This window comes from Carassius carassius, chromosome 38 (assembly GCF_963082965.1).
Source record: "Carassius carassius chromosome 38, fCarCar2.1, whole genome shotgun sequence".
Lineage (NCBI taxonomy): Eukaryota > Metazoa > Chordata > Actinopteri > Cypriniformes > Cyprinidae > Carassius > Carassius carassius.
Genome location: NC_081792.1, coordinates 27,379,769 through 27,523,947, shown reverse-complemented (window position 1 = coordinate 27,523,947; position 144,179 = coordinate 27,379,769). Strand labels below are relative to the sequence as shown.

The window sequence follows — 144,179 nt, the reverse complement described above, 5'->3', positions numbered from 1 at the left end:
ACGCTGATCACTGAAATCTCTAAACAAAGACAACTGCAGAAATGTATATAATGCATCATATGTCCCGCACACACATAACTAGTAACCTGCAGACATGCACACAGTGACAATGCATTTGCGTAAGTGCCCCCAGCTCAAAGTGCTGTACAGACCCCCGCTCTGCGCATGACATCCACCGGGATCACGGTCTCCATCTCCTCCGCTCCCTTCGCCAGAATCACCAGAGCTCTTTTCCCAGCCATGAGTGCGAGTCTGAGGCCCAGTGAATATCTGCAACGCAATGCTACCTCCAACACATACGACACATGTATTTATAAAAGGTGTTTCCGGGTCTTGTTACTTGTGGGGAACTACCAGACAAAATAAAAGTCTTATTTTCCATATTGCACGCATTTATTATATCCACATGTGTAATCCTGAATGTTGTATTATTGCTTTTATCATAAATAGTTTAGTAAAACCGTTTAACCCGAATATACCCCTAAATGCATAGCGTCCACTACAGATTTATTTCAGTTATGGAAATACAACTAGAACAAATACATTAATAATACCGGAAATTAAAGAGTACCTTATATCTTGTTATTTTGTATCTGTTTTATCTATCTGGATCTGCTTGAAAAAAAAAGAGTGAGGTAAACATTCCAGAGGTGTATATATGGTTACAAATGATGTAATAGTAAATATTTTCACTTAAGTGAGTTTATTTATTTATTTATGGCTAGATTAAAATTAAAGTTGTTTTCGATACGGGGCAGGTATTTTGGGGAAATGCAGATACTCGGCCACTAGAGGACGCTATAGACCATTGAACTGCAGCTTCAAGCATAGTGTTTAACTTGTCGAAGGGCCTAAAACAGCATTCAGTGTCATCATCTACTGTATATGAGGAACAGAAATATTAACACTGGAGCCAAATCATTCAAAGGAAATGTTATAATGAATGTACTCACGTTAATGAGATGCAGATTTTGACCTGGAACATGAAGGATTTTTATGAACTTTTACAGATAAATTGTAAAAAATCTGCTCCAGTGCAAAATGATCTAAATCATGCGCCCTAAAGAGACATCAACAATGTGCAAGTCTCAAGCTGTTACAGAAAAAGCATCTGGAGTTTCCATTCCCGGACACTTCTGCAGGTTTGCAATCTCTGTGCACTGAAACCCTAATGCTTTGGTCCAGAATGCATTGCAGCAGTGGGCGACATCAGTGCAGGTTTTGGCAGTGTGCAAATCCAGCAGGCAGTGGTGATTACCAGCATATGCAGCTGGGATCAACTGAGCTCACCCTATAGCTTATGTTTCCTTTATTTAATTATTTCACCAACTCTTTATCTCAAAAGCTTATAATATGCCTGTGTTGTAAATACAAAATGGAAATTAAAGTTGTTTGTAAAACAGGTAACCCTGGTAAGACAGGGATTATGTTTGGAAACACTGGCGATGTAGAGTCGCCCGCTCAACCATCTGTGCATAGTCCTCAACACACTCGCTGCTGGCAGCCACTTGCGCTGGTTAAGATGCATGGACACATTCTCAAGACAAAAGAGAACATCCTTGAGTTTGGACTCACCACTGTTTTTCCTGCAGCTTTGTAAATCAGGCCAACCAGAGTTGTGTGTGCTTATTTTGAGTTTGTTTGTTCTTGCTGAAAACAGTCAAGATTTCTTGCACCAAGAATGTCATAATTTAGTGTTCATGACTATTTTGCCTTGCACTTATCTTTACAACTAAGACTTCTGTATGTTATGATTGGTTCCTCATAGGTTTAACATGCATCAGGACAGTCCGAGTTGCAGAGTAATTTAAAAATTTTTTTTTAATAAATTAATGATTATCTTCAGAAAGGATGCATTAAATTGATCAAAAGTGATAATATTTTTTTTTATTGAAATGCTGTTCTTTTGAACTTTCTAGTCATCAAATGTATTATGTTTCCACAAAAACATTAAGCTGCACAATTATTTTTTACATTTATTATAATAGTAAATGTTTCTTGAGCAGCAAATCAGCATATTAAAATGATTTCTGAAGGATCATGAGACACTGAAGACTGGAGGAATGATGGTGAAAATACAACTTTGATCACATAAATAAACTACATTTTATAATATACATATAAAAACTGTTATTTTAAATTGTAATATTCACAGTTTTACTGTTTTACAGACTTCTGTGCAGAAAAGACTTCTTTCAAATAGGTACAATTAAATAATCGAATCTAATTATTAATGCTGCACTAATGCCAAAGAGCTTCCTGTCTTAGTCTTCACATTCTATGAGAAATGTCCTACTTTGCACTTCTGAAGTGGAGTTTGTCATGTTTAAGAGCTTTGTTGTCAAAATCATGGAGAACACCAGCCTCATTCTTAGCTCTTTCTTGGGAAAATCTTATTAAAGCCTAAATGTAGCTTATTGAAGATACTCAACAAATGTTAAATGGATATTGAATATTGTAGCGTCTCATTGGTTGACAGCCATATAAACATTAGCCTATTCACACTATTGTATCCGCTACATTCACTTAGATAATGCTGTTATGCAAATGCAATGCAAATAATTGTTGTTTTTGCTGAGTAAATTACAAATCAAAATATATAAAATGATTATTTACATACATGAATAAATTTTACTGTAGCAACAAGAGAAAGCAATGTAGATTAAGTGGGAAAAACGAACAAAACTTAAAGACCCACTGTGGTGAAAATGAAGCTTTTAACTTTGTTTACATGTCTGTCTGGTGTTTTAATGTGCTTGAAGACACACCATGTGACAATGTATCAGTCAACACCATTTCGGAGCATTTTCTCCAGCAGTTTACTAAAGCCAGTTTCAAAAACTTTGCTTGGTAAATACACACACATACATGTGTGATTATGCTTATGTTATGTCCCCATTATGTCCCCACCAATGTCAAAGTCAAACCTACACCCTTGGTAGCAATTACTACTTAAGTTAACTGAATGAACGTGGAGCAGGTCCGAGCTGATAAGATTTAGAGGAGGTGGGGACTATTCATATATTCATAGATCCATATACTAAATGAGGAATTTACATTCAAGCCATATTAAGACATAAAGTAATTCAATTTTCATGGGGACAAAAACAGTTAAATATATGTTTCTGAATATCAAAGATAAGTTTTAAAGGAGAAAATGAGTGACTGCAGGCAGACTTTAACAGTCAGCGATGATTCTCTCATCTGCCAAAATGAATGGCTCAGAAACTCAGGTATGAGTTTCCCAGTTGTGACTTAAGAAACCTTCCAATTTCCAGCCAGGAACCTTGTAATTATGATAATTCCGCACAGGAAGTCAGCAAAAGTCCAAGAACATGGATTAGGTAAGTATAGATAAAGGCAAAGATCTCATGTTGACTTTTAGTTGAAAGCCATTAATCTATTCAAACAACTCTGCTTTTCTCTTCTCTGATTTACAACCCAACAAGCATGACATTACACTGCAAAGACTCAACATTTCAATAGACGTTCAGCAACATAAGTCATGGAGCGAAAAGGAAACGTGAGCAGATTGAAACTTGTGCATACAGTCTGTTTCAAGTTAACTGCGTGTGGACTTAAGGAAGAAGTCGAGGGAGCTCCACTTTCAAAATGGTGCATCGTTGGCACTCTCGGCGGCCTCGTGTCCCACAAACACAGAGCTTAAGAGCAGTAATGCAAAGCAGATTTACAGCAGAAAATCTGGGTGCGAACAAGTGTACAGAGCCTTTCATCTGGTTTTGGCAGCAAACACGGCTCTTCTTTCTCTTTACTTCTTTCTGACTCGGTGTCACTCTTTATTTCCTTCTGATTTAGTGATCTGATATGTTCATACTCATCTGCAATGTGACAATCTGACTAATGCAGGAGCCTACAGTAAGTGCAATTGAACTACTTTCATTATTATCTACCACCCTCCACCACATGCAACCGCGCCGCTGCCAGACCCTCTGCAAACCGCAGCTTTATCTAACACTGCACAGAGGGTCCCTCTCAAACCTGAGGGGCTTCTGGAATCTTAACACTGGGGATTCTTTAATACTGAGGATTTTTTCTTCCTTTAAAGAAGGCAACCAACAGATGCAGGAAGTCAGGGAATTCCACAAATTCTTGTTTGTCACTGAGTAATCCTGTTACCAGCCCTGTGAATATGAAACGGTGTAAACATGAAAAATAAACACTTCCTTTTTTTGCTTTTTTCATTTATAATTTTTTTTTCTGGAGGGGTGAGCATGTAGAAGAAGGCCTTGCTTCTTTGGGTTACAGACCGGTTGTGACATCTGCATCAGATAGCATGATGTTTGCTTTACAAGGACAGATTTAAATGATGTACTGCTGCTATAAAGCTTCTAAAAACATTCTTAATGGATGTTGGGCTGGTTACTTAGTGGCCCAAGTCAAATTTGCATAATCTCAAATTCTATTTAAGAAATCATTGATCTTCGCAACATAAATGTTGTAAGATTAATTATGAAAGGCCTATTTGTTTAATATTGTAGGTTGATTTATTTATTCATTTATACTTGTTTATGCTTGTAATAGTAATGCTTGAATAACCAAATACTTCTAACTACATTATCCATATTTCTGTCATAGCTTAGAGGTGACTGTGTGGAAACTGGTGATTTAATTTGGTGTAAAGTGTTAATAATGGACAATCCAGATGATGTCAGTCCAAAAACACCTGTAGTTGACCATTGTGACATTTATTGCCTTTACAGCCATTTACTCAAGAGCTTTGAGATTTTCTTATATTGACAGCTAGCAGTTTTAATGCAAAAGATCAAAACAAAAACAGACATTCCAACACATAACCCACATTTTAAAGTAGAGTAACTGGCTGTAGCATTGTTTTTCTGACAAACAAGTATGTGAACTTAGCACGTTTCCTAAATATCAGCAAAATATCATTGTATTTTTATGCTTTGGTAGTACATAAAAAAAGGAACGTTTAAACAAGGGTGTAGAATTTAGTAGAAATGCTATGACATGTCCCTATCAATATCCAGCATCTACTAAATTGTCCCTAGCAATAATTTTGATCGAACAATTAAATCGCTGTTGTCTGCCGTTACGTCCTCACCAGTGCCAAAATCAAATCTACACCCTTGCCTTTATATCAGACAAAACCAGCTCCAAAAAAGTGCATTGCATTAAATTTGATTTGCACTTGCAAGTCTGTCCCTTGCATATATTGCTATGGCTTTGTCACAAGCACATGACATGATTTCAAATGCATTCGCCGCTTCCAGGACATTCGGGTGCCCAGAGATAGGCTACGTGCGCAGCCCGGTGGGATTTAAAGGTTCCACTCTCCTTTGCTTTCATTAGATCATAATAACACACAGGGCCTATCTTCAAACACAGCATGCTTATGACATGCAGACCTGAAGCAGGGCCCTATAAGGGCTGGGGCTTCGAGGCGGGTGTATCAAATACAGCGAGACGGTGGTGCCCACAAGCTGGGCCGATCCTCTCGGCTTATCTACAGAAGCCTGGCCCCTCAGGTTCAACCAGCTTGAGGTGTAGAATATGCCAAGGCTTTTGCTTGAGTACCTATTTAACTGTTTAATGATTTTCTATTGATTTTTAGAGCCAACAGAGAGTGGGATAATCCACAGCTACAGGGAGAACATTCTACTAATTGCACAAGAGTACATATCTATATCACCGGGAATATTTATCACTGTATAAATAAAATCCTTATTAAAGCCATACGGGAGAAATCCACAGAGAAGAATAGTCCTAATGTGTTTAATATCTCAATCATGTCTCCTAGTCTTCAGCAAGATCAATTAAATGAATATAATGGAGAGTTTTCTTCAGTGTCCTGCTTTTCAGATTTTTCAGAGATCTCAGCATGAATATCAGAGATCTTTATGAACTCATGACATTTTATGAACTTTATGAACTCAAAACATTTCACAATCATTTCTTCAAAGACTATATTGTCCGAACCATTCTTTGATTAGCGGTGTTTCTTTAAGTGGTGTTTCATTCTGGAAATAAATAAAAAAATCGGATTATTTGCTAAATATAATAAATAAATATATATATATATATATATATATATATATATATATATATATATATATATATATATATATATATATATATATATATAAATAAAAAAGCCCTATTATTACCTATTTTTATAATGCTATTTTTCATAAAACAGGACTTTTCAAATGTATATATATAAAAACATTAATGCACTTATCAAAAAAAAAAAAAAAAACAGTCAAATATCAAAAGTTTCAATGATAAAGGTTTTACTTCCAAAAAGAAGGATTCAAAATATGTAATTTAACTTACAGTCTGCAAAGGACTGGAGGAAGTGGAAATCAGGATTAGGCATAAAATAACTTCTTCAGAATCAATCATACATGTGGAAATGGGCTGAGAAATGGGAAGACAGGAATCAGGTCTTTGTGGCAGTTTGTCTGGTGATTAAGGGATGACAGAAAACTTCCTTACCTTACAAATGGTTGTAAAAGCTAAAATGCCAAATTCTCATTTTTTAAATTCTAATTCTAATTCTTCTAATTCATCACTTTAAAATAACCTCTAATTATTACACATCAACCTGCACCATTTGTGTTCTGACATGTTGTGTTCTGGTGCTCATGTGGGCAATGCAGGTTTGAGTCTGGTGTGTGTTGTTTTCGATCCACTCTCTAAATAATCAAAGTGGCATAAAGCCAAAAGGAAAGGGCTCAGATTTTGATATGTTTTTGGATGGCGGTGGTGGGAGACAGCTGTGTACGGGATGTGGCAGGTGAGGCGAGCAGCTGCCGCCCCCATTGTCCTGAAACAAAATGCGTGACAGGTCATGACATCAGCCTCCCACACACAGACGCCCATCACACGGTAGCTGTCCTGATGCATGTAACGCACTGGCTTCTCTTGCCTCATGTTGAGTTAAGACTAATATAATTTACTGTAAAACTCCCAACCTAAACACATATGGTGTGCATCAGTGGCCGTCGTCACTGTGGGTGTTTCTTTCTCATTAAAATCTGTTTTCTGTTTTCTTTCAGTGCTGGTTTGATAGGGTGAAAGATCATTTTGCATGTTCATTCAAAGCTGATTATATGGCATTGAGTTCTATTGTTTAATCCACCTTTAAATTATATTAAAGGGATAGTTCACACAAAAAATAAACTTCTGTCATCATTTACTCACAAGTTGTTAACCTGTATGAGTTTCTTTCTTCTGTTAAACACAAAATAAATTTTGAAGAACGTTGGTAACCAAACAGTTGATGTTAGCCATTGACTACCATAGTATTTTTTTTCATACTACGCAAGTCAATGGGAAAATTCAAACAGGTCTGAGACTTGACACAAACTTGACACAATTTGAATTTTTGTGCGAATTAACCCCTTTAATATAACAGTTTAAGTGTACAAGAACAAAACATATTGTCACCACAATGAACGTATGTTATAAAATCCTCAACTATTATTCTCTACTTCTAGTCTGAATGCTTTTAACTCTGTTGTAATGTATGTAGGTCTATAATTAATGCTTCGGGGCTAAAACTTATCATCAACAGGACAAACTTAAGGCCTGGGGTGTTAAATATTCCCTCGATCGCATAAATGTCCACACATAATCTTAATTATGTCTTCAAAAGTAGAAAATAAGAAAGCAAAACTACTCTATATTTGGATTTCCACTTTAAAGACGTGGACGATACAAGTGGCCGATTGGAAATTTTCAATGCGGGGACAGAAGCTGCTCCACTGTCTTGAGCAGATAAGAGACCAGCCATCAGAAATAAAAAAATAAACTCAGATGATCAGTGCGGTCCTCAAGCACACAGTGGGAGTGGATCAGAAACAAACAGAAGTCTTTGAATTTGGCTGGCTTTAATATCTCCCGCACTGTAACATCAGTAAGGTGACATTTCAGTGGCACCATCAAGATCCAACACCAGCCACGGCGCTTCAGCAATCAATTCTCCATGCATAATGGCCTGCTAGTGTGTACGACATGAATCAGGCACGACCGGCCCTCCTCTCCACCCTCTTTTTTTAAGAGGAGGACATCATTTATTCTGGAAAAGAGAAAAGGTCTGATAAGGCAGATCGCAGGGAACTTAAGGTAAAGAGGGGACAGATATCAAAACTCCTTCATTTACATAAAAAAATACTACATATCACTAACAAACTCTACTATTCCAAATCTTGGGTCATGAAGATCCTCAATTTAATAGAAATTAATACTTTCATTATGTGAGAAAACATGCAATTGATCAAAAGTTACAGTAAAAACATTTATAATGATACGTAAGATTAATATTTCTAATAAATACATTGTATTCATCAAAAATGTATCCGTTTTCACAAAAATGTTAAGCACCAACTGTTTCAACACTGATAATAATAAAAAATAAGACATTTCTTGAGCAGCAAATCAGCATTTTAGAATGATTTCTGAAAGATCCAGTCAACGTATAGTTAAAACTAATAAAATGAAAACTAATTCAAAATATGAATACAAATTGTAATCACATCTTAATGATACTAACGAAGGATCATGTGACACTGAAGACTGGAGTAATGATGCTGCAAATTCAGATTTGATCACATAAATAAATTACATTTGAAAACATAAATCAAATACAAACCAGTTATTTTAAATTGTAATAATACTTGACAATTTCAACTATATATATATATATATATATATATATATATATATATATATATATATATATATATATATATATATATATATATATATATATATATATATATATATATATATATATATATAAAAAATACAAATGTTTGAATGTTTTTCTTTCCTGTGGGGTTGAAAATCAAAATAAATATAAAAAATCTTACATTTATGATTCATCTGACTTAAATAGATCAGATCAGATTCTCTAAACACTTCTTTAGATGTCTGATGTCTGGATCTGTATATTCCTCCTGGTATATATATCTTTATATACCTCCTGGTCAGGTGAATTATGTCGAGAAGCGATGAATGCCAACCATCTATCAACAAACAGAGCCACTCGTTCTCCTTATTTCCATCTGTATACTATCACAGTGCTGTCAGAACAAGGATTGGCCTGCGGTTCAGCGGATAAAAGGAGAAAGATCCTGTTGAGTGAATAATCTGGGCAGTTTACAGAGAGAGGAGCTGGTGTCAGCTTGACAGAGTCGGGGTGCACACAGGTTTGAGGATCCACACACAATCCCATCGCCTCTTCAAGTTTGGACGGGTGAATGTGAAATCAATGGTACATCCATGCCAGAGATTGTTTGTGTGGGTCTCACTGGCTCAGAAATGGAATAAAACTCACATTTCTCGCCTTAAAGAAAACAGAATGCGGCTGAACTTGCTTTTTTTAGTACAAACTTGCATGGATGGGTGTATTGATTTGACATTCCTGAAGATTAACAGCTCTTGATGTACAGTATATGTAGCTCTGGAATACAGAGAAGAATGGAAACATTGAACTTTCAACACTTTTCAGCAAAAATGAAAAGAAATTACAATTTACATTATTTTAAATTAGATAACAATTTTAAGATAAAAACGCCTCCAAGTCAAAAGAACCTCAAATCAAGTATGAGTAATATTAATAGTGATGTTAAACTCATTACACAAACTAATTAGAGTGAGATTCATTGTTTGACCTGCAGGTGGCACTATTACAAAAAGTCTCTTTTAAAACTTGTCACAATAATCTTGGGTAAGAGAGAATTGAAAATTCAGCTGTACACCGCAGGAAACAAAATTACATTTTAAAATATATTGTCAAATAATAAAATAAATCAATTATATTGGAATCAATTAATGAGAGATTATTGGCAAAAAATAAGTCCTTTATTTATAGATGAATATTCTTGTCACAAATGGTAACATTTTAAGATTACATTAAAAAAATTTATTTAAAAAACTGTCACTTCAAGACAACAATTTCATATTTCTATTTTTGATGTTAACATGTTACTAAGCTAACAATGTAATACTGTAATTTAAAACGCACAGCAGCCATAATATAGCCCGTTTTAATTAAATTTTACTTTTTTAAATTATACCATGACTACATGGAAAGGTCAGATTTGAATGCATTAAATAATAATAATAATAATATTATATGCATTAAATAAAAATTTATTCATCCCCTAATGCCTTAAGAAAATGATAAATAAATTATAATGTTGAAATAAAAATAAAACAAATGATATTAAATCAGTTATTGAAAAAAAATGATTGGGAAAACCTGCAGTAGTACCTCAGATGTCCTTTATTTCTAATGACACTTCTCAGTTAGACATGCTTGTCACACATATTGCACAATGGTCTCTATCTCGCCAGTGTTTTGGTGTGTGTTGTAAGTCTATTGACACCCAGTGTGTGAAGGCAAAGTTGCAGAAGAGCTCACTCTCAGTAGGAAAGCAGTTTAAGCTCCGCTTCTCTATAGCCTGCCTCCACTTCATATGCAAAAGAGAGAGAAAAGCACTTTCCTCCTCAAATAACCTAAAGTGACAACAGCGGCAGGATCACGGCCAAGTGCGTGGTGCCACTTGGTAATGTATAATGCATTTAGCCTCTTCTGTGGCCTTGATTTTGCGCATTACAGGGGAAAACGAACAGGCAGCAAAACAAATGTTACTTTTCATTCTGTTTTACATACAGGGAAAACACAAGTCTTTCAATTGCCTCTCTCTCTTTCTTTCTTTCTTTCTTTCTTTCTTTCTGTATGTCTGTCTATCTCACAGAGAAGTGAATGAACAGAGGAGATTAAACCTGGTAAACACAGAAAAACTGAATATAGAATAGCCCCAAAACGACTTTGGACACTTAAGCCTGGGTTATTACTGTTGACTATGAATAAAACTATTCAAAAAATTTTTGTTAATTGAAATACAGCTAAAAAATAAATAAAAATGTAATTTATTAGACATATATACAGTATATATATATATATATATATATATATATATATATATATATATATATATATATATATATATATATATATATATATATATATATATATATATATAAATATTTAATATCTCTTATATTCCCAAAAAATCTAAAGCACATAAAATTATTACAAATGTAACTGAAAAAAAAGCGTATTTAAAACATTGGAAAACAAAATAAATTTATATAATAGTACATTTGATAAACATTTGAAAAAAAAAAAATACTAACTTTTATAAAAAAAAAAAAAAAGGCTTGGACCTAAAAATTTAACTTCAGACAAAAACATAAAAAGACATAAAAAATAATTCAAAACATTAATAAAACCTAATAGTAAATAAATATAGCAAAACTCACACTGCCATATGCTGAAAAGCTAAAGAAATGTCAAACACATATAAAATTACAAAAAATGTAAGCAAAGACATAACAAAATAAAAGCTAATTTAAAATATAAATAAAGCCTGTAATAATATACTGTTCAAATAATGCTAAAATACCACTGACTAAAAAAAGCTACAGATGTCAAAATCTGATAAATTGCTAAAAATTCAACAAAATTAATTCTAAATCAAAACATTTATAAAACGTATAGTTGTATATAAACAATATTAAAATCACACTGAGAAATGATGAATGTCATGGTACTGAATAACAAAATATCAAACAAACTATTATCTTTTTATTGTTTTACCACTTCAAACCTTTTATTATGAAATGTTTTGGTTAGAAACATTTTCTTTACAATAAATTATATTTGCTTTAATTTGTTATCTAATGCAATGAAATTCAAATACTTTAACTCATGACTTAAAAGCCAAAATACCTTTTGGGCCACCATAGACATTTAGAGCTAATGAGATGTTAATTTCTTATGTCATTCCCTCACTAGTGTACCAGTGGTGTTCCTCAGGCTCCCGCCCTCGGCAGCGTCTCTTATTAAATAAGCATGGCTGAAGGGCCGCAGGTAGCTCCCAGGCCCGTGCGAATTTAAGGCCTGTTTGGTTTGAGTCTTTTTTATTAGATTGAATCGAGACTTAAGCTCCATAACGGTGCTGTAGTGATTCTCCCACACAGAGGCCCCCGTCCCCCCACAGGACCGCCTGTATCAAAACACAGGCCCCTTTAAAACCCACAGCAAAGCTCTTTCTCTCTCTCTCTCTCTCTCTAGCCTCATCCTACAATAGAAACCAAATATCTTGGTAATATAGTCATTTCCTTTATGAATCAGTGTTTTTTGCTATTTTTTATGATTGTTGAACCAGCTCTTTACTTTCAGAATAAAATGTGGATGTGTTAGTCAATGTAAGGGTGTTTTGGGACTGGGTCTCTATGACAATCCCTTTTCCTATGTGTTATATTTAGTGAAAATATCACTTAGAAATTAACAAAATATGTATGTAATAAATATGTTTTAGGGATAAAATATAATTTAAGATACTGTTCAGTAGTGGGGTTGGTAGGATTTTGTAATGTTCTTGAAAGATGTCTCTTCTGCTCACCAAGGCTGCATTTATTTGGTAAAAAATGCAGTAAAAACTGTAATATTGTTAATTATCATTACAAATTAAAATAACGGTTTACAATTTGAAAATATATTAAGAAGTAATTTATTCCTGTGATGTAAAGCTGAATTTTCAGCATCAGTATTCCAGTTTTCAGTGTCACATGATCATTCAGAAATCATTCTGATATGCTGAGTTTACATCTCATGATTCTGACTTCTATATCATAACTGTGAGAAAAATTCCAAATTGTGAGATAAAAGAAAAAATCTGAAAAAAAAAACCTAAAGTAATGCTCGACTTAGCACTTATAATCATTACAGCTGAAAACATTTTAGCACAGACTCTGTCTCTAGACACACAATGAGCTGACCAGAAAACACACTTGCTCACTCACACACACGTGCGTTTGCAATGAGCTGACCCCACACACACACACACACGAATGTGCAATACCATGCCTGCGATTCGGACCACGGGAGCTCATTGAGAATGGTCGTTGTTCCAGAAAGATCTGTGAGGCCGCCCACTTCTTACATCATCATGCCATTCTGATCACACTCACTAATGCTCTCAGCTGTGCCTCTATGACATCATTTCCTGCCCCAGCTGGGTCTGTGTGTGACATAAACATACACCAGAACTCTCTGATAGCTTTGGGTCAGGCTTTTATGGCAGAATCTGAGGGTTATGGGAACACACAACATGCTAGCATGCACAGATGAAGATCCAGCTAGTGTGACAGCATCACAAATAAAATCCTAATAGCCTCCTCTCTGCTTCTCATGTTAATGGTATTTTACAGAATCGAAACAAAGTGTACAATAAACTTCAGATCCATATCAGTTCCTGTTTCTTTAGTATATTTGACGCTAACCGGTCCAGGTTTGGCTAGTTTAGTCTCATCAGTTGGCACCTGCTGGCAGATGCTGGAACTACAACATTCTCCATTCACATCTAATCAAAAGTATTTATCAGTCAGTCAGTGTTTACTCTGACTAATAAAATGTATCATATGTTACAAATAAATAATAAGAATTACTCACTGTCAAAAAAATTATCACTAAAACTATCCTGAGCTGTAAAGTGAATAAAAAAAAATATTGATAAATATATATTTTTAAAAAAAATATAAATCTAAAATGTATTATATACATTATAGTTTGAAGTTTGTAAGATGATTATTATTATTATTATTATTATTATTTTGGTCTCTTGCCAAGGCTGCATTTATTTGATCAAAAATACAGTAAAACAGCAATATTGTGAAACATTACTACAATTTAAAACAACTGTTTTCTATGTTAATATAATGTAAAATGTAGTTTATTCCTGTGAGGCGAAGCTAAATTGCAAAATTCAGCATCATTACTCCAGACTTCAGTCACATGATCCTTCAGAAATCATATCTGTGACACATTCTCATCTCAAGCGTGTTTTGCAGCTCAGATAAACTAATTGCCTCTTGAAAGAACACAATTAGCATCCAAGACAGACAAGTCGGCCACTTCTCCTGAAGTTCGTAAACTTCACAATTTCCTTATTGTTCCACGGCATGAAAATAACTCACTAACAGCCATACGTTTTCATTCTCCTGCTTCTGCGGAGGACTCGAAAATGAGACTTTATGTTTCATAAACGCTGCATCTCAGTGGCTTCAATAATCCTGCAAATGAAATCGATTCTCTCTCTCCCTCTCACCAATTCAGATCCCAGCTGGGTTTCCCATATGTGGCTGTAATGAGGAACGGCAAAGTCAATCCCTTATATCGGCATCCCTGCTAAAACTCAGCCTCAGCAGAACATCCAATCCTTCTGTAATTACCCATAATACAAACAGACGCACTGTGTCAGCCCCCTATTTTTTTGAATAAAGTCATATTTATTTCCATAAATAACTGCATGGATTTAATGCAGTTCATTATATGCTTCTCAGAGGTGTGCTGTATTATTCAGAAAAGAAGTAGTGAACCCAAACAGTGCAGAAAGTAAACACGTTTGTTGTTCATATGCGTAAATTTATTTGTTTCATCTCAAAATCCTAAGTGTAAATCTCAAGATACAGTCAATAATGATTTTCCCAGAATACCAACAACATTTCAAATTGTTGATGCTGCTCGACTGCCTTCAGAATTGGAAAAGAAACTGATTTTCTTCACAATTATCTGCAAGGTCTGACGCACCTTTCTCAGAAATGGTTCGTTTCATGTGTATTTTACCAATTGTGAACAACTGTGTCATTTTTTTGGCTGCTCCGGCCTCACAAATTAGATTATCCCGACCAACCCACAATACAGCATCTCCACAGGTTTAAACTCAGCATGAAAACCACTTCCTATTGATTAATGTTCTCATTTCCTGTGTTTTCAGCCAGCGCATGTGGTCAGATGCTCTGAACAAGGAACTGCCTTTTGTTTATACCATAAACCTGCATCTATTTGCATCTTTAGTAATTAGTGTTTTAAAGTAAATAGAAATTGAAATCGGTTTTGATTGTTAAAATATCAACCTAAAAGAAAAAAACAAACCACCTCATTTCACTTCCATTTACAGTATGGTCCCATCAGTTAATGTTAGATTAATCAATTAACTAACATTACATAATAATGAACAATACTTTCATGCCAAAATGAAGAGTTGTCAGGTAACAACTTCTTATGCAAACGAGATTACGGGAGGCATAAGTGCATTTGATTTATTCATTTATTTACAAAATAAAATTATAAATGTATTAAAACAACATATATTTACACTCTAGAAACAGTATTGCATTGTGGTGAGTTTTGCATGGTCAAACACCACTAACATTTTCTTAAGAAAGTGTACAAATCTAGTTTGTTAAACTGTTTTAAGTTAAAGTGAAACACTACAGGCAAAACTGGTAAAATACAGTATGGTTACTACAGTTTAATTCACCCCGGCATGATGTGAAAGCTGAGTAAGGTGAGGTGTTTGTGTGTTTATTGGCAGTCAGTCACCTCAGAGGTTTCAGGTTAGATCATCTCGTCATCCCGTGCCATTCTGCCCTTGCAAAATGGATAAACGACCCGATGCTGGATTCTGTATTGAGAGGAAAAATCAATTATTCGACCCCCTGTACATTTCACAGCTCATTTTAAACACCGTGGGGTGAATTAAAGACCACTTTATATGCATTTCCCACAATGACTGGCATCGTGCTGCAACACTAACTGCTGCCTTTTCCCTTTCTAGTGCTAAAGACGCCGCTAATGTGCTTCTTGTTGACAGGGAGAACATTCCCTGTCCACTGCAGCCAGCGTCCTGACAGCGAGGATATGACAGCACTAATGGAAGCTGATTACCGGGAGGCATCTATTAATTTACCCCTAATCACAACAAAGAGAAAGGCAGCACTTAACAGCTGTGAAATAGCAGCCGCTGTTCGGAAATGAAGCCTGGGGAAAAGGCCGAGGACATATTACCTGCCGCTATTGTGCTGATCATCAACCCGGCTTAGCCGTCGGTAACTCTATAGGCTACATTTGCCATCCCCTTTACCTGGGAGCTCTCAGTAAGTGGTGGGAAAAAAAGAACATAAAGGCGATTGGTTTGCACTTGGAGTGCTGGAAAGATTGTGATCCAGGTGAGAAGCTGACAGTAACAGGTTTAAGCTCTCCAGCTTTATTTGTGAAGGAGAGGGGATTGTCGCTCTGACCTGATTGCGAGAGGTTGACTTCCTATCTGCTTTTGTTTGAGAACAAAGTGTCCAGATGACCTTTGCTTTGTTAGGCTGAAGATAAAAAAATACTGTTAACAAGCACATGCCAAGCCTCCTATGCACACGCTCTTTGTCAGAGAAGACAGTTTCGGATAGGATGAATTTAAGGGGATAGCTCACCTACAAATAAAAACGTGGACATCATTTACTCACCCTCATGTTATTTCAAACAACATTTCTTTCATTGAAAACAAAAGAGAAGTTTTATTGCTCTTTTCCGGAACACAGATACATACGATGATGCAAGCTCCTAAAAGAACAACAAAGCATAATAAAATATTATCATAACAGTCTGGGTAGTAACATATTACATGTAATCTAGATTACGTAATCAAATTACAAAAATTAAGTACTTCCAACTACAACCCGAATTCCGGAGAAGTTGGGACGTTTTTTAAATTTTAATAAAATGAAAACTAAAAGACTTTCAAATCACATGAGCCAATATTGTATTCACAATAGAACATAGATAACATAGCAAATGTTTAAACTGAGAAAGTTTACAATTTTATGCACAAAATGAGCTCATTTCAATTTTGATTTCTGCTACAGGTCTCAAAATAGTTGGGACGGGGCATGTTTACCATGGTGTAGCATCTCCTTTTCTTTTCAAAACAGTTTGAAGACGTCTGGGCATTGAGGCTATGCGTTGCTGGAGTTTTGCTGTTGGAATTTGGTCCCATTCTTGCCTTATATAGATTTCCAGCTGCTGAAGAGTTCGTGGTCGTCTTTGACGTATTTTTCGTTTAATGATGCGCCAAATGTTCTCTATAGGTGAAAGATCTGGACTGCAGGCAGGCCAGGTTAGCACCCGGACTCTTCTACGACGAAGCCATGCTGTTGTTATAGCTGCAGTATGTGGTTTTGCATTGTCCTGCTGAAATAAACAAGGCCTTTCCTGAAATAGACGTTGTTTGGAGGGAAGCATATGTTGCTCTAAAACCTTTATATACCTTTCAGCATTCACAGAGCCTTCCAAAACATGCAAGCTGCCCATACCGTATGCACTTATGCACCCCCATACCATCAGAGATGCTGGCTTTTGAACTGAACGCTGATAACATGCTGGAAGGTCTCCCTCCTCTTTAGCCCGGAGGACACGGCGTCCGTGATTTCCAACAAGAATGTCAAATTTGGACTCGTCTGACCATAAAACACTATTCCACTTTGAAATAGTCCATTTTAAATGAGCCTTGGCCCACAGGACACGACGGCGCTTCTGGACCATGTTCACATATGGCTTCCTTTTTGCATGATAGAGCTTTAGTTGGCATCTGCTGATGGCACGGCAGATTGTGTTTACAGACAGTGGTTTCTGAAAGTATTCCTGGGCCCATTTAGTAATGTCATTGACACAATCATGCCGATGAGTGATGCAGTGTCGTCTGAGAGCCCGAAGACCACGGGCATCCAATAAAGGTCTCCGGCCTTGTCCCTTACGCACAGAGATACCTGATCTCTTACCACACAGGTAATACCTGATATCAATTAACTTAATTAATCACTAGATGTTCTCCCAGCTGAATCTTTTCAAAACTGCTTGCTTTTTTAGCCATTTGTTGCCCCCGTGCCAACTTTTTTGAGACCTGTAGCAGGCATTAAATTTTAAATGAGCTAATTAAGTGGATAAAAGTGTAAAATTTCTCAGTTTAAACATTTGCTACGTTATCTATGTTCTATTGTGAATAAAATATTGGCTCATGTGATTTGAAATTCCTTTAGTTTTCATTTTATTAAAATTTAAAAAACGTCCCAACTTTTCCGGAATTCGGGTTGTAGATTACATGTTAAAATGCTCAGAATTAGATTAAATTCACTTTAAGAATGCATGATTACTGTACATATACAGGTCCTTCTCAAAAATTTAGCATATTGTGATAAAGTTCATTATTTTCCATAATGTAATGATAAAAATTAAACTTTCATATATTTTAGATTCATTGCACACCAACTGAAATATTTCAGGTCTTTTATTGTTTTAATACTGATGATTTTGGCATACAGCTCATGAAAACCCAAAATTCCTATCTCAAAAAATTAGCATATCATGAAAAGGTTCTCTAAACAAGCTATTAACTTAATCATCTGAATCAACTAATTAACTATAAACACCTGCAAAAGATTCCTGAGGCTTTTAAAAACTCCCAGCCTGGTTCATTACTCAAAACCGCAATCATGGGTAAGACTGCTGACCAGACTGCTGTCCAGAAGGCCATCACTGACACCCTCAAGCAAGAGGGTAAGACACAGAAAGAAATTTCTGAACGAACAGGCTGTTCCCAGAGTGCTGTATCAAGGCACCTCAGTGGGAAGTCTGTGGGAAGGAAAAAGTGTGGCAAAAAACGCTGCACAACGAGAAGAGGTGACCGGACCCTGAGGAAGATTGTGGAGAAGGACTGATTCCAGACCTTGGGGGACCTGCGGAAGCAGTGGACTGAGTCTGGAGTAGAAATATCCAGAGCCACCATGCACAGGCGTGTGCAGGAAATGGGCTACAGGTGCCGCATTCCCCAGGTCAAGCCACTTTTGAACCAGAAACAGCGGCAGAAGCGCCTGACCTGGGCTACAGAGAAGCAACACTGGACCTTTGGACAAATTTTGCATGTAATTCGGAAATCAAGGTGCCAGAGTCTGGAGGAAGACTGGGGAGAAGGAAATGCCAAAATACCTGAAGTCCAGTGTCAAGTACCCACAGTCAGTGATGGTCTGGGGTGCCATGTCAGCTGCTGGTGTTGGTCCACTGTGTTTTATCAAGGGCAGGGTCAATGCAGCTAGTTATCAGGAGATTTTGGAGCACTTCATGCTTCCATCTGCTGAAAAGCTTTATGGAGATGAAGATTTTGTTTTTCAGCACGACCTGGCACCTGCTCACAGTGCCAAAACCACTGGTAAATGGTATACTGACCATGGTATTACTGTGCTCAATTGGCCTGCCAACTCTCCTGACCTGAACCCCATAGACAATCTGTGGGATATTGTGAAGAGAAAGTTGAGAGATGCGAGACCCAACACTCTGGATGAGCTTAAGGCCGCTATCGAAGCATCCTGGGCCTCCATAACACCTCAGCAGTGCCACAGGCTGATTGCCTCCATGCCACGCCGCATTGAAGCAGTCATTTCTGCAAAAGGATTCCCGACCAAGTATTGAGTGCATAACTGAACATAATTATTTGAAGGTTGACTTTTTTGTATTAAAAACACTTTTCTTTTATTGGTCGGATGAAATATGCTAATTTTTTGAGACAGGCATTTTGGGTTTTCATTAGCTGTATGCCAAAATCATCAGTATTAAAACAATAAAAGACCTGAAATATTTCAGTTGGTGTGCAATGAATCTAAAATATATGAAAGTTAAATTTTTATCATTACATTATGGAAAATAATGAACTTTATCACAATATGCTAATTTTTTGAGAAGGACCTGTAATTGACGTAATGGCAGTAAATTATTCATAATTTGACTTTTTCTCTCTTAAAGGATGCTTTAGAATGCATTGATATAATATTTTAAATTGTTCTCTGATGTCCCCGGAGTGTGTATATGAAGTTTTATGTCAAAATACCCCACAGATTATTTTTTTAAAGCTTGTTGAATCTGCCACTTTTAGGGTTTGAGCCAAAACACGCTGTTATTTATGTTGTCCCCTTTAAATGAAAATGAGCTGCTGCTTTTGCCTCCCTTTTCCGACAAGTGCGGAGCTCATGCTCACGGGCAGACCACCGGTGTTACGGTTTAACTGACTTTATATTGCTTCCAAATGCAATTTTTAACTATCACATTCCTATTTACGATCATTTTGGTAGCACATAAAAGCAGCATTAGTGAAAACAGGCCTTACAGAGGCCTGTTTTCAGCAACATTAGCTTTAGCAACATTAGCCTTACAGAGAGCCAAGAAGATCTTTTGGAAAACAAAATCTGATGCGTGATGTTTACTTTGTCTGTAGTCTGGATGTTTGTGCACGAAGCGTTGGTATCGATCCTTCTTTCAGAAGCAATCTTTGCACAGCTCCAGCGCTGCACTGACCCTCATTTGTGAGGCAGTCAGGTGTAAAATATTAGCACAAATGTATAGGACTTTCCATTTGTTTTCGAAAATGAAAGTTACCCTCATGTCCTCAGTGGTCTATGGAGACTCCTATGTTCGTTGGTGTATCCCAACACACAACACTTTTAATCGCTCTTTGGTGCTGACATTGTATCTCCAGCAGTTACAGAAAGAGAACAGTAATGAGTGACCGCAGCTTCTCATTAAAGTGTGTGTATATGTTTATAGGGCAGAAAGCATCACAAATGGGCGGGACTTTCACCGACTATGTCATCATAGTAGTGAGAAACCTGCTAGTGTGGAGAGAATGTTTATGAATTATTGGGATTATAAAACAATAAAGGGATTATATTTTTTTTCACCCACTACGGCCATACAACTGTGTTCAAACACTGTTTAAAAGTGATTTTTGCATTCTATGGCACCTTTAAATTTTCCTTTCTAAAATTGTACTGACTTTATTTATAAAGTCTTCCACCCTTTTATCAACTATGATAGTTATCCTGAAGGTCTTTTGTGTGTTGCTGAAGAATATAAATAAATAAATAAATATATATATAAATATATATATATATATATATATATATATATATCACAAAACCAAATCATCTAACTCCAATTTCATTTTCTTATTCTTGCAAATTTTCTGGAATGAGAATAATTTGTGCTGTTACGTTTCTAAGCAATCAGACTTACTGTTTTAAACTGCCAAATGACAAAAACACACACTAAACCTCTGAGGAACATCAAGCCAAGTCTGAGGTTATTAGCGTGGCGTGATGTTTGTTGTGCCAATGTCGCCTGTACTCCAGCCCTTCCCTAAAGGACTCTCACACAATTACAGATCACAGGACATCTCTGCCGCTGTTAGAGTGACTAATAGGTTTTATGGGGCCTTTGAGAGCCCTGTTGTGCCAGCTATTGTGGAAGTCATGAGTTATATGATCTTACAATTATAAATATACACAAGGCGGATTTCCCTTTCTCCTAATTATCTTCCTATTGTGTGACGCTTGGCCAAGGAGGGGCACTGATGCTGTAAGCTGGAGAAAGAGACAGAGAGAAAGGGTGAAAGAGAGAGAGAGAGAAAGAGAGAGAGAGAGAGACATCCATAGCCAGATTTGGCTAGTTGGCAGCAGCTTCCAGCCAGAGCACAGTTACCTTTTATTGCAGTCATAATTAGAAACTCACGCTGCCAGCATCATGAAAAGAGGCTTTTGAAGTCATGCGCTCACAGGGTGTCGGGTGGAACCAACTGGAGGCCCAGAAAGTGTTCAATTAACAGAGGGAGGCAGAGCTCTGGGCCGCCGTAATATGACAAACAAGCCAGAACATTCCGTTTGGCGTCATATGAATTAATCAGTCAAACAGCGGTGGACATGTTGGGCTTACAGACGTTTGATTCATTCCTGGGGACTGATGAGGCTCGTGATTAAATTAGGGAGCTCTTCACCAGCACGTCTGAGGGGGGCAACAGAGAGGTTTTTGAAAGAGTTGAATGCAGGCTGACAGGCAGATCGTCTGGAGGGGCTCAGACCCCACTCAGAACCGCACTAATTACCTAATTACTGACACACACACAACAGCTGCATCTGCTTAACACACACACACACACAAACGCATGTATGAAGGTAAATGCAGAGGTGTTGCCAATCTGTTTTTGAATCTCATTTGTTAATGCATTAAAAGGGATAGTTCACACAAAAAGACAAGTTCTGACATCATTTAATCACCCTCAAGTTGTTCCAAATCTGTAGTTTCTTTCTTCTGTTAAACATAAAAGAAGATATTTTGAAGAATGTGGGTAACCAAACAGTTGCTGGTCCCCAATTACTTGCATAGTATTTTCCCCCACATATATGAGTTTGGTTGACTTTTGCCTAAATAAACTCCTAATTTCCTGATTATTAATAGTTAGTAAGGTTTGTGTGGTATGGGGTAGGACCATATAAAATAAAATAAAAAATACAGTATAAAAAAAACAGTCACGCAGAATAAGGCTATATGCTTTTTTACGCACTAATAAACAGCCATCCACTGTGCTAGTATGCTAAGTTAATAATGAGAAATGGTGTCTAAACTAAGTGTTACCATGAGTTTTTATGAGTTATACCACAGCATTTTCAGAAAAAAACTTGTTGTTCCTTGTTGTTTTGATATAAAGAAAGACACAATAGCGATTTCTGATTCATAAGTGAATCATTCATTGAACCGATTCTAAAAATAAATGTGAAAAAAATCACAAATTGCATCAAATGATTAATTTGTGAATTAGACTAATCCAATTAAAGCAAAAGCAAACGACTCTGAATCAGTCCATCATTTCTTAAAGTGAAAGATTCCTCAAATCATGTGGCTTGCTCAGAAAACTCTACTAATTGATCACTGTTTATTAGCTGTTCATTAAATGAAAGAAAATTAGATTACGCATCAATAACTGAAAATAACCAGAACTTATGGATGTTATGATATATTTTTTTGCACAGGAAACTAATTTGAGCTTTTCCATCTTGAGTAACCAGGGTTATTATCATTAACTGAAACTATTAAAACCTTTTTTTATATTATTAAATAAAGCTGAAATAAAATATAAATATTATATGAAAACTAAAAGAAAACTAAATTTTAAGCACTAAAATTACTAACAGGAAATAAATAAAATCTTAAACTGGAATAAAAGCAAATTAAACCTAATAAAAACAAAAACTTATAAAAATGACAAAAGCACATAACAAAATGACTCAAATTTAAACTAAAATGAAAACTATTAATATATGCATTCAAATATTTATAAAACTATATAAATCGCTCTAAAAATAACACTGCGACTAACAGTGTAATTCTGTCAAAATATCCTGAATTAACTGAAATAATCCCTTGGGACACTCTCCCCCTACAAATCACTGACCCTGATGTAATACGTTTCGTTTCCCAACATAAATCAATAAATGAGGAAAAGTGATCTTGGTTTAAATATGAGCTGCTCTCAGACCAAAGGGCAAGTTCATTATTCATCTCATTTACATTAATTATGCCTGTTTCATTCAGCATTGGGCTCAGTTATGATTCTAAACATCATTGGTGTCATTCTGGAATAATTCTACCCAACCGTATCTAACTTTGTGTAACATCAGGGATCAATATGAACCAAAAATAAAATTAAAAGCCTTAACGATATGTAATGTTTTAGTATATTTCTGAAGCATCAATGGAGGATTTGTGTATATGTCAAAATAAGACTGCAATATACGATAACATAAAATAATATCCTAAAAGTATTAATCAAAATATTAAATAATAATAGCGCAAATATATCAAATAGGTTTTTAAGGACTGTAATTTCAGCCCATAAGTTGAGAATGTATTCACAATATAAATATTTATATTTAAACATGACATTATACTGGAGTATAATGGACTTACATGTTTGGTGTGGTGAATCTTGTGTACACACTATCTATTTACAATGCCATTCTTGCAGATCTGCAAGAATACAAACACACTTTTGCCATCTATAATTGAACTCTGGCAAATTTACATAATTATTAATGTGATGATTGTTGCAATTTGAGGGCCTTTTGCAGCGGTCACACACACATAGTGATTCACCTTCGCGTGAAGCTTCAAGCTCACTTGAGCGACCAATAAGCCACTTAAGCCTGGTTTCCATGGCAACTGCACAGAGGCTTTTAACAGGCTGTTTCTTCGCCATCCGTGTCTACTGTATTAATGAGATAATTACACGAGCATACATACTGACTGCTGTTTAGAAACACTGGATAGCGATGCCTATTTACATAAGTTAATTACGACAAACTGAGAAGTCAATGCCTCAGTTTGTTTGTGCCTTTGTAAAGCGCTCAACCTGAGTGAAGCTGAGAATCCTGAATACTGAATAGCTGTTGCATTTAATACAGCTCTGATGAAGAAGTGTTAAGCATCTAACTGGGAAATTTGCCCTTTAAAATGGTCATTTAAATGTTGCTTTTTTTTTAGAATTATAAAATGTGCATCTGAATTTTCAGCATCATTCCTCCAGTCTTCAGTGTCACATGATCTTCAGAAATCATTCTAATATACTGATTTGCTGATCAAGAAACATTTCTGGTTATTATCAATGTTGAAAACAGCCGTGCTGTTTAATATTTTGGTGGAAACCGTGACACACTAGTTTTCTAAAGGCTAATTAATAAATAAATGAATACTTTCATTCAGCAAGGATGCATTAAATTGAACAAAAGTGACATTTATGATTTTACAAAAGATTGGTATTTGAAATAAATGCTATTCTTTTGAACTTTCTAAGAATCCCGAAAATCACAGAAAAACTGCATATTAAAATATATTATAATAGAAAAACTCTTACTGTAATAATAATAATTGTAAAATGTAATCATTTTAATTAAAGTCTTGACTGATTCAAAACAAATTCAAATCTAGAACCCAGATTATCACACAGACTTGAAACATAACTATTTTACTAAGCAACCATAATAGCAAAGCACTAGAATCATGCCATTCTGTTATTGAAATTAATAAATGTGGTGTTTATCATTTAAAAGCAATAAGCTGCTATGTTGCATGTCATCGTGTGTCTAAGATTTGTTTCTTTAAATGCATACTTGTATATTCTTAACTAGGAGTTTTCCTCATTAAAACAGGTATAGAGCAGATCTATTCCTTCTATATCAGATGAACAGAAACAGACACCTCTAAAGAGCAAGGCTTGGCCAGGGGGTCGAGGAACCTTCCCATGATGCCCCCATGCTGTGCACCCAAGCATTGCATCCACGGTCGGGAGAGACGCTCCCTGCTAAGTTTGAAAAGACCAATTTTCAGCTAATATGAAGGTCGTGACAGCGGCATAAAAGGCCTGGTTGGACATTATAGTGGCGGAATTGTAAATATTGGTTAGAGACGGACACAAATGGAGGGGCAGGCTGTGGGAAATTTCCATACAGCCCACTGCGGCACCACTGGTGGCTCACTGCGGCGGAATAGATTTTCCATTCTACTGTGTCACATTAGATTTTCGGAGGTGCTGGGTGGCAGGTACATATCATTAGTAACACTTTAGCATGGTAATGAACCTTTTTATTTATCCTCCACTCTCCTCATGAATGCATAAGGAGTCTCTCTGTGGCTTCCCCCCCGGAGAGAGAGAAAGAGAGAGAGAGAGAGCAACAGAGAGAGAGACAGACAGCACTCATGGCCTTTTGAATGACTGCTTATGGTGACCAGAATGGTGACCACACAAATAAATAAAAAATATACACACAACAAGTCATAACACACATCTCGGACTTCATGGATATAGTAAAAAACATGGCAGTGCAAGTTACACACCAAACGTTAAGGATTAAGGGTTAAGGATTTGTCAAAATCAAATCAATAACTGATTTGGAGAAATGTAGCATTCCATCCCTTTCTCCCGAACGGATGCTCTGCAGTGAATGGGTGTCGTCAGAATAAGAGTCAAAACGGCTGATAAAAACATCACAATAATCCACAGCACTCCAGTCCAGCAGTTAATGTCTTGAGAAGAGAAAAGCTGCGTCTTTGAAAGAAACAAATACATCATTCAGATGTTTTTAAGTTCAAACCTTTGGGTCCTGATAAAAAGGAGTCATTCTCCAATGAAAAAGTTATCTCCCCTGAACCAGGAGAGAAATATGCACAGATCAAGCATCATTTACAAGTGAAAACAGATTTTTATGTGAGAGGAGAAAAGAAGATGGACTTTTTTTTACTGGAGGAAATGGATTTATGGATTACTTGTGGATTATTGTGATGTTTTTAATCAAATGTTTCGACTCATTCTGACGGCACCCATTCACTGTAGAGGATCCACTGGTGAGCAAGTGATGTAATACTACATTTCCACAAATCTGATGAAGACACAAACACATCTACATCTTGAATGGCCTGAGGGTGAGTACATTTTCAGCTATTTTTTTAAATGAACTATTCCTTTAAAACTAAAGACTCCAAAGGGGATGTTTTTGCATCAATGCCATTCACTTTTGGTTCCCCAAAGAACATTCCAGTGAACCGTTTCTAAAACAACCTTTTTTTTAAATTATTATTTTGAAGAACATTTTAATATTTAAAAAAAACCTTTTCTGCTCTAAGGAATTTGTCACATGGAATCATCAATGCCAATAAAGATTTATTTTAAAGACTGTAGGTCGTTTTTTTTAATTATTATTATTTTTAAATGTGCTAAGGAGTTGCTAGGTGAGCCATAATTTTAAACTAGCTCCACAACACTGTTAACAACCACTGCAGCAATTTCACAAGCTTCAGATCCAGTAAAACAACCCAGCCACAAGCAATCAACTGACCTCACTGTTGTGGGCAGATCACAAGCTAAATGCCCCCTGACAGCTCTCAAGACCCCCTCCGTGTGGCTTTAAACGTGTGAATAGATCCCCTGCCTCAGCATCTCTGGAGAATCAGGCATATCACAGGCATTACATGACAGTCTGTCTGCCAACAATTCCATCTGACCATCACACACACATTTTAAAGACAGTTTTTCCAAATTACATCTGAAATTACACATAAAATGTATAATATAAGAAAAATGAAAAAATGTCCATACTTGAGTCTACTTTAATATGAGTTTAAGTCAGAACAAGGATTTAATTTTAATTCATAAGGTAAGGTTAATGATTCAGTTCTCACAAAATGTGAACCACAAGTTATCAGTAAAGTTCCAATGAGTAAGGCATTTAAACCCATGTTGCTTCACAATGACTGTCTTTGTAGGGTAAAAACACTTGATAAAACTATATTCTAAATGATTAGTTGCTTTATTTTCTATTATTCAGTTTAGTGATTGTTACTTTTAATATTTTATCTAATGCACTTAGATGCAGCAGCATGCATCAATATTACTATTGCTCTTTGTGAGGAAATCATCTATGCACATTATTTAAATAAATCTTCTTAATATACTATAAACTAAACATTTATTTCAAAATAAATACACAAGAAAAAACACTGTGTAAGAACACGTTGTGTGATGATTCAGTTCATTTGAGTCAACTTAAATGACTCGTCTGAATGAACCATTTCACTAAAATGATTCAGACTTCTTGATACATATATGACAGAATACCTACAATATCATACAAAATATCATACAGAATGTGCAGTACATATTTAGAGCTCCTTGCATGACATTTCATATCACACAATGCAATTCACACAATCCACTTTTGATTTCCAGTGTGACAAATGCAACTGTAATATTTTTTGCAGACTCAACTTCTAAGACTTAACACAATTTTAAATGAAGTGCTGACCGCTTATAATCAACTTGAAATTGATTTGGATATATAAGTCTTTTTTTTTATTGTGATGTCATCACAGCCATTCTGTACATATTTATCAAGCACAATGAAATGTTTAATTGATCCAATTTAACACCAAAAAACAGCAGAGAATTCATAATATTGCAGATACTTACTGTTTAGTTTGTGTGGTTGTTTTCCCTCCAAAATGGTGACACTTCCTGGATGATGATGTGATTAAGGAAATGACTTTTGTTAAAGGAATACTGCTGACGTTTTCCCACATTTCTCTCTTTGTTTTCAGAATATGTAACTTGATATGTTAATATTGTATTTATTTTTTATTTTTTTATAATCTGTACTTGTCAGAAATTGCCCGTCTATTTTAACTTGTTTGTAACTTTTCAACTGAGGATGCAACCAGAGACTAAAAGGATGGAAAGTGATACTGAAAACTAATCAAATTATATCATGATTTTTATACGAGACAAATACATTGTGGTAACAACAGAAAATTTTCCATCTTTAAAAAAGATATATAGATATATATATCCAAAGTGACTTACGTTGCATTCAAGTTACAAATCTGAATAGTTTTTGTTTTCCCTGAGAATTGAACCCATGACCTTGGTATTGTTAGCACAGTGCTTTACTGTCTGAGCTATAGGAAAGCTGTATGATATATGATAAGGACTTTAAAATGTAATGCATAGTATTAGCACTCTTAGTTAGTTACTCCCCAGCACCAGCTGTCAAGTTCTTTTCAGTTCAGTTCAGCAGTAAAGCTGTTTCTCACCATACTGAGGTTTGTTCCCCTGCTGTGGCTCTCAAAGGCCCATCAGTTGCTCTCTCCTGTTCTGATGTTAGCATCATGGAGGTCAGCACCCCTCGCCCCTCCATCCTCAGGTCTGAGTGCACTGGAGCAGCTCGGACCTCACTTCTCCGCCCGGTCAGGGCCTCTCGGTCAGCCCGGCGTCCTGCCTGTTCATTTCCCTTCTTCAGTGTGAAATTGTTGCCGGTGCGTTGCTGACCCCGGGCATTAAGAGGTCAGCTATTGAAATCTGATGTGCATCTCTGGATGACAGAATCTTCTTCACGAGGAGAATAGAAAAGAGGAGGGAGGGAGCAGAGCGGGATTTAATGGGCCCGCTGTCCACATCACTGTCAGAGTTTAGTCGATTTTGTCCAAGCATGTGATAAGGAAGAGGAGGAGGGGAGATAGAAACAACTCCCAGAGATTCACCATCACAGCAGTGAATGAAGAAGCAGTCTACTACATCAAGTTTATAATTATTATTTTAAATATAATAAATAACAACACAGACTCAATAAATACAAAGGCGCTAAATATTCTGTGATAATACGCTTGTGTTGTTTCAAAGCAGAGGAAAACAAAATGAAATACTGGCCTGACTGTTTTATGCTACAGCTATGAAATATCATTTGTATTTCTGCATTGGTGTGACTTCATTAGTTCCAAGACATGAAAATTAAAGCGTCATGCTTTGGCTGGTTAGTATGATCTAATTAGCCCCTGCTGGTAGACTCTTGTAACTACATCATTTGGCTGCAAAAAGCATATTTTTTCATTGCAGACCATTTAAAAATATCTGTGTATTCTGACTAAATCTTCTTTTGTAAATACATTTTCAATTAGTATTTTTTTTTTTTAAATGTATTGTCGTTTATTTTATTCTATTCCATGTCGGCTGCAAGGAGTTTAAATATTGATGGAATTTAAGTTGGATTTAAGAGATTCTGCATCAATTAGCAACTTAAAATGAAGTCTTTTTCTAACACAAAACTACTGCATGGCTTTAAATACCTTGTAATACGCCATGCTTTTATTGTACGGAAAAGAGCAGCATGAACATTTTACCTAACATCTACTTTTGTTTTCCATAAAAGAAATAAAGTCAGATGTGTTTGAAATGACTACAAGAAGATTTTTTGGATGAACTATTCCTATAAACCAGTATGATGACGTTCTTTATCCACCCTGTTTTTTGTTCATGTGCGAAACTCCCGGTTCCTGTTACAAAGGGCAGCACCCATTTTTATGTTAAAAATAAGGTGTATATGATTTCATGAAGCATATTTTGTTTTATTTAGAATGTTTTTTTGTTCGTATTTTGTTAATTCTGAAAAAAAAAATGAATTGAAGAAATCAGATGAAAAATTAACCATGATGCATACACTAACAAATAAAAGAAAATGAGAGAAAAAAACGAGACAGAAAGAAAGACTAGAGATTTTGTGATTTTGGCCCCGTTACTCTATAGATGTGCCTTAAGCAAACAGAGAAACTTATCTGCCGTCATCTGAAAGTTCAAGATCCAGAGAAACTTCTGGCTCTCCTCCACAATTATTTATTTTCCAAATGCTGTCCCTGATCACAAATAAATAAGTGCTCAGACAGAAACGTTGAGAGAGAATGAAATATTGGGAGTAGAGGGTGTCTATCATCGCGGCAGATAACTGCTAGATATGATTGCCTTGATAAGAAACCATAATTTGGCTTTTAGAGATAGCCACAGGGGTTGCACAGACTGATTCAGAGTGTGTGTGTGTGTGTGTGTGTGTGCTTTCCTCCACTTCTACACATTTTATCTTCCCCGTTGAAGAGCTTTTTATCTCTGATGATTTTCTCTTCTTTTTTATGTTTTTTTTTTTCTCCACCAGAAGGTAAGATCACATACCCACAGAAGCCAAGAGTGGCATGTTTTAAAGCGATGGACAAAATACAAATATTTGAAAATGTATTTCATGGCAATTATGTCAAGTTTCATGGCCCTGGCGCTGCACTGAGCCACAGCCTGGATGCCTTAATTTGTATAGAAATTGTAATCATTTGTTCATTTCAAGGTGAAAATTGCATTTTTTAATTTAAATTGTATCCTGCGTGATAGGCTATTATCTAGAAAAATTGTCTCTGTGTATTGCGCTCTATGCCCCGGCGTTACGGCTGTTAGCGGCCCTCTTACGTTCAGAAGAGGCTTATGTGTGAATCCCGAACAAAACCCCGGTTTGTTCTACCGTTCGGGTCTCCTCTGTCTGAGCTCATTTGCATTTTAGTTATTAATATTAATTAGTCTGCGAGCCAAGCGTGCACAGATTTTTATATGTAAATCAAACCTGGCTTCACAGCGGCCTTATCGCGGCAAACCATCTCTCAGATTCCCAACTTCAGTGCAGCTTTATTCTTGTGCTAACCGCTTATCTACAGAGGAGAGAGGTGTGTGAGCGCACGTGCTCGTGTGCTGCAATCTGTGTGAAGAACAGAATAGGAAAAATAAACAATCCCGTCATGCATATGTGATACGTGACGTGCTGAACTCGAGCTGAGGCGCACAGGAAGTGGAGAACTTCTTCAAGCTCTGCTTTAGAAGTTGAAGATGCACTTGACTTCAACGATGGGACAAAGTAAGACAGCGGCTGGTCTACCGAAGACTTATCCTGAGATGACAATGACACATTCAAAACGAATCGACTTGAAATATCTTAATTCGACTTGCTTTTGCAAATTTAAGGCCTTACATAAAAAAGCAATATTGGAAGATGTTCTTTAGAAGATCTCCTGCTGCCAAAGATGAGACTGAAATCCCAGCTTACAGAGGCCTCTGTCTGTGCAAAGCCGGAGTCAAAGTAGGCCGTCAGACGGGCCACGGCGCAGGTACATTATGTATCTCAGAATAATTACAGGATTTAGAGAATTACGGGTCTCCGTAAGAGCTTTCACTGTGACAGCCATGACAGTCAGAAACAGCGCAGCTCTCTTAAGACACATAAGCCTCAGAGAAGAACACCTCCAGTGTGATCTGGCAGGATCAGGTCCTCTGTGGCTCTTTAAACCCTCATTTTCTTACATATATATGTAGATATAAAGAGACACGGCCAAGAAATATAACCATGCTGATTTGTTGTTTTGTTTGCATCCTATAGGGGAAAAATCACAAATGAGATCTCTTTGGGAGGCTAAGGTTTAAACATCAATGAGGTTTCTAATACACAAGAACTTTTGTTCGAATGATCTTGTACTCGTCTTGTTGTAGAAGTCTAAATTAAATGTGGAAAAGTCAAGAAATCGAAATCAACTGATTTCAAAATGAGCAAAAAAAAAAACAGGAATATTAGGAGGAACATCTGAGACAAAGTTCATACTTAAATGAAAGTCTCAAGACATCTGAACTTTTATATATTATGTAATCAAAAGTCTGTGAAAGAGATTATATTATTTTAGACAAAAGTACTTAAATAAAACATAACAATGTCTATGAACCAAGAGTAAACTTTGAAACGTTTTGCTGTTGTTGGTTATATTTTGATGGTCTTTATTTTCCTGGAGTGTCTTGGAAGTGGGGCAATAATGGCTTCATTAAACTGTCCTTCACTCTGTTTGTTGGCTCTCGCTGGGCCAGGTCCATCAATCTCCTCATTCTCCATGCCTGTCTGGTCCTGCTTCCTCACCGCTAGCTCTCTTAAATGAGATCCGAATCTATCGTCCCTCCTCTTGCACGGCCCGCTCGGCCTATGCAGATCCCTCTCACCGTGAGGTCTGCCTCCTGGGAGATAAGAGTCCACCGGCATCCTCCTCTCCGCGGCTCAAGAGTTTCATTTCCATCCCTCTGATCTAAACAAGCCCATTACCATCAGGACACAAGTTCGGGCCCTTGAGAAAGCTTGCGGCTAAGCCACCGTGGCTCATAGCCACCTTCAATGCCCATACGTCTGGTGAAGGGACCACATATACAGCCCAGCACTTTATCAGAACCTCTCCAGAGAAGCGAGGGGAATTGGCTCTTGTGGGTCTCATCGAATCCTCCTCCTGTAGTCAATCAATTACGGGATCAAAAGGCGAGAGAGGAGAGGGTAACAAAGACGAGGACACACTGTCGACTGGGTGGATCCTCGTGGAGGGAGAGAGCTGAAGAAAGAACAGTGACAGAGGTGGAGGTCCGAGGATCGGACAGCCAGAACATGTGCTTTAGCTTAATCCAGAAGAGACTTGAAACATCTCACACATGCATCGAAGAAAGGTTGACGACAAAACACAAAGCATAGGATGAAAAGCATATTGTGAAGTATAAAGACCTTAATGCAATCATGTCAAGAGGATAAAAAACCTGCTCACCCTAAAGATTTATGCTCTGCAAAACCAAATGAATCACAAAGGATTGACGTTCTACAAGGTACTTTAGAGAGACGTTAATACATATGATTGCTGCAGCTACAAATAAACAAGGAATATGGGTTTACATCATGGATATAAAATGTGTTTTTGTGCAATGAATTATTGGTTGCTGAGAGTATGAAACCAAAAGTTGCCTCCTGTCCAGTCCAGATTCAACTGATGACTTGTTTGATTACTGAAGACTTTAGGCTGTTCAGAGTCGATTCTTTCTTTTTGGAGACAATAACTTTATGTATTGTGCACTTTTGGCTTTACAACTTTGCATGTACTTTCACTTATAGCTGATTTATTTTGCACAGCAAAAATAATATATCTTGAAAAGATTTTATAATATGCACATTTTGGTTTGTGACCACATGCTTGAATCTGAACAAATTATTATGTAATTGAGAATCCAGGACTTTCACTTGCTGTAAATGGTCACAGAGAAAAACATACACTGATGGACCGAAGATCACACACTAACAGACTTATCAAGACATTCTGAACACAACAAACAAAAGGAGAAACGTGAGGAATAAAAACAATGTGTTCTAAAATGTTACATTTGAATTTTGAAAGTTTGACAAACATTTTTGATCTGTTCTGACAGAAGCTACAAAATCTATGTCTGTGCCCATCATACACTGCCAAAATCTGAAATCTGTCAACTTTGACTACCCCAAATTTCTGTTTGTGTGTTTTGTGTCAACTCATCCACATTGCAAATCGGGCATATGTTGTGTAGTGTATTTCCACCTTTTAGTGGCTTCAGCAGAATCATTTGAGAGAAATAATTGCATTATGTTAAATACTGGACAAATATAGACACAATATTGCAATGTTTTAAAAAATGTATTTTTTATTTTTGATAACAGCAAACTTTATGAGCCTTGTTTAGTTCACAAAAGGAGCACTATTGTGCAGAGTTGATGCTTTTGTAGAGCATTACAAATCTGTCACTCATGGCTTTCCTTAAGTTTAGAAATGTATTTCTATATATTTCAGATATGATACTCTCCTAGAAAGTAGCTGGCTATGAAAACAAAGGAGCAGTTATGTGAAACTATCTGGTGATCAATAAAGATTCAATGCATTATTTTTAAGTTGATCAGAAAGGAACAATGGTTGAATTGAGTTATCATCAGCATGATCAACAAAAAATCACCTACAGTATGTATAAATGTCCAGCATGCCAGTGTTGTGACAGCAGCAGCTGGTTATGCTATCATGTGGTTTGGAATTTCTAGCCATGCCATCAGCATACCAGCAGTTCCTATGTGACAGCGTCTGCCACATGAGTCCAGGCCAAAGCAGACAGACAGTGAGGAAGAATCTCATAGCTAGACAATGGCAGAATAAATCACACCACAGCTGTGTATACTGTGCTGTGTGTTACACTAACTTGTGTCCCAGAGTCTTCACATGCACCTATCTTTAGTTAAAGTAGGATACTGTCTAAGATACCTACTTTTCACCAGTTCTACACTCTTAAAAATAAAGGTTCTTTGTTTGCATTGATTGGTTCAATGAAGAACATTTAACACCCATGGAAACTTTCCATTGCATAGAGGATTCTTTAAAATGTAAAAGGTTATTTCGATTAATAAAACGTTCTTCACACAAAAAGATTATTTGGGGAATCAAAAATGTGACAAAAAGTGTATATAAAATACTGGTGCAGAAGACGAAAAAAAGTTGATTTTAAGAACAAATCTAGGAGAATCTTATAATCTGATATTTTCTAAAAGGAATGGTGCAATCTTCTCATAATCTTATATTTTCCAAAAAGAACAGAGAATGCACACCTCATCAATTCCTTCCAGTCTTGATTTACCCACTTTTGTGACCCTGTACAAGGAGCTAGAACTGATAATTCAAGATATTAAGGTAAACATTTTATTGTTAAACTGCTAGTACATGTTAAAGATGTTTGGCCTGGGCTGTATTTCCCAAAAAGAGTACACTGTACACTAAGGGTCTAGAATTTAGTAGGGGTGCTATGATATGTATAATTTTGATCAAACAATTAAATATATGTGACCCTGGACCACAAAACCTTAAGTGTCTATTTTTCAAAATTGAGATTATACATAATCTGAAAGCTGAATAAATAAGCCTTCCATTGATGTATGGTTTGTTAGGATACGATAGAAAATCTGGAATCTGAGAGTGCAAAGAATCTAAATACGGAGAAAATCGCCTTTAAAGTTTTAATGTATTTACAGTAGGAAATTTACAAAATATCTTCATGGAACATGATCTTTACTTAACGTCCTAATGATTTTTGGCATAAAAGAAAAATCTATTATTTTGACCCATGCAATGTGTTTGCACAGTTTAGCTGAATGATAAAGTTTAGTGATAAAGTTCTGTGTTCATCTGCCTCTCCCATTTGTTCTTTTTACATTGACTATCACTGTAATACAATCAGATACAAGAATAATTTCTTAAATATTTATTAGAATATAGGCTAAACTAATCAATTCAACATTTAAATTTAAATTTAATAGATAAATTAAATTAAATAAATAAATGTATGCATTTGGCAGACGCTTTTATCCAATGCAACTTACTGTGCATTCAAGGCTATCAATTTTTACCTATGATAGGTTCCCTGGGAATCGAACCCCCAACCTTATGCTTGATAGCGCAATGCTCTACCAATTGAGCTACAGGAACACTTACTTTTAACATTTACTGGATGCTTTCAGCTGATTTCCTGTTGAACTGTCACCAACTGAACTATAGTACTCAAAGTATTTCAAATATAGTCACTTAAGCAAACAAACTCGATCATAATGCACAGTGTCCATCTAATATGCATTTTGAGCTGCAGCGTGTCATATTAATGGTGTTTCAGTAGTAGCAGAATGCTTTATTTCAGTTAATTTGATAAAACTATCGAGCTAAGCCAGTAGTAGTGCTGAGTGTCATGTAAACTGAAGACGAGAAAAGAGGAACAGACAAACTGATTCAATTAAGTGAGTCATTTACGCTGGATTGATTCAAATTCATTACTTCGATCATTCAGTTCAAGCGATTCCAAAAAAGATCAAAAGAGCCTTTCATTTGAATTTCAATATTGCTTGTAATGATTTTAAAAAGCAAGTAAAGTGATGGGTGAAACAGAGCTTCTCGAAACTCATAATCAGTTAAACCATTGCGTCGCAAAATGATTCACTGTTTCGAAGCCCTCGAATCGGATAGCAGATCATTTGATTTTGATCGAGACTTCAAATAGGAGAGACCAGTGGTTTGGAAATTGTTTTTAGAATCTAGTAAGGTTTTTGGGAGACGCAGCCCAGGTATCTTCTGTGTTTCAGTTATTATAAACCTACAGTAACAAAACTAAACTAAACTAAGAACCTTTATCATAGAAATGTTTAGTCATATTTTGCATCTTCTACCATTTCAAAGTTCTCCTCAGTACCGACTTTCCTTGCACTCTATAAACTACATCGTAGAAAAGCTTGGCATGATGACACATATAAAAAGGTATAAAAAGTCCAAAAATAAAATCTAGAACAGCTTTCAAACTGTAGTCAAACCTTTCATTATTTTGTCAAATCAATAAAAAGTATGGCTACTATAAAAGACAAACTCTGGAAACTGGGCGTTTGAGCCGTATGTCAGTTTTAAATCTTTAATTGATAACATTTACGCCAGTGTTACAGTAAAGACACCAATAGGCTGAAGGTAGTAATTACCAAATACAAGGTTCCCACTAAAGCTACTACTTCATACAACAGAATAAATTATACCATGGTAACATACACACATGCTGAAAGGAAATGGGAGGAAAGCATAAACACAAATGCTAACGAAAGCAGGTGCCCAGTTTGACATCCCGGAGGGGAATATTTTTAATATCCAAATGTTGATTAACAAAGGTGTTAGCCATGGATGATCTATAGGCTACTGGAAGTCTTTTCATTGCTCATTCGATGAAGATATCGACAGTTGAAAGGGAAGAGGACCGGGTTTGGGTGAAGTGTTTTGTTTTAGAGTCCTTTTTGCCTTAAATGCATCCAGTGAAACGTTCACTCGAAGATTCGTTGAGGAATCCATTGAGTCCCAAGCAGTCAGTTAGCACCAAACACTGCTGTGTTTCCCACAGTCCGTTAAATGAGCCATCAGTCACTTTGATCTAGGATTCATAAGCAGTATGATTCACCTTTCATTCAGTTTTAAGTGTGGCTGTCTTTCACCGAGAGATTCTCACATTGAATCCTAAGAAAAATGATAGATAATAACTATTGAAAGCAAGAAACAAAAGCAGTAAATATAAACACAAAATTACAATATAAGACTTATACATAGCCCCTGCTTAATCTACCACACAACACCTTTGCTGTTTTAGTATAAAACATATTCTTAATAAACAAACAATAAACAATCTGCTTCATCTACTGTACAGTTCCATCTATGTGTCAAAATGTGACCTGCGAGTGCTACACAAATGTTGAAATTTCACAACTTTTAATTTTTTTTTTTTTTTGTACAAACTTGTGAATGCACAAGATCTTAAATACAGGAGCCCAGGCATGTGTTTTTGAAAATGAAAGAAAATGAAAACCAGAGAGAAAGTAAGAAAGAGGCAGAGATGGATTATTTGACTGGTCACCTCTGTAATCTGGTCATAGGCATACATTTATGCAATGTTGTCAAAATTATCATAAATTGTAAAAAGTGTGGTGCCAGTTTGATTTTTAAAAAACAAATGTTTCATTTTATTTAGCAAATATGCAATAATTTGACATGAAAGGTAAGGCATTTATAACATTAAATAAATGCTGTTCGTTTTAACTTTCTATTCATCAAAGAATCCTGAAAAAATTGTTTCATGGTTTCCTCAAAAGTATTAAGCAGCACGGCATGCATTTTAAACATGGATGATAATCGAAAATGTTTCTTGAGCATATCAGAATGATTTCTGAAGGATCATGTGACACTGAGGACTGGAGTAATGATGCTGAAAATTCAGCTTTGCATCTTGGGAATAAATTAAACCTTAAAAAAAAATCAGATAGAAAATACTTATTTTAAATTATAATAATATTATCTGTTTTTACTGCAGTATTGATAAAAAATATGTTTTCAGAAATATTTAAAAAATCATACTGACCCCAAACCTTTAAACACTTTTGTACTTGGTCTAAAATTCACGTGCACTTAGTTAATACAAGTAAACTGTATTATTTATATGGAATGGTAAAAATGTTTGCATTTCCTAACTCAATAACATAATATGAATGTTTGAAACTTTAAATGTTTTGTCTTCTAGTTTGAGGGCAAAGTGTTGCTTCTCTCTAGAAAATTAAAGAATAAAATTCATAACTTTCTAAATCCTCTATCGAAAACAATGCCGTTTTCTTTCCCCCAGATGATCGCTGAGGCCAAAACAGGCATCTGAGTGAGGGAGAAATCACTGGTCCTCTAAAAACACTAATTCCCAGCAGAAAGCCAGACTTTCCACAGATTGGCCAAGTTTGCATGGAATATCAAGTGAAATATGAAGGCAGAGAAGGTCAAATCGCTCAGGAACGTTACGGCTTGAAAGTGAAAAACCAGCAGTCACACTTTCAACACACACACTCGATCCACCACTTTAGCTCACTGCTAGCATTTCACGTAAAAAACCTCAGGTTTGAATTTGTAAAAAATGCTACGTGTGGATCTTGAAACATCGAAACTAAATAATAGTTATGATAATCAGAATTACAACAACTGTAAGGGCAATGGTAATAACAATATAGATAGAAAACAAGCGAGATTATCCGTTGTAATTACACTGAGATTCATACACGATTATACACAGCGAGGAGAAAGGACATTTTGGAAATGGCTCGGAATGCATTTTTGCAGTACGGGGCATCCGACGACGTGCCTGTATCTGTTGCATGGTCCTCTTGTCCATGTTAGAGCCCACAATCATGAGAAGGTCACGTCAGATGGAATGGCAAGAGTTTCTTGAAAATCAGAGAAGATGCAGCAAAGAGCTCCAGCTGGTTGTGCATCTGAGAGCATGTGAAGGGGTGTTTGTAGTGGTCAAACTCAGTAAGCCTGTCCCGTCTCCACCTGCAGAAGTCCCAGCACCGCCGAATGATCGCCCAGCTTCATCCTTCTCTGAGTCGACAGACTCACGTTCTTGGCCAGATAGTCCACAGCAGCTGGAGGAAACGACACAAACACATTCTCATGAGCAGGACATTTCACATGAAAGCAATCTCACACCAATTTAAGCATTAATACACCTCCACTAGCATTCGGAAATGCATTCATTTTGCTTTGTTCAAAATGGTTTGTTTCTATGAACTGGTTCAAAACCCTATTCAAATGTACATGCATTGCACTTTTTGATGTTTATTTACTGATGTTTTATAAAATAGAACATGCTGGTCCTGAAGACTGTGTGGTCAAAATGGCTTTTTAGGTGTATTTTTATTTACATTAGTTGCATTTACCATGAAAAAGACCTTATTGTGATTTTAAGAAACAGTTCCATAAACAATGGAGTTAAAAAAAATACTTATTTATGGTTTCAGCATGGTTTACTCCCAAACATACTCCCGTGCACTTGAATCAGTTCATGTATTCATTTTATTTTATTAATATTTATATCCTATTATAGTAGTAGTTATTTTTAAGTAGTTTTTATTTGTATATTTTCAAAAAACAATGTGTGTGTGTGTGTGTGTGTGTGTGTGTAATTTTTTCATAAATAAATTGTTTATATATATATATATATATATATATATATATATATATATAATGTATTTATTTATTTTTCATTCATTTTAATACTTCAACTTAAGCTTCAAAAGAAAATTAGAAATGTTGCTTTGATAACAAGCTGAAATAAACAAGTTTAATTTAAAGCTTATATTAAATTAGTTATATTTGGATTTTAATTTATTTCAGCTTTAGTTCAATAGGCAAAACAATTTTTAATAGTTTTAGATAACAGGGACAACAACACTGATTTAAACAAATCATTAAAAGAGAACTGACTCACTGAACTGACTCACTGAACTGACTCATATGAATGAATCATTTGTGATTCAAACATCACTGCATACTACTGACACAATCCCTCACAAGTGTAGCACAGTATTACATGTTTAATAGTCATTGGTCACGTCTTTAAACTTCTGACCTTTTAAAGTATTTAACAAATTACACAAATAAAGATTAAGAGAAGATAAAATATAAGCTAAAAAGGAAATTTAGTCATTCAAGAGCCAGAAAGAGGAGAATGCCTGGTGTCATTCATTCAGCTTCTGTCTCTCTGTGTGTGTGTGTGTGTGTGTGTGTGTGCCAGTCTTTATTACTCTGAGCATTTGAGATTTCATGCTTCATATTGGCCTCAATTTCAGCAGCTCTCTCATCTGACTCATTAAACAGATCAGTCCTCTCAATCTTACTCATAATTAACCTGACATTCGCTCGTCAGATCTCTTCAATCAACCCTCCTGCACCTTCTGATGGACCTGACACTACTTCACACTCCCACACACACACGTTTACCTACACATCTCACTGGAGACACACCTCTACTGTTTTCATATAAAGCTCATTATAATGACTACGGACTAACCCAAACCTTAAAAAATTTAAATTCATTTTTACCTTTGAAGACATCCTTAAAGAGAGTTTTGTTTGATTTAGATAACCTACAGTTATCGGAATGATTTTATTCTCAAACTACCATTTAAAAGTTTGGACACAATATCTCAAGGTTTGTAAGACACATGTAGATGGAAGCCAGTGACTTTTGTGACAACATCAGCCTCTGATTATGTTAATTCAATCAATCAATTATTTCCTGCCCTGAAGCTCGTGTGTGTGTGTGTGTGAGGTGAATGACATTAGGACCCTCGGGGTGTTAAAGTGGGCTTTGAAGTAACTGTTTCCCAGTCGAGGGAAGAGTACTGTGACTAACAGAGGAGCCCGGGGCCGGTGCTGGGGTTTATCAGGAGCATGTGTCTGCCCTGCTCTGATGGGCAAAGGGGTCAAAGCGTCCTGAGATGGTCAGCGAGGGATATAAAAAAAAAATCATTTATTTGATCAAAGATACAGCAAAAACACTCACATTGTGAAATATTATTACAATTTTAAATAACTGTTTTCTATTCGAATACATTTTAAAATATGATCTATTCATTTGATCAAAGGTACATTTTCAGCATCTTCATCGTCACATGATCATTCAGAAATCATTCTAATATGCTTATTTGCTGCTCAGTTATTATCAGTTATTTTTGGTATTCAGTTATTAATAATGGTGCTTATTAAATTGAAATATATATTTTTTTGTGGAAATCATAATACATTTTTTCAGGATTCTTTGATGAATAGAAAGTTCAAAAGAACAGCATTTATTTGAAATAGAAATCTTTTGTAATATTTACAGTCACATTTAATAAATTAAATGCTTCCTTGCTGAATAAAATTAGTAATTTCTTTTAAACAAAATTATTGACAACAGTTTATGGAAAACAATTGAATTGACTAATTTGAGCTACTGTAAATGGCTTTTGCACCAAAAGCAAGACATAAATGAAACTCTAAACTACAATTATATAAAATATAAAACAAATTGTAGTTCATTTTGGGTTGTCTGTCCAGAACCAAGACCAGCATTTTGATGTTTGTTACTTTATTACAGCAATCCTGGAGCACAAAGATGCCTTGACACTTGCACAAATGCTTTCAACATGAATAAAAATGTGAAATGTTTCTTAAGCAGCAAATGAGTATATTAGAATGATTTCTGAAGATCATGTGACACTGAAGCCTGGAGTAATGATGCTGAAAATACAGCTGCACATGACAGAAATAAATGCATTTTCAAATATATTAACATAGAAAACAGTTATTTGAAGTCGTAATCATATTTACTGTTTTTACTGTATTTTTACTCAATGAAATGCACACTTGGCGAGACTTACTAAAACATTTTCCACATCAGAGACATGTAAACACACATGCAGAGTGTATAATGGAGGGGCATTACGTACTCTGGCCGTACTGGCTGTACTGGTATCCAGCAGTGACGGGGTCCACGCTGTAGCTGGTGGCGCTGTATGTGGGGGGACAGTAGGACTGAGAGGAGGCCAGACTGTCCACACCCTTGATGGGGTCTGAACGCTGGCTGCAGCTCGCTGAGATGGGGTTAGACACATCCAGACTGCCGTGGAGAGGAGAGATGGAGAAATCGTGCTGAGTCTGGGACGAGACGGCACTGGGGTTACTCAAAATACTCATCACCTAGAGAGACACAGAGACAGAAGGAGCTGTTACCAAGTTTTGCATTTAATTCTGACCAAGAATAACCAACTTGCTTGTAAAATTACCAATAAAACACAGTTTGCTTTTTATGCAACCGTTCGAAGATTATAGAGGAATATCACATTCACCCTCTACTTAGTGTCTCAAACTAATCTTGTGAATACATAATCGTATTTGATGAATGAAATACAGTACTTGTTTCTTCCTATTTTTGGATGCTGACTCCAGAAAACACTGCCTGTTTTTTTTAAGCATGTCAAACTTTCTCACAAAATGTTTCATTTTGTAGCATTTTTTCTTTCTGTAACCATTTCTAAGGCTAAGAAGTCTTGTATTTATCCTTCATCACCAGAGGTTACAATGATATGTTGTCAACTTTCACATGCATGAATGATTCTAACATTAATTTATGTTATTTAGTTTCCACTTTCTCCACACAAGCAAGACTTCTGACACACACACACACACACACACACACACACACACACACACAGACACACACACACATATGCAATTAATACATACAAATACTTGTAACTCTGAACTCTTTTGCAGATATTTACTGTTCTGAGTTATCAAAACAGTATAATAGCAAGAGTTCTTCTCACATGCCTGGTCATTCTCAGTGCAAAGCGAAGGAAAGAGAGTGAATTCGTGCCAGACACAGAGTGCAGCCAGCGTCCCAGAGTGATTAGCAGAGGCCAGAGAGAGTGATACAGCAAAAGACAGAGATGGGGGAGCGAGGCCAGACCCATCAGACCCCAGCAGCAGTGCCAAACAGACCCCTGTCCTGAGGCCTTCAGCACAACAAGCACTGAGGGAGAAGATAATCCCACCCCCATGCCCCAGAAACACCCCCACGCTCATGAATAATAATGAGCAGCGGCCTCAACAGAGCCAAGTATGTGATCTCAGGCCCCGCTCTTAAACTAACATTAATGTAAGCACAAGCTGCTTGTTTATCTGTTTGTGCCCTGAGAAACAATAGATGGTTAAGTTCTGCATTATTTGTGGCATTTACAATCATTGGCTCAATTAATGACTGCTCGAATATTTGCATACTACTATTTTTGCAATATAAATGCATAAACTGTGCCTCGAACGACCTAATAAGTTAATCACAATGTGATTGCAATCTGAGTACACTGCACAATGTTGTATCCCAAAATGCAGTGCACTTGACTTGTTTGAGGAAAGAAACAGAGCCACATTTAAAAAATTACCTACAATCATTACAAAATTTAACAACTTAGATCAAGTAAGGTCATGTGACAATAACGTAGCATACTACTATTTGAAACATTTACTGTATACGATTTCACACACTGGGCGGCATGCATGAAACACAAGATGCACTTTGTGTTAACAGCCTATAGAATCGATCTATCTATTTATGACCAATTATCACATAGTAACCCTATAAACAAATAGAAATAAAGTTTTCACGACAACTGATTACACACACACACACCAACACATATATATAATTCAACTATTCTACCTTAAAATTAATTATTTTACACCATTAAACAACAAGGAGCAGGAGGTCTGGTGAAACGGTCAAAAAACAGGAAAACAGATAAAGAACGAAAGAAGAAATATAGTGTTTGGGGCTTGAGAAGAGTTTTTCCAGGAAGCCCCACACATGGTCTTCCCTCTCCGTCGAAGGAAAGCATCCTTCCCAGCATCAGGTTCACATTGAGTCTCGATACGCTATGCTGCCCTTTGACTCCCTTTGGCTGCTAAACCAATTAGAGCATCCAGAGCTGCTTAAACACACACAGACGTGACACACACAAACTCGTATCCGTGTGAGTTTAAACACAGTTCACATGGCGACATCAGCACAAACCGCCAAAACATCGAGAGGTGTGCACAAGCGGACGGGGAAAATGAATCACATTATGATTAATATTCCCTAGATGTCTTGCAGGAAATATGGAGCACTTGAGGCGCCTCAGACACATAACGCTGGTTAGCGGTTTCCTCATGCTAATTCTGTCAGTATGGAAGCCCATTCTGTGCACATGTGACACGCATCCACATAAGTGGGAGATTCATTGCCGTGTCTTTATAAGAGACACATGTGATGTGGCCATATGGCTGGAAGATTCATATGTTTCCTGATTATAGCAGATTATGTGAATAGAAAGCACAAGTAGGCCTTGTTGGTGGCCACACGAGTGGGCCGTGGGGTGGGATGGGGGCGGATGGCAGCTGCAGGGGTGGGAGAGATTTAGTCAACGGTTAATTGAAGCTTGATTACACTGCTTCCTTCTCTATATGCACATTAAATTAAAGCAGCAGACAATCAGGACTGACTCCTCTATCAGCGCTTCTAATTATAAAGCGCCAAATTCCAGCGGCGCTTTCCTCAACAGAACCTCCTTTGGAAATCTCTGGACCTTCGCTTGGAAAGACCGAGCGGCTATTTTCATCACATTTTCTAATGTTACACTCCTGGTTTCATTTAAGATGAAGACCTGCTATAATGCAAGTCACATTGTAGAAATGTTTCACATCTCCTAATTTACCCTTAATATAAATGGGGGTCTGAATATAAAAAAGTCTGAAACAATATGCTTTCTCAAAATTATTAACATGACCTTACATAATATTATGAAATAAAAGGCTGTTAAAGGAAGTACACTGCCATGACTGTTTCACACTTAAGTGCACTTTAAAGTAGTTTACCATAAAGTACATTTGGCAGTAAACATACGCAGAGCTTAATATGAACATCAGACAGTCAGGTATAAAGACACGAGACTAAAATATGCAACTAAATAAATACACAACTGTGATAGCATTTAGACTCGACTCCTCAAGCCCGAGCTGGAATGCTTTGGCCCAAGTTTTTCAGCGGGCCAAAAAATCCTGGCTGTTGGCCCCGAGGAAGCCCAGACAAGGCATTATCAAGCCCTGGAAGTGGAAACATGAGTGGCCCTGGCATGCACTAGCACAAACGTGGCTAATGGCTATCATCAAATGTTTGATAACCAAAATTATTCAAAATAACTTCATTTGTACTCAACAGAAGAAATAAACTCATACAGGTTTGGAACAATTTGAGGGTGAGTAAATGATGGTAGAATATTCACTTTTGGGTGAACTGTCCTTTTAGAAAGCTGTCATAGTTTCACATCGTTCAGGAGCATCGTGACCTTGACGCACCTTGACCAAAAGTGGCGTAACAGCTGAACTTCGCTGCAGGGGAAAGATTAAGCCCAGCTGAGATTGTATTACAAATCTACCCACCCAGAACATTAACGCAGCTAAATAAACAAAAATCAATATCATTCAGACTATTAATCTGATATGGGAGCGTGTGACATATCTGCACAAAACAAGCACCTCCGGCAAACGCTGGCTGATAATACAGCTCACAAACGAAATAAACCTTCATTTCACATACTTGAATTCTCTTCTCCCCCAAGTAGACTATACATTTCTTTCCTTTGTTTTTGACTATATCTTCCGCAGTGCTTTTCTCGTTTGTTGTGTGTCGTGTGCTCGGTAGATAATGGAAGTCAGGGCTCCAGTGTTTAAAGGACACAGCCCAGAGGCAATGCCTTCCTCTCTCCAAATAGATTACTCCATAAATAATAATAAAAAACTAATTAATTCTCCAACTTCTGAGACCCACCAGCCTGAGGCTGCACAAACCCAGAATTGTAAATTGATCCAATGTGCATCCTTTCAGATAAACAAATATTGCACGTGCAGCACACTAAAAGGGATTCTTTCATACCACTCTAATTTCCTTAACAGTCAAATTATATACATTTTTTTGTCTGCTTAAATGTACGACGAGTCTTTTCGTGTTTAGTCAAGCTCTGGAGAAACGGCTCGACAACTGCGGAGCTAAAAGGAATCTGTTGGGTGCAGATGACAACATTTCAAGAGGAAATTTTCCCAAAAACCAAACATTAAGCTCGTGCTACAACTGCTCATGCACTCAATTTTACATGTTCACTATATACATATAATATATATATAACTTGTATTGGAAAGATGGAACAGCAAACAATTCTTTCTTCATCTATATTAAGCATTAAAAATAGTGTTGTAGCTATTCTGTGCAAATTAAAATTGATTTAACCTCTAATTGTTGCAATACTGGAACAGACAACAAATCACTGTTACTTACACTCTGCATTAGACCGATTCATAACTTTTACAGTTGTTTGTGATTACTGGATGAGGTAAATATTAAAAATCATTTTGCAAAGATTGGAGTCAATATAATATTCTGGTCATTAGGTCATTATTATAGATCACTAAAACTGAAACTAAAACCATAAAAAAAGCATTATTGTTACTATTGTTATATATATATATATATATATATATATACAATTCATTTAACATTTCTTTTATTTCAAGTCTTCTCATTTATTTTAGTATAACTTAAATGAAATAAAACTAAAATAACTACAAATAAAATTAGACTGTATATAGATAAAAACTGGAAAAGAAATATTAAATTAAAAACAGTCAAAATATTAAAAATGAGCTTTTCCATTCATTTGTATTTATTTATGCTGTTATTAATTTTAAATGATTTTTTAAATTACTTTATTTTTTCAGATTTTTTTTTTAAGTACATACAAATCCATAAATATTAACTTCCAGTCTCTTTCTGACCTCTATTATGATGCTAGAAGGTGTTCATTATTACAAACAATGTGCTCTTTCAAGACCTCGCTCATACATCAAATTAAACATGGCATCTACTTTGACTAAAGTCTGTTTATGTCTGAACACAGAGCTAAAATACAGATAGACAACATTTCAAAATGAAACAAACTAAAGATAAATGAAGAAAAGCAATGAAATGCAGGGATGGCAGACAAATCGAGAGGATTTGAGGAAGGGGTTCGGGTGCAGAGAGAGTCAGACAGGGGGCTATTAAGAGTACAAAGACTCCAGTAGGACTGAGTTTGCCTTCAGGCCAGCCTGCCAACAGAGCAGATAGCACAGGCCTCTGCACCCTCGCCAGGCTCTCGGCCAACACACACTACTCTTAATCTAGCCCTGAGTGGATTAGACAGTTCCTCTCACCACCCCAACCTAATGCCCCCCAGTGCAACCTTCAAGTTTAGTGCAGGTCAGGAGGGCAGACGGAGGGGAATCAGCCCACTCAGTGTGTGTGAGTTATCTGAGAGCCACAGAATATCATCTCTTCCCTTCACTGATCTGCGCGGCTGATAGTCGTCTCTACTGGAAATTGTGAGCGCTTTTTCACACTCCTGCTGTCGATTGTTTGTCTGGATTTCAAAGGACAGTCCTGGGGCCAAGATTACGGCAAATAACGCTTGCTGTAATTCATCAACCCCTTCGACTGATGCCCATTCAGGATTACTGCACAGTAACGTGGAATAGAGAATCTTGGAAAAACTGCAGCAATCAGTGGAGTGCAATTATGAAAAATATTTTGGACAAAACAATTTAGTTTATTACTGCAGTTGTTTTAGACTGATATATTGTCTAATAATGTGACTAAGAATGGACTGATAAATTGGTTAGACTAATTAATAGGCGTGCGTGATTTCACCAAGTACAACATGTTCCTGGATCAACATCCTTGTTGATCCTGAAACAACATTCCAAGCAACCAATCAGAATTGAGATAGAACTTTTCAGGAAATATCTGTTTTAGGCTTACAACCAGAGTTAGGTGCTTCTACAATCTTGTTAATCAACTATCATTTCCCACTGATTTTAGGAATAAATTAAGGGTAAGGTTAGGTTTAGGGGTAGGGATTGGGTTAAGTTTATATTTTTGGACAATAATGTTGATCAAGGATCATCAAAAGATGTTGTTCCAGGAACATGTCTTACTTGGCAAAATCACGGCGACCCCAATGAATAGGCCATTTTGATATATTCATCATCAACCAATAATCATTGCAGAAATGTTAACTCTTTCTTGTGTTACTTACAAAATTTATCAAGAGTATTGTCAAACGATAGTATTAATTTTCAGAGAATTTTAAAGGAGTTTGGAGAGAGAATTTTGAAGAATTTTATCACTTAAAATTTATTTAAAAATCTATAAAAGAAAATCTATATAAAGACTTTTTGAAAAAACTGACAAATAATAAAATAAAAATTACAAATTTTTACATACACACACATATCAAATTGTATATGAATCCACACAGATTGGCTGGTAATCAGATGCTTTTTAAACACGACTATGGATTAATGACTCTCCTCTACTTCCCATAGTGGTGCTCAACAGAGACAAAATGACTATTTAAAAATAACAGTGGCTGCATAGATTCAATTAGAGGCTTTTGGTCACGGTGGAAGGGGAGCGCGGGCCAATTAACCAGCCTGACTGCTGACACAGAACAGATGACGGGGGCCGCTCGCTGTGTCGCAGCCGGAATTGGCCAAAGCATATTAATCAAAACTGAAAAGTGGCTTCCAAATAGAAAAAAGAAGGAGAGAGAGTGACGAGGAAGAGAAATGGGGGTGAAAGTAAAATGAGTAAATGAACAGAGACACAGAGAGATAGACAGAGTGAGGTGAGGCAATGAAGGAGAAGAATACAGATGGACCTCATGTGAAGACACTGACATTACATTACATTACATTAAGCATTCTAGTTTCTGCATTGCAGACAGAATATAGTTCAGCTGCCTTAATATTGAGTAGCATTATAAGACAGCATAACCACAATAAGAACATCACAAGTGACTGATTTTGACCCTCTGCATGAGACACTCACAACTGATTTCCATAGTGTTTCACATGAGCATTCTTTCAAAGATAATCACACAAAGATTACTGGAGCATGATTTGCAAGAAAATACAACAGCCTTTCTGTTTAACTTATTTGCTTTAATAATTGTGAAATTTACTAGCAATTTCTGAGTGAAAATTCTTTATTTGCTTTTTTTTTCAGTGGACATGAATTAGTATGGAAATGTATTTCCACCATGGAATAATTTGGTAATTAAATAAAAATAAAAATAAAATCTCACAAGTTATATGTATATACCCTTGAGCACAAAACCAGTCTTAAATCGCTGGGTTATATTTTTACTTAATTTTTTTTAAGTAATATGCATTGCTAAGACTTCATTTGGACAACTTTAAAGGCGATTTTCTCAGTATGTAGATTTTTATTTTTTTGCTTCATCAGATTCCAGATTTTGAAATAGTTGTGTATCAGCCAAATATTGCCCAATCACAACAGACCATACATCAATGGAAAGCTTATTTATTCAACTTTCATATGATGTATAAATCTCAATTTCTAAAAGTTTACACTTAAGACTGGTTTTGTGGTTCAGACTTTATGTGAAATTGTGAGATAATAATAAAGAATTGTAAGAATATCTAGCAAAACCACAATAAAAAAGTTGTAAGTAAAACAAAGATTAAAAATTTTACAATAAAATACTATTATTAAGCATAAGTATCAATGTTTATTTCCACCACGGAATAAAAGAAAAGAAAAAAACAAACAAAAGATAATTTCTACTTTTTATCTCACATTTAAGACTTTTCTTCTCAGAATTGCGAGTTTATATCAAATTGTGAAATATAAACCCAGAATTATGAGAAAAAAAGTCAGAATTGTGAGACAAGAAGTTTCAAAAATGTATGGAAACTTATTTCTGCCATTCAATAAAAAATAAATTAATAAAAAAATTTACTGCAACTTTTTATCACACAGTTCAGACTTTTATTTCTCCTAATTGCAAATTTATAACTCACAATTTGGACAATTTTGAAAATGTATATCTTACAATTGCGAATTATACATTTGTAACGGCAGGTCAACATCTTGGAATTCTGACCTTTTTTCTCCGAATTGGAAGTTTATATCTTGCAATTCAGAATTTATGTCTAACAGTTCTAAATACAGGCAGAAATGTGTGAAAAAAATCCACATTAACACAATAACACCTTGATCAATTCTGGGAATGCTACCTTTGAATTGACGTACCTATGATGTCTAAATGCTGTCTAGGTAGGCAGTTCACTAGGTTGGAACAGAGCTAGTTTCCAGCAGGGCAGTAGGTGCTCTGGAGGAGCGTGTGATAATCGTGCTCAATTACATTCTGATTGACACTGACAGAATCTGGGCACTGACATACAGGACACAGATGAAAGCCATTATCAGCAGCTGAAACAGGCTGTCACTTCTCAAAGAGGATGTTTACTGTACTAAATAGTGTGCATATGCTCTCTACCTCTCTCCTCTGGTCAGTCACACCTCACGTCAGCAAACACACTAACAGCTGCAGACAAACACTTCTCGAAAAAGCATCTAATATAGACAGACACCATATACTGGTGATCATATCAACTGGGATTACTGTTTTAAAGTTATGCTGAAATTGGAAGCATGCAATGTATGGACTTGTTTCAGTTCAATCACTACAATATTTTTATTTCTAAACATATACGCATGTAAAAAAAAATTCTAAGGCTAATTCTAATTTGGATTTTTTGTGTGAATATACAGAAAGTATGGCCAAGAGCTGGTCATTCACTCTTTTGGGAGATGCTAAATTCAGTAACTAATTAATAACTTATCAGTCAATAATTGAATGTTACAATAATTCATTAAATAATTTTTTAATATATATATTTTATTGCCTCAAATTTCTGTATTTCTACATATTCTGTGTTTGCAGATATGTCTTAAATGATTATTTTTCCCTCATACAAATGATACAAAACAATTAATTCATTTTATTCTGACAGAATGTCATATTTATTGTATTACCCTAAATAATCATCATATATATTTTTGCATATATATATATATATATATATTAGGAATAAACAGGTGGTCTTGTATCATAGAATTTTCTCTGTTGGTGGGTTAAAGGGTTAGTTCACCCAAAAATGTAAATTCTTCCATTACGCATCGTAGTTCGTCATCACTGTGTATTTAGTGATGAGCGTGGAGAGTCATGAATTAGAAGCACAAAACAAGGATTTGTAAAGAAAAATGTCAGAGGATTTTGAAATAAGCCAAAAGGAGACTGGTTTTCCTTTGCTAAAGTAAGGAAACTTTGTTTCCTTTGCTCCTACATTTCCGAGAGGCGCGCGCGCGACGCATACGTCTTCCATCTTCTGCGTCCCACAGTCAGCAAATGTGAGAAAAAAGTGTTTATTACGTTTGAAATCTGGATATTTATTTTACAAAAACGCATGGATTCTCTACAGTGGGCCTTTATTCACAGCCAGAGTCGTGTGAGGGACGTTTTATTACAGATGCGTGCACTGTATTTCACATCTTCTGAACTGTTGACAAAACATGGACAAATGTTCATTTTTGGGTGAAATAACCCTTGAAGTTTCCACAGATCTTGTCTGCAGTCTGTCAGCTAAACGAAGGTTTATATGCTTTGGGTTCTGTTGCATTTGGAGAATGTGTGGAGGCAAAATCATTTTATTCTCCTCCACTGATATGCCTGAGTGAGTATGGGATGGATTCAGCCACCAGAAACAAGTGAAACTCAAACCACACACACACACACACACACACAGGAACGCACGGCAAAGCTCCTCTCACTCTGCACTGCTGCCTCAACAGAGAGAGAGAGAGAGAGAGAGAGAGAGAGAGAGGCAGGTTGGAGGTTTGTTTGCCAAAATCAGCAGGGGATCAGCACAGTGAAAAATGTCAGGTCAAATTGTTCTTGACAGTGTTAATATCTGCACCTCACCGCAATAATTACATGTAAATAAATAGCGAAATAGTGCTCAGCTGGAGTCTAAGAGGAAGAAACTGCTTGTGTGAGACAGCCAGCTGAGACTCTAACCGCTTACACAGGCTCATTTTACAGGAAGTGAATGAACTAGACAGAGAAACTCAACTCAGTGTGGTGTTTGCTAAGACAAGCATCACTATTATTATTGCTTATATTCAGAGTTAGTGATTTGAACAAACCACAAATACTATATTAATCTGATGAAGCCTATACTGTTTCATATTTGACACAAATTTCTAAGGCCTCTAAATCATGATTTTATATATATATATATATATATATATATATATATATATATATATATATATATATACACTTTACAGCAAGAAAAGGGCCTTATTTCTAAAAACATCCTCTTTCAGGTTGTAGTTCACATGTCCTTTTGCTGTGAAATCTTAACTGGTTTTTATAAAATAAACATGAAAATGACCTTTATATTGTGAGTAATATTTCAAGACATGCACGTACTGTTCTGAAGCAGGTTTACTTGATTAATTTTTTAGAAAAATTATGTTCAAATGTGAATTTAAAATTTTACCATCATGCTTTTGTGCAATATTTATTTGTTCTTCTCTCAATCAACATTATATTGCATTGCATTATATGTTCTGAAACTACAGATCTTTGATCGTAAACAAAGCATTTAAATATCTTACCAAGACACATTATCGCAATATATAGAGACAAAGAATCAGAATTTCATCTTACTTTCTGGCCATATAAGTATCAGCATTTGCACCATATTGCATATTTTGTGCAATTTGAGATATATATTCTCACTACAGCCTGATGTATCAAATACAATACACAACAAAAAACACTTTTGCACTTTTTTTTTTGCCTAAAAGTTCAATTAATTGTTCCATAAAAAAAAAAATCAACAGATTTTTCTGACTATTATTTCATATGTCAGGCTGTTTGTGCTACATGCATGAATTAAACTACTTTCCAAATAATTACTTTTTTAAACCACACAGACAACTATTATATGGCGGAAGATAAAACAGGTGAAATATAACTTACATTTAGTGAGTGAGACCAGAATCATGATGCACATGAGACAGACGACAGCTGTCCCATGATGCTGCAGTCACACCGGCTCAGCTAGAGCGGGTCAGTCCGAAGACAACCCGAGACATCAGACAGCAGGTTGCTGGGGTTTGGCTGTAGATGTGTGTAGTTTGGGGGTTGAGTTCGGTAAAGTTAGAGCAGCGCTGCTCATTGGAGTATTAATCACGACGGTGCACCTGTCAGAGTGGCATGTGGAACTAACAGAACACACATTTCACAAAGACGACATCCAAAAAGCCAACGGCTACCAAAGAGGCTTATCCATGGCTCTTCGACCCCATAGTGACCCTACAAACCCTTAACCTGTGAACTCATGATTATGAGGGCCTAGGTTACCTGGGAAAATGCCTTCACCTGCTAATAGGTGTTAAAACTCCTCTTTTATGACAATGACAATAAATTGAAGCAGCAGCAAGCAAAAAGAACCCGAAAAATGCCTCTGAACTTGATATGCCTAAGCACGAGTTTTCCTAAATAACGTTCTACTTGTAGTTACAAAGGTATTTGAAACATGATCCGACAACCACAGACAATTTTATTTTTCATCACTACATCAATGAAAGTCACTTGCTTTGATGTTTTATCTAATGCATTGACATTCAAACGCCTAAAATTTGTTTTACCTGTAAAAATGTCTGAATGTCATTGCATTACATACTGTATGTTGCAGGTCTTTTCTCTCCATTATTGTCACTTTTCTTCACTATTTTTGCACAATGTCTAAGTTTTTTAGTGGATGTGTGAAGTCCATGATCCAATAACCACAAACAGACACAACACTGACTCAACACTGCATCATTTTAGAACCTCAAACCAAGCAAAATATAAAATAAAAGTCAGTTTGATATTTTATCTAATGAAATTGCATTTAGATATTCAAGTGACTTCAGTGTTCGAATATCTCTTTGGGTCACTATATAGGATAAAACCACAAGTTCAATTATACTACATAAAAAATATCATGGCCTCCAGTAAAACAATAAATAAGTCGTCCAGCGTGTTGTGGTCTCTAAGTAGTTGACATACAAGATACAATCGTTGTGTGTGCGCGTATACGCTCGCCATTCTCCACATTATAGAAATTTCAGCATATGAATTGGTCTCAGTCGTTCCCTCTTTAAATCCCTATCTCCTAGGATTTGCTGAAATTTATATTGGCTGCCTCTGCAAGATAAATGTAAATCGCATTCCCTTATATTTGCTATTTATCAGGATGCGGCAGCTCACTTTCGGCAGGGGAAAATATCTCTCACCCGCATACAACAGTCTTGCATTTAAATAGCATTTTTATTGTCCGCTGTAGCCTTTCATCTGAACGGCGGGAAAAGCATCTTCCTCTCCAGGGGAAGGAGAGGGAGGGGAAAAGAGAGACCAGCACACATTCGTCTTGAGCAGTCTTAAAGGAGGAAAAAAGTGCAGCGAAATAAATAAATGAAATTCTTTTTCTATGAGATGAGAGAGGATGTTGCTATTGGGCTCAACGGATGACTGCTGGGAAGCCAAAGATGGAGGTTAAAGAACACCGACAGGCGTGGAGCATCTATGACCTGATCTCATGATGAGACCGGCCACCTCTGAAGACACCTGACAGTCTGTGTGTGTTGCATCATACAAAGACTTCTTTTCTGAACTAGAATCTCCTAATACTAGACCTTTATGCTTCAAAATTTTTATTCTTAAAAAGGAAAGGGTTTTCTGTGCAAAACTCACTCTCACAATGCTGCTATGCTCTGAGTGTTTTCTTTCTGGTCCAGCTCAAGAGTTCTGCTCTCAAGTTTCCACCATCAATGTAAATCTAATAGATTTTTTTATTGTCTATTAAGCAAATATGTTAATGATTTGAGCATTTTTTATGTTCATGAGTTTGGGAGAAAAAATCTTTTATGATTACCAAAGCTGCATTTATTTGATCAAAAACACAGTCAAAACTATAAACATTATTTCAATTTAAAATAGCTGTTTTCTATATGAATATATTTTAAAATGTAATTTATTTTTGTGATTTAATGCTGAATTTTCAGTCTTCATTACTCCAGTCTTCAGTGTCACATGATCTTTCAGAAATCATTCTAATTTGCTGATTTGATGCCTAAGAAAAAATTCTGAAAACAGTTGCGCTGTTTCATATTTTTGTGCTGCTTAATCGTTTTCTGGATTCTTTGATAATTATTTTGAAAAAAGTATGTTTGAAATAGACATCTTTCATAACAATATAAAAGCCTTTGTCACATTTATTATTAGTTTTATGCACCTTTGCTGAATTAAAGTATTGCTTTCTTTAAAAATAAACCTGACCCCAAACTTTTGGTGCATATGGTAAATTTTAATACTTTAAATTTATAATCTAAAAAAAAAAAAAAAAAAGAATTAGAAACTATAACATTGATCTTAATCTCAAAAGGTTATAATTTTAAAATGATTTTACTTCATTGGAAAATCTTTTTAGATTCCACAAAATAAAAATAATAATAATAATAATAAAATAATAACAATAATAATAATTATATATATATATATATATATATATATATATATATATATATATATATATATATATATATATATATATATATATATAGATATATTTATATATATTCCTTTTTTAGTTTCTTATAGAGAAAAAAAATGCATGGATGCTTTATAAAAACCAACATCTACATCAAAGGTTCTCCATGGAACCAAAGATGCAAATAAAGAACTTTATATGCAACACAAACTAGTGTCCATGAAAAGGTCATGAGAAGATATTAAACTTAAGGTAGACAGGTCTGACACTTGCACAGGTACTAAGACTAAAGTTACACTCGAACCCTAAGCCTTCCACCAAAACCAGTTTATTTATTTATTTATTGCCCGTGGCGACGATTTTGGCTGTCTGATGTTTTTGGCAGCTGCCAAGCAGGTCTTGTTTTTTTAAAGCCTCTTATAGGTCTTTTCCATTACTGCCAAATATAAACAGTATCTGTTTTAATATGGCTTCTAATTATTAAGTATCATTTCCCTCTCTCGCGGCGCGAGCGCACGGGGTACGGATGATGCCGCGCGCTCATCCGCTTTGATTCGTTCGTCGGGAGAGCGTGCCAGCTGACACGGTGCCCAGTCTGCGGCTTAACGCGAGTTTTTAATAATGTGTGGGACTACATGAGTCTCCGCGGCTCATTGATATTCACGTGCCTAATGTCTTGTCAAAACTGCGAGGCGAGGGAGACGGCAAGAGAAGCGAGCACTTGAAATTTCTGAGGTAGGTTTCTTTCCTTTTTAGTCGACGCCAGCACAGGGTTCTTAGACGTAATTCATCCCCTTTTTTCCGAGAAGGACTAATGGAAGAGGGAGAGGGTTGAAGCTTCTCCGCGCTTATCTCTGTCTGACAGTCGCGAGCAGCGCTTGGCGAGGGCTGTGTTTAGCGCGCGCTGCTGTGCGGTACGGTGCAGGCGAGCAGGCCCGGGGACACGGATCAAAGGGAGGCTCGGGTGAGCGCCGTTTTTCTCTATGATCCCTCCGGTGGCGAGACCCAACCCCGGCCGTGCGCTGCCTTACGCACTCATCCATCAGTCCGTCCGTGAGGAAAGCTTCATTCCACAGCACAAGCACACGTTTACACACACACACACACACACACACACACACACACACACACACACACACACACACACACACACACACACACACACACAACGCGCAACAACCACTTTTCCTTCCTGTTGTTATGTTATATATGATTTAATCACATTAAAATTCTCTCTGCAACTGCTGGCAATACCACGTGGGCTACCATGGACAAGTATTGTGATAATAGCATAGTATTTCTTAGATATACTGTATTTGATGTAAATATCTTGGTGTTTGATTGTGGTTATTCTGTAATCTGGTCATGCTTCATGACAAAGCATCATAATATTTCCATCCTATATTGTACCATAACGCAAAATAAGTTTTTTTTTTTTTAATGCATTGCAATTATGCAATGCAATTGAAATGATGATACTTTGACATTCATATATATATATATAATTTTCCATCCTATACTGTACCACAGTATCTCTAGTCCTTGATCTTTTAGGGTCCCTCTTGTCCTAGGCCAACAATTAATCAGTGTTATTATAGTTAAATAATTACATTGAAATTAAATTAACAGAGTAATTAAAAGAAAGGAAAGCTGTCTGTGGTTCTGCAGATGCATGTTGTTTTCCTCGCTCTCCCAGTAGGTGTCCCTGTCAGGCAGAGCAGTGGAATCCACCTCAAATGCTTCAGCCAAGAAACACATTTCCCAGGACCACTCTTAAAAACCCATTTAGAAAGGCATAATAGCCAGCACGAGCAGCTGACATCTCGTTCTTTGTGGTTGAGCAGTTCTAGATCCATCTCTGGCTCTGATAGTCTCTGTTTATTCCCTTCTGCAGAGAGACAGTAAACTTCTGCTTTATTTCCTCTTGATAACATCATTTAGAGATTTTCTGCTTGGTTATGGGACATTAGCTGTCTCAGTATGGATTTTTGAGGGGTCATCGGGACAAAATATATAATTAAGTAACTTGTTTGTAAAACAAACACAGTTGGAGATTTTTCTCTACTGGAAACTTGTTTTCCAGCTACAAAAATTTTTTCTGTCCAAAGGAAGGGAAGGAAAAAGAGTGAAATTTTCCAGTTATCTTCCAGAGTACGCATACTTATCCATCTCCTTCTGTGCGACAAAATGAAATGGGGAGATATGGCTCACCTCAACCTAAAAACATACCTGCAGACCAGCCGAGCAATGCCTAATAGACCCCATCTGACACTGCATCACTCCCAGACCAGCCTAAACTTATAATCAGGGACTACGACAACTACAACCACTGGTGGATGGCTTTTCTACTGGCCTGTAATGGGAAAATACGCTCTGTCTGGATGGGTTACACCAACACCTGTGCTGAGATCAGCAGGAGTCCATTACCGCTCACCACTCGGCCACCACAACCCATTTACAGCCACATTTTGGTCAATTTTTACCAGCAACCAGTAGCCCATCAAAAGCAAATGCTAGGAGAATTAGGTCTTTCGTCTGAACACATGCATCTATCTCCTCCAGACAGGTGTTGTCTGTGAAGTTCCAATAAAAAGCAGTTATCTTTGATCTAAAAAATAAGCATTTTTTTTTAAGGTGTCACAGGAGGCAAGGTGACATGATGTTTTGTAGAAGGAAAAGGTTTCCGGCAGTTTCTTTTTACTGATCAGAAGAGCCAGCCATGTTGTACTAAACGATCAGAGTTGAGGTCGGGTCAAGTGATGTCTGATATGACCCCAGCAGATGCTCTTGCACATTGTGAAACAGAGATGAGGATTTTCGGTATGAATGCTTCTATGGTTGCACAGACAGTTTGAATTGTGACTGAACTCTGTCTCTCCTGTCAGAAACTGCATTTATCTCCTCACAATGACTCTCCCATATGGACAAGAGTGAGAGGTCCTAGATCAGAAGTCCACTTTTGTCAAAATATTATATTTTACATTAAAATAGTGGAAATTATATACACAGTACAGACCAAAAGTTTGGACACACCTTCTCATTCAAAGAGTTTTCTTTATTTTCATGACTATGAAAATTGTAGAGTCACACTGAAGGCATCAAGGGCTATTTGACCAAGAAGGAGAGTGATGGGGTGCTGCGCCAGATGACCTGGCCACCACAGTCACCGGACCTGAACCCAATCGAGATGGTTTAGGGGTGAGCTGGACCGCAGACAGAAGGCAAAAGGGCCAACAAGTGCTAAGCATCTCTCGGGGAACTCCTTCAAGACTGTTGGAAGACCATTTCAGGTGACTACCTCTTGAAGCTCATCAAGAGAATGCCAAGAGTGTGCAAAGCAGTAATCAAAGCAAAAGGTGGCTACTTTCAAGAACATATATATATATATATATATATATATATATATCATCATCAAATATATCAGTTATTGTGATCAAAAACACTGTAAAACACTGACATTTTGGCTGGAAAATGCTCCTCCTCCTCCTACTACTACTACTACTACTACTACTAATAATAATAATTATTATTATTATATAAAATAATAGTTTTGCAGCTAAGAAATAAAACATAACCAGTATTTTGCACACTTGTCCTTCACTATCTAGGCAAACCCATACATTTAAAAAAAAAAAAAAAAAAAAAATTCTTATATTATTGCTTTTGTTAAGGAATTCATACTGTATGTCAGACCAATTTATATGAATCTACAAAACTATAAAAACAAGCATTCAAACTTTAAAGTCGTAGTATACAGAAATAAACGTATAAAAATTTCAAAGCAATCATAGAAAACTGTTCTTCCATTTAAAGCCTGTAGACCTGATCCACAGCATTAGATTAAAAAAAAAATATATATATATATATAAACATTTATTAGGAGAAAGTGTTTAAGCACAGCTGAGAAGGAATCAAGAGGCAGCGTCTCCGTCACCAGTGTTAAATGCTCCCATTAATAGAAAAAAGACCTCCATGTCTGCTGGTATTTACGAAGGTTTGGAGCGAAGGCATTAGTGCTCAAAGCCCCTGTGCCACGATTAACAATCTCTCTCACTGTAAGACGCCCATGTTATCCTTCAGACGTTGTAGTTACGAGGGGAAAAGCTCTTTTTTCTCACTAAATCCTTTATTCTTTCTTCTCTGGAAAAAAAGAGGGTAATACAGAGAATGTTTCTCAATCTGCTTTGAGAGAGCAGGGGAGAGAAAAGTAAACCCCCAATAAAACATGTGTGAACGAAAGGGTAATTGTGGACAAATGCAGCATTGAAATTCATTTTCAACTCTTTACACACCATTTCAATCTTATTTTATGCTTGTTAGCCACATCTTGTTGGTGAGGGTCCGCAAGACTGCCCAGTATTGATGGATAATTGTGTATAATTCACTCCTTACATGCGATTTGCATCAAAACACATTATTTTTTAATGCTGTGTATTTAAGACAGCACCCTAAATTCTCATTAATGAGGACTAAAGAGGATACCTGAGAAACAAGAGATCCGCACACTATAAGAAATGAGTGCAAAAAGAAAGCAATTCCTGTCAAATGGCACCTACTCTCAATAAATATATATATCAAATATATATTCTGCTATTCTTTATTCAGACAAAATTGACTAAAGCAACATAAATGTCCCTTTTCTTGCTAATTATCTGCTTTTGTTCTGAATTACGTCACATTGAAGTAAAAGCCATTTCATGCTGACGGTTTCTGGTATAAAAACAACAAAGGTTTGGGAATAATTCTAATAATGTTTTCAGACTAGGAAAAACTGAGCAAACTAAGAAAAAAAAACACTTTCGTTTCTCCATATCAGTGCAAAAAATGATCTGTTTCCACACAAGCAGCGAATGCTAGCTTAACTCGACAAAGTTCTTTATCTCTGAACCATGCTGGCGTTCATTCAGCGTGCCTTTCATCATTCTCACACTGGAAAGAGGCCTCTGCACTAACCTGTGGTGAAAGGCCATTGCTCACGGGATTCATGTGGTTGCTTGAAGCTGACGGGCTCATAAAAGTTTCCGAATAGCTGGAGAAGGTGTGGCGGTTGGATGAGAGGCCGTAGGCAGAGCTACTGTCAGCCGAGAGCCCGCCCTGGTGCATGGAGGAGGTCGGCAGAGGCTGCGGCCGGTGCAAAGTACTGCTACCATCTGAAACACAAACACAGACACCATACTTTAGATTCGGAAACACATATTGGCTATTGAAAACGAGTTTTCCCTCAATAAATTAACTAATTTGCTGTTTATTAATAGTAAGTTAGGTAGCTGTAGTAATAGTTGTGTATTGGATATGTTTAAGGGATCTAGAATATGGTCATGCATTAATATGTGCTTTTTAAGTAATAATAAACACCCAAAATGCTAGTAATATGCATGCTAATAAGCAACGTTCAAAGTGTTCCCTAATCTAAAGTGTGATATTTACCAGATACATCTGGTACTGTGGCAACACCATATTGTTTTGGATATGCACCATGGTATTGCAATGAATATGGTACACTTTATACCTATATTATATAGTTGTAAGCACATTGTTTTGGCAGGGTTATATACCGTTCAAAAGAGTTGGTAAGATTTTATTTGATGTTTTTGAAATATGTCTCTTAGGCTCACCAAGGTTACATTTATTTTTATTAAAAAAAAAATAGTACCAATAGTAATACTGTGAGACCTTATATACTTATATATACATTTAACTATATTAAATAGAAACATTATTTTTCTATTTAATATAGTTAAATGTTATATTATATTATATTATATTATATTATATTATATTATATTATATTATATTATATTATATTATATTATATTATATTATATTATATTATATTATATTATATTATATTATATTATATTATATTATATTATATTTCTGTGATTTAAAGCTGAATTTACAGCATCATTACTCCAGTATTCTGGAGTTTATTATTAACAATTTATTATTAAAAATGCTGAAAACAGTTGTGATGCTTAACATTTCTGTGGAAATTGTGATAATTTTTTTTCACTATTTTTTGTTGAACAGAAAGTTCAAAAGAACAGGATTTATTAGAAGAAAAAAAATATTCTGGAACATTATAAATGTCTTTACTATCAGTCTTGATCAATACATCCTTGCAAAAAAAAAAAAAAAAATCTTTTGAGCGTTAGTGTGTCTGTTTAGAGCTTTATGTATTATTACTGTATACTACCTTGCGAGAGAGTGGTGGTGGGATACGTTGACTCTGGAAGCTGATAGGTGGGTAAGGTTGGCATGCCGGTTGGTGGAAATCCTCCAGGCAACAAGTGGTTGAATGCTGCCAACTGATTTGCTCCCGCTTGTTTGCGCCACCTTGCTCTTCGGTTGCTGAACCAGACCTAATAAAAGATGGAAATGCTTTTTTTTTTAAAATGGAGACTGACAATTGTGGAACACAGATACCCATTTCTAAGCAAGATTTCATCCACATAACGTAGTTGAAAGCAATCAGCAGTCTTCCAGACAGGTTCATGTGCATGTGTGGCAGAGAGTGTGTCCTCATGGGAAACTGCCTCTAAGCATATGCTGAGGTCCCTGTTGTTCTAGTTAAGTGGCTAAAGCTGTGATCTGTATAAACAGGGTGATCTGAGCTGCCATCAGAGACGAGAGGTCGTAAACAGGTCAGAGGTAGCCCACACATCTCCTCCACAGACATCTTGAGTCTGTTTATCTACCTGTCGGACACTTTAAAGAGAGTCTAGAGGACTTTTACTGCAGCGGTGTTGTCTGAAACACACACACAGACATCTGTCACATCTTTAATATACTGCTTCATATCAAGCTATAATACTGTTTGGTTTTACTACATTAATAAAATATATGGACAATTGATCAATTCATCAATTCCTCAAAAATCATCATGAAGAGTGATACAAAAAACAAAAGAAAAAACTGACAAATTGCAAAATTGGAAATGCATATCCAAATATCCAATATCAGATATAATGAATGACCTGTTTTATTAACAGCAGGATTAACGGTAAAATGGGGGTAATTTTTCATCATTACAGGCACAAAGAAAAAGAGAAAGAATTTTTTTTTTAAGTTTACATTATTCATGGAGTCACTCTTCAAATGGCTTTGTTACTTAAAAGGCAAAATGTGTCGTTTTTTTTGTGTTAAAATTATATATATTTTTGGTTTAGTTCAGACTGATTTCAGACAGTCGTCTTAAAATGAGGACAATTTGCACCTTTTTAACCAGCTTCTCCACCATCAAAACATGAATATAATTAGCGTCTCTAGAAGCAGCCCGCTCTATTCCAGAGGAGCTAGACTGGAGCCCTGCGTATGTGAAAGGTTGGAGGACATTGATCTATACCATGCACTGGCAATTCATCCACGTTTAATACACTGTCAAGGCAGTTCATCTAGCGTTGTGTTTAAAACCGGCCGGTCCATTGTGCGTCCAGATGAAAGGTGGAGACAAAGGCCTCTCAATACACCAAGCTGAAAAGTGTCCACAAAGAGTGGGCGTCCCTTTTTAAATGTGCCTTTAAGAGCTCCACTTTCATGGTATGCACACAAGGACACACTCTATTCTGATGCAACGACACCGTAGACACACTCTACAAAACACACTCGCTGGCTTTTTCTTATAAAGCGTTGCTTACATTGTCCATGTGCAAAACTGTCAGGCCACTAACAGCTAGCATCTCATTCAGATGACTTCAATGGCTCGCCAACTTTTGATGCAACTTAAGATGACTCTTAACCATCTGTCATGCGTCAGATTCAAATCTTTCTTTCCTACGTTCTCAGAAAGTGAAACCCCCACCCGACCGTCATCCTCTCAAAGGGTTTAGGAGGAGACGCTTCACCCCCTCTCCCTGTCTTGAGCCTGAACCTGGTGTAGGAGACAGATAAAGGATGGTCTCGCGTCCAGAAGAAGCTCGGGAAATTCATGTGCTGGGATTCGAACGGACTTGGAATTGGACAAACAGGTTATGAAGAATGGAAGAAGGCTGCGTCCTTCCCCCACCTACCCAAAAGTGTCCAGCTCTGCTGTGCCTCCTGACCCTTGACCTCTGAACCCCACTCTCCACCCCTTCATCCTTTCATCCTGATAGCCTCCACCTCCTTTCTTCTGCTACAAAGTTCAGATACTTATTCTGTGGCATCAGCAAGGAACAGTTTCATTCAAGACAAAATCATTGTTTTTTTCACGCACTGCTCAATTTTCAGATTTCTCTTCCATAATCATGTTTTCTTTTAGACTAGTGGACAGGAAACACCCAAAGTACACTTGTAAGTGTTTAGTTTCTGTATTTGCATCTGTAAGTTTTAATCATAATACATACTCTATACAACACTTACACCAAATACAGATTTATTCCTATTAATATTCCCAATGTTTTTACTGAAGAGTTTGTTCATATAATATTTGTCTGATTTATATAGCATTTTATTCTTAAAAATATTTCTGTCTTTTGACAGATTTCTGATCTATGGCATGGTAAAAAGAGATATACAAAGTCCCCCCTTTAATATGACACAACAGGTGAATAGGTTAAAATAATAAGAATCACCATAGTTTCCGTTAATTAATCACACTTGATTTATACAATTGTTTTGTATTACTGCTTATTAATAGTTAATAAGGTAGTTGTAGAATATGTGCTGCTTTATAAGTACTTATAAACAGCCAATATGTTAGTAATAGGCATGCTAATAAGCAACTAGTTAATAACGAGAATTGGTCCCTATACTAAAGTGTTACCTAAACTTTTTACAGAAATAATTTTTATTTCTTTTTATCACTCCATGTTTTTTGGAATAAAATGTAATATACATCAAATGATAAATGAACAAACCCCTCTGTAAAAATCTGATCAGTGCAGGAGAAAAAAATGAAAACAGGCTTTAAAGATTAGTACTGTAAATGAAATCTGCAGGCGCAAACAGATAATGTGTAATAAAATACTTTAAAGTGTATTTAAAACTTTTTCTTTTCATCGATATGAAAGAAGACATTATAGAGGCAAAATAGCCCAAAATCTCAAAACTGACCAGTGCATGAAAAAGTGTTTTTGCCTGTGGTACTGTATCTTGCCTTAAGAATTTTTTTCTTAATTAGAATTTACTCTCGTCACTTCACAACAGTTTGGTTGTGATTTTTCTACAATAACATAGAAAAGCAAACTTTTATCAATTTAAAATCTGGCTTGTTTCTTCTCTGGCTTTTTACTTCATCTTTCATCCTCACACATGAACTATGCACATGCATTACCACACAATCTGTGAAATGCTATGGCAATTCATAAAGAGATTTGGGATGCATCTTTCTCAGCGAGCTGCCTGCATCCCTGTGGTCAGAGCACTTACGATGCAGCCAGCAGATCTTGTGGCTTTACCATGTGCTCTGTGAAGACTCCTGTCTACCTTAATCACAACAGCAGCCCATGAAGCATATCTGTCTAAGTGAATTTGCTTATTCTTATTATTATTATTATTGTCTAAGTGAATTTGCAGCGTGGCGTCACAGAGCTGCACGAGTTAACTCTATCAAGTTAAATATTAAGCCCAATATGCCTAAATAAATAAGGTTCTGTTTTATAGCACAGAGGGATGCGTCATCATAGCGCCTTGCTGAGATTATGTGTGTGTTTTCTGGGTCGCTCCATTCGTACCCTCTGAGCTGGATTTGGAACCCAATCACAAAGTCACCTTGAACAGTCCCAGATTCCCCCCTTGCTGTCTGCAATCCAGTCTAATTCCTCCACTGAGACGGTTTTCATCCAGCCCACACCAAAACCAAACGAGGAAGAACTTCAGCGCCGTCCACTGACAGCTGTTTTTAGGGAGAAAGCTGAAACAATGAGGCCGATACAGGATAAATAGTTTGAAATAATGATAAATAAATAAAGAAAAAATGAAGAAGAAAAATATTATGTTGGATTATGCATTTGAATACTTTTGCTTTTTTTTTAAGGGATTGTTCACTCAAAAATTCTAAAAATGTATTTTATTCTCCTTTATTTCATTCTAAACCTGTATGACTCTCATTCTGTGAACACACACTCGAAAAAAGATATTTTGAAATAATGTTTTTTTTGTACTTTTTTTGTCTTTTCTGACATTCCTTACAGTGAAACTCAAGTCACATTCATTTAATAAGTATTATATAAAGCGTTATACATATAGCACTTTATATAATGCTTATTATTTCAAGCATCTTCACAATAAAAACAGGAAAATAACAGTGCAAATGTTGTAAAATTCAACAACTATGAAACAAATGATATTTCAGGTGTAAAGCAGCTCTAAAGAAGACAATTTCATTATTCAGCTCAAGTTAGTTTAAGTTTTGTTGTTTCAATTCGGTCCAATAACAGTGTCAGTGTTGCAAAGTTCAGCAATTATGAAACAAATTCACTTCAGCTATAAAGCAGCTCTACAGAAGACAATACTGTCATTGTCCAATGTCAAATGTTATTCTCATCCAATTGATTAACTGCAGTTAAATCAGTGATATCACTGAATATTAATTGTCTTTTAAACACCAATGTCAGTGAAAGTCATTGGGGTTCAATGTTGTTTCTTCTTTTGGTACAGCAGAAGAAAGTAAGGTTTGAAATGGCGAGTAAATTATTATTTTTGAGTGCATAACTCCATTATAATCCATCAAAGTTCACTTCTGCACACCTCAAATCGTAAAGTGTGTGAGAAACTGTGTGTTTAGCTGATCATGTGTGCATTTGTTTCAATCATTAGATTTTAAACCCAAAGACAGAGCATTGTCTGGGCTCAGGGCTGTCCCTGTGTCCAATGCAGGAATCTATGGAGATTTGTGTTTACTGCACACACCTGTCACGGATAAACGGGATAAACCTGTGTGCACATGCACAATGTTTCTTATTCCTGTCTTTTACGGGATGTTTCCTGCACCACAAGTCCCTTGTTTGTGTGACCGCAGTGTACACCAAAACACAACCACACGTGTGCACTTAATAAGTCACTGCAAACAGTCGCCCGTAAATCCAAGATAGTGTTGCATACAACAACAGTCTCCACTCAAACCTGTTTCTTCTTAAGGAAAATGTTGTTAAGGGATACTTTTAAAAGGTTTCAGGCCATTCACCTCGTGTTTCATAGGAATGAACATTAAACAAGGGCGACATCTGTTTTTATACCAACAAATGCGATTTAACCAACTTCAGTCTAACAAGCAATGTGTTGACTACATCAATCAAATCTTTTCTTCTGTGGCCCGCTTGAATTCTCTTGCTGCTCTTTTTCTCTCTGTCTGTCACTATGCTAATTAACATTACTGGGAACACGAATTGCAAAAAGGAGTCTGGGATTACTTAGATAAGAATCAACGAACACAAAGCGTCAAAAAGAAAGTCATTTAAATTCTAATAATGTGAAACTGTTAGAACATTCTCACTGATGCATTGCAACAATTTTGCTGTCTGCAGTCTTCATAAATCCTATTTATTCTTTTATGGTGCACAAGCTAAGACTCTCAGGAACAGGGTTGCCTGTTGGGCTGGATGGGATTTTCTTGCTAGCATTTGTTTTGGTCTCGGAGTGCAAAGAATTGCTGGAATATTATATGGAATATTGCCATAGAAATAGTTTGCATAAAGATTATGTATTATAAAAATCATAAAGAGACAACATCAAAACATAATATTTTTACAAAGTGCTTTAATAGTTAATTGTCCTGTCTTTCCCATTTAATTAGCCAATTTATTTTTCAGAAATACATTCAATGCATTTTATATCCTAAATATCTTCATGACCTACACAACCTCTACTTTATAGCTAGCATTACAACGCTAGGAGTAAAACACAACTCCCAGGTACAGAACGGCTAACTTCCTGCCAAACTGATTTCTACGCTTCATAAAAGGGAAATATCTACACTTTATTAGATTCTGCTAATTATAATAGCTGCATGCTGAATGCACACTGCTTGTGAAAGAGGATCTATGTCAGAAAGGAGGAACATGAGCCAGCGGCGTGGCTCTCTTATGACTGCTAACTGAAATGGAGCCTGCCATAACTTTCCTAAAAACTTCAAAATGAATAAGAACAGAATGCAATTCAATTCATAGGGAATGATTTATAACAACCACCAGACTTTCTGCTGCTCTCCACTACTCTCTCTGAAAATTCTCTCTTTGTTTCACCAAGCTGACACTTAGAACGTCCTGAAACATTTCTCATTACACTAATGGTCTGAGTTGTGGCTCAACTTCCTCAGATGTCACATGGCATTTATGTGGTGCTCATTCACCTCGTGGAAGTAAAGCAGCAGGACTATGAAGCCACAAGGAGAACATCTGCAAGGCTACATAACCCTGTCACCACCCTTTAACATCCCTGCAACCACCAATCTATCAATCACAATACAAACACAATCCATCTAGCTAATATATATATACTTTCCAATTTCAAGGCATTTTAAATGTTTTTTTTCCAAAACAAGTTTAAAGTAATTTTATTTAAACTCTGCATCTTGTTTCCTACATCAGTTCAAATTCAATTAAAATTCTGGAATTTAATAGGCATTTTCAGTTTAATTTCAATTGGTTACAACCCTGCTCTCTATTTTACTTGCCATGTATAACATTGCCCCAAGACTGCAGAAGGAGGGCTTTCTAACACTCTCTGGAGTTGATGATCCAGAGGAGGAGAGGCCCCTCTTTTAGCCCCTGTCTCACCCCAGTGCCCTCTTTTCCACTCTCCACTAAACTGACATCTGCCGGATGAGTCTGCACAGCTGTGGCGGAGCAGGTCACCAACCGGGCCAAAGGTCTGATCTCACTCTGGCCTGGAAGGAATCTCTGTACTGAAACCTACCGTCATACGTGAAGCCAAACCAGTGGGAACTTCTGTGAAACGCCCCTAATGGTAGCTGCATGAAAAAGTCCTGAATTCTTGACATCAAACACCATGCTGTATTTTATGAGAACACTCGAATAAGTCTCTGCCAAAACAGCTGCCATAAATTGGCACATACCAGCCATGGAATGTCTTGTTGGGTCTCGTGCCAAACTCGGAAACCTTTTTGAAATAGGGTTTTGTGTGGGTTAAATGCATCATCAAGTACCCTTTAATGTCAGTCCAATGGGAGGTCAAAGTGTGAGCTAAGATGAACTGCAATTATAGGAGTAAATCTATATGAGTACTATACCAGACTGACTCCTTTAACAGTTAAAAGTAAATGGCAAAACCACACATGAAATCCCCATTTGGAGGGGGCTGCTTTGGGAAGGGGAACGACTTTCACAATAGACTCTACAGAGAAATGCCACAATCCCCCCTCAACACTAGACTGAGCAGCGAACAACACTGAAAACCTATGACCAATATTTACTGTGATTAAGCAGAGTCACTTTCTTAGGGTGACCTTTTTGGAAGATTCAGTTTGAGCTGACCTTTGGAAATTTTCAAAGTGTTCCAGAATTAGATTATGAGAAAAATTGCATTAACAAATTATATCAATGGCTCGAAGACCTCAGCTTTTCACATGATATCCCTTTAGCCTTATTACACGAGAGGGGGAGATGTGTCCTTTTGGTTATTCAGCCTTGTTCAAGGTTTTTCTTCTGGTCCTATCTCTTGTCATTTACATCAGTTACCAAAAATACGTCAAGCACCCCCAGGGGATTCTTACAGCCAAGAAATGCACAATTGACCTACAAATATTGCTCATTGGCTGCCATAACATGCTGAAACAGAAGATGCTTGTGTTTGACAACCATGTTGCTTTTCATTGAACAATTAGAAGTGTTTTTTTTCACAGCCTTGGTCTTATGCTTATTATTATCACAGTTAATATGGATGGTCGAGTTCTAGTTATTTAACTCGGGGCTTCCCCTTTCTTTTGTAATGCTGTTTAAGTAATAATGAATGCTTTTACAATTTACAAACACCAGAGCTTAGCATGCATAAACCTGCAATCAATGCAAATCGGTCTCCTAAATTCATCATTTTTGAAATATTGTGAGAAAGCAAGCATAGCATAAATCTCTCAAAATTCTCCCAAGAGTGAGGAAGCAACCATTTAGACACATATGTCTTCTTTCTTGAATTCTCAGAGACAGACAAAGACATATGTTAAATCAGTTACCCTGCTGATGTGTATGTTCTGGTGAGGAACCTAAGCATAGGTACCCAGAATCTAAAGAGGGTGACATGAGGATGAGAATTTGGAGAAACCTAGACCCCCCGACACCCACCTTGCAGAGTCTTCTACAAGCACTTGATTGATTTATGTTGTTGTCAGGGAACAGAGTCCCCAGAGAGAACCAGAGGGATCCTTTCTGATATGTAGAGGGATTTACAAGTAGCGGCCAGCTTTCAAGTGCTGGGAAGGGATCGCTGGCCAAGGGAAGAGATGAGAAATCCATCAGGAATGCATTTTGTCTGTTCTTCTTTCTTCCCCTCTCTTTTCCCCTATCCCTGTTTTTGTCTCACACTAGCTCAGAGTGCAGCTGCTGCTATAATTCTACTGTATTTGTTTTGTGATGTTACATAAAACTTCAGGGTTCACAAAGCGTTCCAAAGACTTGGGTTGAAAGTAGTAGGGCAGGGCTCCAAATGTCATATGACTGAGAGGGATGTATTCCCGGAGGGGAGGAGAGGTCAAACAATTAGTCTCGGCTGAGTAAATAAATATAACAAACACCAGCAATAAACAGAGGCATCTGGATGAAAAGAGAAGAAACCATTCCAAAAGGAGTTCTAAAAGCCAATCAGATAGTTGAAAGCAATACATTCAGTTGCAAAACCATTCAGGGGAAGTACTGTTATCTGTGCAAGAGAGCTTATCCCACCTGTACACGAGCCTCGGTCAGTTTGGTCCTTTGAGCGAGCTCCTCTCTAGTGTAGATGTCGGGGTAGTGTGTCCTCTCGAAGGCCTTCTCGAGCTCCTCCAGCTGCTCCGCCGTGAAGGTGGTGCGGCTGCGTCTCTGTTTCCTTTTCAGGGGCAGGTCGGGCTCTGACTCCACATCCGAACCATCGTCCGTACGGTTACCTGCATACACAGTTTGGAAATAAGTCTTTGAGAGGCTTTGAACATCAGCACCAAGTCTCTGAGGCTTAAATTTTTTTTTTTAAATTAACATTTTGATATGAACAGCAATACCATAACATACCACAAATTTGTCAAGAGAAAATGATCCTGAAAGTCGAGACCAGCTATCACAGCGATATTAATGCTTCCGTTATCTCGACGTGTCAATGGAGCCCTAGATACCATTTTATTGGGTCTTATTCATATGTGAAAAGTCTTCAGACACATAATCCTGCCACTGAGCCCTAGAGAGGCCTGGGGGACGTAACTGTGAGGGTTAGAGTAATCTACACCAGACACCTTGCTCTAGCACGTCCGCCTTATTCTCTCTGAAGAGGCCTGGGGCTAGCTCCTAAGAGCAAGTGTTTGAAATAAGAATGTATGAGACTTCTGGGCCATTGAATCCCTCTCTTTGTGTTTCAAGCTAGTGTTCGAAATATATTACAACATATTTTACATTACTTTTTTTCAGACATGCAGTCAAAGACAAGTGCAGATCGCAGTTGGCAGTTTGCATTTTAGCCAGAGGAGTATTTCCCCGGCACAAAGATGAACACTACTATGACCGAGCCAAGAGAAGCGTTTGTAAGGAGAGATATGCAGTGCGTTAAGATATATTACCAAAATACATTACCATGATAATTGATTCTAAAATTGCATCATACTTTATTTGTGAGCCACCTCTGTATATCTATTCATGGCAGCAGTGAATAGAAAAGGTCCTGTCACAAAAATCACACTTTTACATTTGCTTTCTTAAAACGCATGAGTGCTAACAAGCAGCATAGCATGATTCTTGCTCCAGGCCCTTTGGTCTTGCATCATCCATGGGGGAAAGACAGAAAGAAGGGCTCCGATCTCCTTCCCCCGCAACGCCACAGCTGCCACTGTGGAGACAAATCTTCTTTGAGCCAACATACGCACTCTTTGCCCACTGCTGATCAGCAGGTTCCTGCACCCTGGACCACTTCACAAGAGTTTTTCTGCATCTCCGTTTTCTTCTGCCAGAGCGGAGCCTGATCATCTCCCTCAAACCCCCATTTGCCAGGCCTTTTCTATGGCTGATAGGCTGCCAGGAAAAGAGGTTACAAAAAGGCCTGTGGGAGTGCGCAAGTGTGTATGTCCGTATGTGCATGTGCGTGCGAGAAAGTCCATGCGTATTGGTGAATGTATTTTTCTTGGTGCACGTGCAAGTATTGGGTGCACTTGAAACTGACAATAAGGGAAAAATACCGCCCCCCACCTCTCCAGTGTAATGCAACTTCCAACAACAAAAAGAACCAAACTGTAGCCGTGCAAGTATGTTTGTGCATGCTTGTGTATCCATACACGCATTCTTCTTAGTGCATGTCAATTTTGGTGCACCAAATACTTGCATAATAGAAGAAATTTAACTGCAAATTATCATTAAAAAGAAACAGACTCTGGGTATGCAAGTATGTTGGGTATCAACAAATGTATCTTCATCGGTGTATGTTGAAGTCCATGAAAAAGACAAAATAAAACTATTGTCTTGTGTATTCATGCATGCATTCTTATTGGTGCACCAAATACTTGCACAACAGAAGAAAAACTGCTAATTATCAATAAAAAGAACCAAACTCTGGCCATGCAATTATGTTCGTGCACATTAACGAATACATTCTTGTTGGTGCATATGCAAGTTTTTGGTGCAAATACATCAACAATAGAAGAAAGACCCCCTTCTGCAATGCAACCGCTTCAAGACGAACCAAACTGCTGAAGTCTCCAGACCAGCTCTGGAGTTTAATTAAACAAGGAATTAGCGGATTATATGGAGACTATCATTACAGACCACTCGAACAGTCTTCACAGAATGTCTTTTTGTCTCCCCAAGCTCTGGCTCAATGATTCTCTATGGATTACATGCGACCGCAGGACATGAGTCCGCATTCATTAAATCAATTCCTCCATCTTCCCCCTTTTAATAATAGATAGATTTTTTTCACAACACTGCCTGGCACTCCAGGACATGAACAAAATCTTGAATATACAAAGTTTAATATGCACATATCCTGGATCTCCCTTTGTTGGTTTTCATGAGGATGCGCCAGAGCGATTTGTTGTTAACACACCATGACAACACTTGAGACTGGAGCAGTGGTCTACGGATCAATTTCCAAAGTCACTTCGGCGTCCTGAGGGAGAGGGAAGAAGCGCCGCTGTGATTTTTGTTTCATTGCACAGTTTCACCACATGATTCATGAGGCAAGATTCTGTCAGCATATCCTGCACTTGAGTCTCTTGACGCATCAAAGCTTTTTCGCTTTTAATTGCAAAAGTACTGTAACCATATCAAATCCTGCCACAGGTCTTTTGTGTTGAAATATGTCACAAAGCACAGGTAATCAATGGGCAAAACTTAGAAAACAAAACTCAGGTTGTTGTTGCCGTCTCACAAGCACTAGCTCAGCTGTCTTGTGAGCCCAAGACTGAAGGTCAACAGGCTCCCTGACAACAGCAAAGGATTATGGTAATGAAACAGATGCTGGCAGAGATAGAGCAGTGAGAGTGGCATGATACAGGCCTCGTCTCTGTCCCGAAGAGATCCACTGATTGGGATGCTCGCTTTTATCAAGGGAACAGAAGCCCCAAATGGGTTCTGATAATTTACAGTAGACGTGTTATATGCTACAAGCATACGGTCTCTGCTAGCTTTCTAAAGTGAGCATGGAGTGACTTAGCTGACTTTTTATGCATAAAATGAGATGGCTAAAAGTATACGGAACTCTTGTGTAGCTATTATAAACTAAATTATTGCCATTATTCTGGAATAAATATATGGCTCTCATTGCTTGTTTAAAATGCAGTACATTTAACCACATTAATCGGGGGACCAAAAAAAGCTGCAGTTAATTTGCTCTTTAAACACTATTAAGCCCAAGAAGATGTGAGGTCAATTCACAAGAACTCTTCCCTGTTTTAAAACAATAAGGTACATCCTGACTAATCCACCTCACAATAACCAAGCTGTAATTCTATTTGAGGGTTCTGGGGATATTGATAAACTCCTCTGCTCACTTATCTGCCAATTAAAGCCTAATTATGTTTCATTCATTCTGTGCTACAGCCTGAATGTTTTTTCCTCCAGGGCCCAACGTGATCTTTAACGAAATGTTGACTTTGTGCCGAGTACTTAATTTGCAACAAAATTAGGGGTGAACAGAATGCTCTGATGAATTTTAGATCGTATTTCATTTAAAAACCAAACCCTTGTGGAACAGAGGGCTAGAAGAAGATAAACTGTTACGAGTAAATTCTTTGCTTCTTGGATGCATTAATCACTATAGCAAAATCTCATCCATTTTGGGCCTATTATCTGCAAGAATTAAGCCAACATACACCTTTAGCTCAATATAGCAGTAGTTTACTTTAGCTTACGTTGGCTTCAAAGGGATAGTTCACCCTAAAATGAAGATTCTATAATCATTTACTCATCCTATGATGCTCAAAACTTGTATGACTTTCTTTCTTCTGCAGAACACAGGTATTTTAAAGAACGTTGACTTCCAAACAACATTGGACCCGACTGACCTTCATTGTATGGAAAAATCTATATTCAAAATATCCTCTTTTGTGTTTGATAGAAAAATAACTTTAACAGAAATGTGATCATTCTAGCTGGATAAAAGTGAATTAAAGACAGTTCTGAAATGACCTTGTGCAATTTTTTTTTTTATATATATTTCCCTTTTTCAGGAGCTTCCATGCCATAATAAGCCACATTGTGTTACTCAGAGAATCTTTTAATGAAAAGTTCTTAAAAGAACATTTAAAAAAAAATCCACTATAAAGAACATTTTGCGTTTCTTAATGGAGCCATCATTGGCAATAAAGAACTTAAGAGTCTAAAAACTTTAATGCTAACAGTACAGTCTCTTTTCTTCTCTTAGTGCTATAAAAGAAGCATGTTGAGTATGTTAAATACTATGTCATATGGCTAAATAAAAAATATAAATATTTCTGCTAAAAAGAGAGTTGATACAAAACAACTAAAAAGTACCATGGCACTTTAGTCATTTAGTAGCATGGTCTGATACCATCACTGTACCATGCTATACAGCAGCATTTGTTAGTGGAACACATCCAAGTAATGATGAATAACTAACTGCTAAAAATCCCAGTTAAAACAGTCTCTTTGTCTGCCTGATCTATCTTTATGGTTTTAATTATATCTCCCAACAGCATCAAAAGTGATTTGCGCAGCTCGTCTGAAAATAGAGTTTGATATATCATTACCAAACCTAAGAGCCTAAAAAAGATAGCAAAGATCCTTATAATAAAAAAATAAAAAAGACAATTGAAAGGCACGATTGAGACAGAATTTAAAGTACAGCTTTTGACATCATCAGAATCCCTGGAATTAGTCAGGGATGGCGGATAATAAAAAACCTCCATGACACAGTGAGAAGGAGGTAGAGAGGCATCTCCAGCCTCATCTGCTAAGATTGCTTTTGAATCAGTATTAGCTCAACATTACGGTAAAATTCAATGCAGCATTTTTTTTAATACCGTAACCAATGTACTCAATATCAGCTGTACCTTGCAAACTACCCAAGACAGAGTGACAAAAACAGACAGGGCTTTTTGCAGTGCGGCATTAGCTCATAATGGCTTATTTTGAAAAGCATATTAGTTCCAGCATAATTACAATCAAGTCTTACGCTTGCTATTTTACAGGCATTCAATAGGACCAGCCTCAAAGCTGCAAATGACACCAGTTGAGTTTAACTGACAACACATCTTTCCCTTTTTTTTCTTCCTTTGGCATCTTCCTACCTCCCTCCACCCCCACCGCACCCCATATTCCCACAGGACAAAAATAACAGCGTCCCTGCTTAATTTTTGTTTACATGTTTATTTTGTACATACCCTTTGTAAGAGTCACTGGAGCAATTATACTTTTTTGTCACTCTTGGAGGAGGAGAGGAGAATCATAATGCCGAACAGCCCATAATGAGTTTTCGCCGTGCGATCTGATTTGATATCTCTGACATCCATCTGCCTCTCTTTGCTATCTCTCTGGCTCGGGGCCTGAATATAAAACTCAGTGTGTTTCCTCAGGTCTGTTAAGGGATTGATCCTTTGATAGTGGTGTGCCTACGGTGGGAGAGGGAGGTGGAGGATCGGGGGGACATTGTTGAAGATGGAACTTTTCCGGTCCTGTCCCCACAGGGTTAAGCCAATCTGACGAAATGTTCAAACAGCAACATTTAAATAAAAGTCTATGAAAAGGCTTGGATTATCAATTACATATGCTTATATATACGCAATATTGCATGTTGACAGTGAAACGAGTATTTGGAGGAAAGTTCTCATTCATAGCTCATTAGTTTCAGCTAAAGGTTCTCCTAAAAAGTTCAAAAGATTAATGCAAGTTACATACATTAAGAGTATGGTGCTCTAAAATGAATCTGGAAAGCGGCTAAGATCATTTGGCCTCAAAAAGTAACGAGAAGTGTTCATCTCTGACCTTTTACCATCACATTTTGGAAAATTTGAACTGCATTGTTAAGATCTCCTCTGAAATGCCAGTTTACAAGAGACTTTTATTCAGGAGAAGCATCTGAAAAGCAGAAGATGTTCACAAAAGTCTACATTTGCTCTCCAGACAAAACTGAAGAGAAACAATGCTGGTTGATGTCATCTTTCAGTCAGAATAAAGCAAGAAAGTGTCTGAAAATGTCATGCAGATGCATTAGTCTGACTGAAATCTGTGCAAGTCAGAATAACGGACCTAGATAATGTAGGTCAACCTCATCCAGCATATATACACGTCTAAGTTGCATGCTTGCTTCAAATATTTGACTACTCAAAAACATGCATGTAAAAACATTATGTTGCTCTATTTTCTTATTGAGTCAAAAAGACTCTAAACCAAACATAACCAAATGCTAACATACTGTAACTCGTAACTCAGCAACCGTTTTTTTATGTTTTGGAAATTTGCAAATAAGAGTTGAAAGTATATATTAATACAAAGTAACCAATGGAAGTCAACGATTCCACTGTAGCTGAGCAGTCTCTTGTGGTTCATTGCCATTGTCAAAAGCAGTCTCGCAGCATCTTTCTTCTTTTGCTTCCCTTTTCACAACATTTGGGATAAAAATCACATCCTTTAGAAATGACGAGAACGCCGGAGAGAAAGACGAGCCCAAAGAAAACAGACGAAAGGGAAAAAAAAGTGCAAAAGGAGGGGAGGGTCTAATCTTTGGCTCCCATAACAAACAATTAGACCTTTTTTCTTTCAAGAAGATTTTGAAAAAAGCAGTTTAAGAGAGGGGCAGAAGAAGCAGCAAAGGCGTTGTTCTTATATAGCTCTTGTCATGTGCGTGAAGGCACAGGGCGGCCATAGGAATACACGACTAACGTCCAACAACAGGCTGGGCCCCGGGCCTCTTTGCGCTTTCAGTCTGCATAGACGCTGCACCTCAGGGGGCCATTAGAGCCTGAATAGGTCCCTGACAACCCTGCGTAGCACAGTGGGGTATCGATAAATGCTGACATATTGACTCCCTATGCCCCAGCGCCAGGGGACAGGCGTGCCGAAATATGAGAGCATGAAGGACTTGAATGGTGGGATTTTTTACATAAACATTGATATAAATATACAGCAGTGTTCAAAAGTCTGATCAAAACCAATTGAAAAATTGCAGCTCTTTTAAATTAATTTTTTCCATCACATTGTATCAGCATTCATAGAATTTCAGTGAGGAGTTTTACAAACTGACATTTAATTAGTGTTTTTGTTTTAAAAATGTGTAAATATCCTAAAACTTTTTTTTTTTCAAGAAAACTATTGCTACAAAATTTATTTGAAAATTTTATTTTGAAGTTCTACAAAATTTCATGTTTAACTAATTTAAGCGTTACTTGTTGATTCTTTGGAATTGTTTGCAAAACTGGGTAGGTATGTATTTGTATGTATGTAACTCTTTTACATTTATAGTTTCATTGCAATTCATATTGTCAGCATAGAAATTTCAGTGAGGAGTCACATGATACATTTTTATCCATGTTTTTTTACATTTGATTAATAATTTAAATTTTTCCCCTTAATTTTACATGACAATTTTTTTTTAAATCCTAAAATGTTAATTTCTACACTCTAAAAATAGTATTTTAGAAGTCATTAAAAAAATTATTGCAGTGTTAAAAAAAGTTCCACAAAATTTCATGTTTAATTCAATGTGCTATTTGTTGTTTCGTTTAATTATTTGCAAAATTTACTAGCAATCGTTTACTGTGTTGGTTAAAACAATGAGTCTTACACTTTTTGAGCCCCTTAAAAAATGGTGAATAAATTCTTTAAAATATTGCCTTAATGACCACCTTTCTTTAGTGGTTGATGTTGAAATTGCATTTTGATTTTTTTCATTAATCCTTTAATATTTTAAAGAGAATCCTTTTGAATTCCTGTTACCATAGGGAGCAAGAGAAATGAGAAATGGAGGATGCCTCCCTGAGCCGTTTTCTTGAGGGTCACCCTACCTACCTCTGTTCCGAGGGAGCAGGGCTTAGTTTTCTACAACCTTCCTTTTTTGCCAAAATGGGATTTCGTTTCCTGGGGTTGAGTCCCTGCTAATTAAGGTCACAGCTAAAGTAATGAAATTAAGAAGGACCACAAAGCAAAAAGGGAACCCAAGGGGTCTGTGCCAATAGTGCAGAAGCCCCTTCAGAAGGCTTGAAAGGAAAAAGCAATGCAAGAAATCAAATACTACCTCTGAGCTAAGAAGCGCCTGTTTATTTTATCCAGACTGTAAAAGGAAGAAGTTTAGGTAGGAGACGGAATGCACTCAAGAATTGAGATATGTGCCTGAAGGACGGCTCTGGAGTCAAGGCATATAATTCTTTCATCATAAAGTGGTTATATAGTACAGACAAAACTCAGTGTGAGTTCGTTCTGGAAGGGGGTTATCGCCATACTTTTTGGGGCACCATTCTGGGATTTTTTTATTTTATTTCTAAACCGACTGCTGGGTTTTCCTTATCAAAAGATGCTGTTCGTGGCTTATCAGAGTACTAGAAGGTACAAAACTTGCATGGATGACCCATTGCTTGCTCTTTCAAAGCCCAGAAGATGTACAGGAGATCTGCTGGAGATGCACTGCTACGCTTCTTCTACATTCTTAAAAAGAAATGTTTCCAAAAGTGGGGTTAGAAGAACCATTTTGAACCATTCGGAAAATAACACTTATTTTCTTAGCATAAAGAATATTTTAGAAATATAAAGAACCATTTTCAATAATATTAACCTTTTGTGCATTGAAAAGTTAGATGGATTCATGGATTTATCAATGCTAGTGAACAACCTTTATTTTTAAGAGCGTATGTACCTTAAAATTATTCCTATTCCTCCTGAAATTCTACAAAAAAAAAAAAAAAAACGGGAAAACTGATTAGAAATAAGAAAAGTACAGAGTTCAGAAGGACTGAACGAGGAATGTTCATATTGAGATCTCTCACATTTTAATTGCAGAATCAAGTCTTTTTCCTAGCACCATATGAGAAGCAGGAGAGCACAGTGAAAAATCAGATTTTTTTTCCCACATTTCCATCTGAAATACAATTTCTAATTACTAATACGAGATATTGAAAAGATCTCATTTGTCAGAAACAAAGATTGAAAACTATAAAAAAAAAACATCAGTCCCTAACTATAGAGTCATACCTCTTTTGATTCAGTAGACACTACATGGAATTCCTGAGACATTCTTCAAGACATTAGGAAGTCTTTAATATTTCCTGTTTTCTGAGTTTACATTAGCTCGCGCTCACAGCAGCTGATGGTAAAGTCAGAGATCAGCACTCTATATTGTGTCTTTGGACCGTAAGGGCATTTCAAATGAGAGTGTACATTTCCCTAGGGAGGGTCTGACAGGGGACGCCTTAAATAAACCCATTAGTTAAAAATGGAAGGCTCTGCTTTTTCCTTTGATGTTACAGGGATTGCTCGCTTTCCACTGCTCGCTGTCTCTCTAAGCTCACCGGTTAACGACTGCATATTTTTTAACTTGGTGGAAAGACGAAACACATTTCTGATTTGCAACACTCTGTGAACGTGTTTATTGTCTTTCTGTACAGCCTTAGAAATGAGCGGCCACACGTTACATACACGAAAATAATGAAGAATCCATTTGCAAAGCAGGTCAAAGGCATAAAATGGGTGATGTTATGGCCATAAGTAGCATGGGCTAATGGTGATTTTAAAGCAGTCGAGCATGGTGTGAATGGCTCTAATTCATCAGCTCTCCGACTGGGCACGCGGCTCTAAACTTAATTAGTGTTGCACATTATGTGTGTTATTTTCTCCATTGTAATAAAATTAGTGAGAATGCTTGCTGTACTTTCTAACACGCCTTGGTGTAACGGAGGATGACAATAATCCGACGGTGTCTGTGCCAACTGTCAAAAACTTTAACATCTATGGCAGGCAGGAAGAAACGGGACATTTAACATTTAGACATTTAGCTTTGTTATGATCCTGTGTTTTCTTTAAACATGGGTTGTGAAGAAAACAGAAACTCCGATGTTATGTCTGTCACTGAATATGGCATGCATTTCAAGCGAATCCCTTCTGATTTATCAGTCAAGGAATCATAATGTGCTGAATGTTTTCCTAAGCAGTGGTTAAAAATAAATATACCACAAATATAATAGACCACACAGATCTTAGGAGACACCAGATCCAATCAAAACAAAGCCAAACTAGCCTATCTTTAAAAAATACTGCTTTGTTTACAAGGGTAAAAATGATATGACGATGACAGATGGAGGATGGGTGAAAAGATGTTTAGGCATTCTAGTTGTATCTTAGTCACTTAGTTACAAAATCGCTGTTTACTATTTAAATAGGAATTTTCAATGATTGTAGGATTTTACTGATGAATTATAAATGCCATATATCTACCACTTTTACACACGTATTTGCAATCCAAATTCTACTCTTTATATAGTATGAGTAAAATAGACCAAACATTCACTGTTGGGTCTTTATTTTAACAATGCAGCAAATTAAAAAAGACTTTAAGTGCACTGAAAACTTAATGCAGTGAGTGAAATTATAAGGTCTGCATTGTGCATGAAGTCATGTTTTCACCAACTGATAAACAGACTATTCCAATTAGCAGTTTTGAAAATTGAATAAAAATAGAGCCAATTACGAAAAAAAGAGAAAATTATTTTTTTTTTCTCAAGACTAAATGTGAATGGATTCATCTGTTTTATCTGTGTTGAAATAGATATTTAAAGCAGAAACCAGACAATTCAATCAAAATCCTCACTTTGGACGATGTGCTTCACATAAAACCCTGGAGAAAACAAGAGACACTTTTCCTTTCTATTTGTTTTTGGAGAGCTATCCTGAGTGTGTGACAAGAAAGGAGTCTAAAACAACCAATTAAAGCAAAATTGCTTTCGCTCTAGGAAAAACATTGAGTCAAAGCCCCATGGGAACTACTATAGAGCGCTCTTGTCCTTTCCAATGGCACTGTCAAGATCTACCAGACGAGCACAGATAGAAAGATAGATAAATGACTTTTGGAAAGCTTGTTTTTCTTGTCAACAGAAGCACTTACAAAAAAAAATGCAACCCTGATGTCAAGTCATTCCTTTACTAATGTCTCCTCCTGCCTTTGAGCAAAACCTTCATCAGAAGATAGAGAAGACCTGCAGACACCATCTTGACACATGAACGAGAATGAATACTGCCTACGATTATGGAAACTGTCCAAGTTTTCAAAAAGTCCTGTACTGCAGAAAAAAGACATTACAGTCAGATGATGTAGATAGATGATATCATATTTTTTAAACCTAGACAGCAATGAGATTATATGTAAAAACCATAATGGAGACCTTTACTTGTGTCTCCAGCTTCTCAGATTCTACCAGAAAATTCAGTATGAACTCATTTCTCAGTGAGTCAATGATCTGAGCTGCTATTCACATTAATTTTATAGCGTTCTAACTGTGTGCCAGTGATTGACTTCTTTCTGTATATTTTAACAAAACAAAGTTAACTGAGAAGGCTTCTGAGCCCAAAATCTGAAATAAATAAATAAATAAAAACCCTTTCCAACAATTTATTCACCCTACATGTGTCAGAAATACACATGCAACACAAATAATGTTCAAATAATCAGCCGAATTTCACAAAACGCCTCTTATTGGACCCAAATTGGATTGCCAATACCTATAACATCAAGAAAAATATCTCTAAGAAGAATGAAAAAAAATTATAATAATAATACAAAAGAAAAAATGGGTACTTCAGATCCATCATGGCTTAGCCTACAAAACTAACACACTATTGATCTTTTCTTGGGTTTCTTTCTCTCCGCTGTTTGTTTAGAAAAGCCTCATCCCCACTAATAGCTGTCTCAAAGTATAATCTCCCTCCTCCCCTCCACAACCTCTTCATGGCCCTCTTTTCATGGCATCTCACACAGTTAAAGTTAGCCGTCTCTCTACAGTGAGGCTCCAAGAGCCAATTGTGTTGCTAATGTTGACACTTGCCAGAGGAGTGAGGATTGTTTGTGCCTGCTGCAGCTTGATGCAAATCACCTCGAAAAACGGGATCTCTTCAGGACGATTACAAATACTTTATGGGCACCAACCACACACGTTACTGTAATGTTCGGTAATGGAATAAAAGTTGAAAAAGAGTTTGGAAGGCTATTTTGTATCCATTATTTCATATTGCAGGCTTGGAAACGTGACAACATTAATAAATGTGACTAATAAAGCTATGTGACATCAATATTCAGACAGGTACAAAAATCTGAGGCCACCTTTAAATGCTGGTTTCATTGAAACCTAGATAAGCACATGACATTTAACTTTCTGCACTATTTACAAATCTTTAATTAAATAAGCAAATGAGTAACATGTGACTTTGTATATACGGACTGATTTTCTTTAATTAAGGCACAAGATGTAATTTGGAATCATGCTCAAGAACATAATTTATCAGGTTTTGTCATGATGTGCGTATTGTCATAGCGAATACTAAGACATTCTGCAATATAAACATTGTAAAAATATTTAGAAGATAATGCAAATTGGATGCAAGTAATCAGACCTTTGGACCTCACCTCATATATAACTTTCTTTACAGTATCATGAATTTGTACTCATTTGCTGAGGTTTTGTCAAACACTAAGAAATTCTGCAATATAATATAAAAATATGATTGAATTAGAATATAATGCGTAATGGATGCATTTTCACTAGTAGTCTCAGTCTTTTGGACCTCACATTCGTTCACAGATATTGATGCACCATAACTATAAAAGATTTGAATCTATTAAAATCACTTTGAAATGTATTCTGATTGAGGAATCTGTACTTATTTGTCAATTTTTCCAAGAACATGATCATCAGTTTTGTCATATAATACTAGAAAATTATGCAAAATAGATGCATTTCCACTTGAAGTCTCAGATCCCACCTCACGTATAACGTTCTTTGTAGTGCCATCGTCACATCAGCGTTCATTCCCATGCATCTACACAGAAAACATCTATAATATTTAAGCTGGCTGATTTTACTCTCCTGAGTAAACGTAAAGTTAGCACAGCACAAATTCCCAAAGGGACCCAAGCAAAAGCAGCTCTCGCTGGCTCTCCATCTCAGTGTGCTGGAGTGGGGATTCACCCCCAGTCCCTACAGATGTACATTAATGCAGACAACACACTGAGCCTGTCTCTTCCACAAGCCCTCTTCACTAAACAGGCTGCTGTCCAGCCCCATCGTGTCAGTTTGAAGCCCCCATTCAAAAGTATTCATGCATCTGCCTTCGAGGCACAATGGCCGCTAGTTTATAAACTGTCTGCCCGCGAGCCCAAAGGCTTTAGTTCACATTGTTTTCATACCCTTAATAAACTTTTTGAAGGAGTTCATCAACTGGCCTGAATAGCCTGTGCACTGAATCTCAAGACAGAAAATAACAGAGTTCTATTTTCTTCTGCTCTTTTCTTTCTTTTTTTCCTTTTTAGGAGCGGTTTCTCTGACAATGGAAAGAGAAGGCTGTTAGACTTCAGAGGAGTCTAGGCCCAACACAAGAAAAAAAGGCAGCATTCAATTAAAAGAACAAAATGCTTTCCATAAAGGGGAAGGGGACAATTGATTTCTCTTCCATTCAAAAGTGAGAGGATGATCCGAGCATCACTTCATATCTTATTCCAAAAGAGAAAAACACACATTCAAACGCACACAAAGTGTGAGAATACAAACAGAGAGTAAATATATGTTCACAATGCACAAAGAGCAGACTTTTCTTCTTTTTTAAAAAGATATCATTACAAATGAACTTGGTATATTTGGATAGAGATCATATCAAAGTGCATTAGCCTATAAAAACAAAAAAGATTAATAAACCATCACCTGCTTCATTCGTGCATGGCTGCATGCACTTTACACTTAAGAAATGTGTATTTATTTGTTCATTTTTCTAAGTGCTTCCTGTGACACCGGTTAGACAGGCAGGACAAATTTCAAAAAGGCAATACATTTCAGTATTGGCTATAAGCCATTAATCCATTCTGAAAATGTGTGGAAAACTAAAAGTATTTTCTAATGAATTTCATCACCACAGTGCAAGCTGGGTCTCCCCTTCTCTCCTGTGGGGTCCGGAACAACTCCAAAAAATTCACAAACTTGCTAAATTAACAGGGCGCCCATGAAATGCAAGGTGCAAAACTACTGACTGCTCCGCTTTTCGTCCTCCGATTAAAAAATAAAGAATAATATAAATTAATAATAATAATAATAATAATAAGCAACGAATTTTAAATAATACAACATATAGGCTATATTAAATTTAAATATCTGCATATGTTAACAAAATAACGAATAAAATTAATAATACAGGAGAGAAAATGCAATCAAATACATAATCGTTTTTGTCTGTTTGTGAAGGAAGCGTTTAATTAGATCTGACAAGTTCAAAGCGTTCGTTTCGGTCTCTGAAAGCCTGGTCAACTTTTGAGTTCCGAGTCAAACACAATGTGCCCCCCTCAGCTTATTAAAAATAGTATACTAATACTAATAATCATAATTATGATAATAATAATAAAATACAACAACATATTACGAATGAACGGACAAAATGTTACATAATAAAAAAATATTTGCTGTAGTTACAAATACAATTACAGAATTGTATTCTTTGTTTTGTTTTAGTTTGATATTTCATGTTTGTGTATGCTACATTGCTGCTTCTGCATTTAAATGTAACCTATAAAAAAATATTCAATATTAGTAATTCCAGCAAATGTTCGATCAGGGCGATTTGAGTTTCGGATATATAATTCTATAAATTCTGCGAATCACTTGTTGCTGAAATGACTTTCTCAGCTCTATAAACTGTGTTTAGTGAAGCGCGATGACCTGCCCGAGTGTGAGAGAGGTTACCGGTCACTGCCATTTACCGCGTCCCGGGATCCTCTATTGTTCCTTGAAAGCCACTTGAACGGATCTCTAAAACACCGACCAACGGGACTGAAACGCTCCATTAGTTAAATCCACACGCCCGCGCAGGAAAAGAGTGCGTAAGGATTGGAGACAAATACGTAAAGTACAACGGAACAGATAGCAATATTAACTATCCAGACTACAAATAATGAATGAACAATTATTGCGCCCTTTTATATTCTCGAAGGCATACATATAAATTAAATGTCTGGATAATAATCCTAAAACTAACCTGCCTTCCATCGATGTGGGTATAAGGTTCTTAAATTGTAATCTCAGAAGCCATGTCTTCTGATACATCATTTGGCATAAACACCACGGTTTCCATCATATAGCTAAATAATTATTTTTACACTGCTATCCATGGGTTATTAATTACAATTCAGCTGCCACAAAATAAAATATTTTAGCAAATAAAAGAACAAATTTTAATTCTAAAATTTAACGCCCCCCCCCCAACACACACACACACACAGTTTAATGAGGCCTGTATCACAGCTTGTGTGTGTCAAGTGTGACCCGCCTTCACAAATCAAATGGCTAAAACGGAAATGACAATTTACATGTCAAAATCAATTGTGTATTTAAGCCCCCATTACAAACATTAACCAGATACGAACGCACCAAATATCCATTGCTCGCATGGAGAGGGAATTACGCACAAAGAACCGAGCACACATCTACGCAGATATATTATGTGTGATTCGTGCATTACATTTTGGTTCCAAAGCCCTTTAAAGGTTGAAAAATGAAATTCTCTCTGGTTATTAGCGGGAGCAGATAATAAAAGCGTTATGTGCGTAAAAGTCTGCTGCGCGCTCTGTTAACAGCTGGGGAGTGTTGAAACCGCACTATTACAAGAATTCTCTCAGATATAAGAGAATGATATTCTCCATAACATCTGTGCAGAGATTTACACTGCCCCAGATGGCAAAGCGCATTTAATGAACATAGTCAAGCAGTAATATGAAGTCGCTTTGTACTGCAGTCGTCTCAAGTGTTTCTGATAAGCGAAAGACATTCACGGATCAAAGATCATAAGCTCCTCAATTTCCCTTAACTGCCCGAGTCCTCATTCACATCATCCTTACCAGTTTTGGTTATTTTTAGACTTGCCTGAAACACATCAAATCTCAGACCTTCAAATTCAGGCCCTGTCTCGAGGTCACAGGTCATCCGCGGTGTAAAAACGACATTATTATAAACTAGTCTATAAAAGCTATTAAAATAGCCAGTTCCATTCAACAGCTAATATAAGCTGGATCATGAATAGTGTTCACTTCCTCACCTATCATTAAATATACAGCCGTGCCATGGGGGCTTGTTACCTTCCCAGCAGTTCCCTTCCCAAAAACTAGCCTACCAAAAAAACTTCTTTTATTTTACACAAATAGAAACACATAATATATAGGCTATTTTTTTTACAGGATATCAATTATTATTGTTGTTATTATGACACAAACAAATAAATCAATAAATGAACTAATGAATGCACGCCTTGGAAAAAAACAAAAAAAACAATTTCACCATCATCAATGCTTGAATGCAAATCATGGTATCTGGTTCGGTAAAATTTGATTGGTTCCAGGAATTAAAACGGTCCTTATGCGGATTTTAAGTAAAGAGCACTGGAATGGCGAAAATTGTATAATAAGTAGCAGCAGTTTAACATTATTAAGAGCTTATCTGTTCAACTTATTATCCCTGTCAACAAAAATGGATAACAACAGAGCATAAAAAGAACAATTATACATAATAATAATAATAATAATAATAATAATAATAATAATAATAATAATAATAATATATTTATTTATTTGGTCTATATAGTGTTGTGTTTGTGTTCATGGATAAAACCCTGGACTCTATACACTCAGAAAATCCCTCGCCAGTCACATTCTAGAGTTGTGTTGAGACAGGGTGACGGGAGAGAAGAGGTTAATCCGTGTTTAATGCAGTGATGGTCCACACTCTGATGGTTATGTTATCTCTGCCCAACATTTGTGTCTCCCACAATTTCAGCCCAGCCAAAATAGCTGCAAGAAAGTGCAGATGGAGACACTCTCGACGCCTGAGGAGAAAAAAATATTAATAGCTAAATAACTTCCCCTTACTTTCACTTAATCTTCCTCTGTATTTGTGTGTGTGTGTGTGTGTGTGTGTGTGTGTGTGTGTGTGTGTCCCTGTAACATATTCTATTTCAGATGGATTTCTTTTAAATATCTCCCTATGATTCTCTTTCAGTCCGGCTTTAGGCTCGAAAGTATCTGCTTTATTTTCATATAAATGTGAAGCAAGAGCGAAAATTCATGCTGCGCGTCCAGGGCGACAACAATTATATGAATATGCTATATCAGAGGTTAAATGATCCATTATAGAAGTATATATTTATGCTTTCTTTTAAATATCACTGAGGTCCTGTGTACAGTAAAACCGAGAATGCGCATCGCTCACATCCGTCTCGCCTACTGGTTTTTTATTTATTTTATTTTATTTTATTTTTTATTATTATTATCCCATAACAACACTCTCAAAGCCCCGATTGAAGTCTGTTTGATTGGTCTGAAAAGCTCAGGTAATCCAGAGATTTGCTGAAGTGTCCAGTGCCACTCTCACAAATGGACGCGTGGTCGCGTTTCACTGATGCTCCTCCAGACAAACAGAGCACCAGGTGAGCTGTCAGACGCGGGGCTGGGAACCATTAAAGACTAATTAAGTTTGGCAGGTTTGTGCTAACTCTGCTGTCGCTCATCATATGTTTTATTTCCGTAACGAGGACGGCAGGTGCACAAGATTATTATTATTGTAATGGCCACTCAACCAAATGCGGAAATCATATTTAAGGCTATTAAGGTTAGGCACTTGGGGATCTGCTCAGGGCGTAGGAGACACAGACAACGTTTATGACGTTTGTGTATGTCATAAATCGACAAACAAATACATAACAATCTACCAGATTCTAACTGTGTAATCAGTCGACCAAATAAACACATGCCACAAATAAATAAATAAATAAATAAATAAATACATACGTTTTGTATGCCAAAAGAAAGTCAATAAAAAACTGAGGTCTGACATTTTTATTAAATAAACAGTCGACTGCATAATAAATAAATAAATAAATAAATATGTTATGGCTATATGGCTAGAAAAAAAAAAATACATATGAAGTCTAATATATTTTAAGACCAAAACCATTTATGCCAAAACAAGTCAACCAAACCTGAGGTCTGACTTATTTAATTAATTAACTAGTGTCAAAAAGGTCAATTTAACCCCTTGCACGCAAGCAATAAATAAATAAATACATTTGCATTATGTATGCCAAAACAAGTCAATAAAAATATTAGGTCAGCCTTTTTTGATTAACTGCATAGTAATCAATTTACCAATAAATAAATAAATAAATAAATATCATGTAATAAACTCCAAATCTCATGAATTTACGCCCTGGGCGAGTCACTGTGAGCCGTTTAGAGATGAAAGTGAAAAGAAATAAAGGGGCTCAGTTTAATCAGGGCTTAAAAGCTCTTCTACATTACGTTTGTGCGCGAAACCCCGGCGCGAGAGCTGCTGGAGGATCAGTGTGTTTCTTATGGTGCCTCCGAGCTATTACACTCCTCAGCAACACAGACGCCCATTCAACACACAGCAGCTCTAATAAGTCTTAACATCATTAAATGTTATCCGGATGGTAAACTTAAAGAATCCCTTCAAAGAATTTAACACTGAATTCAGTGAAGATGAGACACCATAAATGACAGATTTATGGAATAATTAACCCAGAGATGACGCACTCACAACATTCCCAACAAATTAACAACCACAAGTGGACAGCAACAGAAAGATTGTTTTTCTTGCATTTCTTTAATAACGAATATCAGTTTTGGCCCGTGTATAATGCACGTAAAATTAATTATGAGGGAGGTAATCTGAGTGTATAACTTTGGCATAATTTAGATCATATAATTTGGAGAAAACATAAATAATACTATGGATAATTTTATTTAGCACAATGATTGATTCATCCATCTCAAATTATCATTATACCAATTCTATATATATATATATATCTTTACATTGTCTGAAACCAACTGCGCAGTTACGCACAACTAAACCCGCACAAAAGGCGCCGTTTTGCACCATGAAATGTTGAGCTTACAATTGTAAATGCTCCTTCATATTACAAAACTATCCAGCAGCAGGGAGCACTGAATAATTTATCTCCCTTTTTTCTTTTTTTTTTTTTGCTACCCTTTGTACAAAGTTTTCCCCTCTTTTCTGGGATCTTTGAATGGGGGTTACCGGTCCAGTTACCCTTTTTGCTGCCCGACTCCAGAGCCCTTCCTTTTGTATTTCAGTCTAAAGGTTACAAAAGATTAAAACGAGATTGTTCATAACAGCGTTTAAAAAAGGCAAAAACGTATTGTCACCCGCCATAAATCTAAAATAAAACATATATCTATTTTGCATTATTGAAAGAACAGAAATAGAAATATAACCGTTTCGAATTATAATATTATATTTCGAGTTATAATAGTACGATAATGTTTAATTACAGACTATTATGGATAATATAAATACATGTCCTAAAATAAAATACAAATGATGTAAAAAAATATATATATAATTTCTTTCACAATATATAAACCGATAATATATTTCTATCTTTATACAATTTAATTCAAACATTTTCAAATGATCATTTATCGAACGATCTTAATAATAATAATAATTCGTATAAACTTTGCCAAAATAAAGTCACATCCACGGGGTCCACGTGTCTCGTAGTTGTTTGAACTGACATAGGTTCCCAAATGGGTCAACCTGTCAGTTGTCGTTTAGGGGGTCGTTAAAACGCAAGGGAAATGGAATGTGCCACACAAATTAATTTACCCGGCTAAATACCTGACGTCAGGGCTCACATAAATAATTGAGTAAGTACTGAACAACTAGCAGCATGAATAATGAGAGCTATTTGTGCCTTTTTTTTTTTTACCAAGGGGGCGCAAAGATCCCCCCTGGCGAGAATGAAGGACTGAAGCGTCTGTTTCTTTCAAATAATTGGCTCATGAAATATCAACTTCAACAACAGCAGCAATTAGGCTACAGCACCAGTCCATCACGTTCTGTCAGTACAAGTAACCCACACCTCAAAAACATCTTCCATCAGAGTTTGAGTTATAATGCACAACTTTTACGCAGCACGTTTCCTCGCATCTATTCTCACACAATCGGAAATATAACGGCGTCTGACCTTTATCCCCGAGAATCCCATCGATGCTGTGCTTGGTTTTCTTTTCTCCGTCTTCATCTTTTTTATCACACTCGTCATCGTCATCTTTCTTGCCAAAACGAGTTCTCAAAACCCGACTAATGGAGCTAACTATAAAGAGAGACAACAATCACTGTATTAACCCAATATATCAATAAACATTAAAGTGATTGTGAATGTAATATTTGATAGAGATCTAAATTTAGGTCAGTTCTAAAACTCCAAAATATTTTTTTCCATGTTTAAGCAGACGCTGTGAAGCGCGTAACGTCCTCTCTATGTCAATAAGAAAGAAATGGTGCTTACCGGAAGAGGCCTCACCTGAAGGAGCCGTGCCTCTGTCACACACCCCGTCCTTCAGCAATTTATCCCGGATTTCCCAGCTGAACATCCCTGGATTCTCGCGTTTGTATTCCTCGATTCTCTTTTCAACATCGGGTGTTGCAACTTGCTTTTGTGTATAAAAAAAAAAAAAAAAAAAAAAAAAAAAACACGTGTAGGGGAAAAAAGCACAAGAAACGACATTTTGTTGACTATAAATTCCAAACAGATTTAAGATTTTTTATTTTTTTTTGTAAAATATTAATTATTCATAAACTCCCCGTTACGATGTTTATAAATCTAAACATGGCTTTAATACCGACAGCATGCAGCTGGAATCGTCCACTCACCCTCGGTTTACTTCCACCGATCGCCCCCGGACGAATGGAGCCGGTCTCCTGATACCGACAGAGGATTTTGGACACGCAGCCGTGTGAGACCCGCAGCTGTCTGGAGATCACACAGGGTCGAATGCCGTGATGGGCCATTTCCACTATTTTGTGTCGAATATGATTTGGCAGAGGCCTTCCGTTGATGAAAACTCCACCGAGCTGGTTCACTCGACCTTGACCAAGAGGCGTCGAGACTGTAAAAACATTCAGGCCAAAAAAATTGAAGAAAAGAAACATTATCATACCAGACAGAGATTAAACACCCATGTCAACTATAGGATTATATTTCGTATTAATTTGGTTGAACACCTTGGGATTACGCACTAGTTTTATGCATGTAAGATAATACACAATGTAAAGTGCGCTTCACTTGTGTTTAATTTGATGTCATTGAGTTTTGAGGGGTAAATTCTGTAAGTGAGTCCTCCAGGCTTTCTACAGGATTTATCACAAAACATCTACATGCTGTCATTCTAATTAATCATATCAGATCGCATAATTTATCTCGTGATATGTAGGGAAGATTTGGAAACTATTCGTGTTTAGCTACTGGAAGATTCGAATAATGATTAATCAAAGCATTAAGGAGAATCAATCCAAAAAGCTCATCCTCACACATTTTCTTTCCTGTATCCTTCTATACTATCAGTCTATCTGATGTGTTGAGGATGTAACACTTGAGGACACTAATTGCCATTCAAGAGGCACTAAAGACGTGCCTCTTTAAACCTCGATTATTCCCAGTCATGCAACACAAATATTAGTGTGATGCTTTGAGCCAGCTCTCAGCTGTGTGTTTTATTTCCCTTCACTGCTGCGAGATACTTCAGCAAATCCCACAGATTGCAGGATTCGTGGGTTGGTAGGCTTTCGTCAAAATGCTCTTAAGCACGAATTCACTCGATCTAGGAAAGAGTTCTCCATTTAAAGCGCGAGCGGCGCACGCAAACACCAAGTTCAGAACATTTTACTCCTGAGGCTGTAAGGTTTTAAAAGAATGTTTATTGTCAATTATTAAAATTTCACAAATATTATAAAACAGTCTTTTCTATTTTTAAAAGTTTTTGTCCGGTCATATAACTTAGTTATTAAATTATTTTCTTTTCGTTATCACGTTTGACAGCATATCCAAAATGTTTTTTTGTTTTGTTTTTCATCAAGTACAAATTAATTTACAAATATGTGATAAAATGATGTTTTTAAGAATAATAATAATAAGAAAAGCACAAGTCTCTGTACCTTCTAATGGGAATCCGGTTCGTGGGTAGTTCTGGCCTGGTGCTGGCCGCATCATTCGAGGAACTGTTCCTGGGAAAGTAGCCATTCCAGCTACTCCCAAACAATTTAAACTCTCGCTAACAATTTAAAGTAATCAATCACAGAGAAAGCTCCAGTGTTGCTTGTGCCGTGGAAACTGTAACAAGTCCAAAAGAATCTAAAAAGAAATCCAAACACATAGATACGCACCAGAGCACAATGCCCCGTGTGCAGAAGAAAAAGTTCTTACAGTGGATACCAAAAACCAACAGCAGAATGAGTCGAGTAAAGCATGAAATGTGCTCTGAAGCAACTGTGAGAAAATATTAGTGAGGTTCTGCTAGTTTTGATTACAGCTCCTGTTAGCTGCCGGAGAGGAGTTTAAGTGGCCAACTTTGCCGCACACAGTGGGAGGAGGAAGCGCGCGTAACGATAGGCTCTCCAGCACTCTTTTATTCGTCGTGGAGAGAAAGGGTAATGCCCAAGACCTGCCGTCCAATCCTGAGGAACTTTGCCGAAAACACACACATACACCACCCTCCCATTCTCTCTAAGTCAACACAGAAAATGTTACAAAGAGTTTTCATTCATCTCTCACTTGAACTGAAACGTCAGTTTAATGCTTTGGACAATCTCTGGACTATAGGAATAAATAACGTTGGCATTTCTCTTTATAATATAATATAATATAATATAATATAATATAATATAATATAATATAATATAATATAATATAATATAATATAATATAATATAATATAATATAATATAATATAATATAATATAATATAATACTAATTTTAATATGAGCCAAAAAAGGCTAAAAATTAATTAAAAATAAATAACATTAATTCATTGAAGTGGGAAGGGAATTCTGTGTTAAACACGTTCAATTGAAACATTTTTATTATGTTTTTTTTAAAGGATTGTAATCGTGTATTTCAACTTGACTTTGTGCATATTCCATAACTTACATTTTTGTTTTAGATTCGTGGTGTATAATTGTTTATCATCATTAAATTAGTCAGGTAATTTTTGTGTGCATAAATACAGAGAAACATGACGGAAATCCTTCAATTTACCGTGTTGTGTCATGAATAAAAACTTAAAGGATCTGGTCATTTTGCTATGTTTGAGTGAAGAAAGAACAGAAGGAACAAGAGTAAGAGTGTATCCAAAGCTGCACACCTACCTGAGATTGAGATCAAAGAGAGTCATGATTATACACAAAAACTGAGGAAATTTTGGCTGAAACATTTGACATATTCAATGTGGAAATTAATCATCAACACGTGACAGGGTTTAGTTAAAGAAAATGTCATAGTAGCATTACTAAATGATAATAATAACGCACATAATAAAGGTCGGTCTTTTTAGAAGCTTAGATTCAGCAAATAACCCAGTTCCCATAGCAAGAATAACATTTTCTTGAGCGGAATGTATGGTTCTATAGAGATTCCAAAAGTTAATGTTCAGAAGGTACTTCAGATCAGTGTTTTAGTTTCTAGGCACTTTAAAACACCAGAAAAAATGCTTTTTCTAAAGAGCGTGAGAATAACATGTTCTTTATGGTCAGAAAACCCTTAATTAAAGCTTCATTTGTAGTGTAAGTCGCTTCACCTGTTTTCCCGTGAGATCTGAGTCTTTTAACAGCACATATGATCAAAATCCTCCAGATTCTTTAGGTTGAATGGCTGTGCGTGTGTTCAGCTCTGTGGGACCGCCGCGCGCTGAGATTGTGTGGAAATTGCTGTGGCGAACACTCCTGGTGGAAAGCAATTTCACAAATAATTTTTTACAACAATTAGGGAGTGTGGCGGGGTGAAATGGCGATTTCACATGCAGATGCGCCGGTAAGGAAGGACCTGGTGCCCAGCAGCGGAGCTCTGACCCGCAGTGTCCGGGTCTGGTGAGCTGCGCGCGGGTCAGAGACGCACTGCTGATTAGGTGCAGCATACTGATGACTGTAAAACAAAACTCCAGGATTTGGATAGAGAAAAGTTAACTTTTCACAAATGACACAACTAGGCTACTTATTGGCATTTATCTCTTCTTGTATGATATTGTTACAGCGTTGCTATTTAACTCTCCAAAGCGCATAAAGTCATTGTTTGACATCATATAACGAAATATGATCACAGAAAAACGTTGTAGCTGCAATGTTTGACACTGCTATCTATGAAGATTTTAGTTCGTTTGTAATACAGTTAGAAAAAGTAAAAGCAGTGACATGCCGGTAAAAATGCTCAGATTTTGTGATGTCATGGATAATGCTATGAAAACATGAAACTTTAAAGTTAATATCCGGTAGAGCTGAGCGTGGATAATTGATATGCAATCCTTGAGTGGATTATTTAGAGGATATATTTTAGCTTTATCTTTAACATTACAAATCTCTATTTGTAATGTTATTTATTTAAACATACCATTCCGGAATATTGGCTTAAACTGAAAAGAAAAAAGTTATACGTTTACAAACGAGTATGAAGATTTTTGCAATAATCTAAACATTTCAAAAACATCGTTGTCTAAAGAGTGGATGAACTCGTTTCAGAAGCTCACTATCACGTAAAGTGGAAAGACAATTGAAAACAGGCCCAAATGAATCTAAAAAAACAAACAAAAAAAAACAAAAAAACAATGTAAAAAATATATATATATTTCTAGGATGCAACTCATGACAATAAAATAAAGTATAGCCACCAGAACTACCTAATTCATCGAAATAAAGCTTTTAAACAACTGTGGATTATTTATGCGTTAGTCCTAATTGTTAAAATTTTCAAATGCTGAAATAAAGCAAGATCACATGTGCGATCTTCTTTGACAATCTTATTGGATAGAATATAGTGTAAATGAATGCATGTCCACTGGCAGGCGATATAGGTTAACTGTCACAAAATATGGTGCAAATCGGTATTACATCCTGCTTGCAATGGAAACATTTTCTAAAAACAGCACTTAAAAAATCAAGTGTGATACTTGATACTTGAAGCACCTTTCTTAATAGCAAAAGCAATGGGCAAAAGAAACCAGAACTAGAACAGGCTATTATGGCTTTGTGTTTTGCGGTCATTTTCTCAACTCCAGGAATCTTCAGTCTTTCATAAATTTGAGGAACCTGTGCTGGATCTGAGGCGAATGTGTATATAGACAATGGATGAGCTCCAGTCTTTGCTGCCAGGTTTAAGAAGCACTGGGGAACCCGGTACACAACCGCAGCTTGGTAGGCCTCTTCCTCTCTCCTTCACAATGTCCACACTCCCCACAGACTCTTGTTAACTTGCTATGGCATGCTCACATCTGCTGAGAATTATCACAATGTGTTATTGCTTCCCAAGCTGAATTATTTTATCAGACGAAGAGAGTGAAAGTGTGTTAGGAGCTGGGTGTGTGGACAGGGTTGCTGCTTGTTTAACTTCACAGTTTCTCTCTCTATGAGGAATGAGGCACATGAAAATGCACAGAGATCACACACACACACTCAAGGAAGAATGCAAGTATTACAGAAGCAAGATTGAGCTGATAACTATTTCAAAAACTAAATAATGTACTCAAACTGAACTTTGCATGGCCACCCCATCCAATGGTTCAAACCGAGCTTTTTCTAGCTATAATTTGAATTTAATACTTTAAATTTAATAAAGTTATTACAGTTATATAAAACCCTAAAAATGCATTTTCATTACTTGAAATAAACGTTAAGTGCAATAAAATAAAATTATATTTCATTTGGTAACTAAAACTGAATTTTTTAAAATAAAAACTATATAGACATAAAAAATAGAAAGACTGCTATTTAAATAAAATGTAAATAGAAAATATAAAACAAAATCAAATTATTAAATTGATTTAAAATAGAAGCTAATAATATTTAAATTATATATATATATATATATATATATATATATATATATACACATACACATACACATAAAAAAATTTTTTTGTGAAAAGTGGGGACATCCCATAGGCGTAATGGTTTTTATACTGTAGAAACTGTATATTCTATCACCCTTCACCAACCCTACACCTAACCCTAACCCTCACAGGAAACTTTGTGCATTTTTACTTTCTCAAAAATAAAAATCATTATGTATGATTTATGAGCGTTTTGAAAAATGGGGTTATGAGAATTGAACCCATGACCCTGGCTGGCATCATGCTCTAATGTTTGAGCAACAGGATGGCTACTTCAGAGTAAGTCTATCCCTTTTTTCTTTTCTTTTTTTTTTACCTGTTTCTTAATCCACCATGAATTTGAGTCAAACTACAAGTTTGCTCACAAAAGTATTGCAGACTTCTCTATGAAAGTGAAGCCATTGCCATGTTGCAACATGCATCATTTCTCACGTTCACATTGTTTTGGAGCATGTGCAGTTAAAAAAAAAGTAGATGTTGCAATTCCTAAGCAAACAGAGTTTATATTGAAGGCAGAAGTATACACTTACATGCCTGCAAGCACATGCAGCTAGCTGGAGACACCCCCTCTGACAGGCTTTAGAGGAGGCGCAGTAGGAGGCCTGCTGGATTTCAGAGATGGATTGGAGTAGTGGAGAAGAACCCCTCGTGTTTGAGGGGACTCCTTAAGGAGAACAGGAATGTGGGGGCTGATCAAGGCAAGCTGCAGACATTTTAGACACTTCTTGGTAAACAGCAGTTGAAAAGATAGTCCTCCGCACTGCCAAAATGCCTTATCACCTAAAAGCAGACGTGTCACCTGTCTTTGTCATTTAAATACAAAGATATTTCAAATGAATCTAGGTTAATATGTATAAATCTATATGGAATGTCAGGGTGCTTCTTTAGACCATGTTTAGAGTGAGCAATGGAAAAGTAGCTTGTTTGGGCTATAAGACCAGCAGAATCCAATATTGCTTAAAAAGTCAGGAAGGCAATGCCCTGCACTAATAATTTTCAAAATGTGCAAAGACATTAAAGGGTTAGTTCATCGAAAAATCCTAATTATGTTATTAATAACTCACCCTCATGTTGCTCCAAACCCGTAAGACCTCCGTTTATCTTTGGAACACAGTTTAAGATATTTTAGATTTAGTCCGAGAGCTCTCAGTCCCTCCATTGAAGCTGTGTGTACGGTATACTGTCCATGTCCAGAAAGGTAAGAAAAACATCATCAAAGTAGTCCATGTGACATCAGAGGCTCAGTTAGAATATTTTGAAGCATTGAAAATACATTTTGGTCCAAAAAAATCAAAAACTACGACTTTATTCGGCATTGTCTTCTCTTCCGTGTCTGTTGTGAGAGAGAGTTCAAAACACAACAGTTCAATGATATCCGGTTCGCGAACGAATCATTCGACGTAAACGGATCTTTTTAAACCAGTTCACCAAATCGAACTGAATCGTTTTAAACAGTTCGCATCTCCAATACGCGTTAATCCACAAATGACTTAAGCTGTTAACTTAAGACACCCTCTGAGTTAAAACAAACCAATATCCCCGAGTAATTCATTTACTCAAACAGTACACTGACTGAACTGCTGTGAATAGAGAGATGAACACCGAGCCGAGCCAGATAATGACTCGTTCATGAGTCAAGAACCGTTTCTGTCAGACGCGTCCGATTCGAGAACCGAGGAGCTAATTCAGCGTGAAGCAGACTGACACACAGAGCGTCTGAACCGAACTGATTCTTTTGGTGATTGATTCTGAACTGATTCTGTGCTAATTTTATGAACCCAGGTAAACCGAAGGCTTGAATCAAGGGCAATCATAGCCAATGAGGCCATTACGTAGAGTGCAAAAGAACCGGTGAACCATTTTCTTCAACCAGTTTGTTGAATCGAACTGTCACAAAGAACTACTGGTGATCCGAAAACCGATGCAACCGGTTCTTGACTCGTGAACGAGTCATTATCTGGCTCGGCTCGGTGTTCATCTTCAGTTCTCTCTTCACAGCAGTTCAGTCAGTGTACTGTTTGAGTAAATGAATTACTCCGGGATATTGGTTTGTTTGAACTCAGAGGGAGTGTCAGCCACATTAAAAAAGTTAACAGCTTAAGTCATTTGTGGATTAATGCGTACTCGAGATGCAAACAGTTAAAAATGATTCAGTTCGATTTGGTGAACTGGTTCAAAAAGATCCGGTTACATCGAATGATTCGACTGCGAACCAGATATGACAAACTGCTTTGTTTTGAATTCTCACAACAGACACGGAAGAGAAGACAATGCTGAAAAAAGTCGTAGTTTTTGCTATTTTTGGACCAAAATGTATTTTCGATGCTTCAGAAAATTCTAACTGACCCTCTGATGTCACATGGACAACTTTGATGATGATTTTCTTACCTTTCTGGACATGGACAGTAGACCGTACACACAGCTTCAATGGAGGGACTGAGAGCTCTCGGAATAAATCTAAAATATCTTAAACTGTGTCCCAAAGATAAACGGAGGTCTTACGGGTTTGGAACAACATGAGGGTGAGTTATTAATAACATAATTATGATTTTTCAATGAACTAACCCTTTAAGTGCAGATATTGGCATATTGGCGCAACATTAAACTTCTATTACCAGAATTGCCCAACAGAACAATCCAGCTTTGTCTGGTAGCTTTGTTTTAAAAAAATTTCTTTTTTAGAAAAATAAATAAATAAGCAGAATAAAATCAACCCAAATGCATGTTTTCATTGCGACATGCTCATGAATATTTTAATTACATTTTGATATCAAGATCTATTGACCCAAATTAAGATCCTGCTGGGTTCCTGATTACCCCTTTTGACATCCTTGTGGTGGGATAAAATTGCAATTTTCTTTAAAATGAACCCACTCTATTCTGTTTAAAAAAACTGTCAGATATTTAAAAATCTAAGAAATCTGTGGCATGATAAAGAAGCAAAAGCAGACTTCTTTTCAATCTTTTTCAAACCATAGATGCTCTTTTCATCTTTTTCTCATGGTATGAGAAAGATTTATAGCACTCCAGTCATTAGATTTATGTATGTTTTTGAAGAATACGACCTTGGTTTTCTACAAAACTTTCTTTGTGATCTCAGAAACTTCAACCGAACAGACAGGCTCGCGCCAGATCCTCTTGCATCCTGCAAACAGGAGTCTGACCTCTTGAACTTGCCCGCTCAAACAGGGTCTGGACACTCCAGAGTGTGATCAGGTCGCGACCCAGCAGGGAGGTCACAGTGAGTTAAGAATCCTTCTTAAACATCGGGGTGAAAGCTCTTATCTTTAATGAAGTGTGACTATCCTATGCTGCCACTGTCTGGCCTGACCGCCCCTCTCAGCTAAAGGCCAATTATGAAGAGGAGCGGAGAGCTCATCTAATCTGCCTAACTCAAAAAAAGCTTTTTACATCCATAAAGCCCTTTAAAGTCAAAGAGAATGATTTGTTTCCATCATCCTCCAGGACAAATCTATGTATATAAGGCCACTTACACTGATCTGATGATGGCTTCTCTGGAATCTTTCGCATGAAAATTGTTTGATAAAGTCTATTTTTTAAGCTCATATTAAGTTAAATGTATGGTTACATAAAGAAAAACAGTGATTATTAAGTAAATGTTACAAATGTAATGATTTTCATTGAAATTTTAGTAGTCTTATAGCTTTAAGACTTAATCAAGACTTAATTACAGCTTAATTCATTTCATAATTTACTCATAACTGCAATAAATCTCAAATGTTTGACACTGCTTTATTGAAGTGAATGAAAGATGTTTCCATCATCCTCCAAAAAAAATACAAGGCCACTAAAACTGTTTATATTATATAAGTTAAGATTAAATTAAGATAAACATTAAAAGAATTTAAAATTGTAATTTTACAAAATTACAGCTTTTTCAAAGACGTTGCCATTAGTACAATAGACCAACAGTCTTATTCGCTTCTTTTTTCTGTTAGAATATTTTAATTATTGACTTTTAATTGCATTAAATCTAAATGGTTTGACACTGGTGTGATAAAGTAAATGAGAATGATTTGTTTCCATCATCTTCCTGGACAAATCTATGCAGGTCTGTATAAGGCCACTTACAGTTATCTAAATGTGGCATCTCAAAAACATTTTTCAACATATAATTCACGTCACATGCACATTGCTTAAACTCTCTTCCATCCCTTGGGTCAAAATGTCACAAAGCTCATTGTTTAAAGTTAAATTGTTTAAAAATCGAGTGACCATTGGAATAAAATGAGGCTTTGTGACTTTTGTCACACTTGAACCTGGAATACACACACACATACACACACACACACAGAACACAACCCACACACACACACACACACACACAGAGAGAGACACACACACACACACACACACACACACACACACACACACACACACACACACACACACAGAGACACACACACACACACACACACACACACAGAGAGAGAGAGAGAGAGAGAGAGAGACACACACACACACACAATTGAGTGGATTTGAGGAGTTTTTGTGGGTGTAATTAAAAAAGAAACAAAAGTGTCATTTTGTGGGGTCATTCATGTTCTTATGGCAGTTGCTTGGTTTACATGCCATCAATTAATATTTACAGTTTTTTACAGTCACTTTGCTACTATTTTCAGAACCTTGATGTCATTTTTCACAACTCTAGACACAAAACTCAAAACGGTTATCACTTGTAACACAGGCTGTCTAATGTTCAAAACACTGCCTTGCGCATTCACATCTTTAAAGAAATCTTGCACTCGCACAATCATTGGTTCAAAACACAACTTTACTGTGAAATACCATTGAAACATAACTATAGATCACCCACACACAAGCAACCGATAGTTTCACTGTGTCATTGTTCATACAATCATTAAATATTGTAGAACAAAATAGGTGATACAGGTTTCATTATGGTACTACATGTACAGTAAATACATCTCTGTAAAAGTACTGCAGTAGTAGAGAGAATACTACAGACACAGTGGAATCATTGAACAAAGTTTGTAATATATTGATGCAAAACACTACAGTACTGTACAATTACAACATAGGTTTATTTGAATCAAAGCAAAAATAATTAGCTATGAAATTGAAACCCACCACACCATCTTCTGATATAGCCGCACACATGGTAATGTTAGCCGCACCTTGTCCAGGTACTTGGATGGTTTCCCGCTGGCCAATGAAATTCCGACCTCTCCTCCTTGTCTTGACCAGATTAAAACCTGCCTCATCCAAATATATGAATTTGTGATGGTCATCATCTGCATCCAGCTCCATCACCCTCTAAAAGTACATTTTAGAAAGAGATTTAGAGATTACTGTACAATGTAGAGTTTTTGGGAACGTTTTTACAACAGCCATCTTGAAACTGAACTTACCTGAACATACTCAGTCCTCATTTGCTTCACTCTGTCTGCATTTCTTTCGAAAGGCACACGGTATAGTTGTTTTATAGACACCTGGTGCCTTTTCAGTATGCGTGCAATAGTCGGCAAACTTATGGATCCCACATTGTTGAACATGTCTTCATTGTCCAAGATATGCTGGGCGAATTTCTGTAAGGCGAATATCATTTCTGGCCCCAACCAAATCAACCACAGCCTGCTCTTGTTGGTCAGTTAGAATTCTGCCTCTGCCTCCACTATTTGGCCTGGTTACAAAACTACTGTCAATCCTGTAAATAGTCTGAAAAGGTGGTACAGTATTTGGGGCCATAGACACAGTGTCTGATGAAGCATTATGATAAAATATTAGGCTACATCCATGGATATTGTAGTCTAATTGGTTCATGCTCCGCGCTAAATGGTGACAATGAATCTCGTTATCTTGAAACGTTCATGATTTACAGTAAACATGTAAGATTGTTTGTGTGTTTCCATATTAAGAGTAATGCAACAGTTACTTATCATTTTGAGCAGTTGTATCAATTGATAGTTAGAACATTGTAAGGAAATGAATAGACACTCATTTGAAATGTAATGTGTGGATTGCCTTTTGAAATAGTAGCACTTTGATGTTAAGTTGTGTCATATTGAACAGGTGATTTTTGTTGAATGAACAAATGATCTAAGTTTTATGTGTATTGTATCCAAGCAATTGAGAAAAGGGTTAGAGTCTTGAAAAATTTGCATTTTGATCATTGGTTGTGAGTTTTGTGTCTAGAGTTGTGAAAAATGACATCAAGGGTCTGAAAATAGTAACAAAGTGATTGTAAAAAACTGTAATATTTACTTACATAAGAAAGAAAGAAAGAAAGAAAGAAAGAAAGAAAGAAAGAAAGAAAGAAAGAAAGAAAAGGGATTTTCAAAGTTGCATATAAAACAAAAACATTTTTTATTTAAGTCTTCAAAAATGTCATCTTTAAATCAATGTTAGGCATTTCTTTATAATTACTTTTGAAATTTACAAGCAGTTTCTGAGTACACTGAGTTTTTTTTCAGTGTAATGTACAAAATGCCGTAATTATGTCATTTTCAGTTTACACCCTTGATATAGAAATGTAGACCTTAAATCTTAAACATTATTTTCAAATAATAAAAATAATAATAATAATAATAAAAAAACAGTCATGAGACTCTTACAAACCTTAATGGCATGTGATAAACATACCGACATGTCTTAATCAGTTAAGACATCCCTCTTTTCATCAGAATGAAGGAAACTCTCTGTTTACCCATGATGAAAGTGGCAGGATACATTTTGCATGCAATCTGAATTAGTTTCAGTGAATCTGTCTACAACCCAATAACAGATAAAACAGATCATTTGATCCCTGACATGTGAGGCCAGAGCTCTGTCTCACCCTACATGAAATAACAAATCACACACACACTCACACACACACACACGCACGCACGTATACACACACACACACACACACACACACAGTTGCAGTTAAAAGAGTTAAATCTGTAAAGTAGACAGGTAACAAAACTAATTAAGGTATTTATCATCAGTTATATTCATGAGAAGTGTCACAACAGTACCCAAAACTGTTCATTCTTATTTCATGTTTGTGCCATCAAAGCAAAGACTCTTCAAGGCCTATGTTGTCACAATAGGATCTTGCCTTGCCTTCAGATCCTCCGGGAAGTTCGTATTTATTAGTTGCACAGGCATAATTAAACAGCTTCAGGTGTGTTCAAATCACTTTGGTGTACTAAATGTACCATTTTTACAATATTTTGACTCCACTTCAACAAAATGGACCCTTTGCACAAACTACGATGAAGTGTTTCAACGGTAATCAGAATATCAACGGTAATCAGTGGTTCCCAACATTTTTCAACTCGTTGCCGGTACAACCAAACACATATGTTTGCGTGCCCCACTGCAACAATATTAACTGAACCCGCTATTGTTGATTTAATAACTTAGTACTCAGAAGCTAGATTGTTAACTGTCTTTATTGAATGAACTGGCAATTAACAGAAAATAACTCGGACTGCATGGCACTGCTTGGCACAACTGCTGTTGTTTCGTAGCATATGCAGCAAAAATATCTAAGATAAATTGGAGGTTTATGCTTAAACCAACCAGCGAGCTCGAATAGTGGAAGCATAGTTAGTTTAATATTTATTTTTTTGTAATTTAATTATATGAAATTATGTTATTATGTTATGACTCAGACATTTTTAAATATATGAATATTATTATTTATTTTAATAGTAATTGGCGGTCCACCTGCAATACCATTGCGACCCACTAGGGGGCCGCAGCCCACAGGTTGAAAACCACCGATCTAGATGCTATTTAGGCCTACAAAAATAATTTAGTTTAAAAAATAATTAGATGCTATTTATACTTTTTACTGTAAGATAGCCTACATAGGCTATTATCTGCACCTCAGTATTGAAGCACATTAACAGCATGCAATAATAACAGATTGTAAATGATTATATTTATTGTAATTATAACTACTTTCATTATTATTATTAAACACTCGTAGGCACTTTACTTCCACTTTAAGAACACTTTATTTATTTTTATTGAAAATAATTTCTAATGTTATATGTGATGGAAAAATTGAGAAGAACGAGCTCGGCAAAAGATAACAGTAAGTCTCCCCTCATTTAACAGTTAACAACTTACTCAAAGTTTTCCCTTAACCTCCATTCTGCATAGGACCCCCTGTGTTCACTTGTTTAACCAGAATATTAAACTGTAATTTAAAACAGTTCTGAACACAAAACCACTTTTATAGGCTATTTCTAAATCAAAATCTCAAAGTTACTGAGATATAGTCCATTTTGGTTTCCATCACATCATAACGCTGCAAGATGAAACACAAATGTTAGAAGAGCATATTAAAATTATTATGGTATATAATCCCTTCATTCATCTCCATTTTGGATTGTATTAGTGATAATAATAATAAACTGAGTTTATTTATTCTCGTTTTTGTTTTTTAATGATGCATTAAAATGGATATTTGGTAGCCAGAAAAGGTGTCTTAAACGTGCAGTTCTATATCAGCATAAAAACTAATTCTGAAGGTCTCAAAAGTATTTATATTCATTTAAGCAAATTTCTGATGCATGTTTAAAGTAGTTTCCATCTCTTCTGGGGTATCATTAGCAGGGTCATTCTACAGAAACGTCCACTTTTGGTATGGCAAAATGTCTTAAAATGTATTTATTTTTCTAACATTTAAACATAGACCACATTACCTTTTGACTTCATGAATGCATATAAATGACAGCTTAATTATTTTTCTCTTTGGCTTTTTTGTGCAATTATTTCAAGACCACATGAACCATTTTTTGTCACTGATGTTACCTTCTTTATCAATATAAAAAAGATTTTATTAAATATTTTTTCTTGATTTTGTTTTGGCACATGTAGTCAGAGTTACAGATAAATAATGAAAATGCAAGAAATAAGGAGATGTCTGCTGTAAGGTATCAAAACATATGTGGTCAATCATTGCACACTCACTAAATTAAGTAGTTTAATCCATTTTTATTATAGTTTTTTTATATCATATATTTGATAGTTGTTATTTGATTGTAATTTAACCCCTGGTTTTGACTGCAAAATAAAGCACTTTCCCTGTACATGGCTGTGGGGAGAAGCAGTTTTGTGGTTCTTGGAATTCTTTATAATTAATTAAAAACAAATATTGCCACATTTATGGTGCAAGAAAGTCTAATTGTTCAAATAACACATTGTTTTATTTTAATAAATAATAATTCATATTATAAATTGTAACCCTAATGTGTTTTTCAACTGTAATATTTCTGTAAAGGCTAGGGACAGAAAAATGGATTCTGTAGAATGACCCAGCAAAGAACTTCTGATCATCAATTACATAACATCTTAAAGATTTGGCACTGGTTCAGTCGCTTATATCCTTGTCATGTATAAACTTATAGTAATAATACCAAGATCTTGCTTGTTTTAAACGGACTTTGTCCTTAAGTGAGGAATTCTATTTTTTCTGATATTTTATCTGCTCATCCAAGCAAGCTTGACAGGACAGTCACGGATGATTATGGCTGTAAAAGCTTGTCTTACGGTCTACAGGAGCATGAGATCTTCACAAGATCTTCAGCCAACATGTGAAAAGAATGAGAGTGTTCAGCTCAACTTTCTCTGCTGATTCACCATACAAGATGCATTTGGTCTGCCCTGAATCAAAGCACTGTGATGTGTCCGTTCATTTATTTACTTACTTCAGCTTTTCTGGGCAAGTTTAATGATTATAACTTTTAATATTAACCTTAAAAGTAAAATGGTAATAGCTTTCATCATAAAACACTAACTTAGAGAAGCATGAATTCCTATTCTGGTCTAATCTGGTTTGATACTAGTGCAGTTGCTGGCCAGAAAAGTGTGAAAATAATATATGTATAAAACAACAACAACAACCAAACAATTTGTGAATTCTTGTATTTCAAAAGCATAACACAAAATAGATCTTCATAGAACAAAATCGCCACCTGGTGGCTAAAATGATATTACACCTACTGTTGACGCAGTGCAGCTACATGAATATTAATGACGTACAGACGTAACCTACTTAATATCCATGAGCAAATCCAACGCGTTTCCGGTGAGGTAGAAAAGAAATGTCAGCGCCCTTGCGAATGTCATGTTGTTGACTGTTTGTAGATAATTATTTGTGTTTGAGCACTATTAAAAGCACGTTACGCTTATATTAAACAATATCACAGCCGTTTCTACATGAAGTTACAGGATTTGTAAGGTATGTGTTTTTTATTTTATTTTATTTTTACGCGAAATATGTTTAATATAACGCAACTCCATGCTCTTATAAAGACTGACTTTTTTTAAAGTGTAGTATTTGGTTATATATGACGATTCTAAAAATATTTTCTACTCACTAGGCTATATTTTTTTGTCGACAGAGAATCTGTCAGTCATGGTCCATTTATGTAAGTATTCTTGATCACTTACTTATTACTCTTACTCTTATTTAGTAGCTATTGGTCATTTTTGATTCCTAATTTAACATACAAGATTCAACTCATCATCAAGTTTAATTGTTTCAAATAAGGAAGGCACAAGTTATGGCCTCCAGGACCAGTAGTCTTACTGTTACTGAATTAAAGCCACATGTTTGACATAAAAACATTGCCAGTGTGAACCTTACATCATGTTCATTCATTTGTCTCAGCATCTTTCCTGCTCAAAAAATATCATGGTGGGCATGTGGTCATCAGGCTGGCACTAGGAGGTGCCACTAATAGACCTTTCTACCGCATTGTGGCTGCTTATAATAAACGGGCGAGAGACAGTAAATCTATTGAGCAGCTGGGCTCATATGACCCTCTCCCCAACATACACAATGAAAAACTTGTCGCCTTCAATTACGAAAGAATCAAGTACTGGATTGCATGTGGGGCTCATACGACAAAACCAGTGGCCAAACTTCTAGGTGAGCATCGATCTAAAGATTTTTTTACTCATTATTTCCTTTAATAAGATGATTACAGCAGCAAGCAAGTCACCTGTTTACCACGTAACTCACATTTTGATCCTTGTGTTCTCTGAATAGGATTGGCTGGATTTTTCCCACTGCATCCAATGACAATAACAGAAGCAGAGCGGAGACAGAAAGCAGCTTCGATAGAAGAAGTTAAAACAGACAATCAAGAACAAGTGGAGCAGAAGGAAACATTGTAAATGCAAAATAAAGTGTTCATGATTTCTGTGCATCTCAGAAGTGATAATGTGGCATTGTACTTCTCTATTAAGCTGAGATTTTTTTTTTATGTTATAAAAGTGTTTGGCTATATTCTTCAGCACATGTTGAAACTCCAGACATCCAGACACTGCTTGATTAAAATTTCCTTATTACCCGATACAATAGAGCACAGTTTGAAAGTTGAATGAGGGTATGTAGACACTGAAAGTGTATTCTTTAATCATTAAATCTGCTGTAAACACACTTTATCTCAATCTATTTGTCACTGAGAACCAATGATCAGCTAACAAAAGAAATTAATAAATGATCTGGCCTCAGGAACCTACACTGAGAGTTTAAATGAAGAGTCTTCCTTGTTTCGTTATAGGTCAATGGATCAGAACCTATAAAAGTTTACACACAATTGTGCAACTCCTTTACAGCAAGCCATACTGATGTGTCTAACTGTATTCAGTCATGCAATGGTATTACACAATATTTGTCAGAGGGCTCAAATTCTTTCTGTGGTCACATTATGAAATACGCAGGTAGAAGAAGAAGAAGTTTGACTTTTGCTATATTTTTGTAAACAACTTGCTAAGATGGCTTAGGACATGCTGTTTAGACTATGAAGTTTTGATATAAATGTAGTGAGTCTGGTATACAAGCATTTTAAAATCTTTTATGAGGGCTGTAAAAGTTATGTATAGTTTAATTAAATGTATCAATGGTGTGTCTGAAGGTTTTATGGATGGGTTGTGTTATACAGTGTCTAATTATAAAAATGAATCAATGTTTTTTTAGCAATTCTCAACAAACTTCTATTTGAATTTAGTGATGTGGCCGTTTAGAGGTAAATTTCACAAATAATTACAAAGAAACTGCAAGCAACATATTGAATTAAACATGACATTTTGAAGTGGAAACATTAAAATAGTATTTTCTTGTAAAACACTCCAATAATGTTTTATTTACAATTTTGAAAAATAATATAAGTGTTGACAATTTTACAGTGTTCAACTAAAAGCACTATTAAAAATCGCTTGCTTTATTAAAATAAATAACATAGTAACACGTCCACATGGAATGAGGAAACATGAATCAGATTTATGTCAACCCATCCTTTCTTTCCCTTCATTGATGTCAGTTTGGCTTAATGTTTATATGTAATTTTGTTACTAATTGCTGCAATGTTAAATATAAATACATTTGAAAATCATAACATTTCTCAATTTATCAGAAACACAGATGTAAGCTACAAATGAATTAAATTTAAGGATCAAAATAAGGTTTTGCCCTAGAATTAGTGGAAGATATATGCAAAGCAAAACTTGACTTAACATGTTAAATCAGCTTAAAAGTGATAAATATAGTGTATCAAACCCTTTGTATATACTGTATAATGATAAACTGGAGGTGGAGTTCATAGAATAATGCCTGAACTCTGTTTTTAAATCCATGTACTTATACATCACCAAGAGGTTTACGTCTTTCTTCAGTCAAAAAGAAATTAAGGTTTTTAAAGAAAACATTCCAAGACTATTCTCCTTACAGTGGACTTCAATGGCTACCAAATGACTGAAGGTCAAAATTAGTTTCAGTGCAGCTTTAAAGGGCTCTACACGATACCAGACAAGGAATAAGGGTCTTATCTAGCGAAATTATCGGTCATTTTCAAAAAAATAACAATACAAATTCTTTTATATGCCTTATAAACAGAAACAGCACTTCTCTGCGATGCACGTCCACGACCGTCCATGACTTCACGTGATACACAATCAGGTTGAAAGGGTCACGCTTGACATAGGCTCAGTGTTTTACAAATGTGGAGAAGGAGGACTGTTCAAAAGTTGTTGTATGTTCAATGACGTTTTCACATTTTTTGTGAAAGGCGTTTGACTTAGTCCTTGCATGTTTGACTTGTAAGCGCATAAAGTCGGTACCTCCACCTACATCAAGCGTGACCTTTTCAATGTGATTACATATTACGTGTCATGGATGTGCATTGCAGAGCAGTGCAAAGTGAGAATTTCTGTTTATAAGGCATATACATTTTTTTCTTATTTTTGAAAATGACCGATTGTTTCTTTAGATAAGACCCTTATTCCTGCAACTGTTTAGTAGCCTGTTGGAAGTCCACTATAAGGAGAATAATCCTGGAATGTTTTCATCAAATACCTTAATTTCTTTTCGACTGAAGAAATAAAGATGTAAACTTCTTGGATGACATGGGGGGTGAGTAAATTATCAGGAAATTTTTATTTGAAAATAAACTAATCCTGGCAGTATATGGGAAAGGAGACCAGAGTCCGGAGAGGTTTCACTACAGAAACAGCTTTTTGGAGGAAACAGCTTATCATTTAATGAATCGACAGCCTATCAGCTAATCTTCAATACTGTTATGCTTTCTCCAATGGTAAGTAATCCAGACCCCCTCATCTCCCTATAGTAAGAAAATCTCTGGAAACTGTAACGGCCACATAATGTAGAAAGATTTTTTTTTAATCTAGATATTAGATGGCTAGTTTCCATCATTTACTCACACTAAAGTTGTTCCAAACCTGTACGATTCCATGGAAAAATAAAGAAGACATTTTGAAGAATGTTTGTAATCAAACAGTCTCCGTTGACTTCCATAGTTTGAAATAAATAAATAAATAAATAAAATACTACGGAAGTCAATGGGGACCATCAACTTTCATTCTTAAAAATATCTTAATAAGATAATTAAATTCATATAGGTTTGGAAATACTTGACGGTGGGTCAACTAGCCTTTTAGATGATGATTATTGAAAACATATTACATATAGAATGCTTCAAAACCTGCAGACTTTGACCACTAAAACATAAAATCCATTGGAGCCTTAAAACTAATCAAACTAAACTTGAAATTGTAATAAGATCTGATACACGACAAAAAAAAAAAAACATAGTTCCTCTATTCTTGTTCATTCGCTTGTCACCTCCCGCATCGATTATTGTAACTCTCTATTATCTGGTCTACCACACAAATTTCTTCATAAACTCCAGCTGATTCAGAATTCTGCAGCTCGTATCATAACCCGGACTTCACCTATTGAACACATCAACCCATCACTTCAACAGCTACATTGGCTTCCTATCAACTTTCGGATTGAATTTAAAATTCTCCTCCTCACATACAAATCTCTTCATAACCTTGCTCCACCTTACCTTTCAGACCTCTTACATCCCTACACCCCTTCTCGACCTCTCCGTTCCTCTTCACTGGGTCTCCTCCATACACCTTCAGCTTGCCTAACCACCGTGGGCCATAGGGCCTTTAGTCGTGTTACTCCTCGTCTTTGGAATTCTCTCCCAGTCAACATCCGTAATTTAGACTCTTTAGCCCAATTTAAAGTCAAACTTAAAGCTAATTTATTTAGAACTGCTTATCTTCTATGATTACTTTGTTCACCCAAGTCCAGTATTTTTAATCTTTCTTATTTATTTATTGTTATTGCTGTTTTTTATTGACATTGTTATTTGCTGTTATTTTCTGTTTTAATATTGTTACTGTTGTTACTTGTTGTACGGTGACCTTGAGTTGTTTTAAAGACGCCTTAAATAAAATGCATTATTATTATTATTATTATTATTATTATTAAAAACAGGTTTATAGTGCATTTTTAATGGTCAGGGTCGTCCCCCCCCCCCCCCCCCCCCTGAGTTTAGAGATTTCCAAGCAACAAAAATTAATTTAATGCCAAAATCATCATTCAGTCACGCTGTTTCAAACCAGCTAAAAGGTGTTCAGGTCTGGGTTTTGCTCTGGCCAGTTTCTTTTTTTTAAAGCAATTACTGGAATAATAAAATTGGTGTATACAATGCTGGAAAGAAAGAAAGAAACTCTCAAGACTGGTCTGCTGCTCAGCTGAACCAGCTAAACACTAGTGGCTCCAGTTAAAACCAGCAAACCAGATCAGACATAATGTCTTTCTTGAAAATGCCTAATAATACAATTAACTGAACTAAAAATTAAACCCTTTTAATGAAAATTAAAACTGCTTTTTGAGCACACATTGTGTGTAGTGGATGAATTATGTAATTTCCTTTAAATATATATATATATATATATATATATATATATATATATATATATATATATATATATATATATATATATATATATATATATATATATATATATCACTCTAATGTAGTGCAGCTTGAAAGTTTTGTTTTGTTTGTTTTTTTCTCCATGCTATGCTTGACATTTTCATGGATGTGCCCTTTGGTTTTATGTAAAGCATATGAACATTCTCTATGACTTAAAAATCTTTCTGAGGAAACAGGTGTGGAAGACATGACCTAAGGTCAAGAACATATTCTACACCTACTGTAGAGTCATTGTTTCCATGTGGTTGCCATATAATATTGATTAACACAAAGTCACTATTTATAGAATGTTACATGAACAAATGAAACCAACGTTGCTAACCTCAAGTATTAAATTTCAGCACATAACTTGTTCTGCATTGTTTGTGTGATGGACATGATTGATCTCTCAAATCATGCAGCTCGTTGACAAAAGGTGTGCCATTAATTTACTAAGCAAACTGATTTATGACTCATTTTTTGGCAGATGATAAAACAGGTGGAAAACAATCTTATAGACCTACACAGAAGAAGTGACCCAAGCCATATTTATGCACAGCCTAGCAACCTCATAGCAATGCATTTGTTTATTTCTTTTATTAAGACTGGTGCCAACTAGCTACTGTTTCCCTAGCAGGACCTAGTTTAACTGTTAAACGGATGCGTTTATGAAGAATGAAACATGATAGAGTAAAACCATTGTTTTCCACTCTGTCACTTAATAGGCTATAACAAAACTTAAGAAAATAAGAAAGGCATCAACTCAAAACACAGCTTCCAGTCCGCTTCATCTCCTGCCTGTTTAGTTTTGGAGAGAGTTGGATCTGAGAACTTTCAGGTAATCTTTGGCTTTGTCTGGAGTAATAAACTAGGTATTATTAGCTTTTATTCCCTTTCTTAAAAGATTTATCATGAGTGACAAAATGTTAGAAATGTAATTTTAAATCAAATTGCAATGCATGAACTTGAATAGCCACTTGAAACTGATATTTTATATTATGTACACAATTTTACCTGATATCTGTTTTACACAAATAAAAGAGAAAGTTTATTTTCTTCTCTTGGATTTATTGCATGGTCGTATTAAGAATTTATTGGGAAGGGTGTAACAGGTGAAGGTCATATAACTGTTCAGGCATTTCAAAGCTACATACACTCCCAATCAGTGTGGTTTACTCAAGGTGTGAACTTAGTTTTTTTTTTTTTTTTACACAAAAGTGCCCATACCTGATGAAATTTATTGTTTGCAGGGAGCACACACATCGTCTTCATCAGGTTGATGTTCAGATTTAACAGAGGAGAAACACTGATGGCAGGTGCATTTGGCTGAATATTTTAGTTTTGGAGAGAGAAAACTTCAAAAGTATATATATATTTGAATCATTTTAAACAAACAACCATCTAACAGGAACAATCTAAACATGTATTTCTGGAAAAAAAATAACTTTATTTCCTCAGTCCTGCTGGTATTTTTCATTGTCATGGGACTTGGAGCAAACTCAGGTAAGATTTAAAAGCCTTTAATTATTTAGTTTGAAACTAAATTGATTAATTTAAACAAACAAACAAGCAACAAATATGTTGTCATTTTGTTAAAGAATGTGAATAGCTGGTAAAGAAAAAAAGAAAAAAAAAACGGAAAAAAGAAAGACACTGTTACATAAATGCAGTAACAGAAAAATGTGATTGCATCTTCATATTCTGTAGTTGACTGAAATATAGAATGATATATAAAAGAACATAATTAAATACTTTGTGAAGTTCCTGTGGCTCAAGTGGTAGAGCATTGTGTCAACAGTGCAAGGTTGTGGGTTCGATTCCCAGAGAACACATGTTAGGTAAAATTTTTTAAAAATGTTAAAAATGCACTGTAAGTCGCTTTGGCTTAAAGCTTCAGCTAAACGCTTTAATTTAATTCATATTAAATATCATGTATATAACATGTGGAAAAAAATATTATTCACATATTCCTGCACTTCACACTTTTAATGAAATGTCTCTGACAAATTGCCAAAAAAATCTTTGACATATCAACAATCAAATTGTAATTTAATCAAGTTAAAGTAGTACACAAACACTGACGATTTGTTCATAGCACCCATCTATAAATACTCAAAGAGTGGTATGTGACAAATATACATATACTGACAAAGCTCTGTGATGTAAATTTAGTATATTTGGACAAATGTTAATACAAAAATATATATAATATCTTAATTATGAAAGACATGTAAACACTCCATGCAAGACTAAAAAGTCAATAAGGAAAATAAATAAAGTCCAATTTAAACAAAAAATATACTTTTAAAATGATGCAGTTAAAACAAATTCCCAAACGGATTCTCACTTTAACAATAATAATCTACACAAACAACTATTTTAACTTTTCCCAGAAGCACATCCTTCAAAAAACTACACAGCAGATCAAAGTAGGGCTGGGCGATATTGCCTAAAAATAAAATACAAAAAAAATCAGATTTTTTTCACAAAAAATATTTACGATTTAAGATCAATCAGACCCCCCCCCCCCAACCCCCACCTAAAATCAATATTCAGATGACAAAGAAATTGTTCAAAACAACTTTTAACTTTATTTTGTTTTGATTTTCCCTTCTGGGATTTAATCTGGATTTCCCCCTTTGGGGTTAAAGTGCAATCAGAAGCAACAAGCCAAAAAGTCAACATGGCAGGCCCTGCTATTGTAAACCGTGAAAATGTAACATAATAACAAAATGTAACATATCTTTCTTATACCGGATACAGTATATAAATGTTTGTAAGGCTGTCAGTGGTCTTCACTTTTTTTTCCATGGGAGCCGCACTGGTAAGGCAAAGTGAAACAGAGAGCCACTTTTACCGCAAAGTATAAAAAGTTACATCTAGTCATAATTAGCATGTCTTTTTATCAATCTCTCATCCCTGATATGCAATACAGTACAAAAGGAGCTATCATTCTTTATCATTTACCGGTCATATTTGTAATAGAGACAATCCTACTTAAAAAATAAATAAATAAATAATAATAATCAACTTATCTTAATGCTGGAAAGACATTAAGTTACTGTTATACTAGCCAATCATGCATCTAACCATCCAAGTGCACAATCGGCGTTAAGAGCTGTTAAGGTTAAAACTTGCAACTCCGCAGTGAGTCAGTGTAATGGACGTAGGATAGAGCAAGTGTAAATATATTTTCTAGTCTACCGTATGTTTCGGACTATAAGTCGCACCTGAGTATAAATTGCATCAGTCCAAAAATACGTCATGATGATGAAAAAAACATATATAAGTCGCACTGGACTATAAGTCGCATTTATTTAGAACCAAGAAACAAGAACCAAGAGAAAACATTACCGTCTCCAGCCGTGAGAGAGGCCCTCTCGCGGCTGTAGACGGTAATGTTTTCTCTTGGTTCATTTCTCTTGGTTCATGTCAAATTAATTTTGATAAATAAGTCGCACCTGACTATACGTCACAGCACCAGCCAAACTATGAAAAAAAGTGTGACTTATAGTCCTGAAAATACTGTATATTTCCATCTTGTAATGCCACTGGTTTAGGTGTTTTTATGTATATATAAATTATTTGTAAATAGAGCAGACACTGTCTAACTGTGTCTGTGTATCAGCATTCAGTTCATCTACAACAGCAATATCTTCATCCACTGCAGCGCAATCAACAAGCAAGGAGACACAAACAACTCAAAATACTTCTGCTACTGAAATAGAATCTACAACTTCAGCTCCATTAACATTTACAACAGCTGTATCTCCTATGAGCACAACCACAGTAGAGTCGCCTACAAGTGAAAGTGATTCAACACTTGGAACATCTTTATACACAACAGAATCTATTACATCTTCACCATCGTCTACAACTGAAGGACAGACAATGTCAGAATTAATTTTATCTACAACAGAGATATCCTCATCTAGTGTAGAACAAACAACAAGCCAGCAGAACGAATCTACTCCACCTTTACCACTGTCTGCCTCAGAGAGACAGACAACATCAGATTTGAGTTCATCTACAACATTTACAACAGCTGCATCTTCTATGAGCACAACCACAGTAGAGTCTTCTACAAGTGAAAGTGATTCAACACTGGGAACAACTACATACACAACAGAATCTACACCATCTTCACCATCTTCTACAACTGAAGGACAGACAACGTCAGAATTCATTTCATCTACAACAGAGATATCCTCATCTAGTGTTGAACAAACAACAAGCCAGCAGACACCAACTATTCAATATACTTCTAATACTGAAATAGAATCTACAACTTCAGCTCCATTAACATTTACAACAGCTGTGTCTCCTATGAGCACAACCACAATAGAATTAACTACAAGTGAAAGTGGTTCAACACTGGAAACAACATCATCCACAACAGAATATACTCCATATTCACCATCGTCTACAACAATTGGACAAACAACAGTGGAATTCACTTCATCTACAACAGCAATATCTTCATCCACTGCAGCACAAACAACAAGCCAGGGGACACAAAACACTCAATATATTGCTACCACTGAAACAGAATCTACAACATTAGCTCCATCAACATTTACAACAGTTGTTTCTCCTTTGAGCACAACCACAACAGATTCATCTACAAGTGAAAGTGGAGTAATGGCGGAATTTACATTATCCACAACAGGTATGTTTCTATCTTCAACATCGTCTACAACAAAAGGACCGACAACATCAGAATTTGCTTCATCTACAGAGATATCCTCATCCACTTCAGCGCAAACAACAAGCCAGGAAACACAAACAACTCAATATACTTCTACCACTGAAACAGAATCAACAACTTCAGCTCCATTAACATTTAGAACAGAATCTTCTCCATGTTCACCATCATCTACAACTGATGGACAAACAACCGCAGAATTCACTTCATCTACAGCAGCAATATCTCCATCCACTGCAGCACAAACAACAAGCCAGGAGACAGAAACTACTCAGAATACTTCTACCACTGAAACAGAATCAACATCAACAGCTCTATCAACATTTACAACAGCTGTATCTTCTATGAGCACAACCACAATAGAATCATCGACAAGTGAAAGTGATTCAACACTGGGAACAACATCATTCCCCACAGATTCTACTCCATCTTCTACAACTGAAGGACATACAACGTCAGAATACACTTCATCTACAACAGAGGTATCCTCATCTGGTGTAGAACAAACAACAAGCCAGCAGACACCAACCACTCAATATACTTCTACCACTGAAATAGAACCTACAGCAACAGCTCCATCAACATTTACAACAGCTTTGTCCCCTGAGAGCACAACCACAATGGACTCGTCTACAAGTGAAATTGGGTCAACGGAGGAATCTACATCATTTCCAACAGATTCTACTCCATCTTCACCATCGTCTACAACTGAAGGACAGACAACATCAGAATTCACTTCTTCTACATCAGAGATATCCTCATCTAGTGTTGAACAAACAACAAGCCAGCAGACACCAACCACTCAACATACTTCTAATACTGAAATAGAATCTACAACTTCAGCTCCATTAACATTTACAACAGCTGTATCTCTTATGAGCACAACCAGAGTAGAGTCTTCTACAAGTGAAAGTGATTCAACACTGGGAACAATATCATTCCCCACAGATTCTACTCCATCTTCACCATCGTCTACAACAATCGGACAAACAACCGCAGAATTCACTTCATCTACAGCAGCAATATCTCCATCCACTGCAGCACAAACAACAAGCCATGAGACAGAAACTACTCAGAATACTTCTACCACTGAAACAGAATCAACATCAACAGCTCTATCAACATTTACAACAGCTGTATCTTCTATGAGCACAACCACAATAGAATCATCGACAAGTGAAAGTGAATTAACACTAGGAACAACATCATTCCCCACAGATTCTACTCCATCCTCTACAACTGAAGGACAGACAACGTCAGAATACATTTCATCTACAACAGAGATATCCTCATCCAGTGTTGAACAAACAACAATCCAGCAGACACCAACCACTCAGTATACTTCTAATACTGAAATAGAATCTACAACAACAGCTCCATCAACATTTACAACATCTGCATCTTCTATGACTACAACCACACTAGATTCTTCTACAAGTGAAAGTGATTCGATACTTGGATCAACTTCATACACAACAGAATCTACTCCATCTTCACCATTGTCTACAACAATCAGACAAACAACAGCAGAATTCACTTCATCTACAACAGTAGTATCTCCATCCACTGCAGCGCAATCAACAATCCAGGAGACACAAACAACTCAATATACTTCTGCCACTAAAATAGAATCTACAACTTCAGCTCCATTAACATTTACAACAGCTGTATCTCCTATGAGTACAACCACAGTAGAGTCTTCTACAGGTGAAAGTGATTCAACACTTGGAACAACTTCATACACAACAGAATCTACTCCATCTTCACCATCTTCTACAACAATTGGACAAACAACAGCAGAATTCACTTCTTCTACAGCAGCAATGCCTCCATCCACTGCAGCACAAACAACAAGCCGGGAGACAGAAACTACTCAAACTACTTCTACCACCGAAACAGAATCGACATCAACAGCTCTATCAACATTTACAACAGCTGTATCTTCTATGAGCACAACAACAATAGCATCATCGACAAGTGAAAGTGATTCAACACTGGAAACAACATCATTCCCCACAGATTCTACTCCATCTTCACCATCTTCTACAACTGAAGGACAGACAACATCAGAATACACTTCAGCTACAACAGAGATATCCTCATCTAGTGTAGAACAAACAACAAGCCAGCAGACACCAACTACTCAATATACTTCTACCACTGAAATAGAATCTACAGCAACAGCTCCATCAACATTTACAACAGCTTTCTCCCCTGTGAGCACAACCACAATAGAATCATCTACAAGTGAAAGTGATTCAACACTTGGAACGACATCATTCCCAACAGATTCTACTCCATCTTCTAAAACTGAAGGACATACAACGTCAGAATACACTTCATCTACAACAGAGATATCCTCATCTGGTGTAGAACAAACAACAAGCCAGCAGACACCAACTACTCAATATACTTCTACCACAGAAATAGAACCTACAGCAACAGCTCCATCAACAGTTACAACAGCTTTGTCCTCTGAGAGCACAACCACAATGGACTCGTCTACAAGTGAAATTGGAGGAACGGCAGAATCTACATCATTTCCAACAGATTCTCCTCCATCTTCACCATCGTCTACAACTGAAGGACATACAACGTCAGAATACACTTCATCTACAACAGAGATATCCTCATCTGGTGTAGAACAAACAACAAGCCAGCAGACATCAACTACTCAATATACTTCTACCACTGAAATAGAACCTACAGCAACAGCTCTATCAACATTTACAACAACTGTATCTCCTATGAGCACAACCATAGTAGAGTCTTCTACAAGTGAAAGTGATTCAACACTTGGAACAACTTCATACACAACAGAATCTACTCCATCTTCACCATCTTCTACAACAATCGGACAAACAACCGCAGAAATCACTTCTTCTACAGCAGCAATATCTCCATCCACTGAAGCACAAACAACAAGCCAGGAGACAGAAACTACTCAATATACTTCTACCACTGAAACAGAATCAACATCAACAGCTCTATCAACATTAACAACAGCTGTATCTTCTATGAGCACAACCACAATAGAATCATCGACAAGTGAAAGTAAATTAACACTGGGAACAACATCATTCCCCACAGATTCTACTCCATCTTCTACAACTGAAGGACAGACAACGTCAGAATACATTTCATCTACAGCAGAGATATCCTCATCTGGTGTAGAAACAACAACAAGCCAGCAGACACCAACTACTCAATATACTTCTACCCCTGAAATAGAACCTACAGCAACAACTCCATCAACATTTACAACAGTTTTGTCCCCTGTGAGCACAACCACAATGGACTCATCTACAAGTGAAAATGGGTCAACGGCGGAATCTACATCATTTCCAACAGCTTCTACTAATTCTTCACCATCGTCTACAACTGAAGGACAGACGTCAGAATTCACTTCATCTACAACAGAGATATCCTCATCTAGTGTTGAACAAACAACAAACCAGCATACACCAACAACTCAATATACTTCTAATACTGAAATAGAATCTACAACTTCAGCTCCATTAACATTTACAACAGCTGTATCTCCTATGAGCACAACCACAGTAGAGTCTTCTACAAGTGAAAGTGATTTGACACTTGGAATGACTTCATACACAACAGAATATACTCCATCTTCACCATCATCTACAACAATCGGACAAACAACAGCAGAATTCACTTCTTCTACAACAGTAGTATCTCCATCCACTGCAGCGCAATCAACAATCCAGGAGACACAAACAACTCAATATACTTCTGCCACTGAAATAGAATCTACAACTTTAGCTCCATTAACATTTACAACATCTGTATCTCCTATGAGCACAACCACAGTAGAATCTTCTACAAGTGAAAGTGATTCAACACTTGGAACAACTTTATACAAAACAGAATCTACTCCATCTTCACCATCGTCTACAACAATTGGACTAACAACAGCAGAATTCACTTCTTCTACAGCAGCAATGCCTCCATCCACTGCAGCACAAACAACAAGCCAGGAGACAGAAACTACTCAAAATACTTCTAACACTGAAACAGAATCCACATCAACAGCTCTATCAACATTTACAACAGCTGTATCTTCTACGAGCACAACAACAATAGCATCATCGACAAGTGAAAGTGATTCAACACTGGGAACAACATCATTCCCCACAGATTCTACTCCATCTTCACCATCTTCTACAACTGAAGGACAGACAACATCAGAATACACTTCAGCTACAACAGAGATATCCTCATCTAGTGTAGAACAAACAACAAGCCAGCAGACACCAACTACTCAATATACTTCTACCACTGAAATAGAACCTACAGCAACAGCTCCATCAACATTTACAACAGCTTTGTCCCCTGTGAGCACAACCACAATGGACTCGTCTACAAGTGAAAATGGAGCAACGGCGGAATCTGCATCATTTCCAACAGATTCTACTCCATCTTCACCATGGTCTACAACTGAAAGACAGACAACGTCAGAATTCACTTCATCTACAACAGAGATATCCTCATCTAGTGTTGAACAAACAACAAGCCAGCAGACATCAACCACTCAATATACTTCTAATACTGAAATAGAATCTACAACAACAGCTATATCAACATTCACAACAGCTGCATCTTCTATGACTACAACCACACTAGATTCTTCTACAAGTGAAAGTGATTTGACACTTGGAACGACTTCATACACAACAGAATCTACTCCATCTTCACCATCGTTTACAACAATCGGACAAACAACAGCAGAATTCACTTCTTCTACAGCAGCAATATCTCCATCCACTGCAGCACAAACAACAAGCCAAGAGACAGAAACTACTCAATATACCTCTACCACAGAAATAGAATCTACAGCTACAGCTCCATCAACATTTACAACAGCTGTCTCCCCTGTGAGCACAACCACAATAGAATCATCTACAAGTGAAAGTGATTCAACACTTGGAACGACATCATTTTCAACAAATTCTACTCAATCTTCTACAGCTGAAAGACAGACAACATCAGTCTACACTTCATTTACAACAGAGATATCCTCATCTGGTGTAGAACATACAACAAGCCAGCAGACACCAACTACTCAATATACTTATACCACAGAAATAGAACCTACAGCAACAGCTCCATCAACATTTACAACAGCTTTGTCCCCTGTGAGAACAACCACAATGGACTCGTCTACAAGTGAAATTGGAGCAACGGTGGAATCTACATCATTTCCAACAGATTCTACTCATTCATCACCATCGTCTACAACTGAAGGACAGACGTCAGAATTCACTTCATCTACAACAGAGATATCCTCATCTAGTGTTGAACAAACAACAAGCCAGCATACACCAACCACTCAATATACTTCTAATACTGAAATAGAATCTACAACTTCAGCTCCATTAACATTTACAACAGCTGTATCTCCTATGAGCACAATCACAGTAGAGTCTTCTACAAGTGAAAGTGATTCAACACTTGGAACAACTTCATACACAACAGAATCTACTCCATCTTCACCATCTTCTACAACAATTGGACAAACAACAGCAGAATTCACTTCTTCTACAGCAGCAATGCCTCCATCCACTGCAGCACAAACAACAAGCCAGGAGACAAAAACTACTCAAACTACTTCTACCACTGAAACCAAATCGACATCAACAGCTCTATCAACATTTACAACAGCTGTATCTTCTATGAGCACAACAACAATAGCATCATCGACAAGTGAAAGTGATTCAACACTGGGAACAACATCATTCCCAACAGATTCTACTCCATCTTCACCATTTTCTACAACTGAAGGACAGACAACATCAGAATACCCTTCATCTACAACAGAGATATCCTCATCTAGTGTAGAACAAACAACAAGCCAGCAGACACCAACTACTCAATATACTTCTACCACTGGAATAGAATCTACAGCAACAGCTCCATCAACATTTACAACAGCTTTCTCCCCTGTGAGCACAACCACAATAGAATCATCTACAAGTGAAAGTGATTCAACACTTGGAACGACATCATTCCCAACAGATTCTACTCCATCTTCTACAGCTGAAGGACAGACAACGTCAGAATACACTTCATCTACAACAGAGATATCCTCATCTGGTGTAGAACAAACAACAAGCCAGCAGACACCAACTACTCAATATACTTCTACCACTGAAATAGAACCTACAGCAACAGCTCCATTAACATTTACAACAGATTTGTCCCCTGAGAGCACAACCACGGTGGACTCGTCTACAAGTGAAATTGGAGCAACGGCAGAATCTACATCATTTCCAACAGATTCTACCCCATCTTCACCATCGTCTACAACTGAAGGACAAACAACATCAGAATTCACTTCATCTACATCAGAGATATCCTCATCTAGTGTTGAACAAACAACAAGCCAGCAGACACCAACCACTCAATATACTTCTAATACTGAAATAGAATCTACAACAACAGCTACATCAACATTCACAACAGCTGCATCTTCTATGACTACAACCACACTAGATTCTTCTACAAGTGAAAGTGATTTGACACTTGGAACAACTTCATACACAACAGAATCTACTCCATCTTCACCATCATCTACAACAATCGGACAAACAACAGCAGAATTCACTTCTTCTACAACAGTAGTATCTCCATCCACTGCAGCGCAATCAACAATCCAGGAGACACAAACAACTCAATATACTTCTGCCACTGAAATAGAATCTACAACTTCAGCTCCATTAACATTTACAACAGCTGTATCTCCTATGAGCACAATCACAGTAGAGTCTTCTACAAGTGAAAGTGATTCAACACTTGGAACAACTTTATACACAACAGAATCTACTCCATCTTCACCATCGTCTACAACAATTGGACAAACAACAGCAGAATTCACTTCTTCTACAGCAGCAATGCCTCCATCCACTGCAGCACAAACAACAAGCCAGGAGACAGAAACTACTCAAACTACTTCTAACACTGAAACAGAATCGACATCAACAGCTCTATCAACATTTACAACAGCTGTATCTTCTATGAGCACAACAACAATAGCATCATCGACAAGTGAAAGTGATTCAACACTGGGAACAACATCATTCCCAACAGATTCTACTCCATCTTCACCATTTTCTACAACTGAAGGACAGACAACATCAGAATACCCTTCATCTACAACAGAGATATCCTCATCTAGTGTAGAACAAACAACAAGCCAGCAGACACCAACTACTCAATATACTTCTACCACTGGAATAGAATCTACAGCAACAGCTCCATCAACATTTACAACAGCTTTCTCCCCTGTGAGCACAACCACAATAGAATCATCTACAAGTGAAAGTGATTCAACACTTGGAACGACATCATTCCCAACAGATTCTACTCCATCTTCTACAGCTGAAGGACAGACAACGTCAGAATACACTTCATCTACAACAGAGATATCCTCATCTGGTGTAGAACAAACAACAAGCCAGCAGACACCAACTACTCAATATACTTCTACCACTGAAATAGAACCTACAGCAACAGCTCCATTAACATTTACAACAGATTTGTCCCCTGAGAGCACAACCACGGTGGACTCGTCTACAAGTGAAATTGGAGCAACGGCAGAATCTACATCATTTCCAACAGATTCTACCCCATCTTCACCATCGTCTACAACTGAAGGACAAACAACATCAGAATTCACTTCATCTACATCAGAGATATCCTCATCTAGTGTTGAACAAACAACAAGCCAGCAGACACCAACCACTCAATATACTTCTAATACTGAAATAGAATCTACAACAACAGCTACATCAACATTCACAACAGCTGCATCTTCTATGACTACAACCACACTAGATTCTTCTACAAGTGAAAGTGATTTGACACTTGGAACAACTTCATACACAACAGAATCTACTCCATCTTCACCATCATCTACAACAATCGGACAAACAACAGCAGAATTCACTTCTTCTACAACAGTAGTATCTCCATCCACTGCAGCGCAATCAACAATCCAGGAGACACAAACAACTCAATATACTTCTGCCACTGAAATAGAATCTACAACTTCAGCTCCATTAACATTTACAACAGCTGTATCTCCTATGAGCACAATCACAGTAGAGTCTTCTACAAGTGAAAGTGATTCAACACTTGGAACAACTTTATACACAACAGAATCTACTCCATCTTCACCATCGTCTACAACAATTGGACAAACAACAGCAGAATTCACTTCTTCTACAGCAGCAATGCCTCCATCCACTGCAGCACAAACAACAAGCCAGGAGACAGAAACTACTCAAACTACTTCTAACACTGAAACAGAATCGACATCAACAGCTCTATCAACATTTACAACAGCTGTATCTTCTATGAGCACAACAACAATAGCATCATCGACAAGTGAAAGTGATTCAACACTGGGAACAACATCATTCCCCACAGATTCTACTCCATCTTCACCATCTTCTACAACTGAAGGACAGACAACATCAGAATACACTTCATCTACAACAGAGATATCCTCATCTAGTGTTGAACAAACAACAAGCCAGCAGACACCAACTACTCAATATACTTCTACCACTGAAATAGAACCTACAGCAACAGCTCCATCAACATTTACAACAGCTTTGTCCCCTGTGAGCACAACCACAATGGACTCGTCTACAAGTGAAAATGGAGCAACGGCGGAATCTGCATCATTTCCAACAGATTCTACTCCATCTTCACCATCGTCTACAACTGAAAGACAGACAACGTCAGAATTCACTTCATCTACAACAGAGATATCCTCATCTAGTGTTGAACAAACAACAAGCCAGCAGACATCAACCACTCAATATACTTCTAATACTGAAATAGAATCTACAACAACAGCTACATCAACATTCACAACAGCTGCATCTTCTATGACTACAACCACACTAGATTCTTCTACAAGTGAAAGTGATTTGACACTTGGAACGACTTCATACACAACAGAATCTACTCCATCTTCACCATCGTTTACAACAATCGGACAAACAACAGCAGAATTCACTTCTTCTACAGCAGCAATATCTCCATCCACTGCAGCACAAACAACAAGCCAAGAGACAGAAACTACTCAATATACCTCTACCACAGAAATAGAATCTACAGCTACAGCTACAGCTCCATCAACCTTTACAACAGCTGTCTCCCCTGTGAGCACAACCACAATAGAATCATCTACAAGTGAAAGTGATTCAACACTTGGAACGACATCATTTTCGACAGATTCTACTCAATCTTCTACAGCTGAAAGACAGACAACATCAGTCTACACTTCATTTACAACAGAGATATCCTCATCTGGTGTAGAACAAACAACAAGCCAGCAGACACCAACTACTCAATATACTTCTACCACAGAAATAGAACCTACAGCAACAGCTCCATCAACATTTACAACAGCTTTGTCCCCTGTGAGAACAACCACAATGGACTCGTCTACAAGTGAAATTGGAGCAACGGCGGAATCTACATCATTTCCAACAGATTCTACTCCATCTTCACCATCGTCTACAATTGAAGGACAGTCAACGTCAGAATTCATTTCATCTTCAACAGAGATATCCTCATCCAGTGTTGAACAAACAACAAGCCAGCAGACACCAACCACTCAGTATACTTCTAATACTGAAATCGAATCTATAACAACAGCTCCATCAACATTTACAAAAGCTGCATCTTCTATGACTCCAACCACACTAGATTCTTCTACAAGTGAAAGTGATTCAACACTTGGAACAACTTCATACACAACAGAATCTACTCCATCTTCACCATCGTCTACAACAATCAGACAAACAACAGCAGAATTCACTTCATCTACAAGAGTAGTATCTCCATCCACTGCAGCGCAATCAACAATCCAGGAGACACAAACAACTCAATATACTTCTGCCACTGAAAAAGAATCTACAACTTCAGCTCCATTAACATTTACAACAGCTGTATCTCCTATGAGCACAACCACAGTAGAGTCTTCTACAAGTGAAAGTGATTTGACACTTGGAACAACTTCATACACAACAGAATCTACTCCATCTTCACCATCTTCTACAACAATTGGACAAACAACAGCAGAAATCACTTCTTCTACCGCAGCAATGCCTCCATCCACTGCAGCACAAACAACAAGCCAGGAGACAGAAACTACTCAAACTACTTCTACCAGCGAAACAGAATCGACATCAACAGCTCTATCAACATTTACAACAGCTGTATCTTCTATGAGCACAACAACAATAGCATCATCTACAAATGAAAGTGATTCAACACTTGGATCGACATCATTCCCAACAGATTCTACTCCATCTTCTACAGCTGAAGGACAGACCACGTCAGAATACACTTCATCTACAACAGAGATATCCTCATCTAGTGTAGAACAATCAACAAGCCAGCAGACACCAACTACTCAATATACTTCTAATACTGAAATAGAACCTACAGCAACAGCTCCATCAACATTTACAACAGCTTTCTCCCCTGTGAGCACAACCACAATAGAATCATCTACAAGTGAAAGTGATTCAACACTTGGAACGACATCATTCCCAACAGATTCTACTCCATCTTCTACAACTGAAGGACATACAACGTCAGAATACACTTCATCTACAACAGAGATATCCTCATCTGGTGTAGAACAAACAACAAGCCAGCAGACACCAACTACTCAATATACTTCTACCACTGAAATAGAACCTACAGCAACAGCTCCATCATTATTTACAACAGCTTTGTCCCCTGTGAGCACAACAACAATGGACTCGTCTACAAGTGAAAATGGGTCAACGATGGAATCTACATCATTTCCAACAGATTCTACTCCATCATCTACAACTGAAGGACATACAATGTCTGAATTCATTTCATCTACAACAGAGATATCCTCATCCAGTGTTGAACAAACAACAAGCCAGCAGACACCAACTACTCAATATACTTCTAATACTGAAATAGAATCTACAACAACTGCTCCATCAACATTTACAACAGCTGCATCTTCTATGACTCCAACCACACTAGATTCTTCTACAAGTGAAAGTGATTTGACACTTGGAATCACTTCATACACAACAGAATCTATTCCATCTTCACCATCATCTACAACAATCAGACAAACAACAGCAGAATTCACTTCATCTCCAACAGTAATATCTCCATCCACTGCAGCGCAATCAACAAGCCGGGAGACAAAAACTACTCAAACTACTTCTACCACTGAAACAGAATCAACATCAACAGCTCTATCAACGTTTACAACAGTTGTATCTTCTATGAGCACAACAACAATAGCATCATCGACAAGTGAAAGTGATTCAACACTGGGAACAACATCATTCCCCACAGATTCTACACCATCTTCACCATCGTCTACAACTGAAGGACAGACAACGTCAGAATTCACTTCATCTACAACAGAGATATCCTCATCTAGTGTTGAACAAACAACAAGCCAGCAGAGACTAACCACTCAATATACTTATAATACTGAAATAGAATCTACAACAACAGCTCTATCAACATTTACAACAGCTGCATCTTCTAAGACTACAACCAGAGTAGATTCTTCTACAAGTGAAAGTGATTCGACACTTGGACCAACTTCATACACAACAGAATCTACTCCATCTTCACCATCGTCTACAACAATCGGAAAAACAACAGCAGAATTCTCTTCATCTACAACAGCAATATCTCCATCCACTGAAGCACAAACAACAAGCCAGGAGACAGAAACCACTCAACAAACTTCTACCACTGAAATAGAATCTACAACTTCAGCTCCATTAACATTTACAACAGCTGTATCTCCTATGAGCACAACCACAGTAGATTCTTCTACAAGTGAAAGTGATTCAACACTTGGAACAACTTCATACACAACAGAATCAACTCCATCTTCACCATCGTCTACAACAATTGGAAAAACAACAGCAGAATTCACTTCATCTACAACAGCAATATCTCCATCCACTGAAGCACAAACAACAAGCCAGGAGACAGAAACCACTCAACAAACTTCTACCACTGAAACATCAACAGCTCTATCAACATTTAAAGCGGCTGTATCTTCTATGAGCACAACCACAATAGAATCATCGACAAGTGAAAGTGATTCAACACTGGGAACAACATCATTCCCCACAGATTCTACTCTATCTTCACCATCTTCTACAACTGAAGGACAGACAACATCAGAATACACTTCATCTACAACAGAGATATCCTCATCTGGTGTAGAACAAACAACAAGCCAGCAGACACCAACTACTCAGTATACTTCTACCACTGAAATAGAATCAACAGCAACAGCTCCATCAACATTTACAACAGCTTTGTCCCCTGTGAGCACAACCACAATGGACTCGTCTACAAGTGAAAATAGAGCAACGGAGGAATCTACATCATTCCCCACAGATTCTACTCCATCTTCACCATCTTCTACAACTGAAGGAAGGACAACGTCAGAATTTACTTCATCTACAACAGAGATATCCTCATCTAGTGTTGAACAAACAACAAGCCAGCATAGACCAACCACGCAATATACTTCTAATACTGAAATAGAATCTACAACAACAGTTCCATCAATATTCACAACAGCTGCATCTTCTATGACTACAACCAAAGTAGATTCTTCTACAAGTGAAAGTGATTCAACACTTGGAACAACTTCATACACAACAGAATCTACTCCATCTTCACTATCGTCTACAACAATCAGACAAACAACAGCAGAATTCACTTCATCTACAACAGGAATATCTCCATCCACTGAAGCACAAACAACAAGCCAGGAGACAGAAACCACTCAAAAAACTTCTACCACTGAAACAGAATCAACATCAACAGGTCTATTAACATTTACAACAGCTGTATCTTTTATGAACAAAAGCACAATAGCATCATCGACAAGTGAAAGTGATTCCACACTGGGAACAACATCATTCCCCACAGATTCTACTCCATCTTCACCATCTTCTACAACTGAAGGACAGACATCATCAGAATACACTTCAGCTACAACAGAGATATCCTCATCTAGTGTAGAACAAACAACAAGCCAGCAGACACCAACTACTCAATATACTTCTAACACTGAAACAGAATCAACTTCAACAACTCCATCAACATTTACAAAAGCTGCATCTTCTATGACTACAACCACAGTAGATTCTTCTACAAGTGAAAGTGATCCGACACTTGGAACAACTTCATACACAACAGAATCTACTCCATCTTCACCATCGTCTACAACAATCGGACAAACAACAGCAGAATTCACTTCATCTACAACAGAGATATCCTCATCTAGTGTAGAACAAACAACAAGCCAGCAGACACCAACTACTCAATATACTTCTACCACTGAACTAAAATCTACAGCAATATCTCCATCAACATTTACAACAGCTTTGTCCCCTGTGAGCACAACCACAATGGACTCGTCTACAAGTGAAAATAGAGCAACGGAAGAATATACATCATTCCCCACAGATTCTACTCCATCTTCACCATCTTCTACAACTGAAGGACAGACATCATCAGAATACACTTCAGCTACAACAGAGATATCCTCATCTAGTGTAGAACAAACAACAAGCCAGCAGACACCAACCTCTCAATATAGTTCTACCACTGAAACAGAATCAACTTCAACAGCTCTATCAACATTTACAACAGCTGTATCTTCTATGAGCACAACCACAATAGAATCATCGACAAGTGAAAGTGAATTAACACTAGGAACAACATCATTCCCCACAGATTCTACTCCATCCTCTACAACTGAAGGACAGACAACGTCAGAATACATTTCATCTACAACAGAGATATCCTCATCCAGTGTTGAACAAACAACAATCCAGCAGACACCAACCACTCAGTATACTTCTAATACTGAAATAGAATCTACAACAACAGCTCCATCAACATTTACAACATCTGCATCTTCTATGACTACAACCACACTAGATTCTTCTACAAGTGAAAGTGATTCGATACTTGGATCAACTTCATACACAACAGAATCTACTCCATCTTCACCATTGTCTACAACAATCAGACAAACAACAGCAGAATTCACTTCATCTACAACAGTAGTATCTCCATCCACTGCAGCGCAATCAACAATCCAGGAGACAGAAACTACTCAAACTACTTCTACCACTGAAACAGAATCGACATCAACAGCTCTATCAACATTTACAACAGCTGTATCTTCTATGAGCACAACAACAATAGCATCATCGACAAGTGAAAGTGATTCAACACTGGAAACAACATCATTCCCAACAGATTCTACTCCATCTTCACCATCTTCTACAACTGAAGGACAGACAACATCAGAATACACTTCAGCTACAACAGAGATATCCTCATCTAGTGTAGAACAAACAACAAGCCAGCAGACACCAACTACTCAATATACTTCTACCACTGAAATAGAATCTACAGCAACAGCTCCATCAACATTTACAACAGCTTTCTCCCCTGTGAGCACAACCACAATAGAATCATCTACAAGTGAAAGTGATTCAACACTTGGAACGACATCATTCCCAACAGATTCTACTCCATCTTCTACAACTGAAGGACATACAACGTCAGAATACACTTCATCTACAACAGAGATATCCTCATCTGGTGTAGAACAAACAACAAGCCAGCAGACACCAACTACTCAATATACTTCTACCACAGAAATAGAATCTACAACAACAGCTACATCAACAGTTACAACAGCTTTGTCCTCTGAGAGCACAACCACAATGGACTCGTCTACAAGTGAAATTGGAGGAACGGCAGAATCTACATCATTTCCAACAGATTCTCCTCCATCTTCACCATCGTCTACAACTGAAGGACATACAACGTCAGAATACACTTCATCTACAACAGAGATATCCTCATCTGGTGTAGAACAAACAACAAGCCAGCAGACATCAACTACTCAATATACTTCTACCACTGAAATAGAACCTACAGCAACAGCTCCATCAACATTTACAACAACTGTTTCTCCTATGAGCACAACCATAGTAGAGTCTTCTACAAGTGAAAGTGATTCAACACTTGGAACAACTTCATACACAACAGAATCTACTCCATCTTCACCATCTTCTACAACAATCGGACAAACAACCGCAGAATTCACTTCTTCTACAGCAGCAATATCTCCATCCACTGAAGCACAAACAACAAGCCAGGAGACAGAAACTACTCAATATACTTCTACCACTGAAACAGAATCAACATCAAAAGCTCTATCAACATTAACAACAGCTGTATCTTCTATGAGCACAACCACAATAGAATCATCGACAAGTGAAAGTAAATTAACACTGGGAACAACATCATTCCCCACAGATTCTACTCCATCTTCTACAACTGAAGGACAGACAACGTCAGAATACATTTCATCTACAGCAGAGATATCCTCATCTGGTGTAGAAACAACAACAAGCCAGCAGACACCAACTACTCAATATACTTCTACCCCTGAAATAGAACCTACAGCAACAACTCCATCAACATTTACAACAGTTTTGTCCCCTGTGAGCACAACCACAATGGACTCATCTACAAGTGAAAATGGGTCAACGGCGGAATCTACATCATTTCCAACAGATTCTACTAATTCTTCACCATCGTCTACAACTGAAGGACAGACGTCAGAATTCACTTCATCTACAACAGAGATATCCTCATCTAGTGTTGAACAAACAACAAACCAGCATACACCAACAACTCAATATACTTCTAATACTGAAATAGAATCTACAACTTCAGCTCCATTAACATTTACAACAGCTGTATCTCCTATGAGCACAACCACAGTAGAGTCTTCTACAAGTGAAAGTGATTCAACACTTGGAACAACTTCATACACAACAGAATCTACTCCATCTTCACCATCTTCTACAACAATTGGACAAACAACAGCAGAATTCACTTCTTCCACAGCAGTAATACCTCCATCCACTGCAGCACAAACAACAAGCCAGGAGACAGAAACTACTCAAACTACTTCTACCACTGAAACCAAATCGACATCAACAGCTCTATCAACATTTACAACAGCTGTATCTTCTATGAGCACAACAACAATAGCATCATCGACAAGTGAAAGTGATTCAACACTGGGAACAACATCATTCCCAACAGATTCTACTCCATCTTCACCATTTTCTACAACTGAAGGAGAGACAACATCAGAATATACTTCAGCTACAACAGAGATATCCTCATCTAGTGTAGAACAAACAACAAGCCAGCAGACACCAACTACTCAATATACTTCTACCACTGAACTAGAATCTACAGCAACAGCTCCATCAACGTTTACAACAGCTTTCTCCCCTGTGAGCACAACCACAATAGAATCATCTACAAATGAAAGTGATTCAACACTTGGAACGACATCATTCCCAACAGATTCTACTCCATCTTCTACAACTGAAGGACATACAACGTCAGATTACACTTCATCTACAACAGAGATATCATCATCTAGTGTTGAACAAACAACAAGCCAGCAGACACCAACCACTCAATATACTTCTAATACTGAAATAGAATCTACAACAACAGCTACATCAACATTCACAACAGCTGCATCTTCTATGACTACAACCACACTAGATTCTTCTACAAGTGAAAGTGATTTGACACTTGGAATGACTTCATACACAACAGAATCTTCTCCATCTTCACCGTCATCTACAACAATCGGACAAACAACAGCAGAATTCGCTTCTTCTACAGCAGGAATATCTCAATCCACTGAAGCACAAACAACAAGCCAGGAGACAGAAACTACTCAAACTACTTCTACCACTGAAATAGAACCTACAGCAACATCTCCATCAACATTTACAACAGCTTTGTCCACTGTGAGAACAACCACAATGGACTCGTCTACAAGTGAAATTGGAGCAACGGCGGAATCTACATCATTTCCATCAGAATCTACTCCATCTTCACCATCGTCTACAATTGAAGGACAGTCAACGTCAGAATTTATTTCATCTACAACAGAGATATCCTTATCCAGTGTTGAACAAACAACAAGCCAGCAGACACCAACCACTCAGTATACTTCTATTACTGAAATAGAATCTACAACAACAGCTCCATCAACATTTACAACAGCTGCATCTTCTATGACTACAACCACACTAGATTCTTCTACAAGTGAAAGTGATTCGACACTTGGATCAACTTCATACACAACAGAATCTACTCCATCTTCACCATCGTCTACAACAATCAGACAAACAACAGCAGAATTCACTTCATCTACAACAGTAGTATCTCCATCCACTGCAGCGCAATCAACAATCCAGGAGACACAAACAACTCAATATACTTCTGCCACTAAAATAGAATCTACAACTTCATCTCCATTAACATTTACAACAGCTGTATCTCCTATGAGCACAACCACAGTAGAGTCTTCTACAAGTGAAAGTGATTCAACACTTGGAACAACTTCATACAGAACAGAATCTACTCCATCTTCACCATCTTCTACAACAATTGGACAAACAACAGCAGAATTCACTTCTTCTACAGCAGCAATGCCTCCATCCACTGCAGCACAAGCAACAAGCCAGGAGACAAAAACTACTCAAACTACTTCTACCACTGAAACAGAATCGACATCAACAGCTCTATCAACATTTACAACAGCTGTATCTTCTATGAGCACAACAACAATAGCATCATCGACAAGTGAAAGTGATTCAACACAGGGAACAACATCGTTCCCCACAGATTCTACTCCATCTTCACCATCTTCTACAACTGAAGGACAGACAACATCAGAATACACTTCAGCTACAACAGAGATATCCTCATCTAGTGTAGAACAGACAAAAAGCCAGCAGACACCAACTACTCAATATACTTCTACCACTGGAATAGAATCTACAGCAACAGCTCCATCAACATTTACAACAGCTTTGTCCCCTGTGCGCACAACCACAATAGAATCATCTACAAATGAAAGTGATTCAACACTTGGAACGACATCATTCCCAACAGATTCTACTCCATCTTCTACAGCTGAAGGACAGACGTCAGAATACACTTCATCTGCAACAGAGATATCCTCATCTGGTGTAGAACAAACAACAAGCCAGCAGACACCAACTACTCAATATACTTCTACCATTGAAATAGAACCTACAGCAACAGCTCCATTAACATTTACAACAGCTTTCTCCCCTGAGAGCACAACCACGGTGGACTCGTCTACAAGTGAAATTGGAGCAACGGCGGAATCTACATCATTTCCAACAGATTCTACTCCATCTTCACCATCGTCTACAACTGAAGGACAGACAACATCAGAATTCACTTCATCTACATCAGAGATATCCTCATCTAGTGTTGAACAAACAACAAGCCAGCAGACACCAACCACTCAATATACTTCTAATACTGAAATAGAATCTACAACAACAGCTACATCAACATTCACAACAGCTGCATCTTCTATGACTACAACCACACTAGATTCTTCTACAAGTGAAAGTGATTTGACACTTGGAATGACTTCATATACAACAGAATATACTCCATCTTCACCATCATCTACAACAATCGGACAAACAACAGCAGAATTCACTTCTTCTACAACAGTAGTATCTCCATCCACTGCAGCGCAATCAACAATCCAGGAGACACAAACAACTCAATATACTTCTGCCACTGAAATAGAATCTACAACTTTAGCTCCATTAACATTTACCACATCTGTATCTCCTATGAGCACAACCACAGTAGAGTCTTCTACAAGTGAAAGTGATTCAACACTTGGAACAACTTTATACAAAACAGAATCTACTCCATCTTCACCATCGTCTACAACAATTGGACAAACAACAGCAGAATTCACTTCTTCTACAGCAGCAATGCCTCCATCCACTGCAGCACAAACAACAAGCCAGGAGACAGAAACTACTCAAACTACTTCTAACACTGAAACAGAATCCACATCAACAGCTCTATCAACATTTACAACAGCTGTATCTTCTACGAGCACAACAACAATAGCATCATCGACAAGTGAAAGTGATTCAACACTGGGAACAACATCATTCCCCACAGATTCTACTCCATCTTCACCATCTTCTACAACTGAAGGACAGACAACATCAGAATACACTTCAGCTACAACAGAGATATCCTCATCTAGTGTAGAACAAACAACAAGCCAGCAGACACCAACTACTCAATATATTTCTACCACTGAAATAGAACCTACAGCAACAGCTCCATCAACATTTACAACAGCTTTGTCCCCTGTGAGCACAACCACAATGGACTCGTCTACAAGTGAAAATGGAGCAACGGTGGAATCTGCATCATTTCCAACAGATTCTACTCCATCTTCACCATGGTCTACAACTGAAAGACAGACAACGTCAGAATTCACTTCATCTACAACAGAGATATCCTCATCTAGTGTTGAACAAACAACAAGCCAGCAGACATCAACCACTCAATATACTTCTAATACTGAAATAGAATCTACAACAACAGCTATATCAACATTCACAACAGCTGCATCTTCTATGACTACAACCACACTAGATTCTTCTACAAGTGAAAGTGATTTGACACTTGAAACGACTTCATACACAACAGAATCTACTCCATCTTCACCATCGTTTACAACAATTGGACAAACAACAGCAGAATTCACTTCTTCTACAGCAGCAATATCTCCATCCACTGCAGCACAAACAACAAGCCAAGAGACAGAAACTACTCAATATACCTCCACCACAGAAATAGAATCTACAGCTACAGCTCCATCAACATTTACAACAGCTGTCTCCCCTGTGAGCACAACCACAATAGAATCATCTACAAGTGAAAGTGATTCAACACTTGGAACGACATCATTTTCAACAAATTCTACTCAATCTTCTACAGCTGAAAGACAGACAACATCAGTCTACACTTCATTTACAACAGAGATATCCTCATCTGGTGTAGAACATACAACAAGCCAGCAGACACCAACTACTCAATATACTTCTACCACAGAAATAGAACCTACAGCAACAGCTCCATCAACATTTACAACAGCTTTGTCCCCTGTGAGAACAACCACAATGGACTCGTCTACAAGTGAAATTGGAGCAACGGCGGAATCTACATCATTTCCAACAGATTCTACTCCATCTTCACCATCGTCTACAATTGAAGGACAGTCAACGTCAGAATTCATTTCATCTTCAACAGAGATATCCTCATCCAGTGTTGAACAAACAACAAGCCAGCAGACACCAACCACTCAGTATACTTCTGCCACTGAATTAGAATCTACAACTACAGCTCCATTAACATTTACAACAGCTGTATCTCCTATGAGAACAACTATAGTAGAGTCTTTTACAAGTGAAAGTGATTCAACACTTGGAACAACTTCATACACAACAGAATCTACTCCATCTTCACCATTGTCTACAACAATCGGACAAACAACCGCAGAATTCACTTCATCTACAGCAGCAATATCTCCATCCACTGCAGCACAAATAACAAACCATAAGACAGAAACTACTCAGAATACTTCTACCACTGAAACAGAATCAACATCAACAGCTCTATCAACATTTACAACAGCTGTATCTTCTATGAGCACAACCACAATAGAATCATCTACAAGTGAAAGTTATTCAACACTGGGAACAACATCATTCCCCACAGATTCTACTCCATCTTCTACAACTGAAGGACAGACAACGTCAGAATACACTTCAGCTACAACAGAGATATCCTCATCTAGTGTAGAACAGACAACAAGCCAGCAGACACCAACTACTCAATATACTTCTACCACTGGAATAGAATCTACAGCAACAGCTCCATCAACATTTACAACAGCTTTGTCCCCTGTGCGCACAACCACAATAGAATCATCTACAAATGAAAGTGATTCAACACTTGGAACGACATCATTCCCAACAGATTCTACTCCATCTTCTACAGCTGAAGGACAGACGTCAGAATACACTTCATCTGCAACAGAGATATCCTCATCTGGTGTAGAACAAACAACAAGCCAGCAGACACCAACTACTCAATATACTTCTACCATTGAAATAGAACCTACAGCAACAGCTCCATTAACATTTACAACAGCTTTCTCCCCTGAGAGCACAACCACGGTGGACTCGTCTACAAGTGAAATTGGAGCAACGGCGGAATCTACATCACTTCCAACAGATTCTACTCATTCATCACCATCGTCTACAACTGAAGGACAGACGTCAGAATTCACTTCATCTACAACAGAGATATCCTCATCTAGTGTTGAACAAACAACAAGCCAGCATACACCAACCACTCAATATACTTCTAATACTGAAATAGAATCTACAACTTCAGCTCCATTAACATTTACAACAGCTGTATCTCCTATGAGCACAACCACAGTAGAGTCTTCTACAAGTGAAAGTGATTCAACACTTGGAACAACTTCATACACAACAGAATCTACTCCATCTTCACCATCTTCTACAACAATTGGACAAACAACAGCAGAATTCACTTCTTCTACAGCAGCAATGCCTCCATCCACTGCAGCACAAACAACAAGCCAGGAGACAAAAACTACTCAAACTACTTCTACCACTGAAACCAAATCGACATCAACAGCTCTATCAACATTTACAACAGCTGTATCTTCTATGAGCACAACAACAATAGCATCATCGACAAGTGAAAGTGATTCAACACTGGGAACAACATCATTCCCAACAGATTCTACTCCATCTTCACCATTTTCTACAACTGAAGGACAGACAACATCAGAATACCCTTCATCTACAACAGAGATATCCTCATCTAGTGTAGAACAAACAACAAGCCAGCAGACACCAACTACTCAATATACTTCTACCACTGGAATAGAATCTACAGCAACAGCTCCATCAACATTTACAACAGCTTTCTCCCCTGTGAGCACAACCACAATAGAATCATCTACAAGTGAAAGTGATTCAACACTTGGAACGACATCATTCCCAACAGATTCTACTCCATCTTCTACAGCTGAAGGACAGACAATGTCAGAATACACTTCATCTACAACAGAGATATCCTCATCTGGTGTAGAACAAACAACAAGCCAGCAGACACCAACTACTCAATATACTTCTACCACTGAAATAGAACCTACAGCAACAGCTCCATTAACATTTACAACAGATTTGTCCCCTGAGAGCACAACCACGGTGGACTCGTCTACAAGTGAAATTGGAGCAACGGCAGAATCTACATCATTTCCAACAGATTCTACCCCATCTTCACCATCGTCTACAACTGAAGGACAGACAACATCAGAATTCACTTCATCTACATCAGAGATATCCTCATCTAGTGTTGAACAAACAACAAGCCAGCAGACACCAACCACTCAATATACTTCTAATACTGAAATAGAATCTACAACAACAGCTACATCAACATTCACAACAGCTGCATCTTCTATGACTACAACCACACTAGATTCTTCTACAAGTGAAAGTGATTTGACACTTGGAACAACTTCATACACAACAGAATCTACTCCATCTTCACCATCATCTACAACAATCGGACAAACAACAGCAGAATTCACTTCTTCTACAACAGTAGTATCTCCATCCACTGCAGCGCAATCAACAATCCAGGAGACACAAACAACTCAATATACTTCTGCCACTGAAATAGAATCTACAACTTCAGCTCCATTAACATTTACAACAGCTGTATCTCCTATGAGCACAACCACAGTAGAGTCTTCTACAAGTGAAAGTGATTTGACACTTGGAATGACTTCATACTCAACAGAATCTACTCCATCTTCACCATCATCTACAACAATCGGACAAACAACAGCAGAATTCACTTCTTCTACAACAGTAGTATCTCCATCCACTGCAGCACAAGCAACAAGCCAGGAGACAAAAACTACTCAAACTACTTCTACCACTGAAACAGAATCGACATCAACAGCTCTATCAACATTTACAACAGCTGTATCTTCTATGAGCACAACAACAATAGCATCATCGACAAGTGAAAGTGATTCAACACAGGGAACAACATCGTTCCCCACAGATTCTACTCCATCTTCACCATCTTCTACAACTGAAGGACAGACAACATCAGAATACACTTCAGCTACAACAGAGATATCCTCATCTAGTGTAGAACAGACAAAAAGCCAGCAGACACCAACTACTCAATATACTTCTACCACTGGAATAGAATCTACAGCAACAGCTCCATCAACATTTACAACAGCTTTGTCCCCTGTGCGCACAACCACAATAGAATCATCTACAAATGAAAGTGATTCAACACTTGGAACGACATCATTCCCAACAGATTCTACTCCATCTTCTACAGCTGAAGGACAGACGTCAGAATACACTTCATCTGCAACAGAGATATCCTCATCTGGTGTAGAACAAACAACAAGCCAGCAGACACCAACTACTCAATATACTTCTACCATTGAAATAGAACCTACAGCAACAGCTCCATTAACATTTACAACAGCTTTCTCCCCTGAGAGCACAACCACGGTGGACTCGTCTACAAGTGAAATTGGAGCAACGGCGGAATCTACATCATTTCCAACAGATTCTACTCCATCTTCACCATCGTCTACAACTGAAGGACAGACAACATCAGAATTCACTTCATCTACATCAGAGATATCCTCATCTAGTGTTGAACAAACAACAAGCCAGCAGACACCAACCACTCAATATACTTCTAATACTGAAATAGAATCTACAACAACAGCTACATCAACATTCACAACAGCTGCATCTTCTATGACTACAACCACACTAGATTCTTCTACAAGTGAAAGTGATTTGACACTTGGAATGACTTCATATACAACAGAATATACTCCATCTTCACCATCATCTACAACAATCGGACAAACAACAGCAGAATTCACTTCTTCTACAACAGTAGTATCTCCATCCACTGCAGCGCAATCAACAATCCAGGAGACACAAACAACTCAATATACTTCTGCCACTGAAATAGAATCTACAACTTTAGCTCCATTAACCTTTACCACATCTGTATCTCCTATGAGCACAACCACAGTAGAGTCTTCTACAAGTGAAAGTGATTCAACACTTGGAACAACTTTATACAAAACAGAATCTACTCCATCTTCACCATCGTCTACAACAATTGGACAAACAACAGCAGAATTCACTTCTTCTACAGCAGCAATGCCTCCCTCCACTGCAGCACAAACAACAAGCCAGGAGACAGAAACTACTCAAACTACTTCTAACACTGAAACAGAATCCACATCAACAGCTCTATCAACATTTACAACAGCTGTATCTTCTACGAGCACAACAACAATAGCATCATCGACAAGTGAAAGTGATTCAACACTGGGAACAACATCATTCCCCACAGATTCTACTCCATCTTCACCATCTTCTACAACTGAAGGACAGACAACATCAGAATACACTTCAGCTACAACAGAGATATCCTCATCTAGTGTAGAACAAACAACAAGCCAGCAGACACCAACTACTCAATATATTTCTACCACTGAAATAGAACCTACAGCAACAGCTCCATCAACATTTACAACAGCTTTGTCCCCTGTGAGCACAACCACAATGGACTCGTCTACAAGTGAAAATGGAGCAACGGTGGAATCTGCATCATTTCCAACAGATTCTACTCCATCTTCACCATGGTCTACAACTGAAAGACAGACAACGTCAGAATTCACTTCATCTACAACAGAGATATCCTCATCTAGTGTTGAACAAACAACAAGCCAGCAGACATCAACCACTCAATATACTTCTAATACTGAAATAGAATCTACAACAACAGCTATATCAACATTCACAACAGCTGCATCTTCTATGACTACAACCACACTAGATTCTTCTACAAGTGAAAGTGATTTGACACTTGAAACGACTTCATACACAACAGAATCTACTCCATCTTCACCATCGTTTACAACAATTGGACAAACAACAGCAGAATTCACTTCTTCTACAGCAGCAATATCTCCATCCACTGCAGCACAAACAACAAGCCAAGAGACAGAAACTACTCAATATACCTCTACCACAGAAATAGAATCTACAGCTACAGCTCCATCAACATTTACAACAGCTGTCTCCCCTGTGAGCACAACCACAATAGAATCATCTACAAGTGAAAGTGATTCAACACTTGGAACGACATCATTTTCAACAAATTCTACTCAATCTTCTACAGCTGAAAGACAGACAACATCAGTCTACACTTCATTTACAACAGAGATATCCTCATCTGGTGTAGAACATACAACAAGCCAGCAGACACCAACTACTCAATATACTTCTACCACAGAAATAGAACCTACAGCAACAGCTCCATCAACATTTACAACAGCTTTGTCCCCTGTGAGAACAACCACAATGGACTCGTCTACAAGTGAAATTGGAGCAACGGCGGAATCTACATCATTTCCAACAGATTCTACTCCATCTTCACCATCGTCTACAATTGAAGGACAGTCAACGTCAGAATTCATTTCATCTTCAACAGAGATATCCTCATCCAGTGTTGAACAAACAACAAGCCAGCAGACACCAACCACTCAGTATACTTCTGCCACTGAATTAGAATCTACAACTACAGCTCCATTAACATTTACAACAGCTGTATCTCCTATGAGAACAACTATAGTAGAGTCTTTTACAAGTGAAAGTGATTCAACACTTGGAACAACTTCATACACAACAGAATCTACTCCATCTTCACCATTGTCTACAACAATCGGACAAACAACCGCAGAATTCACTTCATCTACAGCAGCAATATCTCCATCCACTGCAGCACAAATAACAAACCATAAGACAGAAACTACTCAGAATACTTCTACCACTGAAACAGAATCAACATCAACAGCTCTATCAACATTTACAACAGCTGTATCTTCTATGAGCACAACCACAATAGAATCATCTACAAGTGAAAGTTATTCAACACTGGGAACAACATCATTCCCCACAGATTCTACTCCATCTTCTACAACTGAAGGACAGACAACGTCAGAATACACTTCAGCTACAACAGAGATATCCTCATCTAGTGTAGAACAGACAACAAGCCAGCAGACACCAACTACTCAATATACTTCTACCACTGGAATAGAATCTACAGCAACAGCTCCATCAACATTTACAACAGCTTTGTCCCCTGTGCGCACAACCACAATAGAATCATCTACAAATGAAAGTGATTCAACACTTGGAACGACATCATTCCCAACAGATTCTACTCCATCTTCTACAGCTGAAGGACAGACGTCAGAATACACTTCATCTGCAACAGAGATATCCTCATCTGGTGTAGAACAAACAACAAGCCAGCAGACACCAACTACTCAATATACTTCTACCATTGAAATAGAACCTACAGCAACAGCTCCATTAACATTTACAACAGCTTTCTCCCCTGAGAGCACAACCACGGTGGACTCGTCTACAAGTGAAATTGGAGCAACGGCGGAATCTACATCACTTCCAACAGATTCTACTCATTCATCACCATCGTCTACAACTGAAGGACAGACGTCAGAATTCACTTCATCTACAACAGAGATATCCTCATCTAGTGTTGAACAAACAACAAGCCAGCATACACCAACCACTCAATATACTTCTAATACTGAAATAGAATCTACAACTTCAGCTCCATTAACATTTACAACAGCTGTATCTCCTATGAGCACAACCACAGTAGAGTCTTCTACAAGTGAAAGTGATTCAACACTTGGAACAACTTCATACACAACAGAATCTACTCCATCTTCACCATCTTCTACAACAATTGGACAAACAACAGCAGAATTCACTTCTTCTACAGCAGCAATGCCTCCATCCACTGCAGCACAAACAACAAGCCAGGAGACAAAAACTACTCAAACTACTTCTACCACTGAAACCAAATCGACATCAACAGCTCTATCAACATTTACAACAGCTGTATCTTCTATGAGCACAACAACAATAGCATCATCGACAAGTGAAAGTGATTCAACACTGGGAACAACATCATTCCCAACAGATTCTACTCCATCTTCACCATTTTCTACAACTGAAGGACAGACAACATCAGAATACCCTTCATCTACAACAGAGATATCCTCATCTAGTGTAGAACAAACAACAAGCCAGCAGACACCAACTACTCAATATACTTCTACCACTGGAATAGAATCTACAGCAACAGCTCCATCAACATTTACAACAGCTTTCTCCCCTGTGAGCACAACCACAATAGAATCATCTACAAGTGAAAGTGATTCAACACTTGGAACGACATCATTCCCAACAGATTCTACTCCATCTTCTACAGCTGAAGGACAGACAATGTCAGAATACACTTCATCTACAACAGAGATATCCTCATCTGGTGTAGAACAAACAACAAGCCAGCAGACACCAACTACTCAATATACTTCTACCACTGAAATAGAACCTACAGCAACAGCTCCATTAACATTTACAACAGATTTGTCCCCTGAGAGCACAACCACGGTGGACTCATCTACAAGTGAAATTGGAGCAACGGCAGAATCTACATCATTTCCAACAGATTCTACCCCATCTTCACCATCGTCTACAACTGAAGGACAGACAACATCAGAATTCACTTCATCTACATCAGAGATATCCTCATCTAGTGTTGAACAAACAACAAGCCAGCAGACACCAACCACTCAATATACTTCTAATACTGAAATAGAATCTACAACAACAGCTACATCAACATTCACAACAGCTGCATCTTCTATGACTACAACCACACTAGATTCTTCTACAAGTGAAAGTGATTTGACACTTGGAACAACTTCATACACAACAGAATCTACTCCATCTTCACCATCATCTACAACAATCGGACAAACAACAGCAGAATTCACTTCTTCTACAACAGTAGTATCTCCATCCACTGCAGCGCAATCAACAATCCAGGAGACACAAACAACTCAATATACTTCTGCCACTGAAATAGAATCTACAACTTCAGCTCCATTAACAT

General features: G+C 37.0%; 3 protein-coding genes and 1 long non-coding RNA gene across 7 annotated transcripts in view; 1 reads left to right on the top strand and 3 right to left on the bottom strand.

Moving 5' to 3' along the window:
* The window catches only part of LOC132119695 (Parkinson disease protein 7 homolog), a 6,993-nt gene extending 6,658 nt beyond the window's left edge, over window positions 1-335 (bottom strand). Inside the window, exon 1 of the mRNA XM_059529880.1 lies at window positions 153-335. Within this exon, the coding sequence (XP_059385863.1) occupies window positions 153-242 (90 nt within the window). The 5' untranslated portion in view covers window positions 243-335. The remainder of the gene's footprint in view (window positions 1-152) is intronic.
* Window positions 336-7,594: 7,259 nt separating this feature from the next.
* Window positions 7,595-27,773, bottom strand: LOC132119110 (uncharacterized). The gene is made up of 3 exons (XR_009426124.1): window positions 27,726-27,773; window positions 26,596-26,696; window positions 7,595-8,062 (listed from the first exon to the last, which is right to left on the bottom strand). It is a non-coding gene; the product is annotated as an uncharacterized LOC132119110 (long non-coding RNA).
* A 10,053-nt stretch (window positions 27,774-37,826) lies between these two features.
* LOC132119694 (paired box protein Pax-7) lies at window positions 37,827-92,543 on the bottom strand. Of its 3 annotated transcripts, none has more exons than XM_059529879.1 (9): window positions 92,106-92,543; window positions 90,825-91,060; window positions 90,460-90,604; window positions 90,136-90,264; window positions 70,147-70,346; window positions 61,530-61,695; window positions 60,311-60,483; window positions 41,743-41,992; window positions 37,827-38,892 (listed from the first exon to the last, which is right to left on the bottom strand). In XM_059529879.1, the coding sequence occupies exons 1-9, from the start codon at window positions 92,188-92,190 to the stop codon at window positions 38,777-38,779; spliced, it is 1,500 nt and encodes a 499-aa protein (XP_059385862.1). In that variant the 5' UTR covers window positions 92,191-92,543; the 3' UTR covers window positions 37,827-38,776. The 3 variants fall into 3 exon arrangements, with proteins under 3 accessions (XP_059385862.1, XP_059385861.1, XP_059385859.1); XM_059529878.1 differs by having other exon boundaries at window positions 60,287-60,483; window positions 90,475-90,604; XM_059529876.1 differs by having other exon boundaries at window positions 37,828-38,892; window positions 60,287-60,483.
* Window positions 92,544-106,090: 13,547 nt separating this feature from the next.
* Window positions 106,091-107,573, top strand: LOC132119108 (small ribosomal subunit protein bS16m-like). 2 transcript variants are annotated; one of them, XM_059528861.1, is made up of 4 exons: window positions 106,091-106,266; window positions 106,430-106,456; window positions 106,699-106,959; window positions 107,080-107,573. In XM_059528861.1, exons 2-4 carry the CDS (start codon window positions 106,444-106,446, stop codon window positions 107,205-107,207), a joined length of 402 nt encoding a protein of 133 aa, XP_059384844.1. In that variant the 5' UTR covers window positions 106,091-106,266; window positions 106,430-106,443; the 3' UTR covers window positions 107,208-107,573. The 2 variants fall into 2 exon arrangements, with proteins under 2 accessions (XP_059384844.1, XP_059384843.1); XM_059528860.1 differs by having other exon boundaries at window positions 106,409-106,456.
* The last annotated feature ends 36,606 nt before the right edge of the window (window positions 107,574-144,179 follow it).

Bases quoted from the DNA above. Each gene is read 5' to 3' on its own strand.
- LOC132119694 (XM_059529876.1), bottom strand. From the start codon at position 92,190: ATGGCTACTTTCCCAGGAACAGTTCCTCGAATGATGCGGCCAGCACCA. The intron at 61,696-70,146 runs GTGGGATAAGCT...ATCTTTTATTAG, and splicing joins TGACCGAGGCTCGTGTACAG to GTCTGGTTCAGCAACCGAAG. The intron at 41,993-60,286 runs GTTAGTGCAGAG...GTGTCTCTCTAG, and splicing joins GCAATGGCCTTTCACCACAG to GTGATGAGTATTTTGAGTAA.
- LOC132119108 (XM_059528861.1), top strand. The intron at 106,960-107,079 runs GTGAGCATCGAT...TTCTCTGAATAG, and splicing joins ACCAGTGGCCAAACTTCTAG to GATTGGCTGGATTTTTCCCA.